Source organism: Papaver somniferum, chromosome 5 (genome assembly GCF_003573695.1).
Source record: "Papaver somniferum cultivar HN1 chromosome 5, ASM357369v1, whole genome shotgun sequence".
NCBI classification, from domain to species: domain Eukaryota; kingdom Viridiplantae; phylum Streptophyta; class Magnoliopsida; order Ranunculales; family Papaveraceae; genus Papaver; species Papaver somniferum.
Window position 1 is genome coordinate 157,894,019 of NC_039362.1, and position 144,179 is coordinate 158,038,197.

General features: G+C 37.9%; 5 protein-coding genes and 2 pseudogenes across 5 annotated transcripts; 1 reads left to right on the forward strand and 6 right to left on the reverse strand.

The window, feature by feature from the left end:
- Positions 1 to 24,981: 24,981 nt before the first annotated feature.
- LOC113283357 (cytochrome P450 CYP736A12-like) lies at positions 24,982 to 26,974 on the reverse strand. The gene is made up of 2 exons (XM_026532589.1): positions 25,741 to 26,974; positions 24,982 to 25,664 (listed from the first exon to the last, which is right to left on the reverse strand). Exons 1-2 carry the CDS (start codon positions 26,686 to 26,688, stop codon positions 25,050 to 25,052), a joined length of 1,563 nt encoding a protein of 520 aa, XP_026388374.1. The 5' UTR covers positions 26,689 to 26,974; the 3' UTR covers positions 24,982 to 25,049.
- Positions 26,975 to 43,505: 16,531 nt separating this feature from the next.
- Positions 43,506 to 45,298, reverse strand: LOC113279933 (cytochrome P450 CYP736A12-like). Its single transcript, XM_026528571.1, has 3 exons — positions 45,278 to 45,298; positions 44,278 to 44,901; positions 43,506 to 44,120 (listed from the first exon to the last, which is right to left on the reverse strand). The coding sequence occupies exons 1-3, from the start codon at positions 45,296 to 45,298 to the stop codon at positions 43,506 to 43,508; spliced, it is 1,260 nt and encodes a 419-aa protein (XP_026384356.1).
- A 691-nt stretch (positions 45,299 to 45,989) lies between these two features.
- Positions 45,990 to 52,025, reverse strand: LOC113279934 (annotated as a pseudogene).
- Positions 52,026 to 58,218: 6,193 nt separating this feature from the next.
- On the reverse strand, positions 58,219 to 60,099 carry LOC113278023 (annotated as a pseudogene).
- A 504-nt stretch (positions 60,100 to 60,603) lies between these two features.
- Positions 60,604 to 66,440, reverse strand: LOC113283358. The gene is made up of 3 exons (XM_026532590.1): positions 66,092 to 66,440; positions 65,792 to 66,002; positions 60,604 to 65,524 (listed from the first exon to the last, which is right to left on the reverse strand). Exons 1-3 carry the CDS (start codon positions 66,275 to 66,277, stop codon positions 60,771 to 60,773), a joined length of 5,151 nt encoding a protein of 1,716 aa, XP_026388375.1. The 5' UTR covers positions 66,278 to 66,440; the 3' UTR covers positions 60,604 to 60,770.
- A 21,315-nt stretch (positions 66,441 to 87,755) lies between these two features.
- Positions 87,756 to 93,905, forward strand: LOC113283359 (MACPF domain-containing protein At4g24290-like). Its single transcript, XM_026532591.1, has 7 exons — positions 87,756 to 88,618; positions 90,210 to 90,448; positions 91,095 to 91,293; positions 91,434 to 91,502; positions 91,610 to 91,796; positions 91,877 to 92,043; positions 92,840 to 93,905. The coding sequence occupies exons 1-7, from the start codon at positions 88,343 to 88,345 to the stop codon at positions 93,518 to 93,520; spliced, it is 1,818 nt and encodes a 605-aa protein (XP_026388376.1). The 5' UTR covers positions 87,756 to 88,342; the 3' UTR covers positions 93,521 to 93,905.
- A 247-nt stretch (positions 93,906 to 94,152) lies between these two features.
- Positions 94,153 to 95,640, reverse strand: LOC113283360. Its single transcript, XM_026532592.1, has 3 exons — positions 95,410 to 95,640; positions 94,575 to 95,204; positions 94,153 to 94,427 (listed from the first exon to the last, which is right to left on the reverse strand). Exons 2-3 carry the CDS (start codon positions 94,956 to 94,958, stop codon positions 94,281 to 94,283), a joined length of 531 nt encoding a protein of 176 aa, XP_026388377.1. The 5' UTR covers positions 94,959 to 95,204; positions 95,410 to 95,640; the 3' UTR covers positions 94,153 to 94,280.
- Positions 95,641 to 144,179: the final 48,539 nt, after the last annotated feature.

Sequence of the window (144,179 nt, forward strand, 5' to 3'; positions counted from 1 at the left end):
TAATTATATTTCGGAGGACAACATAATTTTGTGTGCCTCTAATTGAGTACTTCCATGCATATCTTAATCCCGACACTTCAAAAAGTTCATGCTACTCAGCTACGAGCGAACATTAATTTTCATGTCATGCCAACATTAAGAGTTCGGCTGGGGAAATGGCGTAAAATAAGTACTCGAAAGGTCGTGCATTAGTGAGTAATGCAGGCAGGAGATTAATAAAATTTACAGAATATTTGGTATTGCTGCTGCACGCACCATTCTGGGTAAATTTTATATATAAATATACTGAATTGCTCAATACATATGTAAGTAAAGAGGCCTGTGCACTCATTACTTTTAAATGGCTCAGTTTCTTTGCAGAATGACAACACATTAAATACAGGGTCTTACAATTTTAGCCCTGAACTAAAAACCACCATCAACATTAAGTCCCCTACTTAGTACGTAACAATGACATTATTGCGGGGTAAGCAATAGATGATAGACAAAGAATGCAATTGACAAGACCAAAGAGATGGAAATTACCTGGAGAAATCCAATGACCTTCGGGAATAGAACCGTGCGGATAATGGACCTCATACTAGCGTGTTGCTAGTTCGTCTGTACGGTGTTGGCTCAGCGGGCCTAGCATCTCATCTCCGTGCACGAAGCCAAGAAGGAATCCTTCCTTCAGTCGAACTCTAAAAACTCCGTGTGTGTAAAAGGGCGTCGATTCCTTTTTTTTTTCCATCTTTCGCTTGCTCCACTTTTGTGTTTTCGTTTTCAGCAGCGTGCGTCCCTTGGACGTTGTCATCATCACCGTGGGTTTCGACCACCGGCTTGAAGGTAAGTGCATCTTGTTTTCCGTTGCGAAGATTGACGCCTCCAACAACTTCGACTATCAACAACTTTATAGGTTCGACATTGGGTATTGTATTGGCAAGGGCGCGCCAATCGAGAGTTGACCAGCAGGCGAAACAACATCAACACGAGAAGGAGAGCATCTTTCAGGTATGTATTCCAACGTCTCTTCCCTTCATACGACATGTTGTTTGTTCTTGTGTGTTGGTACGAACCCTATCCATAGGTGTAGCTTCCATGAAATTGAAAACTTATCCCAATATAAATGATTCTTCTTTGTTGGCAGTATTGTAGTAGTATCAACAGCAGCGCCAATAACAAAGTGATCAACATCAATTAGGGTCACCAGCAGGATGAGCAAAAGAATTGAGGTAAGCGTTGCTTTATATTTTTTTCTTTGTTCGAGTGGTCGCAAGTCCCCGTGTTTATATCAATAAGGATGAGCAAAAGAATTTAGGTAAGCGTTGCTTTATATTTTTTTCTTTTTTCTTTCTTTATATCAATAAGGATGTAATGCCCCGTGGCTAATAATTTCCCGTGATTTTTTTTCGTTGGCATGTGAACTCCATGTTTCTTCATGTAAACCCGACTATTAGAGGCTGTATCGAATTTTGATAAGAAGTGGCATGCTTAGCTCTTCTCTTTTAAACTGTGAAGTAGTGATTCTTTTCTTGTCTCGTGCATTGTAGTTACTCAAGAGTGAATAATAACGCAAGAAATTCTTGTTTGGATAAGATGTCACCTGGAGATGTTTCTGATGCTAAGCCGGGAAGTACTAATGATTCCAAAGATATGCCGAAAACAGATGATGAATTCTTCATAAGGTCTTACACAACTAACAAGACCTACCCCAGCCATGTGATAACTCTCCTTACTGATTCAGAGAATGAAGAGGTTGTTCCATCAGTTTCCCATGATCGTGTGATAAGGTTCTGTCTCCAGAAGAACGAGTATCCAGCTTCTCCTATTGATTTTAAAATTTTCCATAATCCATTGCGCTCTTATAATGGGTGGATGAGATACATGTTCAGTAATGATCATGTCAGGGAAAATCTGACAGGGTGTTAGTCCTCAAGGGAGTTGGGGGAGTTGGGTGTAGTTGTGTTTTTTCCCGTTAGTCGTGAGGGAGTTCGAGGGAGTCTCTTAAAATCCCCGTTAGTCGTGGGAGAGTTTAGAAGAGTCTCCCAAACTCCCTATAAAACCTCGTTAGTCGTGGGGGGTTTGAAAGAAACTCTTAAACTCCCTGTTAGTGGTAAAAATTAGAATGATAGGGAGTTTGTTTTTTTGGGAAGTTCTAGGGAGTTTATAGTGTATTTTTGCCTCACTCCAAATCTCTCAAAAAAGTAGAGATTTTGGGAGAGTTTCTCAAACTCCCTACACTCAACACACCAAACTCTCTCAAACTCCCAATACTCTCTTACACTCCCTCAAAATCCCCAAGATTCAAAATACATTAAACTCCCTCCAACTCACTCGTGGACTAACCCCTGGTGAATAAAGCACAAATCACTGAAGCTGTCAAGGCATCTGCAACGCTCCATATTAGGAAAGATGTGCCATGGTTGATTACTTTTATTTCTCGATGGTGCATTTCTACTCATACGGCCATATATAGATGGGGTGAAATGACTATTACTTTGGAGAGTGTAGCTATTCTGCTGAATCTCCCAGTTGTAGGAAATCTTAACTTTAGCTTGTCCAATGAAGAAGAAGTAATGTACGCAACTATGGTTAAGAAGATAGAAGAATATAACCCGAAGAAAAATGATGAGAAATTCTTCTATACTTGGTGGGCATCTGAATGGTATCCCATGAAGCCGAAACGGGTCAGGTACTGAATGACATACTCAGTATTGCTGCATTTTTATCCTTGTGGATGTCTAGGGACATTTTTTACGATGGTTCTGGTACAAAGACAATAAGGCCAAAACTTGTTACTTTTGCAATAAGGATGGCGCAAGGTGTGGCGCTACCTATAGGTAGCTTGTTTCTTGGCTCCTTGTATTCCCATTTGGATTCTCCGGCAGCAGATATGTATACTTCCAATGGACACATAAAGATAGAATCACATATTCATATTGCATTTCTCAAGGCATATTTGTGGGAGCACTTTGAGGGTTATGCTCCTAATCCTTCGACTTCATTTTCTAACATATATGGAGGCGCCAGAATACTTCGTTGGTTGAAAAAGAACCCAAAACCCGGTCTAAGGCTCATTGATTTCTTCGACAACGTGCATGCAGTTAACTTTCGTCCTTGGGCACCGGTTCATGCATCTATAGCTCAGCCGAATACTTTTGCTTCTGTTTTGGGTACAACATTACACTCGGATAACGAAGATACAAGTGTTGGAGAAGCCATATTCCTGCGAAGCTGCACACCTGGATATGTTCCATCTTTCTTCATGTAATTTTTTACTGTTACTCCTTATAACATTGATAGATCCGCTCTTCAGATGGGTTTCGACCAGGGGATTCCATTTAGTCGTCCGTCAACACCCTCAGATGATATCTTGGAATCTATTTTGAATACGAGTTTTTATGTGACGAAGAAAAGTCTTCCATTCTTGCTCCGAGGAAGGAAACCAGTGGTGACTTCTAATTATAAAGAATTCTGGAAAAAAAAGCTTCTTGATCTTCATAAGTTTGTACAGGAAGTCGTGACTGTTCCACGCAGCAAGCCTACTTCTGAGATCTTGAAGAAACACAAGTTGTTGAAGCCACTTCATGCGAACAAGAGGAAATCTTCTGGATAAGGTAGAAACAATCCCCAGGAAAAGGAGCGGACGTCAAAAAGGCGTGAAGGTGGTATCCGAACAGTTTCAACATCCCGAGTGGTCTGCAACTCTTCGAATATGCAGGTATGTATGATTTTCCTTCTGACCTGGACGAATTATTTAAACATTTCGGATTATCCTCGTTGAACATATCTCTTTTAATTCAGGGTCTTAATGGCATGAATGCCTTTGCTAGACTTGCACGTAGCCAAAATATGGTACCTCTAGGGGGGAAATCCGATGATACCGAGTCTTTAGAGAGTGAAGACGAAGGAGAAGAAAGTTCAGGATCCAGTGGTAACGAGAAAAGCACTTCTAAGTATAATAGCGAATCTAGCTCTTCCGGTGATCTAACAGATTAGTCGGTGAGTCTCCCACACGTTTTCCTTCTTGAGGTATTTATTCTTTGATATGAAATAAATATTCAATTGGTGGTGTTACAGAAAGAAACTTCACCTGGAGATAACCCGAAGATGGAGATTAATCTTAATAAAGATGTGGATGCGCATTCCAATGTATAAACCATATCCGGGGATAACCCTGAGATGGAGATTAATCACAATCGTTTCCAAAGAATCTTCTGAAGTTGAAGGAGTGCTAGTCGTACATTCAGCTGCAAGTGCCATCTTCAACCCTCCATTTGTGGCTCCCTTTGCAGATCATGTGATGATTGGAGGTTTCAGCGTACCAGCTAAGTATGAGTTGTACACCCAAATATGGGAAAAGCATGGATACATCGCAACGACCAAGAAAATTAACAGTCGTTTTTCGTTGGTTAAACGCATGAAGGAAGCCCTATATCCAATCTATGATATGTGTAATGTGATTGGACACACCGTTTCTGAAGAAGTAGTCTCAAACTGGGCATACTATCGGGACATGTGCGTGAACTTTGAGTTTAACGCCTCCTGGTTCTGTGAAGGGTTTTCCAAAATCCGAAAGCTGCAAACTGAAGTGAACGAGGTTCCCTCCCTGGATCCCATTAATCAACATGAGGCAGAGATCGAGAAGTTATCTAAGGAATTAGAAGGCTACTCTCCAAAACATGAAGGACGCTTTCTCCAAGAAGAATGAGCTGTTGTTGGACGATTTCCCTTGAATGATTTTACTTTCTTCCGAACTTTCTCCTCTTAGTTTTTTTTTTGAAAGACATGAGACGCCTCTTTTATGGTTTGATTTTCTGGTTTTGATCTAGTGAATAATTGCTTTGTGAGGATTTTTGAATTGATTTATTTTTTGGAATGGTTTCGTAAGTGATTTTATGAAAGGAATGATACTTGGATCAACTAATAAGTTGGAATCCAAATTCTGAATGCAAATAGCGCAACCATTTTGGAGAAATTTAAAATATTGCATGAAGAAGGGAAATACTGAAGTGGTATGATATTTTAGAATAATTGAGTTGTTGGATTCTATTCTCAATATGGGACTAGCGTCTTTGTCAAGTCCCCAACAAATTTTAAAACAATTGGCTGTGTAAACGATTGTTTGATGGAACTTACTTGTTCACGAGGCCTCCCAACAAACAAAACTAGATTTTCCCGGATAATTTCTTCAAATCCAAACTCATTGTGTGACGCACCCTAGTAATGAGAATTTCCCAGCCGTTTTTTTAATTGTTCTTGCAACGTCTGGAATCAGATGGAGTCGTTATTCCTTCGATAAATGAGAAGCGCCTATCGTTGACGGCGATGATTGGGGCCGCGATAATATATTCATGTCGATCCATGGAAAAGTGGAGGATCTTCAGTTCCCAGGCGCAACTCTCCTGAATTAATCTTTTCTTGGACAATGCGCTTCAGAGCATTGCATTCACTGGTAGGATGATGGATGAACCTATGATGGTGGCAATATCTCGAATATAACATCTCTTGATCAGTTGGTGGATGCCATACGGGAGGCAACTGAACCACCCCGTCTTGTACCCAAACTTCCAATAACTCCAAAACTTTTCTTATAGGGAGCGGGATGCGTGGGTACTTCGAGTCTGGCTTCTCTCGTATTAGCGGCTGCCGTCGCGGAAACTCTTGTAGGCTTTGATTTCTTTGACACGAAGCTCATTTCGAGGGCAGAGTCGAGACTTGAGCGAGTGTTGACTCAGGCGCGGATTGTTTAGTTCGGAAATTTTGTTGAAATGCAACTTCTCTTGAAGGTCCTGCATCAATGACAGCAACGTGAAGTGGTTGGAATGAATACTGTTCATCGGCGCAGTTCTCGTCTTCATAGATGCCTTGGTAGATTTATCCTTCTTCAGGCGCTTCTCTTTTTAGTAAGGTTGGAGCGGTCGTGGCTGCGGACTGTTGGAGAACTCTCTGAACTTCTACGATGGTCTGGAGATGCATGTTTTCCAACAAATCTTCATAGGCCGGCTCCTTGCCTTTGTCTTTCACATTGTGACGCACCTGGCAGGTCTTTTCCCTTAGCCTTGTGGAACTGTATCAGCTCTTTGTCGTTGGATGGATTAAGTTGGTCATCTTCTTTCTGCTCTCGTATGATATGGCACGTGCTCTGTCGGCATCGTCTTTGGCGGAGGCACAAACTTCAGACAAAGATTCAACATTTTTTGTATCATCTCTGAAATTGGTGGCGTTCTCCGAGCGAATGTTTGCTGACTCTTGAAACAACCGGTTTGCCATACTCTTTAGGAGACAAAATGTCTCATTTTCCGTCTTGACGATATCAGCTTGATTTGCGACAACATCCTCTAACATTTTTGCCATACCTTCTATGGTTATTGGGTTCCGAGAATTTGTGACTTTGGAGGAGTTTGGATGACCGGGGTACATTATGAAATGGAAAGTTGGAATTGGTTATTGAAACGAATTTTTGTTGATGACGGAATTTAAACCTAAGATCCACCGTCTTGAATTCTGGAATGAAAATTGATTTTGCAACCGAGAGATTAATCTCCCACTGTGGTCGCCAGTTGCTTTGGGGTAAAACTGATTCTGCTGGAAATGGTAAATTTGGGTGTGCCTCCGAGAAACGAATCTAAACCCTAAACAAATGCACTTCACATGAGTACTTTAGATTCGAGAGATCAATCTGTACAACTCTGTCCTAAACCAAGAAATGGTCGTTCCAGTCTTGCTTCGGTCACCAAATGAAGGAGAAGGGTTGATCTTAGGGAGGGAAGAGAAGAAGATGTTAAGATCATTATGGTTAACTCTGAAGGTGTGGTTGTTTTATGACTTGTATCAGAATGTGGAACTTGCTTACATAATGTAAGTTATCAGTTCTTGGTGTTTTCTAGATACTTGTGTTAATGAAACGTTGTTGGTTGAAATAGGTTGAAAACCTATTTATATAATTCATAGTTGAACGTACCCTGATCTCATAGGAAATGGAAGTAGTTGAGTGATGGAGAAGTGGGGATCGTGTAAAAATGCTGAAAGCCACGTCTTACTAAGAGGGAAGACGGGTCGGTTTGCACCCACTACTTCTCTACTTCCACTAACTGTCCGCCTTTCCTGACAATTTCTTATAATGGGTATGTTGCACGCCACACGCTTTAAACCGCCAGACCAATACCCTGATGAACATCCCCCAGTTTGTGATATGTTTGATGTCTCGAGTATTTTTTTGGAAAATATGTAGTAAATTGCTGAGTGGGTCTTACTTTCAAGACCTAGCTATTTTTACCATTCACGCACAAGCTAGGCGTCGCGCGGTCATAAGTTACAAGTCAAGCCATGAGACTTTCCACAAGAAATAGCATGTAATGCTTTTAGGTCAAATAATTAAATTATTTGTGAAATCGATATTTATAAAACATAGTTTGTAAGCGATGCGTATAAATCATCGCTTTTAAGCAGCTCAAATAATCGATACTCATGAAGCATCGTTATATAAGGCTTGTTTAAATTAGTTGCGGAGCTTAATGTCTTAGAAGGAGCATGACTAACCATCTCCAGGAAACTTCCAGGAGCTATTCGTGCATGCCAAAGGTGAGATGGTCGGTCTTTATAGGAGAGTGATGGCTGGTAGCCATTTTGACATCCTATTGGTCGGCCCTAGTTGAATCTAGACCGGTTAAATTGGCTGGACAAATTGAGTGGATGAGATGATTTACGGCAGTTAATGGCTGCCGTTGAATCTATTAAAATTTCGTGTGACTAGCCACATTTGGGCAACCGTTTGGGAGCCGTGTAGGCAAGCCGTGGGTTGGCCGATCATTCCTTATGAAAGGGGATGCTTGGTGATCACGATGACATCTTATTGGTCGCCTAAAATTATATCTAGTCCGGTCGATTCGTCTAGCGAAGTTGGACGACCGAGATCATTTTGCTATAATAGTGTGATGCCGCTAGTTATAGTGGGGTTGTTAAGGCCGTGTGGCCAACCAATTTTGAGATAACGATTTGAGTGTTAGCTGCGGGCTAAGAGCATTTAGACCGGCCATGGCTGTATATGGGCCGCCGGCACATCCATACCTTGCCCCTTTATTAAGATTAAATCTAGGTCGGTCAATTCGGCTGGTAAAGTCAGACGGCCGAGATCGTTTTGCGACACTAATGCGCTTCCGCTAGTCGTAATGAGGTTATAATGTCGTGTGGCCAACCTGTTTTAAGCTAACAGTTCTATGTGTTAGCCGCGGGAAGGGAGTAATTCGATCGACCAGGGTTATAGTCGGGCCGCTGGTGATCATATCCGTACCTTGCCCATTGTTTGGAATTAAATCTAGACCGATCAATTCGGCCGGAGAAGTTGGACGACCACGATTGATTTAAGACTGACGTATGCGGTCTTAATTCCTTTAAACCCCTTTTTATCTGCGCGTCCAGCATAATTTTGGCTAGCGGTTAGGGTTGTTGCAGGTGTTCTATAAGAATTCTGATTGGTTGGAATTGTAGTGGGCCCGCTATTGAGTATCATGAAGCTTGTCTGGCCGTGCTGAGAGGATGCCATGCTCGTCGAATTGGATGGACAAAACATACGGTCGTGATTGTTTTGAGAGTGACATAGGCAGCCTATGTTCAATCCCTTAAGGAATTAGGCGTGCGTCCAGCCAATTTTCACTTTTAATAAAAAGTGTGTGCTGCGTATTTAAAGCGTTTTGGTTTGATGATGAGGAAGATGGGCCAGCAGGAAGTAATATGGGACGGGGCCGTCCGGCCACGGGCAGCGCCTGCTAGGGAAAACCGTCCGTCCAAGTGGCATGGTCGCGCCTCCTTTTGTTGTTTCTTTTATTTGTCGTAGTTTCTCTTTTACTTCTTGTTTTCTACTTTTGGTAAGATTTTGCTCCTACTTGTCCATGTCGGATCAATTTCTTAGATTTCCTAGGTTTGGTCTCGACCAATAGGATTCGAGATATTGCGCAGGCCGCAAAAAAGACCTAATTTTTTTAAATTAGTAAAATTAGGTTTAAAAAGATTGCATTTTGTGGGCTGGCACAAAATCAATCAATTTCTGGTGAATTTTGTGCGTTCATACAAACTCATTAATTACCTTTCATAGGATAACATAACTTTGCGTGCCTCTAATTGAGTACTTCCATGCATATCTTAATCCCGACACTTCAGGAAATTCATGCTAGTCAGCTGCGAGCGAACATTAATTGTCATGTCATGCCAATATTAAGAGTTCGGCTGAGGAACTGGCGTAGAATAAGTATTCGACAGGCCATGCATTAGTGAGTAATGCAGGCAGGAGATTAATAAGATTTACAGAATATTTGGTATTGCTGCTGCATGCACCATTCTGAATAAATTTTATATATAAATATACTGAATTGCTCAATACATACGTAAGTAAAGAGGCCTAGGCACTCATTACTTTTAAATGACTCTGTTTCTTTGTAGAATGACAACACATTAAACACAGGGTCTTACAATTTTAGCCCTGAACTAAAAACCACCATCAACACCAGCGTTTTTGGTTCACACGCCAGCGTATTTAGTTCAACCGCCCGATTTTCCATCAAGCGCATGTCTGTTCTACCGCCTCACTCAACAAACCAACAATTTTGTTAGTTTGCACATCCGTTTTTCATATTTGTTGATTCCCTAATGGGAGCAAAATGAACAAACTTCATGTTTGTTGAGTCCATAGGAACTGCTCTTAGAGGATGGATATGGAGACCAATAGTGTGAGTCTAAAGGCTAAGACGAGCATGTCCACTCATTTTTGGACTTAATTTATTTTTAATTATAAAGGCAATCTGCAAGCATGGAGGTGTAATATATCATCCCACGAATTATCCCGACAGAGAGAGTGGGGTGGGACCCATAATAAATCCACCTCATGCTAAACCATTGGGTTGGGAGGGATTCCACCCCACTTTCTCTGTCGGGATAACCAACGGAATGTGTAGCGATTCCAATAAAATATATCGTTCCAGCACCTTTATAGATTCGAATGGATATCTTAGTCCAGTCACTTGTCTCCCGATAGTAGCATTTCTTAATGATTTATATACCATCCCTTATTCCTTTAGAAATCCAAGAACCAAATTTAGTCCAGGTTGTGGAAGTATTAATGTCTCAATATAATAACTCATAAGGCATTAGGCTAATACTTCATTCTCCAAGCTAACGTAGATAATATGGATAAGTTAAATATTTCAAACCTCTTGTTATTCCATCTACCAAACTTCTTGGTATATAGTTGTGGTTCCATCTCTTCAAGAAAGCCCATTTGGAGTCCATATTTTTGTTCGTCCAAAATCTCATTTGGATTGAATCCATTTGATTTGTCAGTCTTTTCAGCATGAGAAAGACTGATATATGGTAGGAGGCCATTGAACATAGAACTGAATGCACTAGTATAGTTTTGCCTTCCTAATTGATATGTTTAGTTTTCCATATTCATAGCATGTCCTTAAACTTATCTAACAAAGGTTCAAAATCCTCATATTTGTTTCTTTGAAAGAACATAGGGACACCAAGATATTTATCTTGTAATCACATTTTCTTTATACCTAGAATATTAGAAATCTCAATTCGAATCCTATTTTTGGTTTTAAGACTAAATACAATACCACTTTTATCAAAGTTAATCGACTGATCTGATAGCCCGTTAAAATCCGATATAATATCATGTAAATTCTTAGATTTACCAGACCTGGCTTTTAGAAAAATCAAGCAGTCATCTGCGGAAAACATACGACCGACAGACGAACACTCCTTGGTAACCTTGATTCCATTGATCAGACCTCTACTTTCTGCAGCAAGCACATTTTTAAAGAAAAATTTCATATATATAATGAATAAGTAGGGAGATAAGGGATCTCCATGTTTGAGACCCCTTTCGGGAAGAAAACTCTCACTCTCACCCGGAGCACCATTCAATAAAATTGAAGTAGAAACATTCGTTATGCATTGTTCAATGATCGTACAAAAATCCTCATGGAAACCAAGTTTTCTAAGTGAATGCAAAATAAAATTTCATTCTACCTTGTCGAAATCTTTTGACATATCAAGTTTCACCGCCATAAGACCCTGCTTAGATTTAGTTTTTTCATAGTCGACTGTTTCATGCGCAATAACAATGTTATCGAATATTTATCTCCCCTGCAGAAAAACTACTTGAAATATGGAAATAATCCTATTAAGAATTGGTCTAAGCCTAGATGCAATTAGTACTGAAACAATTTTATGTGAAGTGTTACATAGACTAATTGGCCTAAATTCTAATACGTTTTTCGAGTAATTTACATTAAGAATCAGGGAGACGAAATTATAATTACATTATTTCAGCAGATGTTTCGAGTGAAAAAACGGTTACACGATACGAATAATGTTATCACCTACAGGATGAAATTAATTCAACTGGTAGGCATATCCATGTGGCATATTTGGAAATGCAGATTCACTCTTGTCTTTGAAGGCAAGGCGATGGAAGCTACAATTTTGTTGAATTAAATCAAGTTCATAGATAACTGGAGAGGTCCATCACTAGTGGAAGAAGCAATCCCCAAAGTGTTTAAAACATGGTGAACATGAATCAAATGTGGAGTAAACCAGAATCTTCTTTTGACAAAATCAATTTTGATGCTAGTTATCGTGAAATTAATAAAACTGGTGGAGTGGACTAATTATTCGTTCTTTTACAAGAATGTGCAAAGGGACAACATGTCTCTCGGTTGCAGTAGCGGATGAGGAGAAGGCAGAGGCGATGGGATCTCTAAATGCTATAATTTAGGCAAAGTAGTTGAGGATTACACATATGCACTTGGATGTAGGAATGTAGTGGGCACAATACAAGGAAAATATGAATTAGTTAGGTGGACAACAAATTCAATTATCCAATATTACATTACTCTTTTAGGAACCTTTGAACATTGGAAATGTACATTTGCTCCACGAGAAGCAAATAATGTTGCTCATCTTATGACTAAAGAAGCTTTCACTTCTGCCTCTACCTTTTATAGGTTTAATAATTTCCCTTTTTGGTTAAACTCCTCTACTGAGGAAGATAATATGTTTTAATTTGAACGCATTAATAAATATCCCTTCCTACTAAAAAAACACACGTTTATGATACAATATAATATGCAAAAATTCGAGCACAACACATCATGTAATCTGGCAAAACACGTTAGCTTAGTGTGTTTTCCAGACTAATAGCCACATCGACACAGCATAACACATGATTACAAAGAGGTGTAAAATATAATTAATGCTCCAGCATGTTTATGGCATAATATAACATGCAAAATTTCGAGCACAACACCTCGTGTGATCTGGCACAACACGTTAGCTTAGTGTGTTGTGTCAGACTAATAGCCACATTGACACAACATAAAACATGACACAAATAAGTACGTGACACAACACAACATGATCAAAAGCACAACACAACACTATAAAGTCAAAAACAGAACGCGCGTAAAGCACATTAAAGCACGACGCGCACATACATAGATATATACATTTAACGACTCATAATCAAAGATAATAACACCTTTTTTATGGTTAAGTCAAAAAAAATTATAATAAAATAGAAGAATAATTATATAAACTGCAACACAAAGACTACAAGAAAAGATGGTCACAACAACCCTATAAAACTTATAAACTACTTAAAATGATAATAAGACATTCTTGACCATTAGACAGACTGAATGAAATCAGGCCTACCAATAAATATATTAACAAAACCATAAGCTAACGAACACCCTCGTTTAGCCAGTGTATCCGCAGAAAAAATCACTTCTCTAGAGCATGCTCATAGATAATAATCATAGTTTGAAACAACTAAAATCCATTTCATAGATAATAGTCATAGTTTGAGACAACTAAAATCCATCTTTATCTAGCGCTCCAAGCAATATTTCCACTAGTGAAAGTTTGAACAACATAGAGTCTGAATGTGGAAGTTACCAACTACACCACAATCTTTTCGATATCAACTTATAAGTCCGAAACCTTGTGTGATTGTCTATGGACAAAGAAGTCGAGAAAATACAACAACAAGATAATCACTTGATAATAGTTATGGTACAAGACCGATTTAACTATATGATTAACAAGTGTCTGCTCAACATGCAAGAGTAATTTACTTTATTATAACTAAGCAATAATTATAATGAGGAAGTAAAGTAATGACATAGTAAGATTTTGTTAATGAGGAAACAACAAATGCAGAATATCCCCGGGACTTAGTCTAGTTTTGAATACTCTGAGAATTAAGTCGCTATACAAAGACACTACCAACTGTGTACGTATAATTGATCAGACAAAATAATCTACCCCTAGTTACCTAGTTTCCTTAGTATCCTTCCCCTTACAACCAATCTGGCCAATGCGCGTGAATCCTAAGATAAAGCCTACTATCTTAAGTTGTTTCAGCCTTTCTGAATCCTTTAAGCAGTCAACCCTTTTGATCGTCTTCCAAATAGTAAATGACTAATCTGTTTGGTAACCACTCTCATATCTCAGGAAATAAATCATAGATATGCATGTTGAGTATGCTAAAGGCTTTACTAGTTCAAAATTCAATTTAATTCTTTTATCGGGTTTAAATCTTCCAATATCCGGATTAAACAAGTTAACCAGATCGATTCAAATAGAAATAGTATATTTGGATACTGAAGAGTACCACCAAATGATAGATTGTCGATATAAATACGGCTAGCAATAAAAAGTCTATCAAAAGATAAACTAAATCTAGTCGGATCCCAACCGATCAAGTTTGTGAACGATGCAAATAGCGAAGATACAAAACTAATAAGAAAAATATTATTGTCGTCAATCTTCAAATGTCTTTAGTAAATGAACAATAAAAAGTTGATTCCTGACTTATGATCGATCATGCACATAATGGGGTCTGTTAATAACGGATGATCATAAGTCAACGTTAATCCCGTGATCTAGTTTGAGTGACCTTATGTTAGAAGAGAAGGCTCTCAAGAATAATCAAAGTAGGTGCAATCAAGAGTTAACAATCGTTAGTCAATAAAATTAATAATCAAAACTAAAATAATAATGCAATTCTAGTTTCCCACCAACGGTACTAGTAGATGCTATAAGTTTTACATACAATCCGTTTTCTATAATCTGAAATTTAAAAAGAAACATATCAGTTTTATGCCACCTTATTTGTGTGTCCTCAAGCACGTATTTTCCTGCATATATGTCAGGATCGTCCTTGGGTACAATACATTTTTCACCTCTACGTTAACCAACCTCCCAGATTCGTAGATGAGCTTCTTTATGATCGATACCGTTCGAACCAGTGGTATGAAGTTATTTTATTTATTTATTTGTATAAATGAAGTTATTATCGAATTGTACCTTGTTGGAATACTATTATGTGGACTATAACACACTAACAATCCTACCCACAAGCTGAGACGACGCGTCATGCTCAAGAACTAGCCTAGCTAAATAGTTGTTACACTGAATTGTATTTTAGATCAACACAAAATATGTTACCTAACCACTGTCATATCATTCTATCATAAGGACAATCACAAAAATATGTATGTAGCTATTTTGAAATTGCTTTTAACGCAACATAAATAATGACAAGAAACGATCACAATACCTGTATCTCGTATAATGTCGACAAGTTTTCATTGTTCCATATAACTAAAAACTTTCATGCCATCCATAGTCGTCTCAATGTGGATTTTACATCCCATAGGTTGCTGAAGTTAATATTTGCTGGCTATAAAGCTCGAAAAAACTCATAAGCCTCCTTTAGCGTAACGCAACCGTTACCGTTGTTGTCTCATATCAACAAGCCGGCATACCCCATCAATGATCTACATTCTGCTGAAAGTTATGTCTTATTGTTGCATCCATATCCAGATACTTTATATTTAATGTATGTTCAAGCAATTGATGATTTTACACCTACAAAACAAAGATCAAACACAAAATAAGGTGATCGCTGAGTCACGACAAAGTTGCTCTCTTTATGAGGTTCCATGGCTTTGCTTTGAGTTTTGTGCAAATAGTTCTTTCTTCGTCGCAAAGTCCCAGGATAAAACAACTGAGAAAAGCTCTCTTTCAATTTCTCACACACATATTGAGAGACTGAACACTTACACTCTTTCCAATCTTGCTTGTAACATAGTTTCTTGATTCAAAAAAAAAGTAGAAGAAAAACCTTTGTATTATGTTGGATCTCAAAACTGGTTTTTATAACCTAGCCATTGAAAAAATAAAATAATGAAAATATTTTTTTTTTAATTACCACAATAAAAATAGTAATATAATTATTCCAGCATTATGTTATTTAAAGGCTAATTTTTTTTTGAAAATTTATTTCAAAAACAACAAATTCAAGAGACCTCCCAAGACACTTAACCAATGGGAAAAGCTCTTAATGATTAATGTAAATGTACAAAAATATTCTTTTAATATTAAAATCACAACAATATTGTATATACAAAAATCACCCATGTGCATTTCATGTTTGATTATTCAAATATTATTCTGTCTTAATTATATTTTTGAAACTACGGTGTGTAAGAGCTTTTATGGAAATTTCATTACGGTAAGAACATAATATATATCCTCACAACTGGGGAAAATGATTCGTAACTAGGACTCATAGGGAACTAGCAAATAACTCCAGATAATATGTGATAAGACTTCAGATGTTGAAACTTGAAACACTTGAAACCTGTAAACTAACTATCGAACTTGCTAAGGCTTGTCGTCACAAGCTGATCTTCAAAGATAACATTACTACCTCAGTAATTTACCAAACATATTAATCAGTGGTTGATTTAAGCTTTATCTTTTAATAATGTATTTAAAACGGAGAGTGGATTCACTCACAATGTTATTCTCACATTATCTCACACTTTGGATTTCGTATTTTTGAACAAAACCTAAAAATAACGGATTAAAAGATAATATTTTGGGGATATGTTTCTATTACAAGATCTATATTCTTACAGAAAATGAGTGCATTCCGCAAAGCATAACAGCAGTGTCTACTATTTTCAAACTTATCCATTAAAATTATGGTTGGTATATAAGGAGAATTTGATATCTCAGAATGCATTTATTTTTGGTAAGTATATAAAGCTTTATAAGATGAACATATCCCAAAATATTAGTTTCAAATCCGCTATCGTTTAAGTTTTATTCAAATAAAAATGACGTCTATAGTGTGAGAGTAAAAGTGATTGGATCCGCCATTTTTAAAACAATGGTATAAAATAATTGCTACATAACCTCTTCAGAAAATCACTAGGACAAAGAAATTAAATTGTAACCCAGTCATAGATGTAATAAATTCATTTTACATAGCAAGATCGTTTGGTTCTGGTTGTTATTACGAACTTTCTTGGTCCTACATTCTTAGTTCAATACTAGACTTCTGGTGTTATGGAACCCAATAATTTACAAAAATAACCAAGTTTAAGAACATCTACAATGCAAGCGGTTAAGGTCATACTCGGTGGAAGTCTAATCAGCACCTTTTTTTTTGTTAGTCATTATTAAAATGGCAACAAAAAAGAAAAAGAAAAAAAGAGTGCCTGCAATTCATCTCTAATTCTCAAGGTCTTATGTGAAAGCACAGAGGATACAAAATACACCCATCTTTTTCGTTCGACAACCTATATATACAAAACTTAACACAATTGCAAGAAGACCAACTTAATGATCCTTGAAAATATCTATAAAGTTAATATCTCAACCTTCACTAAACTAGTATGTATATATTGACACAAGGTCCATGAACCTGATTGTTAAGCAGAGTACTTGGACGATCTCAAAAATCAATATCCAATATCAATCTAGTCGTATCCGAATAATTCAACCGGAATTCTGCCAAGTGATTAAACTTGTTATCTATCTTTCAAGATACGAATTCTACAAGAAACTAGTCTCGTAATCGATTACAATTAAGAGGACTTATCTACATAGATTGAATACGTACAAACCTGTGTAAATCCAATTATAAAGATAAACAATATAAAGCGGAAAAGGAAAAATACAAGACACTAGAAATTTTGTTAACGAGGAAACCACAATAACAACAAAACCCCGGGACCTTCTCCAGATTGAAAACCACACTGTATTAAGCCGCTACAGACACTATCTTACTATCAGACTTCAGACTGGAATGTAGTTGAGACCGAATCCACCCTCCAAGTGATTCAGTACATTCGCGCTCCTTACATCTCTTAAACCTCGCAAGGTTCTACGCACTTGATTCTCTTAAAAAACGTCCTTTATAGCCTAAGAGTTGCTTCAGCCGAAGTGAAAACTTTTGATACCAATCTTCCTCTAACAAAAAAGCCTATTTGATTTCCGTTTATATCAAATATTAAGGAGTGGAAATATGCTTGAAATAGCAAGCTAGCGAACCACACAAATCCGAAATTTACGACTCCCACAGAGCAGCCTAGATTTTTAACCACCTCTCTAGAACAATCGTCAAAGGATCAACTAAGATCAGTCTTTAGATATCTATCTTGAGGAATCACAAAGTTTGAGATGAAGAGAACTTTGTGACTACTATCTATCTTGCCTGAAAGAGATTATGAAAACCTCGATAGCAGAAAATCAAGATCAGGATTCATGAACTATCAAGGTAAAGATTCAAAGAGCGGGGGTACAAAAGTACACCACTAACTTTTTCTTAGGAAATCTGTACGGAAAAACTCAATACAATTCCGAGAGTTCAAATCAAACAAGGAATATAGTGTGCATATATATATATCTCATAAGGGAAAATTAGGCGCAAGCCCAAAAAAAAATATTCTCATTGTCAGGCCCACAATTAATTTTATATACCGTGTCACCCATAAATATCCGAAATTATTAAAAAATGTCTACATGACGGTTGATGCATCCGCATGACGGGTTATGCCTACTTTTTTCAGGGATAACTCGTTATGCATCCTAATTTTTCATGGGTATAATTGGCAACGTAATTTGGATATAACATATCTAAAAAACCGCGCCTTGGAATTTAACAAATTTTATATCGTTGGAAATCTTTTTAAGAGAGCTATACAACGAGTACAGACAACAATATCAAATTTTTGTTTTTCACGAAAAAATCGGAGGTGATCATCGTTTTAGGGTAAACTTTCGAAAATTGACTACATATTCATTATGCAGCCTCCAAAATAGATGCATAACACATTATGCAGACGCATAACGAATTATGCAACCATTTTCTCGATTTCATAACAAAGTTATGCATCTATAACGAGTTACGTAGCCATTGTTTTGGTTGATTTTAGTGCGTACATAAAAAATTGATGCATAATTGGTTATGCATCCATATTTAAGGATGCATATCAGGTTATGCATCCATTTTCACGATGCATAAAAGATTATGCAAAAATTTTCTCGATGCATAATGAATTATGTAGCCGTATTTTGGATGCATATCAGGTTATGCATCCATTTTGTTGACTGCATGATGCATTATGCATGAATTTTCAATTTCACAGAAAATAACAAAGATGTCAGATAATGTGTTATGCATCCATTTTTTCGACTGCATGGCATGTTATGCCCTCATAACATCATCATCTTCTTCTTTTTCGTTGTTCATCATCCCAGCTCAAATAAGCTTTATTATTATTCCCTGTATTTTCTAAATCTCAAATCAACTTTTCTTCATGTTCTACTTGATTGAAACAATTACAAACCCTATCTCCATCTCAGAACACATCTCAGATCCATCTTCTCAATCATAATACCTAATTAAAAAAAAACCCATTCATATATATTTCGGAAATCACAAATGACAAGATCTCGATTCATCTCATAACATCACCTCAAACCTCAACTTTCGATTTCATTCATCTATTGTTTCCAACCTTCATGTGATTATACTGTCTATAAATATTATTGATCGTAAGTCACAGTTGGGAGGAAGAAAAGAAAAATAATTGAAGAAGAAATTCCCGTGAAGAAGAAGAAGAAAAGATACAAAGAAACCAAATTTTATAAATTGTGGGTTTGGGAGAAATTTTCTCACGAAAATTGGGTGCGCGCGTGAACTTTTCTGCCCGTGGATTTCACGGTGTAGAAAATCTGTAGAATGGGTCTCCCTGTAGTTTTCACATCTCACAATTAGAACGTTTACATAACCAAGTCCGTGAATCTGATTACAAAGAGATTACTTGGACGGCACCGAAGTCCGACTTCCAAGAATTAATCAAGTCGTATGCAACAAAACAAGGTCGGATGTATTTCCTATGATTGACTAACACATAACCTGTGATATTTCAATTATACAGATAAAAAATATACGCATAAAAAGAAATAACACAGACACCAGAAGTTTTGTTAACGAGGAAACCGCAAATATAGAAAAATCCCGGGACCTAGTCCAGATTGAACACCAAACTGTATTAAGCCGCTATAGACACTAGCCTATTACCAATTAACTTCGGATTGGAATATTGAGCCTTAATCGAGTCTCCCAATGATTAAGGTACAGTCGTGCTCCTTACGCCTTTTGAATCTTAGCAGGACTCCGTGCAATTAATTCCCTTAGATGACATCACACCAACTAAGAGTTATTTCAACTCAATTGAAGACTTTAAACCAATATGCCTCCAACAGATTAAGCATATATGTTATTTCCTTTACGATCAAAAAGTTTGATCAAAGGTGATGGAAATCGATAACAATACACATAGTCTAGCTAACCTCAAATTTCGGACTTATGCAATTCAAAGTGCATCCTAGATTATTATTCACCTCACAAGTATATAACTTGTGGAATCAACAAAGTTTGAGACAGAGAGAACTTTGTTTATTTCTATCTATCTTGATCAAGTGAGCAGCTCAACAATCGATCAAGATCATGATACTCGAGTTATCAAGAAAAGATAACTGGACCTGGCTTCACGAATCCCTATGTAGTCTTTATAGTCGCTAAACCCTAAAAGGGTTAGGAAAATGAATCTAGTTACAACTAGGACACACCAAAAGTACTGTCGGAATTCAAAGATCCCAGTTGCTTGGAGTTCCCTTTTTATAGACATTCAAAGCATATGTTTGTTTAGGTTTAAGCTAATATAGATTTGGAACCAAGCAAACAGTATCCACCGTTAGATAAATCTTTGAATCCAATTAACATAAACAAGATATACACTCTGTTTAGGTGAAACCGTAACCGTACCGTGTATAAAGACTATGTTCAAGGTGGTTAGCCAAAACTAGCCGATTTGAAAATATTCATTTTCATAAACACTTAAAACCTTAACCTTGAGTCACAATCATGTGATCAAATAAGTCTAGTGTTTTTAGAGATTTGATCAAATTCTAATTATCTCGAAAAATAATTTTATCGCACTTGAAGATAATCGACATGGTTAGTAGATGCACAAAGTACAAACTATAGCCGTTCGTGAGTCAGGTCAGTCATAGTGTGTACCGGTTTGTAAACTATTAAGCCAAACCAAGTTCTGGAATCCACATAACTATTTAGGTATGCATACCGGTATGTGTACCTTAATACTATGACCGATTCCGGAGTCCACAATATTATTTTGGTATGCGTACCGGTATTGATACACAACCGAGTTCCCGAACACAGAAATTTTCTGGTACGTGTACCGGTATGGATACGAAACCGGTTTCATGACCAAAATTCATTTACGGTTGGCATACAGGTATACCTACCGATCCGGTTCACAAGTTGAAAAAATATTTTACAGGATGTGCTAAGGATATGCGTACCAAAAATATGCAAGTCGACATATAACTACTCCGCTAAGTGTACGAGTACATGTAATACGGGTTCAGAATTATAACAGTTTCCCAATTTGTAAGAATGATAACACTGTCTTGTATCCGAATCTATAGTAGTTCTATATTTTTCTCTAAATCGATTCGAAACATTCTCGAATAACATCAATGACATATGTCACTGTTCCAAGCTATTTTCGAAAGATAAAACTTGAATCATGATTTTGATTGCGAACGATAAATTTTCCTTAACTGAAATTCATCAAGTATGAACAAATGTTCATTAACCTTAGTCATTATATTTCGAGGACTAATTATCAAGATAAACTTGACTCGAAATTCTTGTGTATGCATGATAGTCTAATTAGTGACATGATAACGTCTCAATGATAGAAAAGTGAATATAACTTGAGAAATAGGTGGTTCAGTCTTCACTTTCCTTTGGTTGATAAAGTTATCCAAAAGTTTTGGTTGATCTTCGCCTTCAAATGGTAGAACGCAGTGATGACTGTCGTGATCCACTGTTTCTCAACTACATTTCTATCCTAGTCCGAGACTAAACTAATTGTAAAATAGAAATCAATATATAGTTTTGACAACTAAATTTGACACAACAAGCTTGAGATGGAAACACTTGTGAGTTCAACCGAGAAATGCTCTAACAAATATTGGCAAACATGGATTCAAGAATCCCCGAGCGAAGTCTTTTTAGTCGTAGACCTTAAAGGTCAATAGAGGCGACCATTGAATCGACTAGGACACAAAGTGTCAGGGCTTGATTTTCCCAATCGGCAGAGATACTCTATTTATAGTTTTCAAAGACCAGGGTTAGTTTAGAATTCAAGCTAAGATAACTTGAGAATCAAGAAAACAAAATAGGTCTTCAAACTGCAATAAAAGACTATACACATAGGTTCGGTTAGACCGAGTTCAGTAACCGTGTATAATGACTGTTCAGTTTGGCAAGTTAGCCAAAGAACTAAAAGCTACTTGATGTTTATTTAAACACCTAAGAAATTAATGAAGTCTTAGGAGTGTCTAAGAGAGTTATAGCAATGCTAAACATATTAAAATAATAAGTTCTTGAGCGTCTGCTAAACATTGTCAGGACAGTTGGTACAAACCGTAGGGCTTGTTCACAAATCAGGGTACAACGGTTCGTGAAGCGAGTTCGCCAATCCTTTTAGACTCCAAAACTCAGTTGACCACAGTTCGTGAACCGGGTTCGCCAACTGGAAGCCAATTAATAATTCAGTTCACCAAGATGCGCCAACCAGGTTCATGAACTGTTCCCAACTGAATTTATGGTTCACCAACCTTCATGTATTTCTAAATCTCAGATATATATGGTTTGCAAACGATGGTACAAAATAATCTCAGATAGTTTTTTGGGTTTATCTTTTACTAATGTATTTTAAACGATGTTACAAAATAATTGCTCCATAACCCTATCGTAGAAGCAATAGAGTCAATTGATGTAGCAAGACCTTTTTGTCTGACTGTTATTTCGAACTCTTTTGGTCTTAGATTCTAAGTTCAGTTCTAGACTTCTGGTGTTCTGGAACTCAATAATTTTACAAATACAAACAAGTCTAATGATAATATCCTATACATAAACACAATCAATTATTACATATTTATTATCGACTGTTAAGAAGATACTTTGGAATGACAAGTAGATGTTTGGCTCTTGGCATTACGATACCAAATGCTTCGTTTGTATCTAAATCATCAGGAGACGTATTATTTGGAAGCTCCCGATCGAAGCAACGAACCAATTGCGCCACAACTAATCGAACCACCAAGTAACCTAACGACAATCCAGGACAACCTCGACGACCTGACCCAAACGGAAGGAATTGGAAGTCACGTCTTCGGATATCTATATCCTTCCCCATGAACCTCTCTGGCATGAATTTTTCAGGATCAGTCCACGTTTGTGGGTCACGTCCAATTGCCCAACTGTTGATTATTACTCGAAACTTTTTGGGTATGAAAAATCCGTTAACTTGGCAATCTTCAATGGATTCATGAGGGAGTAGAAGTGGTTGTTGGAGAAAATGAGTTATTTAATAAATGATTTTTTGGTCTTGGTGTGGTTTGATCTCATGACCTAAGGGTCTAAGGATACTCACTCATTTTTGAGTGAATGAAATGGAACCTTTAGTCCCACATTGTGGAAAACTAAAGAGGTGCTCCACTATATTACCATGTTCTCATGGATATGTTGTAAAACAATGTGGGTGGAGCGGGTGAGTCGAAAAATACATGTTTCGACCCATGCCCATGCGCGTGTACCAAGCACCAAGTCCGTGTCTACTTGAAATTATTTTTTGCAAGTTTTTAACTTGATAAATAATTTATTAACAGTTTTATTTATGGAAAAATTCATTTTTTGTGTTTAATTGTTTTACAAGAAACAAAACTCGTTTTATAAGAAAAAACCTAAACCTAACTTGATTTGCAAGTTAATTTTCCTATAAATACAACTCGAAAATCTCTTTTCAAAACACACAAGCAGCGACCATCTCTAGGTTTTTTCTTCATCTTCTTTCTTTTATTTTCGTGCGGCGTTTTACTTCCATCCCCATTGCTGAGTTTAAGAGTGGGTAACTTGTATTGTGCTAATACAAGTTATATCGGGCAGTCTTATCCTGGACACATCTTCGCACGTTGGGGTTTAGCATTACTTTAGAGTATACCCGCGAACTAATGTGTTAAGGACAGCTTGTTGAACCTGTGATTCTGCCCTCATCAATTTGTTCGTGGTAGAGTTGTTTGATACGGTTCTTTATATTTATTGTTTGATACATCTGACGTTTCTTCTATTGTTGCAAGACTCCAACAGTGGTGCAACCGAATGAAGCCTGAAGGCCTCCTTGATTACCATATCTAGGTACTCAAGTTTTGGTATATCTGATTCTTCGATCAGACGGTCCAAACCGGCCTCTCTCTCTAACTCATCCTGGACTTTTCGCATTACTCTTGGATTCTTGATTAACTCTGTCAGGGTCCAATCAATTGCAGTAGCTGTAGTGTCCATTGATCCCATGATAAACAGTCACATGTCTAGTGTGTCGTATGCACGTGTGAAATAAAGTGTGGCTGTTCTTCACTCGTACGGACAACTATAAATATTGTCCATGTATTTCCTTTCTTCTATAGTGAGACTACATGTGATTTCTCTGAGAAACAAATGAATCTTTTCAGCACCATTAACACCATGTTATCATGGTATCAGAGAGGTTAGATTAGGATTTTTCATCATCCTTCTCTCTCTTTCGATCCTGTATATTCACAGTACTTGTCAAGTATCTGTTGCTGTCTTTGGTTCATCTTCATAGTTTGAAGATTTGATTCCTTCTCGTGGTTGTGACCAAACCTTTCATTTGAACTTGAGTCTCTTCATCAAAGGGATATAACTCTTTATGAAAGGATTTCTCCAGGAGTCACCTATGAATCTATATAAACCCCACACATTCTCCATTGCATGAAAGGAGTTTTAGAGTCAAAAAACTAGTACTAGAAAAAAATATAATTTGCATATTATTTTCAAGAGTTAAATAAGAGTTTGTGCTACATCTATTCGTGTTCGATGTTTGGTGATCCTCGATGTTGCGAAGAAAACCAAAGGTATTGTTGAATGCTGGAGACATATGCCATACACTGTAACAACATTATGTACAGGGCATTAAATGTCTTAAGTAAAGAGATTATTCCCCTAAATACATCCAAATAAGTTTGTTTAAGTTTTGTTTAGTTTGATCATCTCTTTCTATTTTTCTTCTTTTCTTCTTTTGGTTTTCGGTAACCAAGTGTATTACAAGGGACTATAATAAATAAGAAAACCGTTGTTACAAATAGTTGTAACGAATCGGTAGATATAACACACGAGTTGGATTATAGAGAAATCGGTAACAAATATATCTATCCAACAGAAACTTGGAATACTTGAAACGTGAAAACTTGCAAAGGCCTGCCGTCCCAACTTAATCCTCAAAGATAACATTTTCTTCTAAATAGTTTACCAAACATATTAATCAAGGGGTATATTTTTGGGTTTATCTTTTACAAACATATCTTAAACGATCGTAAAGAATAATTGCTCCATAACCCTGTCGTAGAAGCAATAAAGTCGATTAATGTAGCAAGACCTTTTTGTTCTGGCTGTTATTTCGAACTTTCTCGGTCTTAGATTCTAAGGTTAGTTCTAGCCTTCTGGTTTTTGGAAGTCAATAATTTTACAAAAACAAACAAGTCTAATGATGATATCCCACACATAAACACAATCAATTATTACATATTTATCAACTGTTAAGACGATACTTTGGAATGACAAGTAGATGTTTGGCTCTTGGCATTACGATACCAAATGCTTCGTTTGTATCTAAATCATCAGGCGACATATTATTTGGAAGCTCCCAATCGAAGCAATGAACCAATTGCGCCACAACCAATCGTACCACCAAGTAACCTAACGACAATCCAGGACAACCTCGACGACCTGACCCAAACGGGAGGAGTTGGAAATCACGTCCTCGGACATCTATATCCTTTCCCATGAACCTCTCTGGCATGAATTTTTCAGGATCAGTCCACGTTTGCGGGTCACGTCCAATTGCCCAACTGTTGATTATTACTCGAGACCTTTTGGGTATGAAGAAGCCGTTAACCTGGCAATCTTCAATGGATTCATGAGGCAGTAGAAGTGGTGCAACCGGATGAAGCCTAAAAGACTCCTTGATGACCATATCCAGGTACTCAAGTTTTGGTAGATCAGATTCTTCGACTAGACGGTGCAAACCGGCCTCTCTTGCTAACTCATCCTGGACTTTTTGCATCACTCTTGGATTCTTGATTAACTCTGTCAGGGTCCAATCAATTGCAGTAGCTGTAGTGTCCATTGATCCCAAGAGAATGTCCTGCATTATATAGTCAAAACATATTATTTCTCAATGCCACACTATTAGGAATTCAAGTAAAATAGGCCACACTTACCAAAGCGATGGCTTTGATATTGGATCGGCCGATTGGAAATTCGGTATCATTAGATGCCATACAATCCAACAAGACATCAGTGAAGTCCTTGAGATTATCCTTATCAAATACCTCTACATGTTCATCAATAATCTTATCAAGCATATCGTCATAAACTTTACTAACTGCCTTGGTTCGTTTCACTATACCTTGAAGATCAAATCGACCAAGAAAAGGAATATACTCAGCTAAATTTGGAGCCGCAGCAAGCCTCATTCCTTCTTGCACAACTTCATGAAACGACTTTTTGTCGTGGTCACTTTCCACACGCTTCTTTCCGAACACCATTAAAGACGACATATCTTTATTTAGAGCAAAAATCTTACTCGTAACATCTACTATTTCATGTAAATTTGCAGCATCTTTCAGTGATTTTATCAATAGCTCTATCTCCGAACATCTCATGGACCCGAAAGACTCAATTTTGTTATGGTTAAGCAGCTTTAGCGTGCTTAATTTACGAACGTTTCGCCAGTACGGACCATATTCAGTGAAAAAGCCTTTATTATCGTAACTTATATACTTGGCAGCTGCATTGAAAGGTCTAGTGGCGAAATTGAGATCGTGTGTTCTGAGAAAAAGTTCCGCAGCTTCAGCTGACGAGACTACAATAGTTGGGAGAAAACCAAGACGAAGACACATGATCGGACCATATTTGGTCGATAACCGATGGAGATCCCGATGAACGGCATCTCCCAACATAAAAAAGTTTCCTACAATCGGAAGGCCTTTTGGACCTGGAGGTAAAGGGTTCAATTTGTTTCTGGATTTAAATATGTAGGTACGAGTTACATAATAAGCTAGCAGGAGAAAGAAGAGAAGAGATGAAATCCACGTAACAGCTATGGAAGAAGACATTAAAGCACAGTTGAGTTTTGTGCAGAGAGAGGATTCCAGGTTATCATACATGCGGTAGTTTTATAATCCATACTAATAATTCATGGGTTGATGAGACTTTATTTTGTTTTCTTGTTGATAGTGATCCCGTAACCATACATACTGTGGAAGAGGATGACGATTGGTACGCATATAGGAAGTCTGCACATGGCATATTTTGTCGTGAGAGGCTCACCGTTCTTGAGTTTTAGCCAGAACTGTTCCAAACTTTGCTATATTTCTAGCTCAATAATTTCCTTTTGGAGAGATTGTGTTCACAGTACGCACCCATGGTTCAACTCAAAAGAAAACCAGATGGCTAACTGAGGTTTAACTTTTTTTTTTTTTTGTCAAAATTGAAACTTCATTTGGCTAATCATTAGTTAGGCAAGGGGGCACCGGCTCCTGGACGGCTCTGACAATTTCTTTCACATCTTTCACAAACAGTAATATCAATACACATTTTCTTGTTTTAGTGGAATCTTCTGCCGAATACAAATCAAGACTACAAAGTCTTGAATAACGGCAAAGAAAGTTGCACAACATAACCGTGATGTTATCTCTGGTAAAATCGATAGAATTACAGTCTTTTAATTTTGATTCTCCGATTAGCTTTTTCTTCTTCTCACTTCTTCACGTCACTGCTGCGTACATACATTGATGTTGCATTCTGCGGGAAAAACTGCATGTTTCTGGTACAATTTTAATCTTCCTCCCACTATTAAGTGATCTAATTCAAGTTTTTACGATTTTTAAGGCAAGCAAAAGAAAAAAGTATTTTTAAGCATTTTTTATAATTATACCATTATGCTTATGGATAATAACTAGTGAAATTTTGAAATGATTTACCTCTCAAACTACACCACAGATGTTCGCAAACTTCATACCATTGAAAAGCATTTTAAAACACCTACGTAATGAATACAAACATGCTTATCAAATTATGCACTTTTCTTATATTTCTTATAATCAATTAAAATGATAGTTTTAAAAAAATCTCCTTGTTTAGTGATATATGTCAATTATTGTTATGGGACAAAACCTAAAAATAAATAGATCATTTAATAATGGGACGGAGGGAGTACATGAACATAGATGATAAACTATAGGTCTGGCTAGGTCGTTCTCTTTACTATTCCTATGTAAAATCCAAATTTGCCGAAGGAGATTCGGTATGTTTTTCTTTTCGTGCTTATAATTTTAATTTGGCCAATTATTTGATAAGCAAGGCGGTACCGCAAACGGCCGGCCCTACCAGGCGATTTTTTCCCGAAAGAGTGTCAGTACACATCATGGGGTCGACGAGTATGGCCAATTTGTGACCGACCTCATTATCTTTTGACACATTTTTCTTATCCATTGATATCTTCTGCCAAATCAGTTTTTGGGCAAAAGATAAGTGCCACAAATATACAATCAAGTATATGATCTAGAAATTAGAAGAACACCCTCTCTCTTCTTGTACGACTCTTTCTCACTGTTTTTCAAGTGTCCATCTAATACCACCCTTTGGTGTGGAGTTTCTCAAAATAAGGAACTGAAAATTACTATCATTATCAGATTTATTACCGTTATTTTATCGTTATATCTCTGAAAACAAACCTGCTTGACCGGAATATGGTCGGAAACAACAAAAAAACTAAAAAGATCGATAGAAACCAAAACCTATTCTTGCTGGATGTTTAATCCCTAAGTCTCTTCCATCCAAGCAAATGTTCTACAAACTTTTCGACCTCTTTTAAGCCTCCATTATTAATTTCCTGCAACTCTTTGTTTCTCTATTTTTCTTTGCTCCTGAGAATTTTTTACACCTTATGAAACCAATAGACACCTAAACTCAAAGTTACCAAGATACTAGAAACAAAAGAATCTCAAAAGAAGACATAAAAGACTCGTAGAAGCTACAAGGAAGACTCAAACACTCCTCCCTGGAACCAAGACATTTTTTTTCCTTGTTCGGTAATTCTATGTTTATCGTTGCCCAGTAAGCCTCAGTTGTTTCTTTGTCTCAGCTGCTCCCTGACATCCGTCGTCTCCCTTTCTTGAAAAATCATAATGAGGTAATCAAAAGTTTTCTGAGTTTTGTGTTTGTCTTCGTTTGTCTGGAAGCTTTGTGAAAGTTTTATGCAAAAGAATTATTTCTTGTGTTATTTCTTCTATGAGTGTCGTTTCTTGATTCTTTTCTCGAGTGGTCATAATGAGTATCTTAAGTTGGAACTGCCATGGATTTGTAAAACTAGAGGAAATCCGTGAGCTTAAAGAGCTTGTGAAACTAAATCCCCGGATATCATCTTCATTTGTGAAACCATGTGTAAGAAAGAAGTTACTGGAAAAAAAAAATAGATCCTTGGGTTATCTAAATTCATGTATTTTACCTGCTATTGGTAACAAAGTTGGTATTGGTGTTGCTTGGAAAAATGGATTCAATTTAACCATCTTAAACTCAAGCCAGAGAGGCTTCAAATGTACCTCACAGTCTTTTAAAGCTAATACTAGCTGTAATCTTTATTTTATCTATGGCGAACTTAATCGAAATATAAGACCAGATAACTGGGCTCAGTTCACTAACGAGTTTCATGATACTTCTAATCCATGCATTCTAGTGGGTGATCTAAATTGTATCCTTCTCCCTGAAGACAAGTGTGGAGGAAGAACAGTTATTGATAATGATATAAAAGATCTCAAATTGTTAATGTATTCTTGGGATTTAAGAGAAATCCCCTTTTCTGGACCATATTATACCTGGACTAACAGTCAATCTGGTGATAATTTAATAATGGAAAGAATTATAGAGCAATTATTAATGATAAATGGGAAAATTGTTTACCTGATACCCATACCTTGCATCTGCCAAGAATATTCTCAGACCACTCCCCAATCCTCATATCTCTTAGAGCTGGGGCTGAAAGTCTCCAACGACCTTTCCATTTTATGTCCAACTGGTCTCAAGACAGTACCTGCAAATCTGTCATTGAGCAAGCTTGGGCAAGTTGTGTAAGGGGGTCAAAATCATATCAGCTCAAACAAAAACTAAATATAGCAAAAAAAGAAGCTCAAACTTTGGAGCAGAGTATCATTTGGAAATATAACATGCTCCATTAGAGATACAAAGGCAGCCATTCTGCAGGTTCAAGTCAACGATCCTGGCAATACTACAAAAGTTTCTAAATTAGAGATAAAATTACATATCTCTATTCTCTTGAGGAAATATTATGGAAAGATAAATCAAGAGAAATCTGGCTCAATGAGGGAGATAATAATAAACCTTATATTCATAAATTTATGATGTTTCGAAGAAAAAGAAACAATATAAACTGGATCAAATCATCTAATGGAAATTGGCTCACTACAAGGGATACTATTGGTAATGAGTTTATCTCATATTTCCAGGAGCTATATAAAACTTCTAATCCTGAAGAGCAGGATGAATTCATAGATTCCATGACTTCGAAAGTCACTAGTGAAGATAATGACTTCCTGTCGACCCCTATATCCGATGACGAGATTAAATCAGCTGCTTTTCAAATGGGAGCAAAGAAAACTCCTGGGCCAGATGGCTTTACAGGACATTTAGTGATTTTGATTTCTGTTGTTGCTATTAAAGGTGGGGAGATGCAAGGCTTCTCCTAACATAAAAAAAAGTAACATCTATGAACGGACCATATTTGGTCGATAACCGATGGAGATCCCGATGAACGACATCTCCCAATATAAAAAAGTTTCCTACAATCGGAAGGCCTTTTGGACCTGGAGGTAAAGGGTTCAATTTGTTTCTAGATTTAAATATGTAGGTACGAGTTACATAATAAGCTAGCAGGAGAAAGAAGAGAAGAAATGAAATCCACGTAACAGCTATGAAAGAAGACATTAAAGCATAGTTGAGTTTTGTGCAGAGAGAGGATTCCAGGTTATCTTACATGCGGTAGTAACGCTTGGTATGCATATAGGAAGTCTGCACATGGCATATTTTGTCGTGAGAGGCACCGTTCTTGAGTTCTAGCTAGAACTGTTCCATTTTTTGCTCTATTTTTATCTCAATTATTTCTTTTATTTCCTTCCGGAGAGATTGAGGTTTAACATCCTGGCTAAATTGGGGCTTATGCCATTTATTTGGGGCCTGCTACTAGATGACAAAAAAGGTCATTAGAAATGATTTTCATACCACCCCTTATCCAACAATTACCTAAATACCTTTTTTATCCTTGATTAATTAGTACTAATTAATCATATTAGGTGTTAATTATGTTTTAGATGTGAAATCAACTAATGTTAAAGAGTTCTTCAAAACATCAAACAATTTAAATTTTTTGATTTTTTTTTCGTAAACAGTACCCAGAATCGGTTTACGTTCATGCACTTGTAAACCGATTCTGGTATGGTGTTTTCAAAATTAACAGAGACTTCCATAATCGATTGACGTTGGCATATGTATAATCCGATTGTCAAAATCGGGGTTTTATGTGACATATATAAACCAATTTTTTGTCTTTCATAAGAATTTTTTTTCCTTCATTTCATTCTTGTAGGATGCATTTAGCACATGCATCAAGCATTTAAATCCCTAAGGAGAACCTAGTGGACGAGTTGTAGTCTCGTGAGGGTTTACATAGAGATCTACCCACAAAACCTACACAAAAACTTCTAAAACCATCAATCTTCGTCGGAGGAATCCGAGTCCGATTCACCCACCATCATCATCTCCGGGACATAGTCCGTAATTTTGGAAACCATGAAGTGATAGCTTGCATCGAATGCGAATGCTTTCCCCTTTTCCTCCAAATAGCGCGCTTTCACGACTTCATGCTACAAAAACACAACACAAACTTACTTAGTTAGTGGTGTTTCATTGGGAGATAAAACAACATGGATCACATAAAATAAACCACGAAAACACTTACAAATTTTTCAACAGGCAAGATAAAGTGGCTAGCGTTCAAAATCCGATGTTATATAGATAAATAAGCAAGTATCGCACTTTCGATGACTTGGTGCCTATCATGGAATTGTTGAACACTTCTTTCATTTGGATTCCCAAAATCTTTCCTATATTTGTTATGCACCTTTGTCCAAAAGGTTTCGGCATCTACCCTTACGGATGACTGACTTTTCATTTGAGTTTTCGCGTGCCATGCTTTGGTGATGCATAGATCTTAATTTGAATCAAATGATTCCATTGTTGTATGTAGAGGCATGAAATGAGTAGTTGTGGAGTATATGGAGTGAGAGGGAATATAATGAGTAATTTTGGGGAAAATGGGTGGGGTGGGGTGGGGGGGGGGGGGAGGTCCAAGGATGAGGTCTCTACATATAGAAAAAGTTCCTAACGACTTTTTTTTTTTTTTGAAAAAGTGAAATAATTTGGAATAATCGGTCTTCTCGAAGGTATGTAAAATCCGGATGTGTTTTTATGCCACAAGGAATCGGTCTTTCTTGTGACTAACATAAACCGATTAAAGACATGTAAAAAATTTGAATTTTCACCGACACTAATTGGTTTATATAAATGCATATGTGATCCGATTGTAGCTTGAAAAAGATACAGATAAAATAACATTTCTAAGGCATAAAGAATCAGATTATACTGACCCCACACATAAACTGATTTTCGGATGAACCCTCAACAATCGGATTATGTGAACATATCGAATAGACCGATTGTGGGCATGTGTTTTGGTAACAGAATTGTTGAGCATGCATAAACTTGTTTGATACACATAATTATAATTAAAAATTTAAGTGCATTAAGTTCAACACCATGATCATCCAAAATATAATCCTTAACCATCCCAAAAGAGTGTTAAAAACTTAAAACAACCACAACTCTTATAAACTTAAACTTTTAATATCTAAAACTTAAATAGAAGGAGCACCAGCATCAGCAACAGCAGCACCACCGGGAGCATTTGCAGGAGGATCACCACCACCACCATCAAGAGCAACAGCTTCTGCTTCAGCCATTTCTTCCCACATACCTTCCAAATATCCATGCCTATCCCTCTTAGATGAAATCATGTCTCTCCTTCTCCTAGTGAACCTCATGACCTCATAAAGCTCTTCCAGTGCAAGCTTTTCTATCAGTGAGAGGGCTTGTTCATGATGGTTCTTATGCCCAAAAGCAAACTTATAGAGGCTTCTTTCTGGCAATGGTTCTGGTGCTCTAAGAATATCCTCCAAGGTGAGCTCTCAAGTGTAAAACACTAGGTGTCCGAAGTCCATATCTACATTAGAAAAAAAAAACTAGTTAACAAGCGGTACATAATTAAACTTATGTAATCTGATTCTAACTACAAAAACATACAGGGATGTCAAACATTATTAATCGGTTTATGTGATACATATATAAAAACCGATTATGAAAAGGACTCTGAAGAGACAATTCCAAAATCGGTAAATTAACAAGCATATAAAACCCGATTGTAGAATCGCAGGGTTAAAAAAAAATTACTACCCAGAATCGGATTATATTCATGCACTTATAAACCGATCCTAGTGATGTATTTTCATATTTCGTTTCTAAACCTAGAATCGGTTGATGATAATCATCATATAAACCGATTACTCTGTGTGCTCTTCATGGCCGAAGAACAAAACCCAGAATCAGTTTATTCGATATGTCAACATAAACCGACTCTGGATGTAATCAGAGATCTTGGTTGGATCGAAGATAGTTGGAGAAGAGGATCAAAAAAAATTGATTAGGGTTTTGAGAATTTGGAAAGATTAGGATGAGAATAGAAAGTTTTTTAGGTTTAGGTTCTTTATGTTTTTGGATTTACTGAAAATGGAAGGATTAGTATTTATATGAGATTATTTTAGGAATTAATTTGGAGGTAAATTAGTATTTTTGAGAAGTTTTGTAGCCCATAGAAATTTGGTGGAGTGGGAAAGAAAATTTGATAGGCCCCAAATAAGTGGCATATGCCCCAACTTAGCTAGGTTTAACATGTATTTTTTTTTTTGTCGGAATAAAAAATGAAACTTCATTAGTTAGAGCAAGTCTTATGGTGGAAGAGTTCAATCTTCCATCTTCCACGCCACATCAGCATTTGGAACCGTGGATGGAAGCGCAAGTGTAGTGGTGGAACAACAAAGACACTAATCTTAATAGTGTTGAGCGCTAATCAGAATAGCGCCAAAAAAACGCTATTCAGAATAACAAGAAACGCTATTAATATTGGCGCTTTTTTTATCAACCATTAGATTTTGAATAACTCGTTTTAAATCTACGGATAAAAAAAACGTTAATCTGAATAGCGCTTTGTGCTATTCTGATTAGCATTGAGCGCTATTCGGATTAGCGTTTTTTGTCTTCTAGTGCGCTATTCTGAATAGTGTTTTACGCTAATCTGATTAGCACTACCATGAATTCCTGATAGACGCATTTTTGTGTCTATTTTGTTCTCAATGTTCTGTTTTGTTAGTGCTCGATTTTGTACTAATTTTGGTGTTTTTATGTGTTTGTAGGTATTTTTGGGACATAAACACTTTTGGAAAATTCGGCTCGAAAAGTTGGTTTAGGCACCCGGAGGACGCGTGTTATTCGGACTTTTAGTTCTGGATAAGGGGCACCATGCTAATCGCACTCCATCACTGGATAAGGGGCGACCCTCTTCTTCATTACAAATCTGAAAAATGGCGGGAAAGCTTTGCAGGCGACTGGAAAAATTAGGGTTGGCATTTTGGACCAGTTTTAAGGAGACTAAAGGGCTGAATTTGATGGGCTGGACTTGATAGAGCTAAACAGGGATTATGTGATCGATGGTTTTGATTAGAAGTGGTTAAATCATCGGAATGAAGAACATCAGAACAACACTGTTACGAGAGGAGATGTTCGCGGGATTTCATGGGATTTTCTCGGGCCGGCGTGTGTTTGAATCTTGCAAGTAATGGATTTTCAACTTGTTTGGAGGATGAAGGCGTGTGGAGATGATAAGAAAAGAATGTTTCCTTCGACAAACATGGAAGTTACATCATCGGATATTCTATTTTGTATTTGGAAGATATGCTTTGAATGGGAGAATATTTTGTCGGAGGATTTCATTCTTTAACAGAAGAGAGATAATTGACAAATCGTCGGACAAAAGATAAAACTTCCCGTAACTGGCAATGAAGAGTAAAGGTGATTAATGGCAGATTATTCTCGATATTTCTGTGAGTTATTACAGAGTTATTTCTTTCACTTGTTGGGTATAAAAAGGCATGTGGGATCATATAGAGGATATGGAGAGTTTGGGAGAGTTACAGAACATCACAGTGCCGAAAAATCGAGTTGTAGAGAACACCATCTCTACTGCTGCAGAACTGAAGAACACGAAGAATAGACTCACGAAGACAGTCGTTTATCAACAGTGATAACGACACAGAGGCGGGGGTCGTAGAAGCTGAACAGCGACAGTTGGCTTTTATCGTTTTATGTAACAGTGTTTTGCAACAATTAAAAACGTTGCAAACAACCGATTTTTAATAGTTTTTCTCCAATTCATCATTTGTAAACACTTTGAGCAATGAAATCAACTTTTGAGCGCGTTTCCACAATGATGAGCTAAACCCAATCCTTGGGACGACGGAGGATGCTATCTTTCCAATGAAAAAATGGTAATTCTTAATTATTTAATTTTTGCAATTTTTATTTATGATTATTTGCCTAGATTGAAAATAGATTTTATGGTTTTTGTTAAACAATTGTATTTTCTTTTGATGGAACATGCTTAGCCTAGGGTTTTGATGTCTCATGCTTTGGATTAACATTTGTTGTTTCTACAAATATACTTTTTCAATAGTTGAGAATCAATTTGAACGTGTGAAATTGCATGATTATAATTAGTATCACTTTGGAATTGGTAAATAGCGGAATCCTAGCCCCAGTCTCTCCATAATTTTCACAACATCTTTTTAATTTAGTTCGCTATTTTTATTTATTAAAAAATCTAAAAATCCGCTTTCACAAGTCTTGAACGAATCATATTACTACAACAACTTTGAAAATTCACATTCATTTTTGGCGCCACCGACGCGGACTTGTCTTTAGGCTAGAGTTTTTAGATTTTTTTTAGGTTTTTATTTTATTTGTTCTTCTTTACGTTTTTGGGTTTTTGTCTTTTTCTTACAGAATTCGGAATTTGGAGCGAAAGAAAATTTTGCCAAAGCTTTTGGTGAATACTTAAAGACTTCAAGTGAAAGGCAAAGCGAAAGGAGCGAAAGAAAAAGATTTTTTTTATAAAAAAAGAGAGACATTTTTATTTTTGTAGATTTTTATACTTTCTTTTTCTTTTTGCACTTTATATTTTTGGACTTTGGACTTTAAATTTTGGGACATTATTTTTTTTAAACCCTACGGAAGGGTAGTTTAAATATAAACTGTTTGTAGAGAAGGACGGTGATTACGATATCACCTCGGCCTCTCGGGTTCGTACATGACATAGGAGTCGTGGCCCGAGTCGACTACAAAGGTTCATCCCCCGTCTGGTACGGGAGGTAAGTTTGTCGAAACACTCGCGAATCCCCTGTCAGCGAGTTACCGTCTTCCTTCGTATGCATATATGTTGAGGACTTGAAAATGGCTGCTTTAGTTTCCTAGTAAAGGGAAAGGACTGGCCATACAAGATAAGGGTTCGGATTTCATCACCGTTCTCTTCTTGCCCGCCTTAGGAAAACGACACCAAACGCGAACCTAAGCCTAAAATTTTGACTAGACCGAGACCGATAGGGTAACGAGCTTAACAGGAAAGTCATTCGAAAAATATTGGTTACTCTTTTATGCATACTTCGAAGTTCTTGACGGTTTCTGTAAGTTGAATGCGTGACTGCGCTGCTTTGTAATACCGGTGAAGCCTTGGGTATCAAAGCTCCACCGAGCTTCCCTCGCCTCTATTCAACTTACTTTGACTCGGATTGATTCCAGAGGGGTTTGCTTAAATTGTAACGAATTCCCGTTCGAAGGATTAAAAGTTGGTCTAGAAACAATCTAAGTGGAGTCATCATGCTTTTTGTTTGCTAGAAATCAGTAGGTCTGTTGTGGTGGAGTCAGCCTTGTTTGTGTTTGCATAGAACAACCCTTCCGTTTTAGGACTTTTCTTTTTGATTTTGTTTTTCTAGTGTATGCCTGAAGTTTTTAAACGGGCTTGGAAAAGAAACACTCTAGGTTTTTTGATTAGTGAAAAACCTAGTAGTTCTTCTTGTGAAGACGGGGAGCTCGAAGACTCTTCTTTTGAGAGCCCCCTTTTTGGAAACTTCAGTTTTGAGAATCTGTCTCTTTGGGAGGAAAGTACCCTAGTACTCCTAGTCCTTTGGTAGTGCCAGAAATGGTAACTTTGAAAGCTTTGCTAAACCCAACTAGGACCTCTCGTCCGTCTTGTATCAAGTTAGCTGAAATCGAGGAAAATTATGAACTGAAACCTGGGACTTTACAGATGCTCCCAATATTTCTAGGGAAGGAGAATAAGAACCCCTATTTTCATGTTAGGGAATTTGAGGAAGTTTGTAGTACTCTGAGAATTAAAAACCTAAGTGATGATGTGTTGAAACTTAGGTTATTCCCCTTTTCCTTAAAAGATAAAGCCAAATCTTGGCTGTATAGTTTGGACTCTGAGTCAATTCAAACCTATGACCAACTTACTTCTGCCTTTATACATAAGTTTTTCCCAAGGCATAAAACATCGTCTATTAGGACACAAATATGTACTTTTTCCCAACAAGAGGGAGAATCTTTATATAGGTACTTAGAAAGGTTCAATGACTTGATATCTCAATGTCCTCATCATGGTTTGGAGAAGGTTAGGTTAATTCAGATCCTCTATGAGAGTTTAGATTATTCAACAACAACCATGGTTGAGTCCTTATGCACAGGTGGGTTTGAAAATAAAACTGTTGATGAAGCGATGACATTTTTGAATGAAATCGGCGATAAGACCCAACAATGGAAAAATAGTAGGGAACCCCAGAAAAAAATTCTTCTAAGTAGAGGAAATGTTAATAGGGTAGAAGGATCTTATGAGTCAGATTCCAAAATAGCAGCTATAGCCAAAAGGTTAGAAGCATTAGAATTAGGTCATTCTAGTGGTAGTAATGGAAGAAATGAGCCTTTTTGGGAAGGCCATGATGTTGAAGAGAAAGCAAATGCTCTTTATAACAACACTAGGTTTGATAACCAACATAAGTTTGACCCATATTTAGAAACCTATAACCCTGGCTGGAGAAACCATCCAAACCTTTCTTGGTCCAAGGGCCAGAATCAAGGTCAGTATAGTAATGCTCAGGTTCCCCCAGGTTTTGGCTATACTAAGAATCCTTCAGCTCCGGTACAGTTTCAGAACCCTTCGGATAAGAAGATTATGAGTTTAGAAGAGTCTCTTGCTTTGTTAACTCATAATAATGTGCAGTTTCAGCAATTTGTTGCTCAAGGTTTAGAAGAAAATAAGAGAATAGGTCAGGCTAACTCTCAGGCTATTTCCGAGTTGAAAACCCAGGTTAGTCAGATAAATGAGACATTGAGAGAAAAAGGAAAGTTTCCTAGTCAACCACAACCCAACCCTAGGGGAGTCCATCAAATATCTTTAGCTGGTGAGAAATCATCAAACCATGTGAACTCGATAACAACCCTTAGGAGTGGTAAAACGGTAGACAATAAAGTAGCCATGCCTAGTGGACATACTGTAGTTCCACCTTCTACTTCCCAAGAGGAGCCCGTAGACGAGGAAACTGAAACAGTCTCTAAGGATTCCAAAGAAATTCCACATTTGTTAGCCCCAACAAAGAAGAAGTCGACTTTCAATGAGATAATGGAAACATTTAAGCAGGTGAACATCAACATTCCGCTATTAGAAGCAATTAGGCAGATGCTTGCTTATGCCAAGTTCCTTAAAGATCTTTGTACACGAAAGTGTAAGCTTAATGTCCATAAGAAATCTTTTTTAGCTGGTCAGGTAAGTTCCATTCTTCTGAACCAAACACCCCCTAAGTATAAGGATCCTGGATGCCCCACCATATGTTGTGTGATTGGTAATCACATGGTCGATAAAGCTTTACTTGACTTAGGATCTAATGTTAACTTACTCCAGTATCATGTATACACCCAGCTAGGTCTTGGTAAGTTGAAACCGACTAAAATGACACTACAATTAGCTGATAGGTATGTCAAAGTCCCTCGTGGTATCATAGAGATTTTTCTAATTGAGGTTGATAAGTTTATTTATCTTGTGGATTTCGTTGTTCTAGACACCCAGCCTGTTCAGGACCCAAGTCGTCAAATCCCAGTGATTTTAGGTCGCCCATTTTAGCCACGTCTAACGTTGTCATCAACTCTAGGACTGAGATTATGAACATATCCTTCGGTAATATGACCACTGAACTAAATGTCTTTAATGTTACTAGAAAACCTTCTGAGAACGATGATTTAGAATAAGTGAATATGATTAGCACTTTAGTTCAGGATTTGGTTCAGGATAATTGGCTTGACACTTTACTGGTAGATTCTTTAGATGATTTTGAGGAAACCATTCTCTTATATCAGATATGTGATCAATCTTTAGAAGAATCTCTTGAGTATTTTAAAGATTCTATGGACCCAGAAATTCAAGCAATAGTTTTAGGTTTTTCTGAGAATAATGATGACCCTAAGTTTGGAGGTAGAGAACTAGAAGAATCTCTTGAGTATTTTAAGGACTCTGAAGATCCGGAAATTCAAGAAATAGTTAGAGGTTTGTCTGTGAACCCTAAGTTCGGGGGTAGTGATGGTTCTTGTGATTGTATTGTATCCCTAATTAGAGTCCCTAACTTGGGACTCAAGCCTTGTACATATGAGATATTACTTGAGTCTTTTCAGACTCCGTAACCCGATCCTCCTGATACTGTCCAGGAGGTAACCCAGGTATTAGAGACCCATTTTTCGGATGAATCTATTTATCGAGACACACATATGAAGTTCAATTACGCGCCGCAGATAAACCCAGTTGTCTTGACAGAAACCTTAGATGAGGACGTGCTCCTTCTTTTCATTTTTCTGAATCAGTGCAGTTGTCTCATACTGGTGTCAGCTCTATTTGGTCTTATGGACCCACAATTGTTTCGGCTATTGATATATGAATTTGGAAGGTGACAATCCTTTTTGAGGTATTTGATGTCTTGCTAAAGACTTTAAATTTAGCATTTCCTGGGAGGTACTCATGCTTACGGTAATATCCTTCCTTATTTCTTTTTCCATCCATCACGTGGTAACAATTTCTTATTGTTCATGCTTTTAATTTCATCTTTAGAACATTGAGTACAATGTTAGATTTAAGTTTGGAGGTGGGGAAGACACTTTTTGTTGGCTCTTATCTACAACAAATAAACTCCAGAGCCTAGAAATTTATGCTTGTTAAGGTTGGCACTAACCAATCTAAGTGGATGGGAACATCTTGGTTGTAGGAGTTGAGGAACCAATCTGTTTAGATGGAAACATCTAAGGAGTCTATTCATAAAAGCACAGAGCTCAGGTGTTAGAATTAAAAAAAAAACATGGTAGTTTCGCCATATCTCGTTGAATCCTAATCCTTCTGTTTTTATTTTTTAAGTGATTTGGTGGGGCACACCATTCAAGTTGTTACCTTTGCTAGGGTGGAATAGAGTGATTGAGATACCAACATAAAAAAAAGACCAGACCATTAGACCAACCAGAATAAATTAAATAAAGTCGACCACTGGTGCCCTTGTATATGCCAGTTGTGTTGACCTAGAGTTAGGTTTATCGACCACTGGTCCCCTTGTATATGCCAATTGTGTTGATATTAGTCAGACCGGTATGTCAGTCCATTAGGATAGGTTCACCTTGGCAGAGGCCTTCAGACAGATATGGGAAACACCATTCACTTTTAACCATCTATTTATCCATCTTCTTAATCTTTCCATGTGATTGGTTGACTCCGGTTATGATGTCTAGAAACTATCTGAGTAAAGCTTTGTCACTTATATATGAATTATAGTATGCTGAGTGCAAACTCGTTTACAGCAATTGGAAATTCGCATCAGGGTACTTCCTCCTATAGTAAATGTTTGTATGCTAACCAAGGAGATTCTTTAGTGCCTTCCAAGGTTCTGCGTAGATAGCTAGGTCTGGAGTAATGGTTTTGTGGGTACACCTCTGGTAAACCCTCAGGAGACAACACTCCGCCGCTAGGGCCACCTAGCGGTTTAACGGCTTGCTACACGTGCTAAGTGTAGTCATTTTTATTTTCTAGATTAATTTTGCTCGAGGACTAGCAAATAATAAGTTTGGGGATATTTGATAGACGAGTTTTTGTGTCTATTTTGTTCTCAATGTTCTGTTTTGTTATTGCTCGATTTTTTACTAATTTTGGTGTTTTTATGTGTTTGTAAGTAATTTTGGGAAATAAACATTTTTGGAAAATTCGGCTCGAAAAGTTGGTTTAGGCACCCGGAGGACGCGTGTTATTCGGACTTTTAGTTCTGGATAAGGGGCACCCAGCCGATAAGGGGCACCCCTGGGAGGCAATTGCTAATCGCACTCCATCACTGGATAAGGGGCGACCCTCTTCTTCATTTCAAATCTGAAAAATGGCGGGAAAGCGTTGCAGGCGACTGGCAAAATTAGGGTTGGCATTTTGGACCAGTTTTAAGGAGACTAAAGGGCTGAATTTGATGGGCTGGACTTGATAGAGCTAAACATGGATTATGTGATCGATGGTTTTGATTAGAAGTGGTTGAATCGTCGGAATGAAGAACATCAGAACAACACGGTTACGAGAGGAAATGTTCGCGGGATTTCATGGGATTTTCTCGGGTCGGCATGTGTTTGAATCTTGCAAGTAATGGATTTTCAACTTGTTTGGAGGATGCAGGCGTGTGTAGATGATAAGAAAAGAATGTTTCCTTCGACAAACAGGGAAGTTACAGCATCGGATATTCTATTTTGTATTTGGAATATATGCTTTGAATGGGAGAATATTTTGTCTGAGGATTTCATTCTTTAACAGAAGAGAAATAATTGACAAATCGTCGGACAAAAGAGAAAACTTCCCGTAACTGGCAATGAAGAGTAAAGGTGATTAATGGCAGATTATTCTCGATATTTCTGTGAGTTATTACAGAGTAATTTCTTTCACCTGTTGAGTATAAAAAGGCATGTGGGATCATATAGAGGATATGGAGAGTTTGGGAGAGTTACAGAGCATCACAGAGCCAAAAAATCGAGTTGCAGAGAACACCATTTCTGCTGCTGCAGAACTGAAGAACACGAAGAACAGACTCACGAAGACAGTCGTTTATCAACAGTGATAACGACACAGAGGCGGGGGTCGTAGAAGTTGAATAGCGACAGTTGGCTTTTATCGTTTTATGTAACAGTGTTTTGCAACAATTAAAAACGTTGCAAACAACCGATTTTTAATAGTTTTTCTCCAATTCATCATTTGTAAACACTTTGAGCAATGAAATCAACTTTTGAACGCGTTTCCACAATGATGAGCTAAACCCAATCCTTGGGGCGACGGAGGATGCTATCTTTCCAATGAAAAAGTGGTAATTCTTAATTATTTAATTTGTGCAATTTTTATTTATGATTATTTGCCTAGATCGAAAATAGATTTTATGGTTTTTGCTAAACAATTGTATTTTCTTTTGATGGAACATGCTTAGCCTAGGGTTTTGATGTCTCATGCTTTGGATTAACATTTGTTGTTTCTAAAAATCTACTTTTGCAACAGTTGAGAATCAATTTGAACGTGTGAAATTGCATGATTATAATTAGTATCACTTTGGAATTGGTAAATAGCGGAATCCTAGCCCTAGTCTCTCCATAATTTTCACAACATCTTTTTAATTTAGTTCGCTATTTTTATTTATTAAAAAATCTAAAAATCCGCTTTCACAAGTCTTGAACGAATCATATTACTACAACAACTTTGAAAATTCACATTAATTCCACGGACCCTTACACGAAACCATGGAACACTGCTTGGATTTTTCACGAAAAACACAAATTTGAAAGCCACTAGACTTGACATTCCATGATTTTTCCACCCTTAGAATAGGATGGATTCCACCATAAGACTTACTCTTAGGCAAGGGGACAACGGCTCCTGGACGGTTTTAACAATTTCTTTCATTACACATTTTCTTGTTTCAGTGGAATCTTCTGCCGAATACAAATCAAGACTCCAAAGTCATATATAACGGCAAAGAAAGTTGCACAACATGACCGTGATGTTATCTCTGGTAAAGATAAATCTACAGTCTTTTTATTTTCTATGTAAACTTCTTCTTGATTCTCCGATCAGCTTTTTCTTGTTCTGACTTCTTGATGTCACTATTTCGTGCATATATTGATGTTGCATTCTTCCGGTATATTTGTTTCTGCTACAATTTTAAGCTACGGAAAATTGGTTATTTATTTATTTCCTCCACTCTACATTTTATCTTTATTTATTTATTTTTTCCATTTTTGAGCGCTTGTAATTTTTAATTTAGCCAATCATTTGATAGGCAAGGCGGCACCGCAAACAGCCGGCCCTACCGGGCATTCTTTTCCCGAAATAGTATCAGTACTCATCATGGGGTCGACGAGTATGGCCAATTTGTGACCGACTTCACTATCTTTAGCCACACTTTTCCCTATTCAATTTTTGTAGAACGATATATCTTCTGCCAAATCAGCTTTTGGGCAAAAGATAAGGGCCACAAATATACAATTAAGTGTATAATCCAAGACTGAAGTCTCCAAAATTCTTACATGTACTAATGGCAGAGAAAGTTACGCAACATTAACCGACAGTGGTGATGTTTATCCCTTATGAAGCCTGCCTGACATTTTGGAATTACTAAATAGTAACCCATAGTATTGTTAAACGTGCCGCAATTTAATTGCGAAGACGATATTTTGGAATAGCAAGTAAATTTTTAGCTCTTGGCATTGAGAGACCAAACTCTTCTGTCATATCCAAATCATCAGGTAACATGCCATTTGGAAGTCCCCAATCAAAACAGTGAACCAGCTGAGCAACGATCAGACGAACCGCTAGGAGACCCAGTTGAATTCCGGGGCAACCTCGCCTACCTGAACCGAACGGGAGGAGTTGAAAATCTTGTCCTCGGAGGTCAATTCTGTTCTCAATAAATCTTTCTGGGATAAACTTATTAGGATCGGTCCATGAATTTGGATCACGTCCAATTGCCCAACTGTTTATTATTATCCGAGAAGTTTTTGGTATGAAGAAACCATTGACAATGGCGTCTTCCATTGCTTCATGGGGAACTAGTAGTGGTGCAACCGGATACAGTCTCATGCTTTCTTTGATAACCATATCTAAGTATTCCAGGTCTGGTAAATCCGATTCTTCGACAATTCGGTCTAAACCAACAACCCTCTGTAGCTCTTCTTGGACTTTCTTCATCTCCGATGGATTTTTCACTAACGCGGATATCGTCCACTCAACTGCCGTTGATGAAGTATCCATTGATCCAACCAGCATGTCCTGCAAATAATTTTAAGAACAATGTGGACCAAAAATGAAAAAAAAACACAACAACTGAGTTTGAAACTTGTTTACAATTAAATTCCACTAGAATTAAAATAGATGACTCGTACTTTTGAGAGACCAATAGGCGTGGTAATAATAACAAGTTACTTACAAGTATGATCGCTTTGATATTGGAACGATGGATAAAAAAGTCGGTGTCTTTTTCGTCCATAAAAGCCAACATAACATCGACGAAATCCTTTTTATTATCGTTATCGAACACTTTGACGTGTTCATCGATAATTTTCTCAAACAATTCATCAAAAACTTTACTAACCTCCTTCATCCGTTTCCCTAGCCCTTGAACATCAAGCAAACCAACGTAAGGAATATAGTCGGCGATATTAAAAATTGCCGCAAGTTTCATTCCCTCATGAACCACATCTTGGAATCCTTTATGATCATCACTACTTTTCATAGACTTGTTCCCAAATACCATTAAACACGACATATCAGTACTGAGAGACAAAACCTTATTACTAACATTTACTATTTCACGCGAAGTTGCGGCATGTTTGAGGGATGTGATAAACAGTCCTAACTCAGTACTTCTCATGGATCTAAAGGACTCCACTTTGTTGCTACTAAGTAGTTTTAAAGTACATAATTTTCGAATATTACGCCAATATGGACCGTATGTGGCAAAGGTTAAGCCTTTTTGGTCATATGAAATACTTTTGGCTGCTGAACTAAAGGGTCTACCAGCAAAACTAAGATCATGAGTTTTAAGGAAAAGCTCGGCAGTTTAAGACATGAATGATAACAGACGGTCAAAGTTTTAGAGAGCAGGAGAATGAGAACGATTTAGAGGTGCAAAAAACTAAGGCTGATGAGCCATTAAATACTGTACTGAGGTTTGGTATATAGAATGAGGGGAGCTAAATTGTGCTTTGTGTTAAGTGCAAGAATACACAAAATCAAGTGCATGCATGGTCCAAGATGGAAGACTCCAAATTCTTATTACTATAATGGTAGAATGGCAAAGAAAGTTACACAACACACACGGCAATGGTGATACTATCTGGAATTACTAAATACTGATCGATAATTTCAATGTCTAACTTGTTCTTGATTCTCCAATCGGCCTTCTCTTGTTTTTCTTAATCACTTACGTGCATATAATGACACTGCATTCTGCTGGTACATTTGTTTCTACTACAAATTTTTAGCGTGCATTTGATTCTGTTGCCCGTACATAAAGCGATCCAACTACCAAGTTTTCTACCATCCAAGTGTTAAGTGTTAACCGCAAGAGAAATTGGGTCAAATTTCCAAATATTTTTAAAACATGCTTCTAATGGACGAGTATAAATTAGTATGGGTGAAATGGACATCAAAAAAATAACAAAAATGAAACTGAATTCATCCTGACTTAAACTTAAAAAATAGCGAGGATGAAACTGGATGCATCCTGATGTAAACTAAAAATAAGAAAAAAATATTTGAAAATGGTAGAATGAAACTGTTTACTTCTGACCATTTTTATATTCTCGTCAATTTAAACATTATCAAATTTTACATGTCTTTTTCACCCAAAAATTATTAAATTGACCAATTTTATGTAACCGTAATGACATTTTGAAGAATGTCAAACTCACCTTTCTTATTTTGGTGTTTAATACTTGTTGATACAACAGTTGTGAATGGCTGTTTATTTTTATTATCTATTTATTTTGATCGGTAATTAAATAGTCGTGACTATTTTGAAGAAACTTGGCGACCGTAACTAACATGGATAACATGCACACTTACGGACCTATTTTGCACTCTTATTAACACCACACACTAAGCACCAACTAATACCGTGCACTGTTGTAACAAAATTTAATTGCCAAGACGATATCTTGGGATAGCAAGTAAATTTTTAGCTCTTGGCATTGTGACACCAAATTCTTCAGTCATATCCAAATCATCAGGCAGCATACCATTTGGAAGTTCCCAATCAAAACAATGAGCCAACTGAGCAACAATCAGTCGAACCGCTAAGAGACCCAACTGAATTCCAGGGCAACCTCGTCTGCCTGATCTGAGTGGGAGGAGTTGGAAATGTTGCCCTCGAAGATCAATCCTGTTCTCAACGAATCTTTCTGGGATAAATTTTTCAGCATCCGTCCATGAGTCTGGGTCACGACCAATTGCCCAACTATTTATTATTATTCGAGAAGCTTTGGGTATGAAGGAACCATTGACGATGGAGTCTTCCATTGCTTCGTGAGGAACTAGTAGTGGTGCAACTGGATAGAGTCTCATGCTTTCCTTAATAACCATATCCAAGTATTCCAAGTTTGGTAAGTCAGATTCATCCACAAGTCGGTCTAAACCGACGACTCTTTGTAACGGAGTTTCTTCGTCACCTTTGGATTCTTCAATAGTGCCGATATCATCCACTCAACCGTAGTTGATGAAGTACCCAATGAACCCACCAGCATGTCCTACAAATTATTTTACCAAAGATATGGATGAAAAGCATAAAATAATATGATCAAATTTTTGAGTTAAAATCTCGTCAGCTGTCCTACAAGTTATTTTACCAAAAATGCCGATGAAAAGCATAAAATAATATGATCGATTATTGAGTTCAAAACTCGTCCGCAACTACTGAACGATCAAAAATAAAATAAAATATATAACCCATATATGAGTAGGCCAAATTAGCATACTAGTAGAAAAAAAATTACTTACCAATACAATCGCTTTGATATTGGAACGATTAATAGAAAAATCGGCTTCTTTATCTTGCATAAAAGCCAACATAACATGGACAAAATCTTTCTGGTTATCCTTATCGAATACCTTGACATGTTGGTCGATAATCTTTTCCAACATTTCATCAAAAACCTTGCTAACTAATGGCAACTGCAAGATGAAACTTAGCTTATATAAAGACAACTCTCTTTATTGATGTTTAGAAAATATCTCAAAACTAAACACAAGCTCTAATCTTGGTCATATGATCAACCACAACTTTGGTGATCATATATATATAGAACTATGAATTCCTTTTCTTAGTCCTATTACCTTATTACATGTCTTTCCTTTTCTTAGAATTAGATGACTTCTAATTCCCTTAGGATTACATCAATTTCCTAATCTTGTCCTAACCAGCTTGTTAGTGACTTCTATGTTGAAGTTTAACCAACATTCTCCCCGTTAAGCCAACCTTACCCGTGACATATCTTGTACTCCAATCCGTTGTCTCATTTCTTCAAACTTGATCCGAGCTAATGCCTTTGTCAATATATCTGCTTTCTGCTCAGTTCCTGGTATGTGTTCAACGTTGATGATCTCCTTCTCGATACATTCTCGTATGAAATGATACCTTTTGTGAATGTGTTTCTCCCATGAAACACTGGATTTTTAGTGAGCGCAATTGCAAACTTATTATCAATCTTGATGAGAACTTTTTCAGGTTCTCTTCCTTTGATTTCACCCAACAGTTCTTGAAGCCATATTAGTTATTTAGCTGCTTCTGTTGCGGCCATAAACTCAGCTTCACAGGATGAGAGGGCTACAGTGTCTTGCTTCTGTGAACAACATGTAATAGGTGCTTCACCTAGATAAAATTTATGACTAGTTGTACCTTTTCCATCATCTTGGTCAATATTATGACTGCTGTCACTATACCCAACAATTCCTTTTGATCATCCTCGACCATACTTCAATCCACAGCTGATTGTTCCTCTTAGATATCTCAATATCTGCTTTATTAGATCACCATGAGACTTGCGTGGACTCTGCATATACCGGCTTGCTACTCCCACAGAGAAACCCAAGTCTGGTCTTGTGTGTAACAAGTATCTAAGGCATCCAACATTTCTTCTATAACTCGTTGGATCAATTTCAGCTTCTTCTTGTGCCTTTGAAACTTTAAGTCCAAACTCCATTGGTATCTTAGTTGGATTACAAGTTTCAAGTCCTGCTTCTTTCAGAATTCTCCTTGCATAAGCTTCTTGTTTAATCTGAATCCCATCTACTCCTTGATGGACTTCTATGCCAAGGTAATAAGTGAGTTTTCCGAGGTCTGACATCTCAAACTTTGATGACATTTCTCTCTTGAACTCATTGATCACCTTAAGGGAGTTGCCAGTCAAAAATAGATCATCTACATAGACTACAATCACAAGAAGCGTTCCCTTTTCTTCTCTTCTGTATACTGATGTTTCTTTAGAGCACTTAACAAATCTGATTTCTCTTAAGATTTGATCTAACTTTGTATTCCAGGCTCGAGGAGCTTGTCTTAGACCATATAGAGATTTTGATAACTTATAAACCTTATGCTCTTGTCATTTTACTTCAAAACCTTCTGGTTGTTCAACATACACATCTTCTCGCAATTCACCATGTAAGAATGTTGTCTTAACGTCTAAGTGGTGAATTTCCCATGAGTTTGATGCTGCTTCTTCTATTAAGAGACGAATTGTCTCTAGTCTAGCAACTGGTGCGAAAACTTCATCAAAGTCTATGCCTGATTCTTGAACGTATCCCTTAGCTACAAGTCTTTCTTTGTATTTATTGACAGTACCATCAGCATTCCGTTTTATTTTGAAAATCCACTTAAGACCAATCACTTTTACCCCACCTGGCTTATCAACTAGAAACCAAGTCTTGTTTCTGTTGATTGAAATAATTTCTTCCTTACATGCTTGTGTCCATTTAGACGAAATCTTTGCTTCCTTGAAGCTTCTTGGTTCGTCATCAACAGACAATAACATTATCTCACATTCTTCTGCAGCTTGAAGAATATAATCCTCAAGATACTGTGGCTTTTATATCTGTCTTGTTGATTATCGCAGTGGAATGGGTTGAGTTATTTCATCGATCTCTTCTTCTTCTTCTTCTTCTACTACTTCTTTGTTATTCTCAGTGTTTTCATTATTCTCTTCTTCTTCTTGATTAACATCATTGTTTCCATTGGTATTGATGATTATGTGTCCTTCGCCTTCATCAATTACTTGAACCCATCTCATGTGAAACATTCCTGGATCCCTACTTGGTCCATCATTAGTTTCTTTCCAGTTCCAGTTTGCTTTTTCATCGAATACCACATCTCGACTCACTATCACTCTTTTCGTTGTTGGATTGAATAATCTGTAAGCTTTGAATCTGTCAAATGCTTCACTCTTTTCTTTCATAAGAATAGACCACATATATCTTCAGAAGTCATCTATAATAACAAATATGTATTTGTTATTTGCAAGGGTTTGTGGTGTAATAGGACCACATAAATCAGCATGAAGAAGCTCTAAAGTCTTTGAGGCTCTGAATGTTGTTGCTTTTAGAAAACCTTGACGCGTTTGTTTCCCAACTAAACATGACTCACAGATCCTTGATTCATCGTTTATCTGTGGTATCCCTCGAACCATCTTGTTCTGAGACATTGCCTTTAAAGTTCTAAAGCTTATGTGTCCTAACCTTGCGTGCCACTTCCATGTCTGATCTTCCAGTCTCATATTCAGACATAATGGCCTTCCAATCATGAGACTTATCTTGTAGAGTCTATTCTGTGAGCGTGAGACTCTAACTAAAAGTCTTCCACTTGGGTCATGAACTGTTAGATAATCTTGTCGCATTCTAACATCACATCCAACTTCTGTAGCTTGTCCTAAAGTTAGAATGTTGCTTTGTAAGTCTGGGATGAAGTAGATGTTTGAGACAAGATTTTGTTCTCCGGTCTTGCTCTGAAATATAATTGATACTTTCCCTTCAATTTCTACAGAAGATCCATCCCCAAACTTCACTTGTCCTTTGATTTTCTCATTGAGTTCAGAAAAGTAGTGTCTCTTACCAGTCATGTGATTGCTGGATCCATTATATAAATACCAGATTCCTTCTTCTCCATCCTTTGATTCGTAGTTCTTTGGTATTAGTTTCCCTTCGTTTAAGAATACAACTTCGTGCATGAAAAGAGTTGTATCTTCTTCCCTTGTTTCATTCTTGTTTGCTTCTTCCATCTTTTGTATTCTTTCAGGGCATACAGAGGAGAAGTGTCCTGGTTTATCACATCTGTAACAAATAATGTTTGATCTATACTTCTTTTCTTTCCCTTGGTTTTGATCATTCTGACTTGTTGTTCTTTCTTGTGAGTTAAACCTTCCTCCCCATCCTCGGCCTCTGTTTACTCTACCACATCTTCCACGACCTCTTCCTCTTGTCGCAAAGTTTTGTTGGTAAGAGTTTGTGTACAAGAGTTTTCCTTGAGTTTCTCCACTGTTTTCTTCATCAAGGATTCTCTCTTCATATGCTTTCAATGTTCCAATTATATCTTCATAGCTAGTCTTCTTTAAATATAAGACTTGTTCGAGAGAATCTATGATATGAATATACTTGGATCTTGGTAGACTGTTGAGAAACTTCTTGACAAGCTTGTTCTCTTCAATAGTTTGTCCAAGTGATGCAGCTTTTGAGGCTATCTCTGATAGCTTTCCTGCAAAGCTATCAATAGTATCAGTGTCTTTCATCTTCACTCTTTCAAATTCAGACATTAAGGTTTGCAGATGGGCTTCTTTAACTCGATCAGCTCCGAGATTACGTGCCTTTATTGCATCCCAAATTTTCTTTGAAGTTTCCTGTTCACCAACTTGTAGAACAAGACATTCTGGTATTGCTTGAAAGAGTAATCCAATGGAAACATTGTTTTTGTCTGGGTCCAATGTACCAGGATCAATTGTTTCCCAAACTTTGTAGATTTTCATCAGTACCTTCATTCTCATGGCCCATACTGTGTAGTTTGTGGCTTTGAGTATTGGAACTTGTATTGATGGTGGCGTGAACTATTTTGCACCCACAATGGTGGTTTCGTTTTCCATGGCTCAGAAACACGCTCTGATACCAATTAATGGCAACTGTAAGATGAAACTTAGCTTATATAAAGACAACTCTCTTTATTGATGTTTAGAAAATCTCTCAAAACTAAACACAAGCTCTAATCTTGCTCATATGATCAATTACAACTTTGGTGATCATATATATATATAGAACTATGAATTCCTTTTCCTAGTCCTATTACCTTATTACATGTCTTTCCTTTTCTTAGAACTAGATGACTTCTAATTCCCTTAGGATTACATCAATTTCCTAATCTTGTCCTAACCAGCTTGTTAAGGACTTTTATGTTGAAGTTTAACCAACACTAACCGTCTTCATTTGTTTCTCTAGCCCTTGAACATCAAGCCAACCAACATAAGGAATATAGTCGGCAATATTAAAAAGTGCACTAAGTTTCAATCCTTCATGAACCACATCTTGAAATCCTTTGTGATCATGATCACTTTTCAGAGACTTGTTCCCAAATACCATTAAACACGACATATCAGTACTGAGAGATAAGACTATGTTACTAACATTTCCTATTTCGCTTGAAGTTGCCTCATGTTTGAGGGTTGTCACCAATAACCCTATTTCCGTACTTCTCATGGATCTAAATGACTCTAATTTTTTGCTACTAAGTAGTTTCAAAGTACATAATTTTCGAATATTACGCCAATATGGACCGCATGTGGCAGAGGATAAGTTTTTTCGGTCATATGAAATATATTTGGCTGCTGAACTAAAGGGTCTACAAGCGAAAGTAAGATCATGAGTTTTAAGGGAAAACTCGGCAATTTGAGGGGCAGAGACAACAATGGTTGAGACAAAACCTATACGCATGTAAAATATGGAACCGTATTGGGTTTATAGACGATGAAGATCTCGATAAGGGAAGCTACCTATCATGAGAAGGTTACCTAAAACTGGTAGGCCTTTTGGACCAGGAGGTAAGGGATTTAGTTTCTGCTTGGACTTGGATTTGTATGTGTGGATAATATAAGCTAGTATAATGAGAAGAGCTGATGAAATGCATGTAAAAAATATGGAAGACATAGCATTCAGGAAAAATATATGAGAGAGTAATAGGTAAACAAGAACAATTTAGAGGTGAAAAAACACTTATTAAATACTGGGTGGTTGGTATGCTACTACTAGAGGGGATCTCAAATGTGCTTAAATAGTTGGGATTGTTCACGTACGGCCGAATAGTAGTCATCAAGTCGACGATTAGGTAGGTTTCTTAACGATCAAACTTTAGTAAGCAAAGTTAAAATTAAGAAAAACGGCATTTCTTTAGTTCCAAAGAAAGAAATAGTGGAGGAAGTAAAAGATTTGAGGCCTATAAGTCTCATTGGAATTATCTACAAAGTTATTTCCAAAGTTCTAGCTGAGAGGCTGAAGCCACTTCTAGGGAGCATCATCTCCCCCAGCAAACTGCCTTTATAAAGGGAAGACAAATTTTGGACAGTATCTTGGTTGCAAATTAATGTCTCGACTCTAGACTAAAATCCAAACAACCAGGTATTATTTGTAAGATTGATCTATAGAAAGCCTTTGATAATGTCAAATGGTCTTTCATTGATGAAGTCCTCTTGGATATGTGGTTTGGTTTGAAGTGGAGAATGTGGATTAAAGGTTGCATCAGCAGAGTTCCATTTTCTGTTTTGGTCAATGGTTCTTCCTTTGGTAGATTCGAGAGCCAAAAAGGTATTAGACAAGGAGATCCCTTGTCCCCCTTCCTATTCCTTCTAGTATCCAAAGTCCTTACTCATATGTTTGCAAAAGCTACTCACCAAGGCTGGATCGGTGGTTTCCAGGTCAAGGAAAACGGTACAAATGTCAGTGACTTACAATTCGCTGACGACACCTTGGTCTTTCTTGATGCCGAGGTGGAAAAAATCAGGTACCTCAAGTACATTCTTCTTCGTTTTAATACTCCTTCTGGTTTGCGAACGAACTTTTCAAAAACTTGTCTTTTTGTTGTTGGTGAAGTCCAAAATATGTATGACCTTACAGAGGCAATAGGTTGCACTAGTGCCATTTTTCCTTCTTCTTACCTAGGTATTCCTCTAGGAGCCAAATCTAACTTTGTCTCTAAATGGGATAAAGTTATAGAAATTTGTAAAAATAGGTTACCTACTTGGAAGAGAGGTCTTCTCTCTAACGGAGGAAAACTTACACTTATCAAAAGTGTTTTAATGAGCCTTCCAGTTTATTTTTTCTCTTTATTTGTTGCCCCGGCTTCGGTGGTTCAAAAAATCGAGAGAACCATAAGAAATTTCTTGTGGGATGATGCTAATGGTGGGAAAAAACACAAGTGGGTTGGCTGGAAACGTGTTTGTAAATCAATGTCCCAAGGGTGATTAGGCATTAGAAATTTGAAGATTATGAATCGTGCTCTCCTAAAGAAATGGTGGTGGAGACTTGGAAAAAAGAAACACACTCTTTGGTCAAAAATCATCCACGGAAAATATGGTATCTCTCAATCTGTTTGGAGAACCAAAATCCCTAAATACCCCTATGGGGTTAGTGTTTGGCGTAATATACATTCTGTTGCTGATGAGTTTTTAAGTTTGTCCAAGTCAAGATTGGAAAAGGTGACTCTGTGCTCATTTGGGAAGATAAATGGTACGCTCAAGGCACTTTAGCCTCGATGTGTCCCAACCTTTTGAGAATCTATACGAGTAAAAATATGTTAATGATGCATGCTTATACGTTAGACGAAAATGAGGTTAACTGGGATCTTGGTATTTCTCACAGGCGTCTTTATGATGCCGAAATAACTGAGTTAACTACTATTTTACCTCTTCTGGATCTTGTGTCTTTAAACAGTGAGGCCGAAGATGTTTTAGTTTGGACTGGTGCAAAATCCGGTGATTTCTCCGTGAAATCTTCTTACGATTTTGCAAGTCTCAACTAGTAGAATTGGCAACGGTTTTCCCAAGCATAGGGTTTGTTCTAAAGCTTGGCCTCAAAAGCGCGCTTTCTTCCTTTGGCAAGCTGTCTTAGAAAGACTGCCTACTTTGGATAACCTTCAAAAGAGAGGTTTTGTTGTTGTAACCTCTAATGCTCTCTTATTGCTAACCTTTGTACTTTTTGCCAATGTTCTCCTAAGAGCTCTAACCACATTTTTCTTGAGTGTCCCTTTGCTCTTCAGTATGGGATTTCTTTCCATAGCACAGTCATGGAGTTGATATCCAACTGGAATTGTCGGGACCTCTCCATTAAAGGAAAAGAAATTTGGAAGTGATTGCCTACAAGCATTCTCTGGTCTATTTGGAACGAGCTCCATGCAAGGACTTTCACAGACAAATCAAAGGAAGTTGCCGATCTTATAACATCTGTTAAGCTTCAAACTTATTATTGGGCTTCTTCTGAACCTTGCTTCGTAGGTTTCCCTTCAGATGACTTAGTTGTAAATTGGAAAGAAAAATTTTTCCAACCTAGTGTTGTCGGGTGAGGGTGGTGTGATGTGAACCTTGTATTCTTGTTCGAGGTTCTGCGTTTTTTATCAGCTTGTTGTTGATGGTTGGGAGGTGTTTCCTACCTCCTTGTTGTTGTATTTTGTTTCTTTTTTTCTCTCTTTAATAAATTTTTTTTTTACCGAGCAAAAAAAAAAAAAAAACGCCGGGATGATTTTCACCAACTCATGTTTACCAAGTAAATTACTAAAAGATTTGATAGTATTCATCATTAGTGAATCAGTGTGCAGAATATTTTGACCCTCATTAGAGTTTTGTATGGTCAATACTACTTCATTTTGGACAAATGCGTATGGACTACAAGAAAAAAATACAGTATGATTATTCGTAGTTGCCGGCGCCAGCTTCCCTAAGAGCAAAGTATTAGTGAGACCGTGTTGTTTACCGTTGAAATAGTAATAATCCTCCTAATGTGCGTATATGGCAGCAAATCTCTTGGGTTAACGATCCTAAGAGGAGTGCTACACCTAGCGATATTGATATTTGCTCCCGCAAAAAATTACGAATGGATCATGGAAGCCCTCTCAACATTGGGATTGTCAACAAACGAAAATGGGTCTCATGTTATGTTAGTGGCAAGATTTTAGTCGGGAAAAATACTAGGTAAACTTGGCGAGATTGGGATTGGGGTATACTAAATTTAAAACCATCTAATATAGTGTGCTAAGGAGTGTCAAAAGATCAATTTGCACAGACTGTTAATACATGAATTACAGGGAAAAAAATCCGTCCCGACTAAAATCCATTAACTTCAAATTCATTCAAAACTCAAAGTTTATGTGATGCAACCAAAGAAGGAAAGAAAAAAAACCAAATTAAAACAAAAAATCAAACTGAATTTTGGTTCTACGGGTTTTGAGATTGGTTATGATTTTGTATCCAATCTCAAATTGAGTATGTATTAAAAGAGTTTCTACATTACATACTCGATTTGAGATTGGGTACAAAATCATACCCAATCTCAAATCCCGTATGATTCCACATTTCTATCATCAATCGGTAGGGTATTTTTTTGTCGACCTTGCCGACAGGTATTAGTCGGCAGGGTATTTTTTGTGGACCTTGCCGACTAGTATTAGTCGGTATCTTACTAGGTTGAATAGTGTGACGACTTTTCATCTCTGAAATTAGTATTTACAGGGTCGTCACGGTATTCATCCTTATACCTTGACGACTATAGTTTAGTCGGCAGGTTATGAAATTAATACCTTGCCTACTAATCATGCATTTGTAACACCTTTCTCTGTATGTCAAAAATCCTATAGTCGACAGAGTATTTTTTGTCGACCTTGCCGATTTTTCATATTGTCAGAATTGAAAGTGTTGATTCTTTATGTAATTTTGAGTATGAAATCACTCAGCAGCTTTGCAATCCCCTTTTTAATCCAACTAATTAACTAACTAAATTAATTAACCTAAACACATTAGTAGTGTTAATTAAGCAAGGGTAGATTAGGCATTTTGAAAAAATGGTTAAGGGGTGTTGTGTTTTACTTCATAATGACCCAAATTTTATCTTATTAGGTATACCTCAATTAATCGGGGTATATCCCAATTTGGCCAGGTGGGTAAACCTAACATTTTCCGACAATAAATTGAGAACGATGTAAGCGATTGATGTTCCAAATTAATAATGCTCTTTGGCATAGTATCACCAAGTTCAAATCAAGTTCAAGATAAAAATCAATAATTCTTTTCAGCCCACCCCAAATCCCACAGTCAATCCCACCAGTGACATGGCAGTGACTTTTCTTAATTTTTGCTTTCTCTTTCTTCTATGATGACGTGTTTAATTTTTTTTTCCATTTTTTTTATTTCAAGAATTTCCTCCTCCTCCTTCTCCGACCTTTTCCAAAATTTCCTTTTCCTCATCCTCCTGAGAGAGTAAGTGTTCACTGATATTATCCACGCTCGAAAGCATCTTCTGAAGCTCATTGTCTCATTCCAGAGAAGAAAGGTGCAATCTTTATCAGATTTCGGATTTATTTCTACGAATTCTTCAATTAATACGTTTTTTTTAAGCATAATTCAATTAATACTTGATATTACACTGTTTATAAAATTTGTATTCTAGGATGAAATACTAATATAAGCTTACATTGTGAATTAGGGATTCAAAATGTGTTGATTTTGGGTGTTTGGTTTATAATCAACAATTAATCCCAATGTAACTTAAATTTGTGAAATTAGGGTTTGAAACTGTAGGGATTTTAGGGAATTTCAAAGATTCGACTAAACTACTGATTCTCCCGGTTGCGGATTTCAGTAATTTTTCTTATTTTTCACTTAGATTCTGCTTGATTCTTAATTTTATTATTTCTCCGGTTGATTATCATACAATAAACTCTAGTACCAGGGACAAGTGAGTAGAATTTCAACTAGATTTAGCGAAACTCTATTTCTAAATGCATTGTTTTCTTGCTTGCAAACGAAGCAGTTATAAAGAATGTCGAGGACAAGCTGATATTGAATAAAGAAACAAGTGGATTCAGGTAAACTTATCGGTATGTTGGAACTTTTAGATTTTTAGATGATAAAAGAGTCATCTGCCTATACTTAGCAATTATGAATAATCTGACAGTTGAACTCACCATGAACCCCAATATCATATACTTAGCAGTTATTTTTGCTTCTTTCGAATGTAAAATGAATGAATGTAGAAAGAATTAATATTTGAATAAATTCTTTTGAATTGGATTGGATTGGATTGAATGAAAACAATTCCAGGGGATATGGTACTTGCAGGGTGAAATAAAAGGGGTGGGAATTAATTTTTACCAGGTCAATGAAGACTGACCTTCTTTTTTTTGTTATAAAAAAATTAGTAACAGCAAAAAAGTGTTACTAAATTTTTACCAGGGTAGTAGGAGTCGGTCAACGTTGACCTGGTCAAACTATTATAAACCCTAGTAAAAATTTAGTAACAACAAATTCCAGGTTACTAAAATTATACAAGAAAACTGAAGTCGGTCAACGTGGATTTAATCAATATATTTGTAACTCTAGTAAAAATCTAGAAACGGTCTGACCTTGGTTACGAATTGTCATTTTGTAACGGCCTTGTTTTGGTTACGAAAGCCGTTACAATCCCAGACTAGTAACGGCAACATGTTGTTTCGAAAATTTGTTACACCCCTTTTTATAACGGCTTATTTGTGTTCCCCATTTAGTGACTGAAATAAGAGGTTACTAAAAATATGGTGTAGTGAAATGCAACTGAAAGTTCACTCATTACTAAGTCAGTTGTCATACAAGAAGATCCTAGGGTGATTAAAGTTTATGTAGAAATATCATTTAGTCACTTTACTAATGATATTGGCACCGGAATGGTGTTTTTTTCTAAAGGCACCTATACAGCTGGAGTGATATATGCTAAAGCAGGAGAGTGCATGGCGATGCTGGAAGCTTTAAAATGGATCACAAATTTGAAGGTAGACGGCTTTCATCTAATAGCTGATGCAGAAGTAGTTAATTTAGTTGCCACTGACAACAGATGGGAAAATAATAAGATCATCGGTGAAATCAAAACTATTTTACGTTCTTTTAGTAACTGGAAAATTTATTTTGTTAGAAGGGATGCCAATCTCCTTACAGATGTCATTTCAATAAAAGTTAGGTCAGACAAACTATGGCTAGAGGAGTATTATGATTTCTCTTCTTGGATTGTAAGTTTAATGTCAAGGCACTCTGTGCCTGAACCTCATTAGAGATGAATAAAATATTCGTTTATCCAAAAGCGTGATGGCATTTTGAAGAATGTCAAACTCAGCTTCCTTATTTTGGTGCATTCAATCCTTATTGATACAGCAGTAATGAATGATTATTTATCAGAGAGATCAACTCATACTTCACAGCCAACAACAGTACAACATGTTACATGCACGCGTAAATATTAGGCTTACAGCCCATTAACGCCACAAACTAAGCATCAACCAACACCAAGCACTAATATGACCAATTTAATTGCGAAGACGATACCTTGGAATAGCAAGTAAATTCTTAGCTCTTGGCATTGTGAGGCCAAATTCTTCAGTCATATCTAGATCATCGGGGAAAATACCATTTGGAAGTTCCCAATCAAAACAATGAGCCAACTGAGCAACAATCAGTCGAACCGCTAAGAGACCCAACTGAATTCCAGGGCAACCTCGTCTGCCTGATCCGAGTGGGAGGAGTTGGAAATCTTGCCCTCGAAGATCAATCCTGTTCTCAACGAATCTTTCTGGGATAAATTTTTCAGCATCCGTCCATGAGTCTGGGTCACGACCAATTGCCCAACTATTTATTATTATTCGAGAAGTTTTGGGTATGAAGAAACCATTGACGATGGAGTCTTCCATTGCTTCGTGAGGAACTAGTAGTGGTGCAACTGGATAGAGTCTCATGCTTTCCTTAATAACCATATCCAAGTATTCCAAGTTTGGTAAGTCAGATTCATCCACAAGTCGGTCTAAACCGACGACTCTTTTTAACTCTTCTTGGAGTTTCTTCATCACCCTTGGATTCTTCAATAGTGCCGACATTGTCCACTCAACCGCAGTTGATGAAGTATCCATTGATCCTACCAGCATGTCCTACAAATTATTTTACCAAAGATGTATGATCAATATTTGAGTCCAAAACTTGTCAGCACTTACTGAACGATCAAAAAAAGATTATAACCCATACATGAGTAGGCCAATTGGCATAGCAGAAATAAAGTTACTTACCAGTACAATCGCTTTGATACTGGAACGATCAATAGAAAAATCGGCTTCTTTATCTTGCATAAAAGCCAACATAACATCGACAAAATCTTTCTGGTTATCCTTATCGAATACCTTGACGTGTTCGTCGATAATCTTTTCCAACATTTCATCAAAAACCTTACTAACCGCTTTCATTCGTTTCTCTAGCCCTTGAACATCAAGCCAACCAATATATAGTCGGCAATATTAAAAAGTGCACCAAGTTTCAATCCTTCATGAACCACATCTTGAAATCCTTTGTGATCCCGATCACTTTTCATAGACTTGTTCCCAAATACCATTAAAGAGAGATAAGACCCTGTTACTAACATTTACTATTTCACTTGAAGTTGCCTCATGTTTGAGGGATGTCACCAACAATCCTATTTCATTACTTCTCATGGATCTAAATGACTCAACTTTTTTGCTACTAAGTAGTTTCAAAGTACATAATTTTCGCATATTACCCCAATATGGACCGTATGTGGCAAACGTTAAGTTTTTTTGGTATGAAATATATTTAGCTGCTGAACTAAAGGGTCTACCAGCGAAAGTAAGATCATGAGTTTTAAGGAAAAGCTCGGCATTTTGAGGTGTAGAAACAACAATGGTTGGGATAAAACCTAGACGCATGTAAAATATGGGACCGTATTGGGTTGATAGACGATGAAGATCTCGGTGAGGGAATTCACCTATCATGAGAAGGTTACCTAAAATTGGTAGGCCTTTTGGACCAGGAGGTAAGGGATTCAGTTTGTGCTTGGATTTGGATTTGTATACATGGATGATATAGGCGAGTAAAAGGAGAACAGCTGATGAAATCCATGTAAAAGTCATTGAAGACATTGATAAATAGCAGAGAGGCAAAGTATATTAGAGAGTAAGAGGAGAAACAGAACAATTTCGAGGTGCAAAAAACTGAAGTCAGTTGGTTTATTAAATACTGCGTATGCTACTAGAGGGGAGCTAAAATGTGCTTAAATGGTTGGGACTTGGGGTTCACGTACGGTGGAATAATTAGTCACTTCAAACTTTCCAATGTATTATTATTACTAGTTACTAATTTCTACGATTAGGTAGGTTTCTTAACGATCAAACCTTAATAAGAAAAGTAAAATAAAAATTAAGAAAAACGTCATGGATGATGTTCATCAACTCATGTTTACCACGCAAAGTACTAAAGCCTTTGATAAGCATCACTAGTGAATCAGTGTGCATAATATTTTGACCCGTTCGTTAAAATTTTGTACGGTCATGAATTGTTTGATAGTTCATTTTGAACAATGCATATGGACCACTGTTTATCACCAAAAAGAAAGTATTAGTGAGACTGTGTTGTTTACTGTTGAAATAGTAATAATCCTCCTAAAGTGCGAAAATGGCAGCAAATCTCTTGGATAAACGATCCTAGTAGATAGTAAATCAAGAACAACGTAATCGGTTGATTTAAGCAAGTTCAAGATAAAAATTATTAAAGATAATGCAAATGCAAGCTACATAAACGGAACACAGTCTTAAGCAACTAAAAACATTAAATAGAGAACGCAAAGCCAAGTAAAAGGATAACTAGGATGACTGACTGAAGATAATTATTCTGGTGCAAATGCAGACTTCAGGAACTCTTCATCCTCGTAGCAAAGCTGCAAGTTTTTTCTCTTTAACAAGAAACTGATGGCTTCCTCTTCAAAATCTAATAGCCAACCCAACTTGATCAGTTCACATAAGCCAGAGATTTGATCTGCCTTCTCCCACATAAGTCCCTCGGCAATAACTTCAGAAAAGTAGGTCGCATATGCAATATTTTCCTTATGTCCAGCTGAAGATCTATCTATCTTTTGGGTAAAGAGCTTCATGTTCTCTCTCTCCCACCGAATCATTCGGCTGACATCGACCTTTAAGATGCTGCCGGTAGACAGTTTTAGGCTGTAAGTTGCTGTTATCGGTTCTTCAGTCTCAAAGACCATGAGATCAAGAAGATAAGTAACCATCTGGCGCCTCTTCTCAAAGTCAATTCCAAGAGCAGGATCTGCAAGAAAAGCAAGAATGATTCTAACAAGACCTTTCTTGATAAATGCACCTTTCGAAGTGATTTTCCTGAGCTCTGCAGTATCCAGGCATGAAGATCCTTCTTTGCTTACAGATTCGGAAATCGTCCGAGCACCAATGCTAGCGAATATTTCATTCAGTTTACTCTTAGTCACAGAAGGAAAACTTGGCTTAGGATACCAAACAAATAAAGGGTCAGGAGAAGCCTTCTCTAAACAATCCTGCAGTTGCAAATCATCTGGAATTAACACCGCATCTTTGTCCAATAAAAGAATTTCAGCTGAGTCTTTACTGCTCACTGGCAACTTCAACAGCTTCTCAGAAAGAAGCTTCTGTGTCTTCAAGTTCCAGTGCTTAGCTATATAAAGCCAAAAAGCCCGGCACTCCACAGGCGTTAACTTTTGCTTAGTACTTTCCCATTTTTTCCAAAGCTTGCAGTAATCATCAGCATTAGGATTCTGACGAACACCGAAATAAAGGCAGAAATAATTGAGCAAGTCCTTCTCATAGTGCTTCTCAAGAACATTCAACTGCAAGCCAAATAAGTTGTCCTTGTCATAAAGAACACATTCTTCTGGACCAACCCATCGTCCCATGTTGCTTCCATTTGGAATAAAGATCCGTACAGAATCTTCGTTCATAGGCTCTCTAGTAGCTCCTTTTTGCGGCGCCCAGTGAAAATGACACAAACATTTGTAGATCCGAGCAATGACGGTAAACTGAGAATGAGACTCTAAATGGTTGGCAACCAATGAACACCCATGCTGAACGTCTGTTGTGACCCCTATGGCCTCGAGCTCTTTAGAGTACGATGCAATTTTGAAACAATAAAACTCATCATCAATGAAAGGCCCATCCTCATGCTGCAACAATGATGTCCATTTAGAATCGAACAGCAAGCAACTTCCAGGATCTGTATAACCCATACTAGTCTTCAACCATCTTCTATTTACACGTTTAAGGAACTCTTTTGGTAAATCCTTGTTCTCCTTCAACAAAATCTTGATGCAAGTCAAAAGAGAAAAAACGCTCGGTGCAGCTATAACACTTGGATTAGAGGGAATATTGAGCCCAGCAACCACAAACTGCATCCCTGAACTGAATTCAGCAACCACTCCAATTGCCTTCAACTCCTCCCTGTATTCTAGAATCTCCCTGCCATAGCCTTTATCCCTGTCATCAATTAAAGGAAGTGAAACAATCGAAGAGAGAGTTTCCCAGTCTGAATTACACAATATAGAATGACTAGGGGATCTTCTGCCTAAACGAGTCTGCAACCATTTCTCTTCACGTAAGCACTTGTTGACTTCCATTGGTAAGGTTTTCTTAAGGTGCCTGTAACATGATAGAAAAGATAGAACATTCTCCTTGGTAATGGATGATGAAGATGCATGCTGCTTAAACTGACTAGCAAAAACTTTGGCTGCTTCATCAAAATCTACAACAACCCCAAGTCCTTTTAACTCGCCCTTATAAGAAACTATAGCAGGTCCGTAATGTTCTTCACTAATTGATGGAAACCCATGAAAAACCTTCAGAAGGCATCCCCATCCGGCATTGTAAAGAAAACATTCACTTGGAGATTTTAAAACACCAGTGTTTAACCATTTTCGATTTTTAAGCACGTTCACGAGTGTAGATGAGTTTGTATGGCGAACACATTCCAGTATCAAAAAGGTTGCTTCCACTGTAAGTGACGCAGGCATTCTGAAGAAGTCTGCGACAATCTTATAATTCTTCTGAAATCCAACCTTCACACCTAGCAACTCAAGCTCCGTCTTGAATCCAGAAATATCCTCCCCATAATAATCATTATCGATTAGAGGAAGATTACTTATTTGTGCAGCAACTTTCCATTCTGAATCAAATAAGATGGACTCAACTGGAGACAAGTCACCTTTCCGTGTCCTTAACCAGCTGCCATCTTTGATGCTCTTGATGAAGTCGTCAAGAGGTAAATACTTCTCTCTCAAAAGCCTTATGAATCTAAGTATCGAAAACACATTGGACTTTGTTAAATTGGAGTTAGCTGCAATAGACATGAGACGCTTACCCATAAATTTGCATGCTTCGCCAAACTCGAACATCACGCCAATAGATTTCAGCTCTTCCTTGTACTGATTGATTCTAATACCATAAAACTGCTGATCAACCAATGGAATATCAACCAGCTCTGACCCATTTTGCAGCAGGCTGTCCCCAGACGTAGCACCGGTAAGGAGGAAGGACTGAGATGGAGGTCTGTAGCTTGTTGAGCCGCCTAAACACGTCCTTAACCAACTTCCTTCTCTGATGCAGCTCAAAAAATTCCCTTCGACCAGATTTCTCCTATATCTGAGGTTTTGAATCCATTCTAATAGTAGAAAAGTGTTTTCTTTCGTCAAAGGAGAATAAGCAGCTGGAAAATGTTCATCGGGAGGACATATGTGGGGGATATCTGAAGCTCCAACATATTTTGTCAGAAATGCCATGAGTTGTTTCTCCTCTGTATGTGAACCAACAAAACGAGCAGGATGGGAGTATTCCTCGCTTAGTTCAACATAATCGCTTTGCCTCCACGGATTTGAACCGATCAATTTAACCCAGTTACTACCTCTGGCAGGAACTAGTACCCCATTTCTTTGTGTAGAAACACAACCATACTTATCAACCAATGGCATCATTTTGCATAATTTCTGAACTTCAGTTTCGGATAAATAGTTACGAGATAAAGATTGATATAAGAAATGAGCACAGTTGATGACATGATTTTTACCAGCGCTCTTCAAGGAATCAAAGAGAAGATCTGCATACTCAAAGATACTCAAACCGCTCAAACCAAAACTGAAAAGCCAATTCCTTACTGTCTCCCTCTTTGAAAATGACTGCAAAGCCTCTTGAGTAGATTCTGGCATAAAGTAACATTTTGGAGAACATCGGAATAGGTTGTTCCAGACAATAAGCCAAGAGGTATGACGAGATTCTTTTGACAGACAGAGTTTCCTACCCAGTGTTGTTGCTTCGGTTATGCTCCAGAACGTAACAAATTCATATTCACTAATGTATTTCAAAAGAGGTATGTTCTTCATGTTCGTATTAATAAAGAAGCCCCAATATTCTGACAGAAACGAAAGGATCTCTGTGTACAAATCATCTCGGACTCCGTTTACAAGATTAGAACTCAGAATGCATCTGGCATACCATTCACTATCCATTCCTTTCACTTCCAGAAACTCCAGTATGTCGTCATACTTCGACTTGTCAAATGCTGAACTGAGAGCTTTTTTTCCATGGGAAGACAAATTATGCAAGCTCACGCCCTGCTTCTGTGCCTTCATCAAGATGGTCCAAAATTCAGGTATAATCCTTCCAACTTCCCTAGGCTTGTAGAAAAACTTCTGTTCGGTGTTGGATTCCGAAGGAATAATATTCTCTTCCATCAGTTTCATTTTGATTGATTCCCTTAGAGTGTCTAACTTCGGGTACGAGGAAGGCTTGATAGGTATGAACTCAAACATACTTGAAAGAGTAGAAAGTGGAGCTGCTTCAGATGATTTGATGAGAGAAATGAAGGCGTTGGTAAAAGCTAAGGGCACACAATCAAGAATCCCTTGGTTCCATTTGTTGTCCAGTAAAATAGTTTCCCTGGAAGATGCTAAAACAAAATCAGCCTGGATGATGAAAGGAAAATTTGTGACCATCTCTGTAGGCAGAAATGCATAGATACCAGGAGAAGTCATTCCTCTATTCAGACGCTGCGAGTAAGGGAACGCCAGAGTAATAACCCATTCCTCAACCTCCGTTCTCCTTTCCACTTTGTTTTCCTGCTTAACGGGAAATCTTTGCCTCCACATATAATAACTACACTCTCCTTCAGTTGAAGTAGTGTTCTCCTCAGCTGAGAGATGAAGAGTGTAGGACTCAGCACCAACATTCTTCCTAGAAACGAATTCGGTCTCGCTTGAAATTGAGACTTCACATAGTGTATTGAGCTTGGGATCCTTGTTAGCTTCCCTAACTGAAAGCCTTTTGATTTTAGAAAGAAATAACAGCACTTCAGGATGTATGCTAGAGAGTTGTTGCTTCACTGGATGAACTTTATCCGGCTTTAAAGGTAAAATGATGGTTGTGGTGGGGAGAGACTTGGCAGACCCGTAAGTTTGCTGTATTTCAGCAACAGTAGGATGCTCCACCCACTGAGGCACTATGTACCCTACGTCGCAGTCTGGACATGGGTGTTCATTGAACATTATCTGGTATCCGTTACTGTAGATGTAAGGTTGCGCAGTGATCAGAAACACACTCTTAAAACCAATTCCTGCAAAAGAAACGTAGGTAAATTATGTTACAAATTAGAAAGAAATTGCAAATTACGGTGCATTTATCCATGAAAAGGTTATCGTGATTCAAGATTAGAGACCCAAACATATGTAAAAGGTTATTGTGGATGCCTCCCAGCTGATCATTTAATTTCAAATATATTTTGCGCATAACTATTATGATTTTCAATCTTGACATGAGAAGATGAAATTGATAATATAAGCTGACAATGCACCATTGAAACAATCCATAGAAAAAAAAATACCTTTCTCTCCGATGTAACCTCGCTGCCTATTGCCCTTCTTAGTAGAATTCCCCAAGCTACAGATAGAATTGATATTTTTTGAGGAAAACCCCTTTTCATTGTTGAAAATTAATAGAGTTGCAGGAGCACCAGTAGCTGTAATATCAGCAGTAGTCATCACAAATTCTAATGAAGGTTTAACTCCTTCCGGATACTCGTTATCTTCCGCATTCTGCAAAAATGCAAATTCAGAATCATTTGTAAAAACATCATATTCAAGGATTGAAAACTGAAAATGTTGACCTGAACTGAAAAAAGTACCTGAATGATCTCCATGAGGAAATGAACATCTTTAGCATAAAGTTCAGCAGAGAGATTCTTGACTGCTTGATGAAGATCTTCAGTTACCGAGCAAAGATCATCAGTTACCTGAATTGGTTCTTTAGCTCCAATCTTAAATTTCACTTTCCTTATCTTTTCTATGTGTTCCTTGGGTGTCATCGCCATTATTATCCTCCAAAATTTACTTGTACGTAAAACCACCAACTTAAACAAAGTGAAGCAGAACAAAACAAAGAGTTGGGAATGCTCAGAGAGAAAGATAAAAACTGTGGAAAACTTCGAGACGAAGGTAGATTTTGATGCTAAACAAATGGAATCCCTTCAGTTTATAATGCAGAAAAAGTGGAGGAAAATGCTTTTCGATTTTCTCAAACATTATTGTCCGGAAAAGTAAACTACTTTGGAGGTTAAAGTAAAAGAGAGGGAGAGCCAATGATATGACGGTTAAGATTCCTTTGATAAAACACAACCAGGTGCAATTTATTTATCCTACTCTTTAGTGATTTATAACCGTACACAACTATCTCTTTTTAATATCTAACTGTTGCCCGAAGACCTGCGCGAAGACTTGCAACCATGGGTCTATTATTCGACCTACTTTAGAGTGTTTGGAACTCTTTAGTGTATAGTGGAAATGAATCTTTGTACACTACCGTATAGTGCTTCCTGTGCACCAAAGTACTAAGCCTAATTGCGCGTTTGCAGAAGTCGAAGTCAGAAGCAGACTATAGATATACATTAATTTGGCTGTCAAATATCTACTATATAGTGTTCCCTGTACACCAAAGTATTTCTGATGTGCTATCCAAACAAGACTATAAATTGATAGATTCTTGATGTCTACGATTTAAACACTGCGTCTATGAACAATTAGCTCTTTTGAGGGTAAAACTTTGGTATACATATAAATCTTAGGGTGGAGGAATCATTTTGGATATAATCCAGTCCGGCCAAAGAGAAGATAGAGCACCACAAAATATCCGAGTTACTTGTTTTTTTTATTAATCACTACAAAATAAAAAAAAGAACCGAAAGAAGAGAGAACAGTAGTCTAAGACCCATGGGTGGATGAAAAGGTGATGGGGTGCCACCGTATGAAAGAGGATTTATCCTCAAAGTATTGTAACCAGAAAACTCGTTTGAGAAGGGGTTGTCCAATTTTTCATACCGGGCTTAAACCTAAGCTTTCAACCATTTTTTCAGGGACCATGGTTTTTTTGGGTGGGGGCATGGTCTTATTAGGCCAACCTCCCTATACTTATAAAGGGTGTCCTAAAGTTGGATAAATACACATTTACCCTTTACTTTAATTTAAATTAAAACTAACCTAATAACTATAGAAATCTAATCATATAAATCTAATCTAAATGAATCTATTAACCAAAATCAAAAACAAAAACATGGGGAATCGAAAAATTTTAGTTTTGAAAAAAAAAATTATTCTCTTCTTCTTCTCTCTTTCCTTGACGTTCCTGGTTCGATTGAAAAATGAGCATTAACCATCAAATGAGTTGAAAATGGAAGCTGCAGAGAGAAGTTCGGCTAGGAATTATGTGAAAAACTTTGTCGAACTAACCGAACCTAATGGAAATGATGAACATGAAGAACAGTTTGGCTATTTCGCAAATAAAAATTCCCAACCGAACCTTAGTTCGGTTAGTAGAAAAAAAACATTTCCCAACCGAACCCTAATAGTTCGGTTAGTAGCAAAAAACTTTCCCAACCGAACCTAATAGTTCGGTTAGTTGCTAAAAACATTTCCCAACGGAACCTAGTTGTTCAGTTATTTGCAAAAAACATTTCCCAACTGAACCTTAGTTCGGTTATTTCGCAAAATATTTCCCAATCAAACCTAACAGTTCGATTAGTTGCAAAAAACATTTCCCAACCGAACCTTGTAGTTCAGTTAGTTGTAAAAAACATTTCCCAACGGAACTGGTCAGTTCGGTTACGTCACAAAAAATGTTTCTTAACCGAACTTTAAGTTCGGTTTGATGGTAAAAAGTTTTAAATATTTTTGTAACCGAACTATTTAATGGTTACACCAAATATATAGTTCGATTTTATCGCAAGGAAAATTTTCAATTTTTTTGTAACCGAACTTCTTACTGGTAACTAATCATTACTAATCATACTAATCACTAATCATTAAGTTCGTTTTTGGTAGGGCTGAACATGGTTTCGGTTTTCCGCTGGAACCGGACCGAACCAGACCAATTAGGAAGAAACCAAACCGAACCATTTACTAATGGATTGGTTATGGTGTAGAAAGTGGAAAACCGATAGTGTTGGTTTTGGTTTGGTTTGACCTCTAAAACCGAACCAAAACCATTGGAAAACCGACTAATTTTTAAATTTAGTTTCTACCTTGATTAACAAGTATTAGATTCTACCCATTGATTTAGAGGATAAATAGAAACCCTAAATCTAATATTTCAGTATGATATTCTCCCTCTTTCTCTTTCTCCTTCTCTCAGTCTCCTCCCTTCTCCACCCCTAACTACAGCAGTCACTGCTGCTACTCGACTTTCTTCTTCCCTTCTTCATTCTTTTTTGTTTATCACTAATTAAATTAAGATATATTATATATCTTCTTTTGATCTCTAGATTTAGAGTAAGCTTTAACTATTCTTGATATTTTTTTTATTTATTTATTTTTGTCTGTAAATTTGTGTAAACCAATACTATCGGCAGCTACGATTTTTTTATCTGTAAATTTGTGTATCTTTTTTTTTGTTTGAGTCGTTTGACATAACTATTGGTTAACCAAAAACCACTGGGACAAACCGAAACCGGATGTAACCATTTAGAAACCGAACCAATGGTTAATGGATTGGTTTGGTTTAGATTTTTAGAAACCGATAATATTGGTTTCGGTTTTGGTTTGGCTAGAAACCGAACCAAAACCGACCATGAACAGCCCTAGTTTTTGGTCATAAATTTGGTAAACGGACTTAATCACAAAAAATTTAAAATTTCTCGCAAAGAAAAAATTTTCATTTTTTGTAATAGAACTTCTTAATGGTAACTAATCATTACTAATTATACTAATTAGTAATCATTAATTAATAACTAACTAATCATTAAACTAACACATTTAATTAAGGAGGGTAAGTTTGGTATTAAGAAAAACATTTAAATAAGGGGTGATTTAGGATTACTTATAATGTCTTGCCTAAAATAGAATCATGGTCCCTAGAAAAATGGTTCTAAATTTTAAGCATGTTTTTACTAGCCCAATTGAAAGTAAATAGTGGAAAAGAAGAGTTCTCAGGCTTTTGAACATGGCTTAAACCAGGAGAAGCCAGGCTGTAATTTCGCAACTCAACCGGGACCAAAGATAGCCAATGTCACATTAATACATACTGTATAGTGGTAAAGTTATTGGATGATGATATCATTGACCTGAATTCGCAACTCATCAACATCATATTCTTTATCGATTAAAAAATCTCCATATTGAGTGATTATGCAACTTAAAATGTTCCCACCAGATAACATCTGGTGGTATCATAGAATCGAGAATTTGTGTCATTTACGATGCAAGTCTTGATGTTCAATAGGCATATAAAAGCAACAATTGGCCCCTCCTTGTAGAAAATTACGATTCAATAATGATATGCATAACATTAACCACCACCTACCTAAGTACAGAGCCGTCTTATGGACTAGGCCGGCTAGGCTGTTGCCTAGGCCCTCAATTTGTTGAGTCCCAAAAATTTTAATTTTTTTTTTTAATTTTATCATGCAAGTAGTGTTGGGGCATAGTGTCTACCAGTATTCTTATTGATAGTCATACTTTCTAGATAGTTGTTATTGAAAGTCGTTTGTTTTGTAACTAGTGCATACTAGTTTCCAATTTCATTTAGTCGTTATTTTTATTTTTTTACGCTTTTATATAAAACCATTAGAACGTACTACATAGAATTCTCTTTAAAATAATTTAAGTATCTCCTTCGCGGTAAGTCCATTTAAAATATGAGAGACTCAAAATATGATGAGTACCATTGGCAGAACATCATGTTTCAACAACGTCTCACCATTTCTTAAAATATATTTTATTAATTTAAACTAAAAGGAGTACGTTATCTTCACACTCATGGAGTCATCAATTACATATTATCTTAAAAAAACGCGTATTTATATATATTTCCTAAAGGTGGTTTCAAGAATTCACGTTGGCTTCTGATGACTGCCCGATTTGCTAGTGCATCCGCATCCTAGTTGGTCTCTCTATAGCTGTAGTGCATTGTATGATGCTGAATGGATTGCAACATGTCTCATTTTGATCATATGCCATAAACACTATTGTGTCTTGATCTTTCTGGTGTTGAAATTCACTAGGTTATGTGAGTCAGATTTTTGTCTATTGTATGTTGTTATTCTAACCACCATAAGCATGCTCCATGTATCGCCACTAAAAAGTGGTTATTCTCAGAGGTTGTGACATTCTTACGATCGTGGTAGTTGAGCAGTTCCTATAGAAAATTCTCACAATTAGTTTGATGTTAAAACTAATAGAAAAAAGTATTAGTTTGATGTTAAAATTAATAGAAAAAAATATGTACAACAAAAGTTATCAAAATTAGAAAAGACCAGCACGTCTACTATCAATTATTTGAAATCAATATCGCTTTCTCGCAACTGAACAAAGATTACGGAACTTGGTCATACATTTAGATCAAAAGTACTTTGTGATGCGTATCAAAGAAATTAAGAGGAACTAGAAAAATGCAGTTTTTATATTATCTGATTTATTTTCATGGTTCAATCCATCAAGAATTGGAAGAATCGGTTATGTTAATTGAGATTGAAATTTAGGGCTTGTTTTTGATGAGGATACCATCGTAGGAAAAACTCGAGGGTTTCACCAAGAAAATGCATGTCCATTTGCCTTTGCAAGCATGCTTCGCAAGCATGTTACCTTAAGTGTATTTCCATACTTAACTTCTCATCATTCCAACTTATCATTGTTCTGCGAAAGGTGTAATGCCTTAAAGGGTGGTGTTGATGCATCTTGGTATGCATCATTGACTTCCGAGTACCGTCCAGGCATAATGTATGCCTTGGACTTGTGCATAGACCATTGCAAGCTTATTTCTGTATTCTTACTTCGCTTTGGCATTGAGCAGAAAGCATGCACTGGTCTTTCTCGAGCCAAGGGTGTATCAATCAGGCTCATGAGCATCCAAGGAATGTTACTACCCCCTCCAAGAATGGCAACAATCATCTATTGCATCGCTACACCGATCCAAACGATACGAGTTACCAAAATATCGCAACCATATCCCTAGTTAGATTATATGATCGACAAAATGCTGGACCACTAATGTTGTAACTAATTGCGGCTGCCAACATGCCGTACGAAGAAAGGATGAAGCACAAATTGTAACTCATAAGTATTCGGGACAAGCAACTAAAGCCAACTCGTATTGTAAGACCAAAGTCCAAGCATAACCTAATCCGCTTAGGCCAAATGGTCTTTTGCAAATGATAAGCAAGAATATGCATCATTGGTCGTTTCTTTGTTTTGCACCGTGGTGGTGCATCCTTAGTTTCTCAACACCGCAAGAATGATGTCGAAGCATCAAAAAGATCTCTCGAGTAAGTAAAGCGCCATAATAATGCTTTTGCATCGTATAGGATTTATCGTCTAAGCTTTGAATCTTACTAGTGCATTTATGCTATGTGCACCTTCAACCAACTACCCCTCCCTATATATGTCTTATTCACATTTTTACAACTAAAACCTGGGGACCAGTGGACATCCTTGCTTCACTATTCATGGTTGTTTTGCTAAGCATCCCGAGTAATGCGCTATGGTGGTGCAAAATCCAGTTTTGGCCCAACGACCAACTTGAATGATGCGCCATCACGGTGCAACATTGCTCTCGACCAGTCACCCACTTTAGTGATGTGCCATGATGGTACAAAATTTTCCTCGGGCAGCCACCACTAATGTGATGCACCATGATAATGCGATATTAGCTCTTGGCCAATGTAACCTACATAATGCATCATGATGAAGCGATATTGACCGTTGGCCAATATTCCTCTTAGCACGCAACATTACCTTGAGATAACGCTTCATCTCATTCGAATGACGCACCTTTGAGCATGCGCCATACTAATAGTGCGAGTTTTATAGAAACTACAACAATTGTCGAAACAAGTTTTTGGACATTTTGTACCTTTAGTCTTATGAACCTAAGATTTTAAAGTGTCAGGAGAATCTTTTCTAATCAAGATTCACAAACTCAAAAACTAGGTTTGCGAACTTAAGTAATTTTGGGTTCAGGAATCTTTCTCTCTTCACTAGGTTCGCAAATTCAAACCAAGCCGGGTGCGGGAAAATTTCTTTGTCTTCAAGTTTTGCGAACTTAAAACTAAGTTCGCAATCTAATATGTATAAATTTCAAATAAAATTGTGAACCTATACTTTCAAAATTCATGAGAGAATATTTACTTGAAGTTAGTTTCAAAAAAGTGACAAACATGAACTTGACATCAAAACTTCACCAAACTTTAGCCAAACATCTAATCTATGACAAGAACCATCTTTTTTCAATTCGATTATTTACTAAAGTCTTTGATTTTGCTATGATAGATAAATAGAAGGGAAAACAGTCTGAAAGAAAAATCAATCCTTTTTACTAACCTTTGATGAATTTCTTCATGTAATCTTCAATCTTTAATTTTCACGAGTAACTGGGATGAACCTAAGAGTTTACTACCTAATTTAATCCATACTGAAGCTAACTTAAGTAGGTGATACATCAAGAAATAGTTTTGGCGTCTAAATTTGACAACATATACTTTCCATATCAATGCGTGGAGGTTCAACTGATCATTCTCTCCAAAAATATCTCCCTTTTATCAATTTTAATGACAAAACTTTTGAAATACATATGGACTTTTACAAGTTTAACTTTCGATACAAACGCCATGATGCTTTCTTGAAAGTTCCATTTATTCTTCTACGGTTCTACATGTGTTCGTTGGGTACACGTAATTCAATATTGGGCAGTGATAGATAATAACTTTGATATTCCTACCCTTCAGAATTTTTACATGGATGACTTTCGTTTCGCGTATGGTTGTTATCCCAATGAGTAGTATCGTTTGTCATTTTTAAGCACAATATACTTTTTCAAACATATAGTGATACTACTTCTTATTTTGATATGTACTCCCTCTTAGCCTTTACATGTCAATTTTTGCTAGATGGGACGATGATCACACATATTAATTAAATCCCCCTTTAGATAATGTTTCGCAAAGCCATATGTCATTAATAGTAAACTATTATTGTTTCTCACCTCTTTGTCACAAAGGTGATGAGAATTGGGTTCCTCGTGAATTAAGTCATTAGGAGAACAATTGACACTAAGAATATCATGTCGTCAATGATGATTCCACTAAGTTTTCTTTCACCTTAAAGAGAACAAATGGACTTTTCTTTCCTAAATTCCACAAACACACTCCCCCCAAAAATATGATAATTAATCTCTGGTTCAATTAAGAACTCACCTCCATTTGATGTTTTTCTCAAAATAGAACAACAAAGGCGATGTTTTGACTATAAAAATGATTTTCTCGGATCTTAACAAATCTCACAAGAAGATATAAGACGAGGATCAATCGTCAAAAGTACCCATCTTTACTTATTCAAGCAAGAACATGAGATTGGAGAGTTATAAACATAACTTTTGAAGATTATCATGAGATTGGACACAATGAAAAAATGGTAGAATTAAATATCATGGAAAACAATACATAGAAGATCTATTCATGAAGATCAATTATTGCAATTATCTTCAATGATCAATTTAATTAAATAAATTTCATAGACCGTAATATAAAGAAGTAGTTAGCTATTGCTGAAAATTTATTATTATATAAATATTAATTACAAAAAAAATAGTTAAAAAAGAAAATAAGATAGTATTCGATAATGCCTTGCTTTTAATTATCTTCATTAATGTACTTACAGGAGTTTACTCAATAAATACTTTTTGTGATTTCCAGAGACTTTAATAGATTTCCAAAGTATTGTATTATACTGGTTGTATACTTTATAAAACTCCTTGTAAATATATGTTAATCTAAAATCTCGTTCAAAGTTTGTGTTACTTGTTATAAACAAGAAAATTTATAGACTTTGCATACTTATCAATTTTTAAGACTTTGAATGACATTTATGTGTATAATTTTCTTTGAGAAAGTCTTGCAAAATATGAAAGATTTTGGGAGACTTCTACAAAAATTTTAAACTTCATTTATTATCTTTTTTTTTTGATATTATTTTATTTTACTTCAAGTTGATGTAAGCGCTTGCACGTATACTTTAGATCCATTTCTCTCTTTCTCTCTCTTTTTTAATTATATCCTAAATGCACACACATATATATATATATGATACAATATCAAACTTTTTTTATTTTGTTATTTGTCGAAATAAAATTTTCCATTGATGGCTAAAGTGTTTCAAATTATGATTGTCGCTCACTATAATTTGCAATCAACGATTTTTCAAGAATTGTTTTTGAGAGGATAAATTTTATTCCAAAAGTGTTATGCCTATAAAAGGGGTTGGCTCTCCTCTTTTTTTTTTTTTTGAAAGGCAAATAAAGCGTCTGGTTTATGGTTTTATTTGAATTGATAGATAACTGTTATCTACGAGGATTTTGGATTATTCTTTTGGAATGAATTGTTTTAGAATAATGTTGTTTTGGTTATGACTGTAAGTAGCATAAGTACCCCGGGAAATCCATGGAATTGTGAATGCTGTGCGACAATAGAAAGCATGAAATGAAACATGGGAACAATATGGCTATCGGTTTTTATAATCTCTGTGAAGATTTGGAGTAGTAAACCATGCATTTTGTTTAGTCAATACTTACTCGGTTTTTTTCGGATCTCTTGACAAAAAATGAATCTTCGGGGTGTAAGTCCGAGGTTTTGTGAGAAGCGTCGCTGTGATCGTGGAAAGTCCCCAGTCATCCCTGAGTCGTCTGATAATCGAGTCGTGGATCCCTGGGCGGATCATTTGCTCCTACCATATTGGAAGTCCCCAATCACCTCTTGTCGTGTTATGACTGGTAACTGAGTCGTCGATCCCTGGGAGGATCGTTTTCTTCTACCATCTTGGAAGTCCCCAGTCACCTCTTGTCGTGTTATGACTGGTAACTGAGTCGCCTAGTAACTGGGTCGCCGATCCCTGAGCAAATCGTTTGCTTCTACCACCATGATGTCTGGGTTGAAGTGTGAGATTGGGAGTTGGAAATCTATATTGTAACCGAGAGATTAATCTCCCACTGTGGTCGCCAGTTGTTTGAGGGTGAAAAAAGTTTCTGCTGGTTTCGGTAATTTCGTGTGTTGTGGGTGAGAAACGAGTCTAAACCCTAAACAATGTACTGCAAGGGAGTATTTTAGATTCGAGAGATCAATCTGTACAAATCCGGCCTAAACCAAGAATGGTTGTTCCAGACTTGCTTCGGTCACAAAGTGAAGGAGTAGGGTTGGTTTTGGGGAGGGAAGCGAAGAGAGTGTTGAGACCAGAGTAGTTGTTTTGACTTGTATCTGAAAGTGTAAGCTAACAGATGGGAAAGCTAACAGGTGATTTCTGAGTGTTGTACGCTCCTGGCCAAAACTTGTCGTTCGGTGGTAATAGGTAAGACCTATTTATACAAGTCGAAGTGAAACGTACTCTGATCTCGTAAGAAATGGAAACGGGTGAGTAAATGGGAGGAGGTGGTAACCGGTAACGCCTGGAATTGATGTTCCATAATGAAGGAAAGCATTTCACCATTACTCCCGGTATTTACTAACCGCCTCATTCTTATGATACTATCTTGTAACGGGCGTAGTGTACGTCGCACGCTGTAAACCGCCAAACCAATACCCTAATGAGCATCCCCCAGTTTGTGACATGTGTTGATGTCTCGAGTGTTTTTGTGGAAAACATATAGAAGGTTGTTGTTGTTTGGCAAGTTGAGCTTGGGAGACTTTCCGGCTCGGTGGTGACTCTCCACGGTCGATATTTGAATCTTGAGATGAAGGTTAGCCGTTGATTATTGCAACCCTTCGTTTGGTAGTCAGCGGCATGAAAGCATGTACATCATGGCTTTGACATGGTTAGGCGTGGACAATCTTGGATTTTGGCATAGTTCAGGCGCGGCCAAGACATAAGGTTTTTGCATAGTTTGGGCGCGGCCAAAATTAGGGCTTGGCGTTGGGCCAAAAATTGCCACGCGTTATCTGGTGACCTTGGACGGATAAGATCTGCATCTTAAATGGAAGGGTGGCCGTTGATTGCCGCAACCCTTCATTTTGGCAGCCAATGACGTGGAGAAAACGCTGCCATGGTTTTGGCACAGCGGTGCGGCTGGCATGGTCGGCATGCCCTGACGCGGAGATGTGGCTGGAACGGCATGCCATTGGCACATGTGGAGCGTTGGCATGGTTGGTATGCTTTGGGCGCGGAGATGTGGCGCGACATGCCATTGGCACATGCGGCATGGTTGGCATGCCTTGGCGCAGAAAGGTTGCACGGCATGCCATTGGCACATATGGCACGGTTGGCGTGCCTTGGCGCGGAAAATTTGCACGGCATGCCATTGGCACATGTGGTGCGGATGGCATGGTTTAGGCGTGGACAAGCTAGGATTTTGGCATAGTTTAGGCGCGGCCAAAACTAAGGTTTTGGCATAGTTTGGGCGCGGACAAAATTTGGGCCAAAGGCTACCACGCGTTAGCTGGCAACCTTGGACGGCTAAGATTTGTATCTCAGATGGAAGGGCGGTCGCTGATTGTTGCAACCCTTCGTTTTGGCAGCCGTGAAGGAAAGGCCGGTATGGCATGATTTAGGCGTGGCCAAGCTAGGATTTTGGCATATTTTAGGCGCGGCCAAAAACTAGGGTTTTGGCATAGTTTGGGCGCGGCCAAAGGTTACCACGCGTTACCTGGCGACCTTGAACGTCTAAGATTTGCATCTCAGATGGAAGGGTGGCCGTTGATTGTTGCAACCCTTCGTTTTGGCAGCCGTGAAGGAACGGTCGGTATGGCATGGTTTAGGCGTGGCCAAGCTAGGATTTTGGCATAGTTTAGGCGCGACCAAAAACTAGGATTTTGGCATAGTTTGGGCGCGGCCAAAATTTGGTCCAAAGGCTACCACTCCTTACCTGGAGACCTTGGACGGCTAAGATTTGCATCTCAGATGGAAGGGTTGTCGTTGATTGTTGCAACCCTTCGTTTTGGCAGTCGTGAAGGAAAGAATGGTATGGTTTAGCACGCCTTGGCATGGAGACGTGGATGGCATGGTTTGTCATTGGCACGGTGGCGCGGCTGGCATAGTTGGCATGCCTTGGCACGGAGACGTGGCTGGAATGGTTTGCCATTGGAACGGTGGCGCGGCTGGCATGGTTGGCATGCTTTGGCACGGAGACGTGGCTGGCATGGTTTTCCATTGGCACGGTGGCGCGGCTGGCATGGTTGGCATGCCTTGGTGCGGAGACGTGGCTGGCATAGTTTGTCATTGGCACGGTGGTGCAGCTGGCATGGTTGGCATGCCTTGGCGCGGAGACGTGGCAGGCATGGTTTGCCATTGGCACGGTGGTGCGGCTGGCATGGTAGGCATGCCTTGGCGCGGAGACGTGGCTGGCATGGTTTGCCATTGGCACGGTGGTGCGTCTGGCATGGTCGGCATGCCTTGGCGCGGAGACGTGGCTGGCATGGTTTTCCATTGGCACGGTGGTGCGGCTGGCATGGTCGGCATGCCTTGGCGCGAAAATGTGGCTGGCATGGTTTGCCATTGGCACGGTGGTGCGGCTGGCATGGTTTGCCATTGGCACGGTGGTGCGGCTGGCATGGTCGGCATGCCTTGGCGCGGATACGTGGTTGGCATGGTTTTCCATTGGCACGTTGGTGCGGCTAGCATGCCTTGGCGCGGGGACGTGGCTGGCATGCCTTGGCGCGGGGACGTGGCTGGCATGCCTTGGCGCGGGGACGTGGATGGCATGGTTTTCCATTGGCACGGTGGTGCGGTTGGCATGGTTTGCATGCCTTGGCGCGGAGATGTGGCTGGCACGGCATGCCATTGGCACATGTAGTGTGGAAATTAGGGTTTGGCCTATCGAAACCCTAATTAGCATTAAAAAAAGGTACCCTGGTAATTTTCTCGCATACATATTAAAGGGTTCAATAAATGCGCTTGGTGGAGACATTATTACTCAAGTTCTGTGACGTCACTGTCTGACTAGAGTTTTACTATTTTAACCTTAAACTAAAAACCACCATCAACACCCATATATAAATGAAATCACAATTTATTTGTGTGTAACAATCTAAGTTCGATCTAACTGTTGAAAGATATTAGCTTGAATCTAATCAGGGTTTCATCTAACGGTGAATATTGAATGCTTTGTTACCAAGGTAACATTGATTGCAAACCCTGATTTGAAAACTATATAAGGGAGAACTCTAGCAACTGGGTAACCTAATCCCCACACCTCATGTGTGATACTAGATAGTTGCGACTAGAGTCGATTCTGCTTTAACCTAGGTTTTTCTAAAACCATTATAGGTTAACGAGTTAAAGACTACATTGGGATTCTGAAGCCAGACCCAACTACTTTCTCTGTAGTTGCGTGTTCTGGTTTTACTTTGTTCTATCGTATTGGGTACTATCTTCTCTAAGATTTGCTCGAGATTCAATCTCCGATAGGTAGGATAAATAGTTGTCACAAACATCTTCGTTTCATCGTTTGTGATTCCACAATATCTTGCTCCGCTTCCATATGGTTAAGATCATTGTGAGATGATTGATATTACTAGGATGTTCTTCGGGAATATAAGTCTGGTGTATCAATTGGTTCCTGTTCATCTAGATTTATCAAAAGATGGAACAAAAACTCGTAGGTATTTCTGTTAGAGACAAATTTATTTATTCAATAGACGTTTATGTGTGAGACAGATATTTTTATCAAGTCTTCGACTTTGGGTCGTAGCAACTCTTAGTTCTGGGTGAGATCAGCTAAGGGAATCAAATGCGTAGAGTCCTACTGGGACTCAGAGGCGTAAGGAACACAATTGTACCCTAATCCGTGTGAGATTGGTTAGGGATCAACTACATTCCAGTCCAAAGTTAACTTGTAGTAGGCTAGAGTCTGTAGCGGCTTAATATAGCGTGGTGTTCAAATTTGGACTAGGTCCCGGGGTTTTTCTGCATTTGCGGTTTCCTCGTTAACAAAATTTCTGGTGTCTGTGTTGTTTCTTTTCCGCATTATATTTTCTATATAATTGAAATATCACAGGTTGAGCGTAGTTCAATCAATTAGATTGTCCAACCTTTGGTTGTTGATATAAATTGATTGACACTTGAACATTGGTCTTTGGTACCCTTCAAGTTGTTTCTCATATTAATCAGGCTCGCGGATTTCTATCTGTTTGATTTGCTGATTACATTGAGAAACAAAGATATAACTCTTGGATGTATTTCCATTGATTGAGTCTGACTGTCTAGTTGATTCTCTTGTATTTATATTGGAGTTTGTCCATACATATTGCCGAAATGAAATATTTGGTGTGGTTATAAGACCCCCGTTTTTCACCAAGTGATGAAACATAGTACATGTCTTTCGCTATAAATAAGCTAAAGCCAAGCGATGAAACATAATATCTTTCTTTCACTATAAAAAAGCTATATCCAAGCGAAATAGGCTACCATAACGCTTGGCTTAATAGTGAAAGAAAGAAAGTAAGTCATTTAATTAGGTGATGTGGTGATACATGTCAGGACTCAGACACATATCATTATATGTCATCATTTTGCTGAAGTCATGGCATTTTCATTCAAAATGGGAAGGAGGTTTCATTTCATTCAAAATTGGAATGAGGTTTCAATGGGTTATTTTGTGTAGGGCGCGGACATGGTGGTCTTTATATATTGTGAGTTGTAAATGGGGTCAACCGAAAATGACTCAAAAATAAAACACGCGACCCGACTACGTTAGCCATATTCTGTTCAGTGGTGCTAGATACACCTAAAAAACGTTCCGAAAAAGCCACCGGGGATCCAATGGTCCTCAACATGCCCTTCTAGCATTTGGGTTTGTGCTGGACAGTGCACTTCCCTTAATGTCTTTCTACTGGTGGTTTTTGTGGGGTTTAGTTTCGATGGATAAATCATTGAGTATTATCAATTAGTCCCACGTCCTTATACCAGTTCATAAAACAATCACACTGTTACGAATTTCTTTCAAAATGATCACTAGACCGTTAACCAGGGAGCAATGTCACATGTCAGTGTTAAATCAGGCCATGGAAGTACCTAATTTCACCTCAACAAAGTGGTATAGATGGGGTTGGTGGTGGTGATGATGTTCCTGCTGATGATGATGTTTCCGCTGATGGTGGTGGTGCTGTTGATGCTGCTGATAAAATTGAACGCGTTCATGATCGTTATATGGAAGCAAAACTTCAGCCCGCATTCAGGATCATTACATCAAATTTCCTAGAAGGGTTCACCGCTTCCTCTTTTCCACCGCCACCACCACTTCATCACCATAACCTCAATAATGGGGGAGAGGTATTTAGGACCAAAACATGACTGTTTTTGTCAATACAATTAATTTGGATGGAAAAAGACTCTTTTGGAGGCACTAATTAAAAGTGTGATGATTTTGTGAAACCAATTAGGGACGGTGACCATTCCAAAAAAAACACCCTAAATCATTTCCCATTCTGTTTGGAAAAACCTGGCTAAATTGGGACTTATGCCACTTAATTGGGGCCTATGGATTTCCTCATCCACCCAATAGAGAATGATAATGGGTGTCTAAAGATTGTAAAAATACTAAATTAACCCTTAAAAAAACCTTAATTATTATAACAAAAATACAAATACTAAATTATAACTTAATTAACAAATCCTAATCGATCAAAACTCATTTTATTTATCAATTTCCATCAAAATTAAAACTAAATCCTAATCAATCACAAACAACAATTAAAATCTAATTTCCTTTTGTTAAATAAAAAGAAAACCCAAAAATAGACAATTTAAGTGATTGAGTTAAATCCCTTTAAACCATTCCATCTAAGAGACACTTTATAATGATTTACCTCTAAATCTTTAAAACTCACTCATCAAGTTTTCTGATAACCCGCCCAGAATCGGTTTATATGTTCACCATAGTAATCTGACTCTGTCGTTAATCGGTTTTTAATGTAAATCTTAACAACCCGATTTTGGGTTGATGTGATGAACATCAACTACAATCGGGTTACATTAGTATACACATTAACCGATTTTGGCTTTTTGGTTGGATCATTTAGGACCAGATGTACTCTGATTGTGTAGTTGAAAATCTCTGTATACCAACAATCGGACTACATTATCGTCAGTATAAACCGAATCTGAAAAAGCGGCAGCAAACTACCTCCAGAATCGGACTTTATAAACATTTTAGAAGTCCAATTCTGTTAAAAATTTCATGAGTCCAAGTTACCGAAAAAAGAAAATCACTTTCATTCATTAATCTTGGTTCAAGTTTGCAAAATATACAATATAAGAAAGCGAAAAAATATAAGCATTCGATAGATTAAGTTTTCAACATAAAGAAAATACTCATTCCAACAAATGCAGACCATCGAATTGATCCAGCTTGATCAATTCCTCTCATCGCTTCATGTTGGCATCGTATTCTTTTAGCCACTCCTTGGTGACCTCAGTGACCTTGTTAAACTTATTTACCGGTGGTAATGGACAATCATCACGTACTCTAAGACCGATATAATGTATGTTGTTATGGTTGAATAAAACAATTCTCCGATCCTTAAGCGATTCATCCCAAATGGTGTATTGTGGTGCGTATGTATAACATGATCCCTTGCCAAATAGATGAACAACGCAACTCCACGTTTCCGCCAAGAGATGACCACAAAGAGGCATCTGCATCCAATGCTCTCGGGTAATTAGTCCATTCCCCTTTGGCCCTTGTACTCTAGCAACCATTTTTTCAAAAATCACTTCTTTGTCTTGTCTTGTTTTTCCTTCCTTCATCATCGATATGTAAAAATCCTTGTCTTCTTGTACGCGCAAGGCCATCATCTTTCTAAAGTATTGACATTGGGTTAAGTTCTCATCGCCCGCCAAACTTATATGTCCTATTTGTTCCGACGCAAAGTAATAACTGTGATTCCCATCCGCATCCACGTCGTCGGTGGATAACACATATGGCCTAATGATTTCAGGAAGTTTAGAGTAATACTCCTCGAATATGGTGTAACACGTTCGATGGGGTCTACCTCATTCTTGTAATGCATGTGTTGGTAGGTGTAAGCATACACAAATTTTTCCTTGTACGGATCCAACAATTCCTTTAAGCAATAAACCACACATTTCTCGTAATCTTTCTTCCATAGCCCAATAAAACTCTCCAAGTGGCATTCGAACTCGGGCACGGACATTGAGTGTACCATTAAATCCCAATGATGTTGAAAATCCTTCCATAGTATCCCATTCGCTTCATACTCCAATTTCCTTTTCTTCTTGTCCTCCTATCTTTGTTCTGGAGTTAGTTTTTGAAGACGCTCATCTTCGGCCTTTTCACGAGCGGTACCTTTTTGTGGCTTTGGCTTTTGGATATGACCCCTACACTTACTTCTAATATTGCATTGTATGTTCCATGTGCAAAGAAAATGCTTAGCATCCGGAAAAACCACTCCAATGGCATTCATTAGTGTTTGGTCCTTATCAGTTACTATGATCCTCGGAGTTTGATCGCCAAGGTATATCTTATTAAAAGTCTATAACATCCAAGTAAAACTCACATCATTTTCCCGATCCATAAACCCCCATGCTACCGTGAAAGTTTGCTTGTCAGAAGTATGGAAAGCAATGTTTAACAACGGCATATTGTACTTGTTGGTATTGTATGTACAATCTATTAACAAAACTTGATAGAAGCATTGTGCCAACTTGATCATCTCCGGATGCGCCAAGAAAATACAAGTCACTTTGCCTTCCAATACTTGCTTCCTCATTGTGTATCCGTGTTGATCGGCTAACCATTGAGATTGTTCCATAACCGCTCTACCATCCCATGACCTCATCCTAAAAGTTGCTCTTGCCGTGTATATTTTCCTCAAAGTGGACAAGTTATCCTTATCATCCTCCTTAATCTTCCTAAGGATATCACTTGGTTTACACGCTTTCATCGACCTTACCGTTTCCCATTGATGTGGTTTCAACCCACAAACGGCCGCGTGTCCAACAAGAGATTCCGGATCATCATGATTATGACAACCATTCAACACTTTAGAGAGCTTGTATACCTTACTATCATCGGGTTTCTTGCGTGTATTAACTATAATCTTAAACGGGCAATCATACTTCTTTGATTTAGTAATGTATTCCCTTGTCGTCTTCTTCACGTATAGTCTGTCCTTTGCCCAATGACTTTCTTGCTTTCCACCTCTCTCACAAACAAATTCCAAACGATATTTACTTGAATGACGGCCTAAAACTAATGCGCATTTAATCTCTATTTCCTTGTTTATAAACCATTTCTTTGCAACGTCTCTATCTTCCCATTCCAAATCGGTGAAATAGTGGGCAGAGGTATCGGCACCCAGCAGAGATACGGCTTCGGGTTGATATTCTTCAAACGCCACAACAATCTACAACAAATATCAAAAAGTTGAGGATTAAAAATCGGTTTATAAGTTACAGTCGATTAAACCGATTATAAGTAATCGGTTTATATGTGAAACTATAAAGATCGATTAAATAATTGGTGGAAAATTTTCAGAGTCTACAATCGGTTCACGTTTGGTGTCATATAATGCGATTTTGGTGCACATTTCTCCTGGAACTCCAAAATCGGATTACATATTAAAAAAAATAAACCGATTGTGAACTTTGTGTATTCTACGAGATTATTCAAGGGAAGAAATCGTATTATGTACATCACCAACAAAAACCGATTCTCGTCACGTACCCATCGCGCCAAAAATTTACTACAATCGGTTTATTTGGTGATGAACAAAGACCGATTCTTGTACAATTTGGGTATTTTTCCCAGAATCGGTTTATAGCATGCTATCTAATAAACCGATTCTAGGTTAAAGTTTTGAAATTTTTTTCCTTATTCGGCAATTTAGACATGCAAATACATGTTTTTAGATCATTACAACTCATACCTGTTTATTAGAAGCATTATCATCTTCTTCCTCCCGACGAAATTGTTCTTGTGCTTGAATAATATCCTCAAGCATTCTTTGGTTGTCATGCTCTTCTTCATTCAACAAATTATCCAATTCGGTAGGATCGAAATCATGATAATCTGATGCACCCCCCTCTTCATCACTACCAGAGTCTTCATCATCAGTATATTCTTTCATTTTTGCTAAGAAAATCACAAATCATATGCTAGAGCATTGCTCGGTCGAACTCGCATGCGTTGTTATCTCAAGCATGTTTTTCAATATTAGTGATCAAAACTATAAGTCTTGATTTCTAGTCTACTATAGCTATGTCTCGTACTAGGATAGAAAGTGTAGTTGAGCTCAAGGACTTCATGGAGATTCATCATACAAGACGAAGAACTACTCAAGGAACCGGTGGAACTTCATCAACAAAAAGGTATGTGGAGACTTGAACTTATCTATCACTCAAAAGTCTATCTACTCTATCTCCTACTCTTTGAGACAAAAAGTCGTATGCTATATATAGACTTTGATTATACACATTTGGTATTTCGAGCCGAGTATACATCGCCTATCTATATCTCGAAATATGTGTTGGTAAGATTTTCGCTTCGATCAAGTTTATCTTTACCTAGTGACGAAAGTCATGATTTGTTTCAATCACTTTGAAAATTGCTTTGACGAGAAATGGTGTAACAACTATATAACGTCCTCTAAGAATGTTTCAATGATTGAAATGAGAGTTTAGATTACATAACCAATGGTGGACATAAGCATTGTTGTGGAAACATATTTATGTATAAGTCCTATTCCTTGAACCAAAGTTTGTGAACTTTGTTGATTAAGAGAACCGGAAGAATGGCGTGATCCAAGTCCGCGAACTCAGTCTGTAAACAGCCGAAGTTCTCAAACCCGAGAATTTCTGTTGGAGTTGACAAACTATTTGCGTGAAGCTAAGTCCGCGAACTCAGTCCGCGAACCCAGTCCGCGAACCGGCGAAGTTCTCATACCCGAGAATTTCTGCTGGAGTTTGTAAACTCTGCCCGGTAACTTATGCCCGCGAACCTAGTCTGCGAACTTGAGAAGGTTATATATCTAAAGATAATTTCTGAATTTAAACTTAAAAAGACTAGGTTATAAAAGTTCATGAGCCGATTCAAGTGAATCAAATCATCTTTGCTTCAATTGTGTCTTGTGTAGTACATGAGATTTCCTTGCAATTGAACAACTCTCTAACTAGTTCATCTTGAAGTCATTTGAACTAGTTATGGTGAAGAAGAACACGGTTGATATGAAATACTTATATGGCTAACCTTTTGGTTAACTATTGTTGAACCAAAAAGTGCATACGTTTGGGTACGGTTAACAAACCTAGAAACATGCATTTTCAAGTGTGTGTAACAAGCTAAGTTTTCGATCTAACGGTTGAGAAATATTAGCTTGAATCTAAATTAGGTTTTCATCTAACGGTGGATATTGATTGTTTTGTTACCAAGGTAACTTAATTGCAAACCCTGATTTGAAAAACTATATAAAGGAGACATCTAGTATTGTGCAAAACTAATCCCCACACCTCACGTGTGATAATAGTTTGCGTGCTAGAGTCGTTTCTCCTTTAACCTTTGGTTTTCTTCTTCTAAAACCAGGTTAACGACTTAAAGACTTCATTGGGATTGTGAAACCAGACCGATACTACTTTTATCGTAGTTGTGTGATCTGATCTTGCATATTCTATCGTACGAGTACAATCAGATTTATTGGCTTGAGATTGATATCTCCGATAGGCAAGATATAAAAAGTAATCACAAACATCTTCGTCTCATTGTTTGTGATTCCGTAACATCTTGTTTCGTTACTATACGATTAAGATTGTTGTGAGGTGATTGATAACTCTAGGCTGTTCTTCGGGAATATAAGACCATATTATCAATTGGTTCCTGTTCACCTTGATTATTATCAAAAGACGGAACAAAACCTTTAGGTTTTATCTGTGGGAGACAGATTTATCATTTGATAGACTTGTCTGTGTGAGACACATTTGTTTATTGTCAAAGCCTGCGATTTTGGGTCGTAGCAACTCTTAGTTGTGGGTGAGATCAGCTAAGGGAATCAAGTGCGCAGTATCCTGCTGGGATCAGAGGCGTAGGGAGTACAATTGTACCTTGGATCGGTGGGAGACTGATTGGGGTTCAACTAGAGTCGAGTCCGAAGTTAGATTGGAGTAGGCTAGTGTTTATAGCGGCTTAATACAGTGTGTGTTCAATCTGGACTAGGTCCCGGGGTTTTTCTGCATTTGCGGTTTCCTCGTTAACAATATTTCTGGTGTCTGTGTTATTTCAATTTCCGCATTATATTGTTTTATCTTTATAATTGAAATAATACAGGTTGTGCGTTTAGATCATCAATTAGAATAATCCAACATTTGGTTGTTGATTGTCATTGATTGATCCTTGGATACTGGTCTTTGGTACCATCCAAGTTATTCCTTGTGTTTGATTAAAGACTCGCTGATTTCTATTAGCTTGAGTAAATCAAAACAAGAGAGAGATATTAACTCCTTGAGATACTTTTACCTAGATTGAGTCTGACTGTCTAGTTGATTTTCTAAAAAGTATTTCGGAGTTAGTCCATACAGATTGCTAAGCGAAATATTGGGTGGTGTTGTTAGACCCCCGCTTTTTCACCCTAGTTTTTCCTTTTTTCCCTCTACTTCTTTCCCTCCAAACCTTTAAAAAGAAAAATGAATTTCTACTCTAATCCAAACATTATAATCCCACTCAAACACTTGTTTAATAAACATTAACTTAATTAATCATCACTAATTTAATAAGGGCGTATTAGGCATTAATATAAATACTGGGTAAGGGGCTTCTACAAATTACTTTCTAACGACCATATTTTGTCATATAGTTATAAGCCCCAATTAAGTAACATATGCCCCCAATTTAGGCCGGTTGGAAAAATCCTAATAAGTGCTTCAAGTACGTGTGGGACTTTTATGCAGAATATGTTCCAGGGAAAAATGTCCTCTGCTCCATTCATTTAAGCTCTGAATCTCTAGGAAAGCTCCAAGAATTTGCCACGGACAGACTGCAACCAAGTGTGCTGCCAACTCTCTCTATACAATGTGTTCACGCGTCAAACAGGCAAAGCCAGTACACCAGAAGCAGAGCAAATAGCAACAGTCCCTACCCGAGAACAGAAAGAGAGGTCATCACGTCTCCATCAGTCAACTGCCTCAAAGGTCAAAATCCGTGAACTTGTAAGAAGTTTCTCCTGTAGATTAGTTGGGCCGTCAGTAAGAAATGTGTCCATCATTAGTACCATTCCACTGTTCCAAATCAAACTCACCAAGGCGTCAATTATTTTCATTCCCAGACGCCATAAATAGATTAGTAGGTGGCTGGTGCAGAAGCAGCACAACCCACTAGGGATCAAAGGATGATTTTTGGCACGGTTTTTCTTCAACCATTATTGTATATTTTTTAATACAGAACATAGTTGGTGGCGCTGAGGAGGAAGGAAGAATTGTTTTGATTACATTGATTAAGACAAAAAGGTCTGACCACTTGACTTTTCTTCTCTGTATTACACTTACCACCACCACCATATATTAAATATAATACAATCCGAACACTAGACTTTTTCTTTTCTTTTTTCCTCTTTTCATTCCTCCTCCTCGTCCATACCATTTATCATCTTCTTCTCTTCTCCTTTCTAGGGTTTCATTTCTCTGTGTGTGTTAGATTTTTTCTTCCAGAGACCGAAAACAACCGTAAATCTAGGGTTTTCTTCTGTTTTCGAACAAGTAGTGGGAATAATTTTATTCGTCTAGATCTTATTATTTCTCGAAATCAAGGACTGGAAAAATTGGGGATTTGGTCAGTTTAGGTTATTGTGCATGATTTAACTTTGAATTCTGAGATTCTTTCTTTTACTATATTGGTATGAACTTATAAGGAGGAGGAGGAGGAGGAGATATCGATGCTGGTTTAGTTTAGGTGGGTAGCTAAGCTAGAAATGGCTTTGAAGGTATCACCATTAAAAGCAGCTGAAATAGCTATACAATCAATTGGATTAGGTTATGATATAGCTATAGATCTTAGACTTAAGTATTGTAAAAGAGATAGTAGTAGTAGTAATTCTGATGATTCCAGATTAATTGATATTGATGAAGATCAAGGTAGAGAGATTGTTCTTCCTGGTGGTATATCAATTCCAAGTGTTTCTAAGTCTATTAAGTGTGATAAAGGAGAAAGAATGCGATTTAGTTCTGATGTTCTCTCTTTTCAACAGGTTTGCTTTCTTTTCTTCTTTTCTTCTTTACCTACTCTTTACCCATTTTTGTTTAATTTTCTTGTGCATATAAATTTTGACGGATTAACTAGATGCCCGAAAGTGAAAGAAAATGATTTTCCCATTTTTAGACACTAAAAGTTGTGGGTGGAATTGCCGAGGCCTCCCTAATTAGTCATCAAGAAATTGACTTAGAACAGGAGTATCTTCTATATTACTCCAATTACAGCTGTTGTTTGAGGGTTATGCTTTACACACACCAACCTCTTAGTCCCCTTTGTTCTTTTTATAATTGTGTGCTGATAAGCTTAATTATAGAAGCATGTGAGCGGAATGCAGTTGTGATGTTTGGTCAAGTCGTAGTGTGATAATGCTCTTATGAATTATGTGTAAGGACAAGATGGCAGTCTTTGTTAGTGAAGGTCCTGATTTCATTATCATTAGTATGGGACAGAGAAGATAGGCAGTGTTCGTAGAGCAGATATGGTGCATTTGATAGATGGTGTATGCGAATTAGGCTACAGATTAATTAGTATGCTTTGTGAAGCTAAGTGATGTGAAGTGCAAGGAAAAAATAAATGTTAGCATGAGTTTAGTGGTGGTTATTGTGATGAAATGGATGTCTAAAAAGTGATTGGAAATACTGGATAATAGTTTGAGCTAAGCACACTTAACAAAGATCACTGTGCATGCAGCGTTGTAGGAGATGAAATAGGAAGGGAGATTGATTAAAGCCGTAAAGAAGATCAGCTTAGCATGATTTTTATTGTTCCTGTGCTCGTATTCTCGCACCATAAATAATAGGTCTGCATACAAGCGGGCATTCGCATGTTCCTTGCGCGTTCATGGAAGTTGTTCTAAAAATGCGAGTGGATGCCCAAAATTGTAGTCGACTGAGGGACTTAGGCATCTGCTTGTTTCAATAAAAGAGTCCCCGGAAAGAGTTGCACTGACAAAATAATTTTGCTAATTAAATGCGGTTTCTCTAATTAGTTGATGATCCATGAAAAGTTCCTTGGTATAACCGAAAAGCTGACTGAAAGATCGCTAAATCACATGATTTCCATCTTACATGCATATACTGTATACAATAACTTCAACAAGCCAGAATATTAATAAAGCCCAAACCATATACATGAAACTTAAAATTTTGAAGAAATTCTGGGAGCTGAAGTATATAATGTAACACACCGATCGCTATAATCACATGATTTCCGTCTTACATGCATATATTGTATAATTAATTAGCCCGAACACCACTTTCCTACTGAAAACTTAACTCATGGTAGCATTTCAGGGAACTCCACCTAATGTGTAATTATTTTTCTGTTTGGAGTACCGTTGAATATCTTTGACCTTCTAGAGCTTCAATAGATTAATGCCTGTGGGTGGCACAGGAAAGCGGTGGTCGGTGTGTGGTTAGATCCATTTTGAATGTGCTGTGGCTTAAGCAGCTTGTTCATTCTTTGCCTTAGTGTGTTAAGCGTCATTTCCTTCATGAAGCATAACTTGGAAACAACATTACTTCCTCACTATTGTTTTGTAATACAAAGTGTTGAGGTTGATTAATTAATTGTATTACATTTTTCAGATGTCTGAGCAGTTCAACCAGGAAATATTTCTATCTGGTAAAATCCCCTCAGGCATATTCAATTCGATGTTCGAGTATTCGGGTTGCTGGCAGAAAGACGCAGCCAATACAAAAACACTTGCCTTTGATGGTTGGTTCATTACATTGTATACGGTTGCACTTGCAAAATCCCAACCAGTACTGCGTGATCATGTCAGACAAGCCGTTCCATCATCGTGGGATCCTGCTGCATTGGCAAGGTAAGACTCTCAATTCAAGAAGGATATTTTGCATAGGGAAGAATGAGAAGCTGCATTCCTTCATATATATGTTTCTACCGTTTTAAAGATTGCATTCTGCTTCTTTTCCACGTGTAAGTATCAGTTACGCAACACAACTTTATTGGGAGAAATTACGCAATAGAGTAACTTTCCCGGAATTTGGAGGCATAAATTTATAATTTGGTCGGAAATGCTCCTTGATGTTTGTATTGCTGGTCAGTGTCGGATGCAACACAGCATATAAACTTTAGTTGTTAGTTGCAGAGTGTGCAGATATGTAGTTGGGATAATCACAAAGTCAATTTGTATTATTGACTAATTATTGCATAATGTCAGAGCAAATTGGTTACATTTGTCCGTCTTTTTTTATGATAAAACTAATTATTTTGGGCAGTTCTAAGCCAACTAGTGAACCACCTGGAAACAGCTAAAAATTATTTTGTCCTATTCTTGGTCCATTGTTTAGCTCAGAATGCAACACATCCTTTTTGCGATTTGTATGGTGTAGTGCATGTCTGTGCACCAAATTCTGATTGTAAACTGTTCTAGTTTGCAGTTCATCTAATCTGCTAAAAATGTTTTAGGATCCTAAAAAGTTTTTCTCTGAACTTTTGGTTAATTCTAGGTTCATCGAAAAGTTCGGCACCCATATTATTGTTGGTGTCAAAATGGGAGGGAAGGATGTGATATATTTAAAGCAGCAACATTCGTCAAATCTTCAACCTGCCGAGGTGCAGAAAAGGTTAAAGGAGATGGCTGACAAGAGATTTAGGGATACTAACGGGCAATTCGGGGATGCTGGAGAAGTTTATGACAAAGGCAAGGTGTGTGATGCCTTGTTATTGTGTATGATTTATGATTTTTTTGTGATAAGTTCTAAAAACCATGAGCTTCACAAGAGCATGATGCCGTTTACTGTACATTATTTTGTTACACTTACTGAGCGACTGCCATATTTTCTTAGTTTGGAATCAAGGAGCAACGGCTTAGGTTTGTTGATACCAGCCCATCAAGCTCTTACGCACACAAGGAGGTAATAGTCAGACTAAGCCCAGATCAAATCTCTTCTGCAGTCAGGTCTCATTCATATATTTTTGTCCTAAATCTTTATTTTATATACATTTTTTAATTTGATTTTAGGATATTGTAAATATTCCCAAGAGGAGGGGAGGAAGCGATAACAAGAATCTGACACACAGTGAGTGGATACACACCGTTCAAGTTGAGCCTGACGTGATCTCAATGTCTTTTGTTCCAATTACTTCTCTTCTGAATGGGATACCTGGGAGTGGATTCTTGAGCCATGCGATCAACCTTTATCTGCGATGTAAGAATATCAGTTTGTTATCTGGACATTTGTATTTACTTTGGCAAACATAGTGATGTGACTCCGAAGACTCGTTGCAGATAAACCGCCAATTGAAGAACTCCATCAGTTTTTGGAATTTCAACTGCCACGACAATGGGCACCAGTGTTCAGTGAGCTTCCTCTTGGGCCACAGCGGAAGCAACAAAGCACCTCATCTCTACAATTCAGCTTCATGGGTCCCAGGCTTTATGTTAACACTAGTCTGGTAAATTTGAATTTTCATCTTGGCATTTCAATTATCATTTTGGTTGCCTTAAGATATTCCATGTAGGCTTTGCATTCAGGCCCACACTCTGAATGGAGTTATGCCCTTGGTCTATGCTCAGTTGGTTGGGCACCTCATGGGTGGCTCTAGCTAAATAACAATTTAACTGATTTATGGTTCAATTTCCTATTCTGAGAATTTGGGATCGTAATGGCTAAGAAGTTCGATTTTACTCATCTCATTAATGTGAGACAAAAAGAGCTCCATTATGTAGTTCTTGTGGACAGTAGCAGTCAACCAACTTTACCGTTTACTGTAACACTCTTCCAATCACATTATGTGTCTTCTTGACTCAAACTAACACATGTTGGTTAGGAAACCCCAACTTGCTAAATGTACTGGCAGTGTTTATATAAAAAGAATGCTGCAAACTGACCTAGGAGTTTCTTAAAAAGATTTTGTGTTCATAAACCCCCTATCTTTTAGGCTGCATCTGTTAGACCCAAGTCACTTTGCCATTTTGGTTTGAATTCTCGTCGTGCCACATCCATAAAAACTGCAGGCAGCATCACATTTAACATCAGATATACCCATGCCCTAATGGTGTGATTTCATATCTGACGAATGCTGCTACATCTTGGGTATCGGGCCGAGTTTAACATCAAACATGAACTTTTGATTTGAATTTGAGCAAGTCTTTGAGATTGTTAACTGGATATATCTTACCCCTACATGTTGTAGTTGCTACTGGGAACTCACAATTTTTTTTATTCAATTTATTTAATTCCGTCGACAGGTTGATGTGGGTAAGAGGCCAGTTACTGGCCTTCGGCTTTATCTGGAAGGGAAAAGAAGTAATCGGTTAGCAATTCACATGCAGCATCTCTCTTCTCTGCCCAAAGTCTTTCAGTTACATGATGATCCTGATGAAAACTCCCAGCGTCAGGCATATGACCGCAAGTACTACGAGAAAGTCCAGTGGAAGAACTTCTCTCACGTTTGCACTGCTCCAGTTGAATCTGATGAGGACCTATCAATTGTCACAGGGGCCTACTTCCAAGTAGGTGACTATGGCCTGAAGAAAATTCTTTTTTTGCGTCTTCGCTTCGCCACAGTTTCTGGTGCCACTATAGTCAGGAAGCCCGAGTGGGATGGGTCCCCTGGTCTGGCCCAGAAATCTGGAATGATTTCCTCCCTGATCAGCTCTCACTTCACAACCGTGCAAAAAGCACCCCCACGTCCAGCTGATGTGAATATTAATTCAGCCATTTACCCTGGTGGTCCGCCAGTCCCTGTAACGGCTCCGAAGCTACTGAAGTTTGTGGACACAACAGAGATGACAAGAGGACCGCAGGACACACCTGGTTATTGGGTTGTTTCTGGAGCTAGACTTCTGGTGGAGAGAGGTAAAATCTCACTCCGTGTCAAGTATTCTCTGTTGACTGTGATGTTACCCGATGATGATTTGTCGGAGTAGAGCTTGAAACGGGGATGGAATAGAAAGAAGAAAGAAAGAAATGCAAATACAAAAATAGTAGAAAAACAAAATGGAAAGAAGAAAACCCTTGATAATGATCTCTGGTATGTGTTTTAGCAACAGAAAAAAGTGAACAGAAAAGAACCCTAGCTTGTAGCTATGTTGAATGAAACATTACAAAAAAAAGTGGATTAATGATGAAAGTCCTAATAGTGATGGATATACATACTGGCCAGATGGAGAAGGGATTGTTGTCATTGTTGAGATGATTTGTATGTATTATATGTTGGTTGGTCCTTATAATCTGTATTTCTCTTTGTAGATTATATAAATGTTACTGCCATTATAACATTTCTGCAGTTGAAAAGCAATTTCGAGTGCTTCATTTGCTTGTTTTTTTTTGGCTCTTATAAGGGGTTAGTTGTTGAGAAATTGAAGCTGGTGATGTTTGTTAAGGTATTCATGACGTATGTATATATCATTGATCTTACTGATACTAAGAATGTTTGTTCATTCACCAGAACAAATGTTGGTACAATTTATTTGTCCTGCCATTACTGTAAAAATCTGGGGGACCATCTGTGACTGCAGGAATGAATCTTTGACAGACAAAAACTACCAAGTAAAATGGATTTGTGAAACAAGAACTAGTGTATTACTCAAGTACTGAACTACATTCAATTTGTTGCTCTATTTCTCTTGGATAACTGATTCGTATTACAGTATATGCTGATGCTTAAAGTTAAGGCTATGGTGAAAACTAAGTTGCAAAACTGTGATCATACGAAGAAGACCAATGAATCCCTTCCCTTCTGCATGGTAGAGGAGCAGGTTGGGCAATAAAAGTTGCACAATTATTCCCTGGCATCAACACGGATACATCGGTGTTTGGGTACGAGTTCCACACCTGCCATGGATTGCAAAGTGTCAACTATTAGTTGAGTGAAATGTTAGAAATACTCTCCGACCATGCATTATAATTGGTAATCCATGTCCTAAAATTTACATTGCTGGATATTATTTCAAATCAAAATGAACTATGGGAATAACTTACATTTTGTGGACTTCTCATTTTCCCAAACATATGAATTCCATCCCGAGGTTGTTCTTGTCCCGATTCTAACGAGTGTGCAGCTTCTTCAGCTGAACCCTGAGGTGACGATGAAGAGAGAGATGGAATTCTTTGCCTCAGTAAGTGCTCAAAGAATGCCATTGCAAGAAACATCACTATTAATATTGCTGTTGCCACAAAACCAAAAGATATTGCATTTACTGGTGATGGTGGTGATGAGTTTATTCCTCCCCCTACAGTACTCTTTGGAAGTTGCCCCAAATCTGGATTTATTACTCCTGGTTGAGTTTGAGATAATGGATTTGATGGATCTCTAGTTGTGTACATATACCATGGATTAGGTCCTCCTGATGTATACTCATTCATGGTTTATACTTTGCTTAGTTTCGTTTCTAACTTTTAAGCTTTCAACATTGCGGTCATGAAATCAACTTTATATGCATTTTTATGATTCAACATGCACCTGTGATTTATTGTAGAATGCTTGGGTAAAGTAAGAACTTAGTAGAACCCTCAAAGAAGGATGCATGAGACCGGTTTCATCGTAATGGCTGGTTATATGTACATGTACCCCTATCCTCCTACTGATTACTCCATGATACCATGCTTTGCCTACAAGATACATATATCAAAACCAGTTATATTACCTGCACTGAAAGAATGTATACAAGAAGATCTATTCTTGTTTAAGATCACCAACATTGATCTCATTGAGGTTTCTTCCCAACTTACCGATAGTGAAAAAACTAAAGAAAGTTATCCAAAACAAGGAAGACTAACCATGAAATAAGAAGATGCATAGAGAAACTCTATATACCTGTAATGGGATGCGCACTAAACAGTACTCCAGGCGAGCAAGAGTGAATAATCCGAAATAGCTCTCTTACAATTTTGTCTGGCCTAGCTAGCTAGACATATGATGAAGTAAAAAAGGGTACTACTAAAACTGAAACGAGATCCAACAATCCAGCAGTGCAAGTACAATTTATATATGTTCATATATAAGTTAACTTAATATCTAACCTAAGTGTCTAACTAACACTCTCATGATGATCACTTGCTTAACCAATACAATGAATCGTGTAGCACTAAATTAGAATATGATTCCTTGACAAAGGGAAAAGAAAAAAGAGAAAGAAAAAAGAAAAAGAAGCACAAAGCTAAGGGAGATAGTATGTATAGTTCTTGTTGTTAGATTGCAATAATAATAAGGATAAGCAAAAGAGAGAACAGTGGCATGTTGGTGAATTCTTAGTAAATGAAGTAACCAAAAAGCAATATATAGCTGTAAAAAAAATTAAAGGAAGCCCACACTAAATGAAATGCAACATGAAAAAAGAAAAAGCAACGACAAGGAAGAATAATGTAATACTTCAATTGAACAAAAAAAGACTTGGCTAAGTAGTTCTATATATATATATAGAAATAAAACGTAGTGTTTTGCAGTCTGAATTTCTAAGCGGTCATTCAAGTTATGAATGTGCCGCGGTAAGGATATTGTGTCGGCATCATGTACAGCTCCTACAAGTACCCAACCACATCAAGAAAGTTAGGGAATGGAAAAATAGATTTGCAACGACCTTAAGAAAGATTTTCTTGTTTCCACAATGTCCTTTGATAGTGAGCACTTAAAATTGTCTTAACTCGTCGTTGATAGTTGCATACGGCACCATTAGAAATGCCTTCTTGAACCTTGCCTTTTTCCTGACCAGCAGACCAGCCTTTGAGATGTTGATCTCCTAGATCCATTCCCACAGCCCAGTTAGAGCCTAAAGAAGAACGAGATACCCACATATCTGCCAAGATAGCTCACAGTGCAAAAACAAGTGATCAACGTCAGCAAAATGTGAATCCTACGAATCAGTGGGTAATTTCCATTTTGATCATTAAAGCCGTATATAGAATTATCAAAAAGATCTAGAAATGTCCAGGGTGTCATTATTATATATTCCCTCTCAAATGAAATAGGCAAACATTAAAAGTGAAAATATCATTTTTCATGAAACAACAAAATAGAGAAAATGGGTCAAATGGACCAAGAATCAACAAACCTGGTTGTGGACTAGTAAAATGTTGAATTGGGTGAAATTGACAGAACTAATTAAATCTTGAACCGACTAAAATACCCGTTAAGCGTATTTTCTTTGCAACTGGTTTCTCTTACACTGTACCAAGAAGTCATCAATGTCTACTTATAGTGATGTCTTGGATTAGGATAGATTGTGTAGTTGAGCTTTAGACTTCACCTCTTTCATCAATTGAAGACGAAGAACTACTAAAGAGAGCTTGTGGAACTTCATCAACAAAAGGTATGTGGAGACTGTAACTCATCTATCACTCAGAAAGTTTATTTCTACTCTATCTCCTCTTTGAGACAAAATCGTATTACTACATAGTATTCGATTTATACACATTTGATATTTCGAGCTGAGTTTAACTCGCTTACATATTTCTCGAAATATGAGTTGGTAAGCTTTCAGTTTAACCAAGTTCATCTTATATTCTTGACGAAAGTCAATAGATGATCATGTGAAAATCGACTGGTAACATCTTACATGATTTGTGTGAGATAGTCATTTGATGTAGACTCGGAATGTTTCGTATTGATCATTCGATCACTTGAAAATTGCATTGAAGCTAATAGTTTGTGTGGACAGCTATTGTCGTCTTCTAAGAATGTTTCAATGATTGAAATAGAGTTTAGAACACTTAACCTTAATTGGATTATAAACATAGTATGCGTACTTGCATATATGTTGATCCAAGACCGGTGTAGTATGCATACCCGTATGCGTACTGGCAAGGTCATCAGGTGAAGTCCGGGAGCCCTGGTATGTGTACCCGTACGCGTACCGGCGAACTCAGTTGAATTCCGTGAACTTTGGTATGTGTACCCATACGCGTGCTGATTTCAACTGAAGTTTGGATGTGTGACAGTATGCGTACCCGTTTGCGTACTGTCGAACACAATCCAAGTCCGGCTACTTAGGTATGCGTACCCGTTTGCATACTAGAGTGAGTTATGTTCTAAAATCGGTTATGTCATGAACCAATACATTAATATAATAAGGAATGCAATCTTTTGCAAACCGTGGATATAATGTTCATGAATCGATTCGAGTGAATCAAACCGATTTTGTTTAATTGTGTCTTGTATACTTATATGACAATAAAAACAATTAAACAACTCTAGAACTAGTTTTATTTGAGTCATTTGAACTAGTTGTGGTTAAGATGGATAAGGTTGATATGAAAGTGTTCATATGGCTAACTTCGGTTAATTATTGTTGAGCCAACAAGGTGTACACGTTTAGGTACGGTTACTCATATCTAAATGAAGGTACATTTAATTTGTGTGTAACAAGCTAAGTTCGATCTAACGGTTGAAATATATTAGCTTGAGTCTAATCGGATTTTCATCTAACGGTGAATATTGAATGCTTTGTTACCAAGGAAACATTGATTGCAATCAATGATTTGAAAACTATATAAAGGAGAACTCTAGCAACTGGGAAACCTAATCCCCATACCTTTTGTGTGACAGTAGTTGCGACTATAGTCGATTCTCCTTTAACCTTAGATTTTTTCAAAAACCATGTAGGTTAACGACTTGAAGACTTCTTTGGGATTGTGAAGCCAGACCCAACTATTTTCCCTGTAGTTGCGTGTTTAGATATTGCAGGTTTCTATCGTGTTGAGTATTATCTTCTCTAAGATTTTCTTGAGATTTAATCTCCGATAGGCATGATAAAAAGTAACCACAAACATCTTCGTCACATCGTTTTTGATTCCACAATATCTTGTTTCGTTTCCATACGATTAAGATTATTATGAGGTGATTGATAATACTAGGTTGTTCTTCGGGAATATAAGTCTGGTTTACCAATTGGTTCCTGTGTACCTTGATTTATCATAAGACGGAACAAAACTCATAGGTATTTCTTTGGGACACAGATTTATCTATCTCAATAGACTTTTTTGTGTGAGACAGATTTTTTTATCAAGTCTTCGAATTTGGGTCGTAGCAACTCTTAGTTGTGGGTGAGATCAGCTAAGGGAATCAAGTGCATAGAATCCTGCTGGGGTTCAGAGACGTAAGGAGCGCAACCGTACCTTGATCAGTGTGATATTGATTAGGGATCAAATACATTCCAGTTCGAAGTTCATTGGTAGTAGGTCAGTGTCTGTAGCGGCTTTATAAAGTATGGTGTTCAAAGCTGGACTAGGTCCCGGGGTTTTTATGCATTTGTGGTTTCCTCGTTAAAAAAAATTATTGTGTCTGTGTTATTTCTTTTCCGCATTATATTTGTTTATACAATTGAAATATCATAGGTTGTGCGTTTATGTTCAATCAGTTCCTGAATCCGGCCTTTGGGTTGTTGATTGAATTGATTGACACTTGGATATTGGTTTGTGATACTGTCCAAGTTATTCCTCTTATTCAATCGGGCTCGCAAATCCCTAGTTGTTTGATTGCAGATTGAGTTGAGAAGTTGAGATATAAACTCTTTGATATACTTTTCTAAAGATTGAGTCTGACTGTCTAGTTGATTCTCTTGAATGTATATTGGAGTTTGTCCATACATATTGTTAACCGACATATTTGTGTGGTTGTTGGACCCCCACTTTTTCAAATGTTATCAGAGTAGGAAAACACGTTTAAGACCTTATAAGTTTGTGTTTGTGGCGATCTGACTCTATGGACAAAAGTTCTATCTCTATAAACGTACCGCCGGTCTTTGATGGCTCAAATTACTTATGGTGGGAAATTTCAATGTGTGCCTTTCTTCAAGCGCGTGATTTTCAGTCATGGGTTTATGTAGTTAATGGATATGATCCTCTGGAAGTTACAGAAGGCGATGTAACTGCTCCAAAGGATATTGGTAAATATGATGATGCCGAGATTCTTGCTGCAAAGCAAAATTCTGACGGATCAAATTCCATCATCCATCCCATTACCCAGATCTTCAACACCAAAGATACGTGGAATATCTTAGAAACCGTATTTGAAGGGGATACCTGTGAAAAAGAAGCTAGGCTTCAAAACCTAAATTTTGAATGAGAAAACCTTCGTATGGTAAATGAAGATTCATTTGATGAGTTTAATCACAAAGTGTCTGAAATTATTAATGCATCTTTTGCATTGGGTAAGACTATTCCTGAAAAGGACATTGTGATGAAAATTCTCAGTTCATTGCCATCTAGATATGATTCTAAGAAACATGCCATCGTTGAAGGAAATAACCTTGATACGTTTTCCAGAAATTCTCTTGTTGGAAAGCTAAAAATACTTGATCTTGATCAGGACACAGTCAGAACATCTGCGTTCAATGTTGTGACCAACCCAAGCGAATCTTCCAACTTGTCTTGGGATGATGAATGCTGTTCCAATCATGTTGATTTTGATAAATCACTGATTACACAAAAGATCAAGGATATTGTAAAAAGAATCAAAAGATGTGAGAAAGGTCTCTCTCTGGTTAATGCTCCAGATGATTCAATGCAAGAAAAATCATCCCAGGTTGTCAATACCTTGCATACTTCTGTTGTGTGCAATGAATTTTCATCTCTCGCAGCAGAAACTTCTTCCTACTCAAATTCCGATTCTGAGTTTGAGTCTGACACTGAGATTTTTGATTTCTTGGATAAGTGTGAAGAAATTCATCAAGAAAATCTCCAACTAAAGGCTTCGTTGGAGAAACTTGAATCATCACTTCAACTGATAAATCTTGAGATAGATCGTCTTAATGATGAATTCACCAGGACTATGTGTAGAGAAATACAAGGTTTCCTAGTTTAGGTTGATTTTCTTATTTAGATAGGTTACCTAAATAACATTAGGTTTCTTAGTTGGTTACGGTTTCCTTTTCCAAAGAGACTAATAGTTGGGAACCATGTTACTCCTATATAAGGAGGTCTAGACTATGTGTTTAGACACGGAATTCTCAATGGAAAATCAGTAGAGAATACACAATGTAGTTATCTAAGGTTTCTAGGGATTCCATCCCACCTCTTGGGGTGGAGTTTTAGGGAAAGAGAGGGACCATTCTCGGGTGTTGTAAGATACACCGTTGGTGTTGAAAGAGTACATCGTTATGGTTTTGGGGAGATGTTGAAGACATCGTTTAGTGAAGAGAAGATCGCCTTGTTCGTTGATGGTGGAAGATCATTGTTGGTGTTGGAAGATACATCGTTTAGAAGGAGATCATCTCAGTTATATGAGATAAGTATTATCTTGTTTGGTTAGACACTATTCGGTAATGTTGGAGCGTTTTGTTCAAGAGAGTTATTGCTTCTAATATGTGTTTGCATCGTTTATCTTTCATTCTATGTCGATCCAAAGATTTAGTGTCTTGTGGGTTAATTCTATTTGGATTTCCCTAACAAGTGGTGCGGTTAGTTTGGATATCTCCCGCAACAAAAGTGCGGTGATCATGGAGAGGATCGAAGTTAGAAGTGGAGATGTCGGTTTTCTGCGGGTAACAGAATTTGTGGTTTAGAAGGAATTGATGTTTTCAAGTATTCAAGTACGCAGGATTTGAAGTTTTCAAATATTTGAAGATGCATATGTTGATGTCATCAAGCATTCGGATTTGAAGGATTTGATGTTATCAATTTTGGGTATGAAGCAAGTTAAAGTGTTTCGGAGGAATGGGATACTTTGATATTCCACATTCGTTTTTTGGTGGTGCTCTACATTTGAAGAATTTGATATTATACTTCTTGAAGCGTATGACCTTATGCATTCCGCGTAGCTCCAAGTAAGTATTTGTGTACCATATTTTGGTTAGTTGATTGTGTTTTTTTACTTCGTTTAGTATGAGGCTCTTGTGGACTATTTGGAAGACCAAGTTGTTTTCGTTTGGGAGTGTTTGCTTCGCAAATCACGTTTTGAGAAAGCAAGAGCGTTGTGGTTGAGATACAAGTTTTGGTTTGTATGTTGGTTGAACTAAAGGAGACAATTTTTAGTGTGTCAATTTCTTATCATTATTTCGGTACGGAGGGTGCAAGTTTGATATCGGTTTTCATCAGGTTGATTATGTTACTAATTTTTTGACCTAAGAAGTCGAAAGATGTTAAGAGGAAGTTACACTCGAAGATGTTACGGATTAAATTGCACAAGGCAATGAAGATTTGGTGAGATCTTTCTGAAGATTTCTTTTTGGGAATTGATGACCATTATCAAGGATCAATATGTTTCAGTTTCAAAGAGTTTAATTTCGTTTGGAGTACTTGTTGCGCGTTGGTTACAAGTAAGTTGAAGTGTGATGATCGTTTGATGAGACGTGGTTCATGTAGTTTTAAAGTGTGGTAAGAAAGGATTCGTTGCTCGGACTCTTTTGAAGATTTGGTTTAAGATTAACTAAAAAAAAACTAATTAAATTGATTTTTGTCACCAAGGAGAGATGATTCTAGGGTTTTGGATTCCACTACTTCCAATATTGTAAACTCAATAACAATTTCTTTGACAAATACTCCTACTTTACTCAAAACAGTTTCGAACCCAATCTCATGCTTTGGAAAATAAAACGTTACAAGCTCTTCTTTTTTATGACTCTTGTCACTATACTAAGGCTTAATTCTCCCTCGCTTGTAAAATATCGGTAGAAACTACCCAAATTATTATGAAGCATATAAAGAAGAGAGAATTTTTAATAAATTAAAAGCACAAAAATAGAGTATTTATTGTCAAAGAAAATAATTAATAAAATTCACTCATCAAAAATAGTTTCCTCCAAAACCCTAGAAAAGAAATTTAGCTACTCATATATCGAGAAGGAGAAAATTTCATTAATCATTGTATTCAAAAAGATATAAATAAGCTTACAATGATTCTGCAGTCGCTAAAGGTGTTTAGATACTGAATTGAGAAGCTTAGCTATTACATGTTAGTGGATGGAAGTCTTTTGCTACCAAAAAGAATACGATATATATCTTCTGATGTTGATTAACGATATCTTTCTGCGACTGTTTCGGACAGGCTACGTTCTTCGTGTTCTTGGTTTGCAGAAGCAGCAAGAACTTTTTATGTTTTCTTATTTCTGAATTCTAGCTAAATATTCTTCTAAGGCTCTCCGTATATCCCTTTTTGAACTCGAACCACCCTATTTATACACAACAGGATCGAGAAATCCCTAGAAATTCTCTACTTTTCCTCCACCGCAAGCTACGGCTTTTTCTTCCTTCTTTTCCTTTGGTCTTCTATTTATTTCCAAACTTTCACCAGTTGTTTCCAAACTCTCTTCATTACTGATAGAAGCAAATCCTAGGAGAATATATTCTCCCATATCACACGTACCTTCCAAATATCCAAATACCGGACTTTCTTCACCTCCCTGTTTCATGGAAACATTCCAATTATACCGAGATTTGCTCCTTCTTTTAGCTCCAATACACGTCATTATCCCTTGTTGATTTGACAACAATGTAACCAGGCAGTAAAACCCTTGAAATCTCCACGTAACTTCCCGGAATAGCACAAAACCCGTGAAACTCTGAATCATCGCCGGGGATTATCCATCCCAAAATAGCCGAATCAAAACAGTTCACCAAGCATGTCTAACCAAAACAGGCCGATTGCAACCAACCATAGAGATTAAGTTGCATAAAATCCTTTCCAGAATCCAGACAGAACTTTCCGAGAATAACACCACGTAGATACTTGCCATGATGTTTTGTTCAAATCCACGTTGTAGCCAAATCCAATCAATTCCAACACACATACCATTCATGTTAAGATGTAACAGGCCCAGCCCAAGTCATAATATCGATTGAATCTGCTTCTAACTTGCTGAAAAGTCGAATCCTAATTCGGGTTTATGAAGAACAGTTTTCCCGCCAAAATACATGAGAGCTGATTCATCTTTTGCCGATGATCTAGCCAATTCTGGTCAAAACAAAGACCATTACCAGCCGTGTTTAGTCCTTAGGAACAAACCCAATTAATTTCAGAGCTTTAGTCTCATTAAAACTTGTCCAAATCACGAACCCTAATATGATGCCATTGAAAAACCAGTTTTCCTGCCAGAATTTGAAATTCAAATGGAGAAGATGACCTCCCCCTTATCCAACAACGGTGTCCCTTTAGCAATTTGGGTTACGTTTAGCAATTCGTGGGGTACAAAGATGACTTTTGGGATGTAAATAGTGAAAACTCCTGGGATGCCTTTATCAACTCCTCCGGACCACTTCTGGGGGTGCCTTAACACTTTTCTGGGTGCTTTTAGTAGTTTCTCGAGTCGTCATCTCTTACCTCTCATATTCACTTCTTTTCTTCAATTTTTATACATCACTAAGGTTGCCATGCTTTTCAGACATAACTCGCATCACTAAAGCCGACATGCCTTTCAGATAGAGAAGAAGTAAAAAATGAGAAATAAGTCGCCGCCAACAGTAGTTGCACATGAAATGACACTTTAGCCCCTTTTAAGCGACGTTTCTTCTCTTTTGTTCCAAAGTACCTAAAACTCAAAATTAAACATAAAATACATAATTTACAAGAAAACTTAGCCAAGAAAGCATAAACAATGGATAAATATCAAGGTGTTTTAGACACCTATCAGTGGTATGTTTTGGACTTCGTACACGGGGATTTCAGTTGTGGTGGAGCTATGGTTTCTTATTATTTAATGAGAAATTTTTTTGTTAGCACAAGTTATGGAATATGCATCTTAAGCATATGATTGAAGAAAGAGTTATTTAGTTGTGTTTCTGTGAACGTTTTAGCTTCGAAGGGAGTGTACCTTTGAAGAGTGACGTGGCTACAGGTTTGGGTATCATTATGTTTCGTATACATGATACGTGTAGTGACATCCATTTTGGTGTTTAGGGAATCTTTCTTACTGTTTCTGAGAGAGATGCTAAGTAGATTGTGACCTTTGTTTCGATGATGTTTTGGCGAGGGATTTTGGTAGTGTATCAGGGATCATCGAAGTGGTTTGAAGTGCAAGACCGTTTTGAAAAACAGGTTGGTCTTTTAGTGTTGATACGTTCCAATTTGGAGGTGAAGACCCGTTTGAGAGGAATAAGGTATCGTTTGGGAACTTTATAAGTTTAGGTATTCTATTGTTTGGTGTAGAAAGCGATTTTATCGCATACTAGCTGGATAAAGAACAATGCATGTTGTTCAAGTTTCTTGGACAAGTTTGGGGCTAATTTTTCGGTGTGCTATCTCGTGAACCTTTTATCATCAACTGTTATTTGGTTAAGTACTTCTGGATAGTGATCAAGTTTTTGTTGCCAAGTTTATTTCTCGCAAGAGAAAATAGTTTTGGTGTTAGTGTTGAAGAAGGTGTTCTTTCTTTAGTATTCCAAAATTTTTGTTTGTAATTCTTGATCAATTTGGAATTCTCGGTAAAGAGAGTTATGTTATAGCAGTGATGGTATTTTAAGAGGTTTTGGTTTGGGTGAAGCAGTGTGTTCCTTTGCTCATCTTCTACAAATATTGAGATTGCGGTTTCAGTAATTACATAGGAAGTAGAAGATAGGATCAAAGATTTCTTTCAAGAAATTTATTCAGCAACAATTTAGTTTTATCATCCTTTGCTTCTCAGTTTAGCGCAAGAAGTTAACACTATTGTCGTACTTAAGAACTTATTACGATTGCTTAAGAGTAAGAAGACAATAGGTGAGCACAACAAAGTTTTGGATAGTTGCTTGGGAGCTGGTGGAGTTTCCTAAGGTTAAGAAGACGTCTGGGTGTGTTTGGGTCTTTTTGTTTTTTAAAGATGATTGCCAGATCTTGTTTGGAATAGTTACGTACTGGTACACATTTTTGGGGTAAGTTTGACTAAAGGATATGCACAAGACAGAACGTGATTGTTATGAAGTTTTTCCTCCGTGATTAATCACATTTCTATATATCCGAGTCCTGTTAGTTTTTAGTGTGGTGGTTTGACTTAGTCGACGAAGTCCAAACTGCATTTTTGCCTGGAGATTTGGTGGAGGACATTAATTTGTCACAGCCCATTTGGTATGTCAGCTTTTGGAGCCTCTATTTTGTTTGTTCACTAATGTAGTGATTTTGTGAAGCTTGACATGTTTGGTAACTTATTGTATCGCTACTCTTTAGGGGATATGCTCATGGAAAAGAGCAATTCAGTGTTTGATTGTTTGAAGAAGCAATACGGTTTGGAGTTTTGAGATGAAGGAGTTACGTTCCGCTAAGAAGACGCTTGTGCAGAAGTTTGGGGGTTGAGTTGATACTTGATCCAGTTTGCTCGTCGTTGAGGTGCTGAGACGATTGTCGTGGTTTGAAAATTGTCTCAGATTAGTGAAATCTTTACCGATGTGGAGATTTATTGAAACATCGACAAAGTGGAGATTGTTAGATAATTGTCGGTGTTTTGGAAGGTTTCAGAAAGTTCTGGAACATATTAGAAATCCTTTGTGTAGAGAAACACAAGGTTTCCTAGTTTAGGTTGATTTCTTCATTTAGATAGGTTATCTAAATAACATTAGGTTTCCTAGTTGGTTACAGTTTCCTTTTCCAAGGAGACTAATAGTTGGGAATCAAGTTTGTGACTCCTATATAAGGAGGTATAGACTATGTGTTTAGACATGGATTTCTCAATGGAAAATCAGTAGAGAATTAGATAATACACAATGTAGTTCTCTAAGGTTTCTAAGGATTCCATCCCACCTCTTGGGGTGGAGTTTTAGGGAAAGAGAGGGACCATTCTCGGGTGTTGTAAGATACACCGTTGGTGTTGAAAGAGTACATCTTTATGGTTTTAGGGAGATGTGGAAGACATCGTTTAGCGAAGAGAAGATCACCTTGTTCGTTGATGGTGGAAGATCATCGTTGGTGTTGGAAGAGACATCGTTTAGAATGAGATCATCTCGGTTATATGAGATAAGTATTATCTTGTTTAGTTAGACATTATTCTGTAATATTGGAGCGTTTTGTTCAAGAGAGTTATTTTAGGGTTTATGATCAACACGATGTTGAATCGTAGTTTTTTGATTGATTCATCAATTGTTAAGTATGTAATTCTCTATTTAGTGGTTCCATAATAATGAAGAAGTCGTAACCGATTTGGTGGATGTAGGCATATTGCCGAACCACGTTAAGTCTTGTGTCCTTTACTTATTGCTTCTAATATGTGTTTACATCGTTTATCTTTCATTCTACGTCGATCCAAAGATTTAGTGGCTAATTCTATTTGGATTTACCTAACAAGTGGTGCGGTTAGTTTGGCTATCTCCCACAACAAGGATAACTCACTATGAACGTATGTTATCTCTAACAAAGAACACCTTGTGTGAACTAAAAAGAGAACTTAGTGAGTTAACTGATATTTCTGAAGATTTGGAGGAATTGAACGATCACATAATCAATGGTTTTTTCAATAATAAGAAGGAATTCTCAGTAGATGCTATGAGAAAGCTCTACGATGTCTAGGAAACTTCTTATGAGAATTTATTCTTGTGTTTTAAGAAGGATAGCTAGGGTTTGGAATAACAAATATTGTGAGTACACATAGCTATTGCCAACGAATTTCATCTTGCAATGTTTTTAGATTTATTTATTTTATTCTAAGTTATTTGGAAGATGATTTTGCAGTATTAATCTTTATTTGTTTTACATATTGCAAATTGTTATGGGATATTTGTGTTTACATCCGTGAACTATGATTGTCGCATACTGCTCAAAAGTTAAGTCTATCATATGTCTTTATGCAAATATTGATGAAAGATTGAATGAAATTTTGACACCAAAGATTAAGTCTAGTATATGTCATTGTGCAAATAGTGATGAAAAATAGAATGAATCTTTGATTATTCCGCAGTATTGGTCTTTTTCTTGATCCACGTCTTTGTGAATGTACTGTGTTGCTCCGTAAGTTTTCTTATGTTGAGCATGGCCAATTGTATTAATCATTTTCTTTATGGTTAATTTAATTGAGATTTTTGGATACAAATTCATGTTTCATGTGATTTGATTATGTCCAAAGAAATCCTTCTTTTCTTGCAAAAGTAAGATCACTCTTGTTGTTCTTTCGGGAATGATATTTTATGGGGGAGAGTTCTTATTCAAACTTGTGCTTAACTGCCATATCTTTGTGGGAAGTGTGGTTGTGGAATATTGTAGGACTTTTCTTGTATCTTTATAAACTCCTTGATAAATGCATTTAGTTTCTACTATATGATTGCATCTAAAAAAAGTTGATATGTTCTCTTTTGGTCATGAAGTATCTCGATAAAAATTTCATTAGGATCCCACTAGTTTTCGTACCTTGGCCAATTTATATTGACAAAAAGGGAGAGAATTAATGTGTAGTTTACACTAGAAATACATATGGTTTAAACGGATCATTATGTAAGGGGGAGTGGTTTTCATTATGAGATGAATTATTGACTAAGGGGGAGTGATACATATCACCATAGTATTGTTGTCAAAGTTGTGATACAATTAAACTTTGATGTTGTGTAATAATACTATGACACTGTATAACAATGATTCAGAGCAACTGTTTTCTGATTGTTAAGGCCACGTATCTTCAACAACTATGATGCTGAGTTGAACACGTTCAAAATCACTAGAGTACTTGGAAGTGACGAAGATTTCGAGTAATGTTGAAGAACCAAGGAGATCAAGCATTTAGATGAGAAGCTACAAATTTTTATTTAATTTGTAATCCATATATATTGATAGTCTTGTCACTAAAATTCAAAAAGAGGGAGATTGTTAGAGCACTGCTCGGTCGAAATCGCAAGCATTTCTATCTCAAGCTTGTTTTTTAAGTTTTGTGATTAAAACTATAAGTCTTGATTTCTAGTCTACTTATAGTGATGTCTCGGACTATGATAGATTGTGGAGTTGAGCTTTAGACTTCACGGCGTTCATCAGTTGAAGACGAAGAACTACTAAGGAAAGCTTGTGGAACTTCATCAACAAAAGGTACGTGGAGACTAAAACTCATCCATCACTCAGAAAGTCTACTCTATCTCCTCTTTGAGACAAAAGTCGTATTACTATATAGTATTCGATTTATACACATTTGATATTTCGAGCTGAGTTTAACTCGCTTACATATTTCTCGAAATATGAGTTGGTAAGATTTCGCTTTAACCAAGTTCATCTTATATTCTTGAAGAAAGTCAAAATATGATCATGTGAAAATCTCCTGGTAACATCTTACATGATTTGTGTGAGACAGTCATTTGATGTAGACTCAGAATGTTTCGTATTGATTATTCGATCACTTGAAAATTGCTTTGAAGCTAATAGTTTATGTGAGACATCTATTGCCATCTTCGAAGAATGTTTCAATGATTGAAATAGAGTTTAGAAAACTTAAACTTAATTGAATTATAGACATAGTATGCGTACTTGCATATATGTTGATCTAAGACCGGTGTAGTATGCATACCCACATGCGTACTGGCAAGGTCAGGTGAAGTCCGGGATCCTTGGTATGCGTACGCGTACTGGTGAACTCAGTTGAAGTCCGGGAACTTTTGTATGCGTACCCGTACACATACTTGTTTTGGGGTAAAAACTGATTCTACTGTTTTTGGTAATTTGGGGTGTGTTGATGAGAAACGAGTTCAAACCCTAAACAAATGCACTGCACGGGAATGATTTTATATTCGAGAGATCAATCTGTAAGACTCTGGCCTAAACCAAGAAATGGTCGTTCCAGATTCAGTTCGGTCACAAAGTGAAGGAGAAGGGTTGATCTTATAGATGGAAGCGAACAAGGTGTTGAGATTGTGAAGGTGTTGGTTGTTTATGACTTGTATCAGAATGTTGAACTGGCTTGCACAATGTAAGATATTAGTTCTGGGTGTTCTCTGGATACTGTGACAACACTTGGTTTCTCTGTGTTATGTTAGAATAGGTTGAAGAACCTATTGATACAAGTCATTTGAGCGCAACCCTCATATCGTAGGAGGTTGAGTGATGGAGTAGTGAGGTCGTGTAGGTGATTGTCACACAATCACGCCTTTACCCACTTCCCTCATCATCGTTAACCGTCCATACCTCCTGACACATTTTATTAATAGGCGCGTTGCACGACGCACGCTGTAAACCGCTAGACCAATACCCCAGCAAGTATCCCCAAGTTTGTGGAATGTTTGATATCTCGAATGAGTGGGTCGAGTCGTGGGACCCGCCGCAAGAAATAGCATACGGTGCTATCAGGTTAAATAACTAAGTTATTTATGGAATTGATATTCATGAATATCGTGTATGCTCGATGCATGTAATGCATCGTTTTCAAGTAAGCACCTCAAAACAATCGATATGCATGAAGCATCGTTGTTTTAAGGCTTGATTGAATAAGTCGCGTATTAAGCGTCTTAAAACGGAAGTATGTCCAGTTGTCTTCGAGTGATCGTTTGGAGGCCGCATGGGCGGGCCACCATCTGGTTGATCACTCCCTGTGGCAGAGTGGCGGACGGTAATCATTGAGACGCTTCATTGATCGCCTAACTTTTAATCCAAGCCGTCTGACCAAGCTGGAAAAGTTGGACGGACAAGATGATTTACTGCACATATTTGCTGTCATTGATGGATTTTAGGGTTTTTTAGAAGTGCGCAACATCCCTCTTTGGCTTGGTCGAATCCAAGTAGGGGCGCCATTTATGAATGAGCCGATCAGGTGCGCGTGAAGATGGCTCACTGACGTGCATGCCTGCCCCTCTCAGTCCCACAAATATTCGATCTTGGCCATTCAATTTGACCAGTAAAGATGAGTGGTCGTGATTGATTTTCGATAGAAACATATTGCCTCAAAGAGGTTTAAAGTTCGTATGGCATGCCACCTTTGGGGAGAGTGTTTCGAGGCGTCGGGCCCTCGTCTGCATAGGCCAGCCGGTCACACGCAAAGGTGGACCCACGGTGAACACATTGACATCATTGGGACCTCTTGAGTCTATATCTACACCGTCCGTTTAGGCTGGTGAAGATGGATGGTCACGATCGATTGACAACAGATGTGCATTGCCGCAAACCCTAATTATGGTTTTGAAACAGTCACGCCCTCACGATTTCGGCCAAGCGGTTTGGCACGTTGTGGCCCTCCTTTGGGGAGATCGATCATGTGGGGATAATGTTGGACCGGTGCTGAACACATGTGTACCTTCATGGTAGTCCCAAATGCGATCTAAGCCATCCAAATATGATGGCTAAGTTGGATGGTCGCGATCGATTTAAGACGCCAGTGGACTTCCACGACCCTTGAAAGCATCATGATCGCCATGTTTTGAGCAAACGTTCATTGCTCCATGACCATGCCGTAAGCAAATCGATCGGGTAAGGGTATGGTGGTCCCGCCAACGTGTGAGTTAGCGCTTCCCCAATCATTCATGGGATGATCTAATCCGTCCAACCAGGCTTGCGAAGTTGGACGGTCGTGATCGTTTTAAGACTTCCCTGAACAACTTATGTTCGATCGAATCTCTACAAAGCATCACGGCCACCTAACTTAGGGTTGGCGTTTGACGGTGCTAGGAGATGTTCGTGAGATGTCCGACTGGCTAGGGCAGAAGTGGGCCCGCTGGTGATCATCACGACAATCTCCTATTCTTGACAGGGTTTGGCTAGGCTTGTTAAATTGTGCGGCCAACTTGTGTGGCCCCGATCGTTTCTGAGACTGATATGGACAGTCTAGATTTCCCTTAAGAAAATTAAACATGCTCGATCGGGCTAACCAAAGCGCGTCGATGCGAGACTCTCTCTGTCAGAGAGTGATGTAGCATGTGCGGTGCACATCTCTATATTGGCACTTCGGGAGATTCATGCCACTCTGCTGAGAGTGAGCACTCAATCGTCATGTCATGTCAATAATGAGAGTTCGGCTGAGAACATAGCACGTAAAATACTAGGCAAATAATGTATTAATTAATAATGTTAATGAAATTCACAGAATATTTGGGATTGCTGTTGCACGCACCATTCTGAGTGAATTTCATAAATACTGAGTTGTTCAATACATGTGTAAATAAAGAGGTTTGAGCACTGATCACTTTCAAATGGACTTTATTCCTTTGCAGGATCACGACGCTAAATACAGGGTTTTATAATTTTGACCCTGAACTAAAACCAGCATCAACATTAAGTCTCATGCTTGGCACGTAATGGTGACACTGTTGCGAGGTAAGCAATAGATGGTGACATACAGGATATGATGAAGACAAAAGAGAGGCGGCTTACCGGTGGAAGTCGAGCATCAGCGAGCGTGCATGGCGGCGTCGGTGCGGCCATTGGGCGTCGGCTTGGTGGGCCCAACTTCCTTGCTTCGTGTTCTAATCGAAATAGGAAACCTTATCCTATTAGAACTCCGCCAGAAGATCTCGTATATAAAGGGAATCGACCCTCTCTTCTTTTCTCTTTTTCTTTTTATTTTCGTTTGCTCCAACTTCCTGCCATCCTTGCCACTGCCATCAGCCATCTCTGCCGTCGAGCGCCCTTCAGCAGCGAGGTGAGTGCTCCACCTCTTCTTCATTTTCATTTTTTTTTTGCGGATGTAAACCCTAGTTTTAGGTGTAACTTCCTTGAACTTGAGAAAACTATCTCGTTACGAACGAAACTTCTTTGTTAGCCATATTGTAACGAACTCCACATGTAGAATCAATATCAAAGTATTTAATGTTGCTAGAGTCATTAGTAAAGCGAGCAAAGAATCCCATGTAGATGTGATGTTTGCTCCATACGGTATTTGCATGCAAAACCTAGCTTTAGGTTGCGATTGCGAATGCAATGTCCGCGGCGAGAATTTTGTGAACGAAAACCCTATTAGGCACGACTGTGTGTGTTCGGTCCATAGGAAACACGATAGAGCAGTCCAAGAGAGTGATCGAGCATGCCACGGTCAATAATAGAATAGGAGAAGAGGCTAGGGGGTGATCGAACTTTCGGAGGTCTGTTGTGGACATTCATCCCGCGATAATATTCTTTTTTATTGCGCTTCATTGTAGTTATTTGAAAGTGAACAAATAAGCTCCCGTTAAGATGTCACCTGAGGATAATATTGCTTCCAAATCGGGAGGTGTTAACAACTCCAAAGACATGGCAAACATGGTTATGAGTTGTTTACCATGCCTTTTCCAAACGTTAGAACTCATCCTGGCCATAAGTGGGTCCTGCTCACAGGCTCAGAAAATGAAAAGACTTCTCCATCCGCTCCCCCAACATATGTGATGAGGTTCTGTCTTCGGAAAAATGAGTATCCGGCTTCTCATATTGATTTCAATGTTTTCCACACCCCACTGAACTCTTATGAAGGATGGATGAGGCATATGTTGAGTAATGAGCGCATTAGAGATAATTTGGCCAAGGCGCAAATTGTTGAAGCTATCATGGCGTCTGCAACACTTCACATCAAGAAATACGTTGCAGGTTTGATTACTTTCATTTCTAGATGGCGTCCTTCCACACACACGGGTATATGTAGATGGGGAGAAATGACTATTACTCTGGAAAGCGTAGCCGTGTTGCTGAATCTCTCCATTGTGGGAAGTTTCCACTATAAACTATTGGTGTGACAGGCAAAGAAGCACAGAAGCTTGCAAGTATACAAGGCCAAGTTATGATATAGAAGGTAAGCAGGGGGTCATTCCGCAGGGAGTGGGAGCAAACTAGAGAGTTTCCTAAGCTAGCAATGGAGACAGAGCACAAGACACTAAGGCGGAAAGCAAGGAACCAAGGCTGAGAGCCAAGGGCAGGGGGATTTTGTGCACTATTTTCAGTGCACAGCAACTTCAAAAAGCAAGAAAAACAGACAAGTAAAACAGCAAGGGAAGTAAACTGAAATTATAAGTGATTGCAAAGGATTTGTGGCTAAGCCAAAGCTTAGAATCCACCTTGTGTCCTAATCAAATAACATGTTTCTAGGTTGAGTTGAGTCCAATGCATACAACAGAAAAGAAAGAAAAACAGCTTGCTAACAGAAATACCCCTAGTATTGACTGTCTTTTGACAGCACAATCAATCACAAGCAATCATAGCACTGCTTTCTTCCCAATGCACAAGAAAAACAAGCATATGGCATCCTATCCTAGCATTTTATCATTTGACAGTGCACCAAGGCTTCATCACATCCTTAGCCTGATGCTGTTTAGCTCATGCTAAACATGGTATAGCAACATACATTCATTAAGAAAGATGATTCATACACATTTAACATTCAAGATAATTTAACACACTTGCAATTCAACTGTTAACTGATAGTGGAGCTGGAATTAAATTTTCATCAACATAAAATTCTAAAAACAAACATTCAAGATGCACAGTGTCAAGATATAATCATAAACATTCAAGATAAAATTCTAAAAACAACATGCAAAATTAACTGTCAACTGTGATGCAAAAATCAGAAATTGGGATTGCAAAATTAAAATTGTTTTAATTCTCTCCTGGCTAGTCCAGAGAGATCAGAGTGTCCTTCACACACACCACATAATACCAATTTATACCCCCCAATTATCAGTTTAGGGTTCACAACCCCTTTTCCCCAAAAACAGAAAATTAGGTAAATTTGGTTTACCTAATTTTGATGAGATACTCACTCCATCTCGTCGACCCACTCTCCAATTACTTCTTCTCGTTCATCTCCTGCTCCAATTGCTGCTCTAACATCAACTTATATCTTCAATTTCTCACCTAGGGTTTCAGTGATGAGAGATGAGAAATTGAGGAGATTAGTTGATGAAAAAGAGGTAAAACGTGATAGTGATGATGGGTTTTTGGTTATAGGTAGAGTAGAGTGATTTGGTGGCGTAGATGGTGGAGTGATTTGGGGAGAAGATGGTGGTGATGGAGACGGACATGGTGGTACTGTTGCAGAGAGGGGGGGGGGGGGGGAAAGATGGTGTCGATGGGGTTTGAGGAAGGGTGTGTTTGGCAATGGGTATAGGTATTAGGTACTAGGGTGTTGAGCAAGTGTAGAGGATTTTGATGTTTCGCGAAGCTGGACCGATGGATGGGAAGATGGTAGGTGGATCTGACGGCGATGCGGAGGCAGGCGATGAGCGACCGTCGGATGAAGAGATACAGCGAAACGAACGGTACTTGATGGAGTTAGGTACTGTAGTGTAAGGCGGAGATATCGAGGTTTGATGCGCAGGCAAAGAAGCAACCGTAGGATGCAGATGCGATCCAATCTGACGGTCGGGAATGGAGGCGGGTATGGATATAGAAAATGGGTTTGGGTAAGGGTTTTGGGCCTTGGGTATGCCAAGCCCATATCTTCTTCAAGAACAATTCTTCCTTCTTGAGCCCATTCCTAGCTTTTTGGACGTGCGCTCCATTCTTTGCGGCTTCCTTGCGTAATTCTTCCCGGCTTTTCACTACTTTTCTGCTCTTTTCGCTCCGCGACTCATCCGAACTTCGTTTATTACCTAAAAATGCAAAATTAAGTAAGAAAAATATTTATTCTTGAAAACAATGAAAATACAGAATATGGGATAAAATGTAGAATTAATGCACAAAAGATGAGTTAAAATGCCAACAAAAAGGGATAATATATACATTATTTGGCACTCATCAAATACCCCAAACCTGAATTTTACTTGTCCTCAAGTAAAACAAAACTAAGGAAATCCTAACTATACCACTGTCGCTGGTCTCTCGAATGCATTTAGCGTATGCACTAAGCCTTTTAAACCACTAAGTGTCCCTAGTGGACGAGTTGAAGTCTCGTGAAGGTTTGCTTAGAACGTACCTACAAAGTTCTAGGTCAAAATATAAGCTCAGATTCCATCAAATGTGACATGTGCAAAACAGTTTAAGCTCACAGCAAAATGGAGATGTCAATCTAGCTATCAAAGGCACAATCCTAGCACTGATAACAAATAAAGACATGTGATAAGAGTGTAAAGTGTATCTACACATGTGTAAAGAAAGATCTGAAGTTATGACTACTAATCACCAAGAGATAGTTTCTCAGGCAAGAACTGAGGTCGAAATCTAGCTAGCTGTCCGGACTTTACGAGAATTGTGAATGAGTTGGAGGTATTTCACAATTACTCGCGTTGTACATCAATGGCATACACCCTCCTTGCTTATTACAATGAAACAACAAAATGACTATTTACATGACTCTTATTTACATTTACTATTCTCTTTTTATTTTTGGAACAAGAGATGATGAAATTGATAAATACTTGATTTTTTTGTATTTTTCTGATTTTTCTGATTTTTTTTTTTTTTTTTTTTTTGCAAGGAAACACTTTGATACATATACAAAAGGAAACAAAAATTACATGACACTTTGCAAGAGGTAGCCCTTTTTGATGCACCCAGTTAAATTCGATGGTGTCTTTCTTAATGTAACCTCCACCTTCTATCCCAACCAACCAAAGAACAAGCTAGTCAAGTTTCGTTCAGTATTCTAAAGTGATTGGCAATCGTAACTTCCTATCAAACACCTTGAAGATCGAGGCCATACATGTATTGGTAGATCGTGCGCGTGCAAATTTCTTATCACTATGTGAATTGTGCTAGAATCAGGGTGCCTAAATATCTAGACTAAGACTCCTAATAATTACATATTTGCACAAGAGTCAACATTTCAAGGTAAATGAGCTCCATTTTTATGATTTTTCATTTTTTAATTTTTTTTGAATTTTGATTTTTCAATTTTTTTGGAATTTTTCAATTTTTTCAAAAGAAGAAGGAGTTCGTTTTCAATTATAGCAAATTATCATGGTATCTACTCTATACCCCCAAACCTAAACTAAACATTGTCCTCAATGTTTCAAAATATGGAAAGAATTATAAAACAATATATGAAGAGGAACATGCTGAGTAGAGTAAAAGGAGAGAGAATACCCGATTGTACGGCGAAGCTCGATTAAAACTCCGTTATTCAAGGCAAAAATCCATCATATTAGGAGTCACAATGGATGAGCAAAATATATACAAAAGGAAATTTAACTAACACATTATCTACAAGAAAATTTGGTTTTTAATGGGATTGGACTTTTTGGAAAAAATTTGGTTTTGTTGGGAAGACATTTGGTTTTGATGGGAAAACGAAAATTTTGGTTTTTAGGGAAAGATTTGGAAAACTTTTTGGTTATTTAGGGAAAGAGTGGACCAGTTTAGTCCACATAGACTGGGTCCTCCAGGTTGGTTGTTTCAATGTCGGGTGGAAATGGCTCAAGGAATGGCTTTAATCTCTGCCCGTTGACTTTGAAAACGTTCTTGTTGGAGACATCCTCCAGCTCTACAGCTCCATGAGGAAAAACTGTGCGTACTAGGTACGGACCCTTCCATCTGGAACGCAGTTTTCCTGGAAAAAGATGTAATCGGGAGTCATACAGCAAGACTTTCTGACCAGGAGTGAAGGATTTGCGCAGAATACGCTTATCATGAAACATCTTCATCTTCTGCTTATATAACTTGGCACTATCATAAGCCTCATTTCTCAATTCTTCCAACTCGTTGAGTTGAAGTTTCCGTTGAATTCCAGCTTCGTCCAGAGAAGTTCAGCTCTTTGATTGCCCAGTAGGCACGATGTTCTAATTCCACAGGTAGATGGCACGGCTTTCCATACACTAGACGATAGGGGGACATGCCAATTGGTGTCTTATAAGCTGTTCTATAGGCCCACAAAGCATCATTCAATCTCAATGACCAATCTTTCCTGGACGGGTTGACCGTCTTCTCCAGAATGTGCTTAATTTCCCTATTAGAAACTTCCACTTGTCCACTAGTCTGAGGGTGGTACGGAGTAGCAACCTTGTGAGTTATGCCATACTTGCGTACTAAAGACTCAAAGTACTTGTTACGAAAATGTGAACCGCCGTCACTGATGATAGCTCTAGGGGTACCAAAACGTGAAAATATGTTCCTTTAGAAATGAAAGTACCACCTTGTGGTCATTTGTTCTGGTTGCTATGGCTTCTACCCACTTAGAAACGTAATCAACTGCGACTAGGATGTACAACTTGCTGTCAGACATGGGAAATGGACCCATGAAGTCTATCCCCCAAACATCAAAAATCTCCACAATCAAAATGGGGTTCAATGGCATCATGTTTCTCCTCGAAATGCTTCCTAGCTTTTGACAGCGTTCACAAGCAACACAATAATCATGGCAATCCTTGAACAATGATGGCCAATAGAATCCACACTGCAAGATCTTTGCAGCGGTTTTCTTGGCACTGAAATGGCCTCCACATGCTTGGTCATGACAGAAAGATATCACATCTTTCTGTTCAGTGTTGGGGACACATCTCCTAATGATTTGGTCTGGGCAGTACTTAAACAAATATGGGTCATCCCAAAGGAAATGTTTGACTTCAGCCAGGAATTTAGAGCGGTCTTGTCTCGACCAACGTGAGGGCATCCTACCTGTAGCGAGGTAGTTAACAATATCAGCAAACCAAGGAAGGTCTGAGATAGACATCAGCTGTTCATCTGGGAATGATTCTCTAATCAGCTCACATTCATCAATAGACTCTAAAGTTAATCTAGACAAATGATCAGCAACCACATTCTCACAACCTTTCTTATCACGGATTTCGAGATCGAATTCCTGTAATAAGAGTATCCATCGAATAAGGCGAGCTTTAGCATCCTTCTTGGAAAGAAGATACTTCAAAGCCGCATGGTCTGTGTATATGATGATCTTAGACCCTATCAGATAAGATCTAAACTTGTCTAATGCGAAAACGACGGCAAGCAATTCCTTCTCGGTAGTTGAATAATTGAGTTGGGCATCATTAAGGGTTTTGCTAGCATAGTATATCACATATGGTAGTCTATCAACTCGCTGTCCTAAAACAGCACCAACAGCATAATCAGAGGCATCACACATAAGTTCGAACGGAAGCTTCCAATCGGGTGGTCGGACTATAGGAGCGGTGGTGAGAAGGGTTTTTAATTCCTCCCATGCCTTCACACAAGCAGCATCGAAATTGAAGGCAACATCTTTGGAGAGAAGACTGCACAGAGGTCTGGAGATTTTGCTGAAATCTTTGATGAATCGCCGGTAAAAACCAGCATGACCTAGAAATGATCTGATCTCCTTCACAGAGCAAGGTTGTGGTAGATGTTGAATGAGGTCAACTTTAGCTTTATCCACTTCAATTCCTTTTTCTGAGATGATGTGTCCTAGAACTATTCCTGAATTCACCATAAAATGGCATTTTTCCCAATTTAGAACAAGGTTCTTTTCTTTACATCTGGATATCACGAGGGCAAGATGCTTCAAACATTCGTCAAACGAGGAACCAAAAACAGAGAAATCATCCATAAAGATCTCGAGAAAACTATCTATCATGTCAGAAAAAATGCTCATCATGCAACGCTGAAAAGTAGCAGGTGCATTACACAACCCGAAGGGCATACGTCTATAAGCAAACGTCCCAAATGGACACGTGAATGTAGTTTTTTCCTGATCTTCGGAGCAATGTGAATTTGGTTATAACCGGAAAAGCCATCTAGAAAACAGTAGTGACTGTGTCCAGACACACGTTCTAGCATTTGGTCAATGAAAGGGAGCGGGAAGTGATCCTTCCTTGTTACTGTGTTCAACTTCCTGTAGTCGATGCATACTCGCCATCCTGTGGTTGTACGAGTAGGGACTAATTCATTCTTGTCGTTCTGAACTACAGTAATGCCTGACTTCTTAGGCACAACTTGAATGGGACTAACCCATTTGCTATCGGGAATTGGGTATATGATACCCGCATCAAGTAGTTTCAGGATCTCTCCTTTGACTACATCTCTCATGTTAGGATTAAGTCTCCTTTGCATTTCCCTCGATGGTTTGGCATTCTCTTCAAGGTTAATGTGGTGCATGCAAATGGTGGGACTAATTCCTTTGAGATCTGAGATGGTCCATCCTAAGGCCTCTTTGTGTTCCTTAAGTACTTCTAAAAGCTTACTTTCCTGTTCCGTGTCTAAACATGATGAAATAATGACGGGTAAAGTATCAGAAGAACCTAGGAATGCGTACTTCAACGTACTAGGCAATGTTTTCAATTCAAGCTTGGGTGGCTCAACAATGGATGGAATAAGCTTGGAATCAGAGAGTAGGGTGGTTCCACTTCATATTTCCTTTCAGTGACGTCCATTTGAGGTACAGATTCGAGCAGAGATAGGACGTCACTACAGTATGCATCATCATAGGAATCTGGGTTAAAGTTCTCCATACATGCTTGAAAGGGGTCGACGGATAGAATGTTAGTCAACGAATCTTGCATTAATCCTTCAATCATATTAACTTCATGCACATCATCATCATCAAGATTCACAGGTTGTTGACTAATATCGAACACATTCAATTCTACCGTCATGTTACCAAAAGACAGTTTCAACACTCCATTCGACAATTAATGATCGCGTTGGACGTAGCCAAGAAAGGACGTCCTAAGATGACAGGAATGTGACAGTCTGGGTTTTGTACAGGTTGAGTGTCTAAGACAATGAAGTCTACGGGAAAATAGAATTTGTCAACCTTGATCAAAACGTCTTCGACCACTCCACGAGGAATCTTGACAGATCGGTCTGCCAGTTGTAGAGTGATAGATGTTGGTTTCAACTCCCCAAGACCTAACTGCTCATAAACAGAATATGGCAGTAGGTTAACACTTGCACCTAGGTCTAATAACGCTTTATTGACCGTGTGTTCTCCTATAGTGCAAGAAATTGTTGGACATCCTGGATCCCTAAACTTGGGTGGAGTTTTGTTCAGAATGATGGAACTCACCTGCTCAGCTAAGAAAGCACGTTTTTGCACATTGAGCTTGCGCTTTTGAGTACACAAGTCTTTGAGGAATTTGGCATAAGCAGGGATTTGCTTGATTGCTTCAAGAAAAGGAATGTTGATGTTGACTCTCTTGAACAGATCTAACATCTCATTGTAATGGGTACTTTTCTGTTGATAGATCAATCTTTGAGGAAATGGGGCAACAGGAGAATGAGTTGGCAAAGGGACATTCACAGCAGTAGAATTGTCAGATTTTCCAACTTGCTCAGATTCTTTGGTTTTCTGGGGTTGTGGAGACAGCGTGGAATTTGTATCAGATTCATTAGGTTCGCCCACGTTGTTCTCGATGACTTTACCACTTCGGAGGGTGGTAATGGCATGGATTTGATCGGTGAGGTTTCAGTGCAGGATGTTGTGCCTGTTTGAAATATCCTCTTTGGATTTTGTTGGGGTTGGCTCGGAAGTTTACCCTTTTCTCTCTCACACATTTGATCCATCTTTTGATCTAGATTTTTCTGACTTTGCATCAAACTCTGGAACATTTCCTCTAGGGTGGATAATCTCTTGTCGGTATTGTGTTGAGGATATGATTGTTGTTGAGAGTTTGATTGTTGTTGAGGGTTTCTCGGGTGTTGATAACCTTGATTGTTCTGATATCCCTGATTGTTTTGATAGCTCTGATTGGGTTGAGATGGTCCTCCTTGAGTGGGTCCTTTTGACCATGAAAAGTTAGGGTGGTTTCTCCATCCTGGATTGTAGGTCTGTGAATAAGGGTTATGCTCTGGTTTTTGAAACATGGCATGTGCCTGTTCAAGCCTAGATCCTGGACTGCAAGCAAATCGGGACAATTTTGGAATTGATGGTTGGGGTCGTTACAAGCAGCACAAACAGACGAAGCGACATGTTCTCGGAGAGTAGTGGTGGAAGGTTTTGAATTTTTATGTAGTTCTAACTCTTCTAATCTCCTAACTATTGATGCCATGTTTGCTCTTCCCTCAAAATCCGCTTCAATCCTAAAAGCCTTTGCTTCGGATGTAGTCTTTCTGGTTTCACGGATGGATTCCCACTGTTGCGTCTTTTCAGCTACTTCAATCAAGAAGTCCCAAGACGCGTCAGCAGTTTTATCTACGAATAGACCATTACACATCGACTCAACCGTTGTTCGGGTGGACACATCTAGACCTTCATACAAAATTTGCACAAGTCTCCATTTTTCAAAACCATGATGGGGACATTGGAGCAATAATTCATTGAATCTCTCCAGGTATCTAGCTAAGGTCTCACCTTCTAATTGCACAAAGCTATTCAGACTTTGACGAATTGTCGCAGTCTTGTGGTTCGGGAAAAACTTTTTGAAAAACTCCTTTATGAGGTCATCCCATGTCATGATGGATTGAGGCTGTAAAGCATAGAGCCAGGCCTTTGCCTTATCTTTCAGGGAGAAAGGAAAAAGCCTTAACTTCAGGGTTTCGTCGGTCATTTGAGTGAAACGCAGAGTTCCACAAATTTCCTCGAATTCTCTCACGTGGTGGTACGGGTTTTCATTCTCAACACCTCTAAAAATAGGAAGCATCTGTATTGTGCTTGATTTCAGCTCATAATGGCCATTAGCCTCGGGCAGCAAAAAAGAAGGTTGACTGGCTCTAGTTGGGTACATATAATCCTTGAGGGTACGGGGTTCTCCCATTGTTTCTGGTTGATCTGGACTGTCTCCCTCAGAACTTAGAATTTCGATAGGTTCGTCTGGGTTAATTCTAACAAGTCTGTTTGTCTGGTCTCTGTAGGTCACAATCATGTCCTAGTAGGTACCTTAACTAACATGTTGGTCAGACAGAGCAATCGGAAACAATTTGGCCCACAAGGGTTATGAAGATTTGGTTTTGAATGGGTGTTGAAAAGGGATTTTGTTTTTGGTTTAAAATTGGGCTTTGGAAAATTTTGAACTAAACCTAGCATAAATTAGCACAACTCATAAAAGAAAATAAAAACAATAATAATAATTAAGACAAGCCCATAAAAGAAAAAAAAAAAGAAAAAAAAAAAAAAAAAAAAAAAAAAAAAAAAAAAAAAAAAAAAATAATTACAGTCCCAAATATAAAAAAAAGAAAAAGAAAATAAATAAAAATTATTACAATCCCAAATAAATAATTAAATTAATTATTACAAGCCCGAATTTGAATTTAAATGAGGCCCAAGTGGGTTAACTCATGGGTTAGGCTTACTTGGTTTTTGGAGGGAAGCCCAAAAATAGGCTTTTAGTCCCCTTTTAGTTGCACAGCCCAGTTGGGCTTTAGGATCGTCCTAAGCAGCGCACGCTCAAGCCCAGCAGCAGAAGTTGCAAGCCCAGCGAGATTGAGGTTACTAAGCCCAGCTCAGTTGGTTCAAGCCCAGCAGCAAAGGTTGCACAAGCCCGGCAGCAACAGAAATAGGCGAGCCCAGTTGGCTTGGCAGCAGCAGCAGCAACAGCAGCAGCAGGCTTTGGCTTAGCAGCAGCAGCAGCAACAGCAACAGCAGCTCAGGTAACAGCAGATGGCAGCACCACTCCCCGGCAGCGGCGCCAAAAACTTGGTGTGACAGGCAAAGAAGCACAGAAGCTTGCAAGTATACAAGGCCAAGTTATGATATAGAAGGTAAGCAGGGGGTCATTCCGCAGGGAGTGGGAGCAAACTAGAGAGTTTCCTAAGCTAGCAATGGAGACAGAGCACAAGACACTAAGGCGGAAAGCAAGGAACCAAGGCTGAGAGCCAAGGGCAGGGGGATTTTGTGCACTATTTTCAGTGCACATCAACTTCAAAAAGCAAGAAAAACAGACAAGTAAAACAGCAAGGGAAGTAAACTGAAATTATAAGTGATTGCAAAGGATTTGTGGCTAAGCCAAAGCTTAGAATCCACCTTGTGTCCTAATCAAATAACATGTTTCTAGGTTGAGTTGATTCCAATGCATACAATAGAAAAGAAAGAAAAACAGCTTGCTAACAGAAATACCCCTAGTATTGACTGTCTTTTGACAGCACAATCAATCACAAGCAATCATAGCACTGCTTTCTTCCCAATGCACAAGAAAAACAAGCATATGGCATCCTATCCTAGCATTTTATCATTTGACAGTGCACCAAGGCTTCATCACAGCCTTAGCCTGATGCTGTTTAGCTCATGCTAAACATGGTATAGCAACATACATTCATTAAGAAAGATGATTCATACACATTTAACATTCAAGATAATTTAACACACTTGCAATTCAACTGTTAACTGATAGTGGAGCTGGAATTAAATTTTCATCAACATAAAATTCTAAAAACAAACATTCAAGATGCACAGTGTCAAGATATAATCATAAACATTCAAGATAAAATTCTAAAAACAACATGCAAAATTAACTGTCAACTGTGATGCAAAAATCAGAAATTGGGATTGCAAAATTAAAATTGTTTTAATTCTCTCCTGGCTAGTCCAGAGAGATCAGAGTGTCCTTCACACACACCACATAATACCAATTTATACCCCCCCCAATTATCAGTTTAGGGTTCACAGCCCCTTTTCCCCAAAAACAGAAAATTAGGTAAATTTGGTTTACCTAATTTTGATGAGATACTCACTCCATCTCGTCGACCCACTCTCCAATTACTTCTTCTCGTTCATCTCCTGCTCCAATTGCTGCTCTAACATCAACTTATATCTTCAATTTCTCACCTAGGGTTTCAGTGATGAGAGATGAGAAATTGAGGAGATTAGTTGATGAAAAAGAGGTAAAACGTGATAGTGATGATGGGTTTTTGGTTATAGGTAGAGTAGAGTGATTTGGTGGCGTAGATGGTGGAGTGATTTGGGGAGAAGATGGTGGTGATGGAGACGGACATGGTGGTACTGTTGCAGAGAGGGGGGGGGGGAAAGATGGTGTCGATGGGGTTTGAGGAAGGGTGTGTTTGGCAATGGGTATAGGTATTAGGTACTAGGGTGTTGAGCAAGTGTAGAGGATTTTGATGTTTCGCGAAGCTGGACCGATGGATGGGAAGATGGTAGGTGGATCTGACGGCGATGCGGAGGCAGGCGATGAGCGACCGTCGGATGAAGAGATACAACGAAACGAACGGTACTTGATGGAGTTAGGTACTGTAGTGTAAGGCGGAGATATCGAGGTTTGATGCGCAGGCAAAGAAGCAACCGTAGGATGCAGATGCGATCCAATCTGACGGTCGGGAATGGAGGCGGGTATGGATATAGAAAATGGGTTTGGGTAAGGGTTTTGGGCCTTGGGTATGCCAAGCCCATATCTTCTTCAAGAACAATTCTTCCTTCTTGAGCCCATTCCTAGCTTTTTGGACGTGCGCTCCATTCTTTGCGGCTTCCTTGCGTAATTCTTCCCGGCTTTTCACTACTTTTCTGCTCTTTTCGCTCCGCGACTCATCCGAACTTCGTTTATTACCTAAAAATGCAAAATTAAGTAAGAAAAATATTTATTCTTGAAAACAATGAAAATACAGAATATGGGATAAAATGTAGAATTAATGCACAAAAGATGAGTTAAAATGCCAACAAAAAGGGATAAATATATACATTATTTGGCACTCATCAACTATCCACCGAAGAAAATTCCACCCTCGATGCTATAGTTCAGAAGGAAGAAGAGTATAATAAACATAAAAAGGACGAGGAATGCTTTTACACTTGGTGGGTGTCTCAATGGTTTCCTACAAAACCAAGGTCGGGTCAGGCACTGGATGATGAACTCAGCGTGGTCGCATTTCTGTCTTTGTGGCTGTCCAGGGAAATCTTCGATGACGGCTCTCGGAAGAAGACTATAATACACGACATTGTCATGTTTTCCATAAAGTTAGCGAAAGGCATGGTTCTCCCCTTAGGTAGTTTATTCCTTGGATCGTTGTACTCTCATCTGGATGCTTTGGCAGCAGACATGCATGCCTCCAACGGGTACAAGAAAGTTGAGTCGCATATTCATATAGCTTTCCTCCAAGCATGATTATGGGAACATTTCAAGGATTATGCTCTCGTCCCTGAAACTTCGTTTTCTAGCTTGTATGGTAGCTCGAGAATACTATGTTGGAAAAACAACGACAAAAACCAGGGGTGGGGCTTGTCGATTTTCTCGATAACGTGTACGCCATAGATTTCCGTCCATGGGGACCGGTTCATTCTTATGTGGTTCAACCAAAGACCTTCACCACTGCTTCCGGCACTGTGTTGCACACCGATGGAAAGGATATGAGCTCTGGAGAGATTATATTTCTGCGAAGCTGTATCCGGGATATGTTTCATCTTATTTTGATGAATTCCTCACTGCGGTTCCTTATAATATTGACAGAGCCGCCCGTCATATGAGACTTGATCAAGGCATCCCGTTTGATCGCCCACCAATGCCTTCAAAGGAGCTCGTGTCGTTTGTTCTTGATGTTAGCCTATTTGCAGCGAAGCAGAGCCTTCCATTCCTGCCCCTCGGAAGAAAACCAGCCCCGACTGGTAGGTATAGAAGTTTTTGGCGAGAAGAGCTTCTAGCTTTTTAAAGATTCTCGGAAGAGATTGTGACAGTTCCTCGTGATGAGCCCACCCTTGCAATTTTGGAAAAGCATAAACGATTGAAGCCACTTCCGGGCAAGAGAACCATGGCTAGATCTTCTGGTGATTTCAGTCCCCAGAATGAAGGAGCAAGATCTAAGAGGCATGCAAATGGACCGGTGGTTTTCAATTCTTCCTATATGCAGGTACTTTAAACTTTTATTTTGATCCGCCGACTTTATGCTCCATTTCTACTAAACGTGATCTTTATTCAAAATCAGGGCACCATGAAGGAAAATGCTTTGACGAGGCTGGCACGTAGTCGTAATGCGGCTTTAGAGAAATCCGGTGAAACTGAATCTCTCGAAGGCGATGATGATAAGGATGATGCAAACTCGGTCAGTGACGAAGGAAGCGTCTTCCAGAGTGTCAAGGAGTCTGATCGTTTTAGTGAGCTTGTGGATGTCGTGGCAGAAATCAACCTTCGGGGTGAAGCGAACGACGCGGGGGATGCTGGAGAGGCTACATCTATGACTGTAGTGGCGCTTCCCTTTAAGGAGCCCCATGTGGCCAATAAAACATTGGTTGTGCACTCCGTTGTTGTTCACTCTGCTGCTGGGGTCACTTTTAACGAGGTCCCTTTTGACGATCACGTGCTGGTTGGAGGGTTCAGTATTCCAGCTAAGTATGAAGAGTTATACACCAAGATATGGAAGAATTACGGCCATATAGCTACTTCCAAGAAGCTTAAAAGTAGCTTTGCATTAGTCAGTCGTGTCCAAGAAGCTTTATCGTCCCTTTATGGTATGAGCATCATGACTGGACGCACCGTTTCCGAGGAAGTAATTGAAAGCTGGAAGTTTCATCGAGACGTGTTCGTGTAGTATGAGTTTAACGCCTCCTGGTTCTGCAAAGGACTTTCTGAAATCGAGAAGCTGCAACGCGAAATAAACGAAGTTCCTTCCATGGATTGCATTGCTCGTCAGGAGGAAGAGATCGAGAAGTTGTATAAGGAGTTGCATCTGAAGCAGGCCTCCCTTCAAAACGCGAAAGCTGCTCTTTCTAAGAAGAGTGAGTTGTTGCTGAAAGACTTCCTTTGATACTTTGCGTCTTCATTTCTTATACTTCTCTTTTAGACATTTTGAGTGATGTGAGGAATTCCTTTCATGGTTTGATTTGATTTTTTTTTTTGAATCAGCAAGTGATTGCTTTTATGAAGATATTTGAATTTGATTTTGGGATAATTTATGAGTAGTTTTCTCTAAGAGGAATTATGAGCGGGTCAATAGAAATTCTCATTTTTGAACGCAGGTAATGTGCCTTAGAAAATTGTGCATGTTGCATGAAAATTGTAAACATCACATGAAAGGAAAGCATGTAAAGCAAAACATAAAATGGAGATTGGGAACGATAATGACTTCATTCTCAAAAAATGGGATGTGTGTGAGTCCCCAGCAAATTTCCAAAAGATTTCTCGTACAAATAATTGTTCTAATGAGACTTACTTGTTGACGAAGTTCCGACGAAATTGGGCTTCCCCAGATGATTACTTAAAATCCAAGTTGTGTCTTGAGTTGTTGTAACACGCCTCTGCTAACGACCTCTGCTAATGAAAAGTCCTCAGTTGATTCGATCTCTCCTTTGAAACTGTGCATGTCGGCTTGTGGAGAGAGGAAATATTACCAGTTCATAGGCACAGTTCCCTTGAATTAATTTTTTCCCAGACAATGCATTTCAGCCCGTTGTATTCACTCATGGGGTGGTGGATGAATCTTTGGTAATTGCAATATTGCGGATCAATCATCTCTTGATCAGTTGGTGAACGCCATACAAGAGGTAGTTGAATTACTCCATCTTGCACCCCAAGCCTCCAACAACTCCAGAACCTTTCTTATTGAAAACGGGAAATGCGGGTACTCTGAGTCCGACTTTTCTTGGGTTTGTAGTTGTTGTCGTGAGAATTCTTGCGGATTTTGATACGAGGCTCGTTTCGAGAGTGGGGATGAGTTGTGCATTGACATAGACGCAGACCGTTTAATTTGGTGGCTTTGCCGAAGTGTAACTCCTTCTGAGGGTCCCGCATCAATGGCATTACGATGCGGTTGAGCCGAGTACCGTTCGTTAGTGAAGTTTTCATCTTCATGGTGGACTTGGTAAATTTCTTCTTCTTCAAGTGCCTCTCTGTTTGGTAAAGTCGTTGTGGTTGGGGGCGTGGACTGTTGAACAGCTCTCTGAACTTCTGCAAGGGTCTTGAGATATATACTCTCTAACAGATTTTCATAAGCTGGGCCTCGATTATTATTTTGCAGGTGTTGTGACACTCCTGGCGATCCATGTTACCTGCGAAATGTCTTTGGCCCTTCGTTGCTGGGTGGATTTTGATAGTTTCCTTTCGGCTCATATCTACGGCTACGTATCCTCTCTGCATCACCGCTGGTAGAAGTGTGGACTTCAGATAAAGGTCAAATATCATCTTTATCGTTAATGGTATTAGTCGATTCTTTCCACAATCGGTTTACCATACTTCGTAAAATACGAAGCATCTCGTTTTTCCGTTTGGAGATATCGGCCTGACTTGCGAGAATATATCTTAATACCTTAGCTATGTCTTCCGTGTTTCCATCATTCATGACTTTCGGAGGGCTTGGCAGATGAGGATGCATCACAGAATGGAAGTTTTGAGATTTGTGATTGAAACGAAATTGAGTTAAAGAATGTGTTTAGATCCTAAAGCCACCTTCCCGAATTCGAGAAAATTGAAAATTGAAATTGATCTTGCAACCGAGAAATTAATCTCCCACTGTGGTCGCTAGTTGTTTTGGAGTAAAAACTGATTCTACTGTTTTTGGTAATTTGGGGTGTGTTGATGAGAAACGAGTTCAAACCCTAAACAAATGCACTGCACGGGAATGCTTTTAGGTTCGAGAGATCAATCTGTAAGACTCTGACCTAAACCAAGAAATGGTCGTTCCAGATTCAATTCGGTCACAAAGTGAAGGAGAAGAGTTGATCTTAGGGAGGGAAGCGAAGAAGGTGTTGAGATTGTGAAGGTGTTGACTGTTTATGACTTGTATCAGAATGTTGAACTGGCTTGCACAATGTAAGCTATCAGTTCTGGGTGTTCTCTGGATACTGTGACAACACTTGGTTTCTCTGTGTTGTGTTAAAATAATTTGAAGAACCTATTTATACAAGTCATTTGAGCGCAACCCTCATCTCGTAGGAAGTGGAGGAAGTTGAGTGATGGAGTAGTGGGGTCGTGTAGGTGATTGTCACACAATCATGCCTTTACCCACTTCCCTCATCATCGTTAACCGTACATGCCTCTTGACACGTTCTCGTAATGGGCGCATTGCACGCCGCACGTTGTAAACCGCCAGACCAATACCCCAGTAAGCATCCCCCAGTTTATGACATGTTTGATGTCTCGAATGAGTGGGTCGAGTCGTGGGACCCGCCGCAAGAAATAGCGTACGACGCTATTAGGTTATATAACTAAGTTATTTATGGAATTGATATTCATGAAATATCGTGCGTGCTCGATGCATGTAAGGCATCATTTTCAAGTAAGCAGCTAAAAACAATCGACATGCATGAAGCATCGCTGTTTTAAGGATCGATTGAATAAGTCGCGGATTAAGTGTCTTAAAATGGAAGCATGTCCAGTTGTCTTCTAGTGATTTTTTAGAGGCCGCATGGGCGGTCCACCATATGGTCGATCACTCCATGTGGCAAAGTGGCGGGAGGTAATCATTGAGACGTTTCATTGATCACCTAACTTTTAATCCAAGCCGTCCGACCAAGCTGGCAAAGTTGGACGGACGAGATGATTTACGACACATATTTGCTGTCATTGATGCATTTTAGGGTTTTTAGAGGTACGCAACATCCCTGTTTGGCTTGGTCGAATCCAAGCAGGGGCGCTATTTATGAGTGAGTCGATCGGGTGTGCGTGAAGATGGCTCACTGACGTGCATGCCTGCCCTTCTCAGTCCAACAAATATTCGATCTTGGCCACTCAATTTGACCAGTAAAGATGAGTGGTCGTGATCGATTTGCGACAAAATCATATTTCCGCAAAGAGGTTTAAAGACCGTGTGGCATGCCACCTTTGGGGCGCGCGATTCGAGGCGTCGGGCCCTCGTCTGCATAGGACATCCAGTCACACGCAAAGGTGGGCCCACGGTGAACACATTGACATCCTTGGGACCTCTTGAGTCTATATCTACACCGTCCGTTTAGGCTAGGAAGATGGATGGTCACGATCGATTTACGACAGATGTGCATTGCCGCAAACCCTAATTAGGGTTTTGAAACAGTCACGCCCTCACGATTTCGGCCAAGCGTTGTGGGCCTCCTTTGTGGAGATCGATCATGTTGGGCCAACATTGGGCCGGTGGTGAACACATGTGTACCTTCCTGGTGGTCCCAAATGCGATCTAAGCCATCCAAATAGACGGCATGGTTTGGCACGTTGTGGGCCTCCTTTGGGGAGATCGATCATGTGGGGCCAACATTGGGCCGGTGGTGAACACATGTGTACCTTCCTTGTGGTCCCAAATACGATATAAGCCATCCAAATAGGCTGGCTAAGTTGGATGGTCGCGATCGATTTAAGATGCCAGTGGAATTCCGCGACCCTTGAAAGCATCACGCTCGCCATTTTTTGAGAAAACGTTCATTGCTCCATGACCATGCCGTGAGCAAATCGATCGGGTAAGGGTAGGGTGGGTCCGCCAACGTGTGCGTTAGCGCTTCCCCAATCATTCATGGGATGACCGTCCAAACAGGCTGGCGAAGTTTGACTGTTGTGATCGTTTTAAGACTGCCCTGAATAGCTTATGTTCGATCGAATCTCTACAAAGCAACACGGCCACCTAACTTAGGGTTGGATTTTGACGGTTCTAGGAGATGTTCGTGTGATGTCCGACTGGCTAGGGCATAAGTGGGACCGCCGGTGATCATCACGACAATCGCCTATTCTTGACAGGGTTTGGCTAGGCTTGTTAAATTGGTCGCGATCGTTTCTGAGACTGATATGGACAGTCTAGATTTCCCTGAAGGAAATTAAGCATACTAGATCGGGATAACCATAGCGCGTCGATGCGAGACTCTCTCTGTCAGAGAGTGATGTAGCATGTGTGGGTATTTCATGCACATCTCTATATTGGCACTTCGGGAGATTCATGCTACTCTGCTGAGACTCAATCGTCATGTCATGTCAATAATGAGAGTTAGGCTGAGAACATAGCACGGAAAATACTAGGCAAATAATGTATTAATTAATAATGTTAATAAAATTCACAGAATATTTGGGATTGCTGTTGCACGCACCATTCTGGGTGAATTTCATATATATACTGAGTTGTTCAATACATGTGTAAATAAAGAGGTTTGAGCACTCATCACTTTCAAATGACCTTTATTCCTTTGCAGGATCACGACGCTAAATACAGGGTTTTAAAATTTTGACCCTGAACTAAAAACCACCATCAACAATACTGATTTCAGCGGAAGTTTGGATGTGTGACAGTATGCATTCCCGTTTGCGTACTGTCGAACACAGTCCAAGTCCGGCTACTTAGGTATGCGTACCCATTTGCATACTTGAGTGAGTTATGCTCTAAAATAGGTTATGTCATGAACCAAAATATTAATATAATAAGTAATGCAATCTTTTGCAAATCGTGGCTATAATGTTCATGAATCGATTCGAGTGAATCAAACTAAGGGTGCACAGGAACCGAGCCGGATCGTCGGACCGTCCCAGAACCGGTGGAACCGTACCTGTTTTTGTACTGAACCGAGGAAGAGGGTACAGGTACCAATCCAAAAAATAGGAACCGAGGCTAGGGAGGTACATGTACACGGTCCTATCCCAGTCCCGTACCGTCCCGGACCGAATGTACCGGTTAGTAATACCCGTTAGATTTAGAGATTAATCTGAGTATCTGATGGTGTCGGTATATATAGAAAAATTACTAGGGTTTCTTATTTTCTTTTCTTTTTTTTCATCTTCTTTGCAGCTCCTCCTCCTCCCTCTCTGAGCGAACACCACACCAGATGGGGTTATTCTCGGACTAAATCCATCTTCTGATTCTTCTTTGTTTCGATCATTTCTCTAGAGTCTAGATCCATCTCTTAATTTCTTACTCTCAGAAACCAGGTTCGTCATTTTTTTTTGTTTAATTTGCTTTTAAGTTTTTTATGCCTGTGATTGACGGATTTACATTATGTGCAGAGTTCTGCTGTATCAAGACTTCAACTCCACGAACTTCATTACACCACTTCTCGATTTGGACTGCTGGGTTCATTGAATCTTTTAATTTAAGCTTGATTTGGTAAGATGCAATCTAGATCTGTTGGAAAATGAATGAAAATTCTTACTTTTTTCAATTGAATTTGTTCTGCCTCTAATTGATTTTGAGAATATTGAAATTGATTTGCTCTGCCTCTAATTGATTTGTAACTTTTATGACTGATTTCAGTAATCTTATTGATTTTTTTTTGTTTTTTTCCATCATGATTCATGAAGGCTTTTAATCAGTTCAATTCTGCTTAGTTTTGTGTAAGTTTGTAGCTTTTGTGAATTGTGAATTGCATTAGGAGTTGAATAGTCAATTAAACTGATTTGGTTTGTAATTATAAATGAGCGTTGAATAGTCAATTAAGTTGAAATCTTGGATGGATTTACAACTGAATTAGGAGTAGTGGAGAGTTGATTTGATCTTATGCATTTGATTAGTGCATTAGTCAAGTGATTTTATTTGCAGTTGAGGTGTTTGTGTTAATGTACATATAATAACTGAAATCTCTAACAATCTATTTGGGGTGTCCATATGTAGCAGAAATGTAATTAACTGAGACTTGTCTTTGTTTTCTCATCATTTTTGCTTTATAAAGTCTTAGATATATATCTATCAACATATAAGGTTGATTTGATAGAGTGCAACTAATCTTTGTCTTTTTTTCTCATCATTCACTTCGGTTGTTGTTGCAGGTAATCTTGATTTATGCTTGTTTTATGTTGCTGAACTGCAGGTAATCTTTGTCTTTTTGATTGTATACATATTACATTATTACTTGTTTTTGGCAGTAGTAGACATAGATAGATTTTGTAGCGATACTTGGTCCTATCAACAATAATCCGCCACCAGTGCTGCTGCCATGGAATATTTTCAAGACTTTGTTTTTGCCTTCTGCCACCAGTGTAGTATGCTAGTACTACTTGTTAGATTAGTTGTTACTTTGCTACTTGTTACATACTGCCAGTCTTTGACTCTTTTCTACTTGTTACTTTTTCAGTTTTCAAACTTGGTATTTGAGACTTTTCTTTGCTAGTATTAATATTATTGCTACTTTTGTTATGTATTGTTCTTTAAGGTATTTCTTAATATTGTTTCTCAGTAAAACAGGTTTTTAACAGGAAATTTTCTCAGTAAAACAGGTTTTTAACAGAATTTTTTTGTCTGGAACCGAGACTAATACCGGAACCGTACCTGGTACCCACGTATACTGAATGGTACCGGAACCGAGGTACAGGGTACAGGTACGGTCCAAAATTTTGGAACCGAGGTTAGGGAGGTACAGGTACTCCGCCTCGGCAAGAACCGAGCCGAACCGTACCGTGTGCACCCTTAAATCAAACTGATTTTGTTTCAATTGTGTCTTGTATACTTCTATGAGAATATAAAAAATTGAACAACTATGGAACTAGTTGCATTTGAGTCATTTGAACTAGTTGTGGTTAAGATGAATAAGGTTGATATGAAAGTGTTCATATGGCTAACTTCAGTTAACTATTGTTGAGCCAACAAGGTGTACACGTTTAGGTACGTTTACTCATATCTAAATGAAGGTACATTTCATTTGTATGTAACAAGCTAAGTTCGATCTAACGATTGAAAGATATTATCTTGAGTCTAATTAGGTTTTCATCTAACGGTGAAATGCTTTGTTACCAAGGTAACATTGATTGCAAACCTTGATTTGAAAACTATATAAGGGAGAACTCGAGCAACTGGGAAACCTAATCCCCGCACCTCCTCTGTGATACTAGTTGCGTCTAGATTCGATTCTCCTTTAACCTTAGGTTTTTTCCAAAACCCTGTAGGTTAACGAATTGAAGACTTCATTGGGATTGTGAAGTCAGGCCCAACTATTTTCTCTGTAGTTGTGTGTTATGATCTTGCAGGTTTCTATCGTATTGAGTACTATCTTCTCTAAGATTTGCTCGAGATTTAATCTTCGATAGGCAAGATAAAAAGTAATCACAATCATCTTCATCTCGTCGTTTTTAATTCCACGATATCTTGTTTCGTTTCCATACGATTAAGATTATTGTGAGGTGATTGATTATACTGGGCAGTTCTTATGGAATATAAGTCTGGTTTATCAATTGGTTCTTGTGCACCTTGATTTATCATAAGATGGAACAAAACTCATAGGTATTTCTGTGGGACACAGATTTATCTATCTCAATAGACTTTTCTGTGTGAGAAAGATTTGTTTATCAAGTCTTCGACTTTGGGTCGTAGCAACTCTTAGTTGTGGGTGAGATCAACTAAGGGAATCAAGTGCGTAGAATCCTACTTGGGTTAAGAGACGTAAGGAGCGCAATTGTACCTTGATCAGTGTGAGATTGATTAGGTCTCAACTACATTCTAGTCTGAAGTTAATTGGTAGCAGTCTAATATCTAAAGCGGCTTAATACAGTGTGGTGTTCAAAGCTTGACTAGGTATCAGAGTTTTTCTGCATCTGCGGTTTTCTCGTTAACAAAATTTATGGTTCTGTGTTATTTCTTTTCCGCATTATATTTGTTTATATAATTGAAATATCACAGGTTGTATGTTAAGTTCAATCAGTTCTTGAATCCGGCCTTTGAGTTGTTGATTGAATTGATTGACACTTGGATATTGGTTTGTGATACCGTCCAAGTTATTTCTCTTATTCAACCGGGTTCGCAAATTCATATTTGTTTGATTGCGGATTGAATTGAGAAATTGAGATATAAACTCTTCGATATACGTTTCTAAAGATTGAGTCTGAATATCTAGTTGATTCTCTTGAATGTATATTGGAGTTTGTCCATACAGATTGCTAACAGAAATATTGGGTGTGGTTGTTAGACCTCCGCTTTTTCATGTACCATTCGCATCAACCCGATGAGCAAAATGGTCTTGAAAAAAAGTAACAAACAAAGGAAGACGAAAACTACTGTCAGAGAAATATGTTAACAAAAACTTTTTATTCCAAGCTTACTAACCTTGTTCCTATTAATGTGATTGGGAAGACTACCATTCATCTTCCCCATCATAGCTACCCCAACCCTCCTCTTCATAATCACAACAGCAGACCTATAATCACAATCATCTCTAGAATCACTACTTCCCTCATCAGAATCACTTTCCTCCTCTTCCGTATCTTCTTCACTTATTGGTACTCCATTAGCATCAATGCCTTCTATTATATTTTCATAAGAATCTATTTTTATCCTCTATTGAATGGGCCTGGAGAAATACCTTATGTAATGAGCATCGTCAATCCTTAATTCCTCTTTCTTCTTGTCGTTCTATACAGCATAATCAGTCTCAGATGACTCAATCTCCTCAACATGATATTCATAAATACCATCTAATTGCTCAGAGTCACTCTTGGTTTCACTGTGCATCTTTCTTCAGATGTAATCATCACCATATTCTCTCTCCCTTTTTTCCCTTTCAATTATTGTATACCTTTTCTCCTTCCATAGTACAAATTCCTGAGCATTTCCTATCTTTTCCTCTCATAATCAGTTAAGAGATCGTGCCTTTTCATCACCCCTTAAAGAAAATCCTTCAAACTCTGCAATTCTCTGGTATCAAGATCCTTAATGCATTTCTTTTCACAAACTCAAGAGTTCTTCCCTATTATGAAGCACGGATACTTCAAAATTGGTGACACATATGTATCGGCGTCGTATTAGTATCAGATTACCTTGGGATACGTATCAGATACTCCATTTAAAGTATCACCTTTTTTAATTACGAAAAAGGAAAAAAAATACTCTAGGAAACCTCTCAGATACTCTAATAGAGGGTACTTCTTATAGTTTTAACATATATTTTTATATGCAAAATCAACATATTTACAATTTTATACCTAAAATTTATATATTATATATCTATATTCATCGAATAATCATATAATTATCATAACCCAATAACTCATTGACGCTTCAGCTTCAGTGTTACAAAAATTTAGCTTTAAGGCTTCCTACGCGGCCATATTCCTCATATTGTTCAGAGAGAAGACGAAACACATATAATTTTATCCATTCAGTTAAGAGAAATAAGATTAAACCCCAAAATGCTAAGAATTTAATGTTTGCTCATAGTAATCTTTTACAAAAGGATCGGAGAAAGTAGAATGTGAGTGTTTGTACCGTCAATAAATAGACGAAAAGTCTTTAATCATGCCTGCCTAGCCCGTTAAAGAAGATTCCAGATGTTGTCACATGTCTTGTTTCCCAAGTTACTTGCACATGAAGTTTATATCAAAATTAGGGTATACATAAACTATATAAATACATGTATCTTATACCCTAAGGAGATATGGAATTCTAGGTTAGATAACCATACAAGATTATTATAATCCCCATATCAATACAATATCTCTCCCTATGGGATTCCTCCATGGAATGTAGGCACAACTTTCCGAACCACGTTAAACTCTCTGTATATTTTTTTTATCTTCAGTTCATTTTGTAACCCTAGTTTCGCATTATCATCACTGATCAATCGTGTTTAATTCCTAAAAGTAATTTTGGGTACAAATATTGAGATAGTAGTAAAGAAGAATTTGATACACCGGACGATGTGTAAGAACTTGAAATAGGAAATATTTCACCTGACGAGCTAGAACTAGAAATGGTTAATGAAGACAATTTTGATGGGTGATGGGTGGGCGAGATGTCACATAGTTTTTATCTATCTTTTTTTAATATTCCAAATAGTATTTACGAGATTTTTTATATCATATATATGTGATATTTTTACTAGAATATGTAAAATATTTTTAATAAGTACACGTATCTTTTATCCTTATTTTTCGAAAATTGATGAATCCCCGTATCAGTATTAGTGCTTCATAGTTTTTTGATGGTTGATCATCATCAGGAGCATTATTTCCTAAATTTCCATTAGTTATCTCTCAATATTCTCACTTTTTCTAATTCTTTTTCCTCTTTTAGTCTTTTTTCTTCGAATTAAAGATTATCTCTCTGATTTATGCTTATAAACCCTCAAATGATGCCATTACTAGACCTTTAAGGAGTTGGGTGAAATGTCTCATCTCTTGCTTATTCACGCTCATTCAAAGCCATGTGCACCATGTGTACCTTCTCCAGAACCATCATTACTCCTCGAATTTACCCATTCAAAGTCTATTCATCTAGTTAGCCAAACCCTTTGCAGAGGCACCATTTAGAGAATTATTGATAGACACGTTTTTGTGTCTAAATTGTCCCCAATGTCTGTATTGTTAGTGCTTAAATTTCGTATTAATTATGGTGTTTTTATGTTTTTTTTAGGTTTTTTTGAAGAAATACACTTGTGTGGAAAAAGTTGCTCGAAAAGTGCTTTTTGGACCCCGAAGGACATTTGCTAAACGGACCCCCAATTCGGATAAGGGGCACCTCAGTTAGGCACCTGCTATTCGCACCCCCAGTTTGGTTAGGATACACCCTTCTTCAACGTGGTTTTGGCGGGAAAGTGCAGGTTTGAATATTGTTCACCTGCGGAGTTTGATGTTTTCAATTTGGAGGAGCTGTGGCGAGATTCAATGACTCGAATCGACTCATTCTAGCCTGTTACACTCACACAGGACTGGTAAGTCCTTCAGATTTGAAAAACGTGGAATGAATACGTGGATTTTCTACACAACATGGAGTACGTGTGCGGATGAGATAATTACGGGATTACAGCGTGATTTTACATGTGCTTCTCGTGTTTGGATAGAGCTTGGCCGCTGCAGAAGCGTGTGCGAGTTAAATAAGGAAGATTCAGCACTCGTTGACAGCATGAGAAGAGAAGAATGGGAAGAAAATGTTCCCGAGAAGATATTCATTACTGTCGATTGATGGGAGAATTATTGGAAGTTATTACGTGAGATTTCGATGTTGTTGGGTGATAAATAGATGTTGGGATAGCAGTGAGAGACTACGGAGAGTTTGGGAGAGTTTAGAACACCACAGTGCAAAGAAAAATCGAGTTGCAGAGCTACCATTTCTGCTGATGCATAGCTGAAGAACACGAAGAACATACCAACCAAGACAGTCGTTTATCAACAGTGTTAACGACACAGAGGCGTGGGTCTTAGAAGCTACAGTAACAGTTTCCTTTATCGTTCACTGTAACAGTGTTTTGCAACAATTAAAAACGTTGCAAACACCCAATTTTCATCATTTTCTCTCCATTTCATCTTTGTAAACAATTTTTGAAGCAATGAACAAATATTTTGAGCGTGTTTACACAATGATGAGCTAAACCCATCCTCTGGGGAGAAGGAGGTAGTTATTTCACCAATGAAAAGTGGTAATCTCTAATTTATGCAATTATTATATGATTATTTTCCTTGATAAATAAATTGATAAAATGGTTTTTGTTAAAAAATTGTCATTTCAATTGATGGAGCATGCTAGCCTAGGGTTTTGATGTCCCATACTTTCGATCTACAATTGTTATTTCTAAAAAATCAACTATTGCAATATTAAGAATCAATTTGAATGCATGATTTGCATGATTATAATTAGAAAATACAAATCACTTTGATATTGGTAAATAGTGGATTCCATAGCCCCAGTCTTCTCCATATTTTTCATATCACTTTTATTTAAGTTTGCTATATTTTTAGTCTTAAAATTAAATCTAGAATCTTTTGCTTTCACAAGTCTCAACGAACCTATTTACTAAAACTCAATTGAAAATCACACCAATTATATGCAGGTCACCTAATTCTAATAAGCACTTATGGGAACTAATTAAAATCTTTGATTTTTTGCAGGTCTGGATCAGGCAATTGTTGTTGGGAGGCATCATTATTAGTCGGGGTATGCTGGCTAGGTTGCATTTATTCCACTTATCCTATATACCCAGATTCATAAAACCTAACACCCCAACAATTTATACAATGTCAAGTCCAAACATTTTACCTATGCTACTAAATTTACCTCAAAACCCAATTACCTTAAGTGTTCTTTCCCCAAAATAAATATATGTTGTCTTAATTTTACCATTATGAACCCAATGGTTTAATGGATTCAGAGGTTTCTTTGTAATTCCATTTAGGATAGACTACAAGTTTTTTTTTGCTCAACAACTATCTTCTTTTGTCCAAAGAAGTACTTGATCTATGTCATGCGGACTAATGAAATATCAACATCATCCAATATTTCTGGCACTATTTACTCACTGAGATCTTTCGATACCACCACATTGTATTTTTGAGATACTCTCCCAAACCTCAATACCACGTTATATCTAAACATACAAAGAATCTTGGTCCACATCTACTTCCATGAGACTTGGAAATATTTCACCAAACTATCTTCTCAACTTGTCTAGAAAAATATTCATCCTTCTCATACTTCCCACTTTAAGGATATTTTCTCTAAACCTATGTCTTTGGCTCCATGTTGTACCAAAGTGCATTTTCTCTTTTATAACACATGCCTCACTATGAATTGGTAATGTCCCATCGAGATATATGTTCTCCATCTTACACCAACCATACAATTCAAAAATTCGACTCCCTCTTTCCAAATATCTCAGCTATATCAACATATTAATCTTCATCACTTTGCATATGGAATAACAAAAAACTCAGACACTATTGTTTCTTCTGAGAAGGATATTCAAGGCCTCTCATCCCAAATGGTTGATAAACTTGTCTTATCAACAAATTTACCTTCAACTCTCACTGATCCAGTCTTTATTGATAAAATGATGGTTCTATCTGAGAATGATAACAATTGGAACGGTGCATGGTAGGTATATCTACAGTGAAACCCTGGTTCCAACTGCTTCAATCAGAGGGTACATCTGCTCTCAATGGCCTTTGGTTCAAAAAAAATACATCTACTACTTTTAGTTTGAAGAACAAAGTATTTATAAGATTTATTACGGAGATTGATTTCAATAGAATTGATTCATAACGTCCGTGGTTTTCTTTTTGGATTTCTTATTTTTTTACGTGTTTTTCCTCCAACTAGCTGGTCGGTTAACTGCCAAACTACATACTCTGAAAAATTAATTTATCTCATTCTTTGTACATATTTTGAAGATCTAAAAAGGCTGACTTTCAAGTTAGGAGATCTTATTGAAGATCAGGATCTATATGGTAACCATCCTCTCAAGAAGAATATCAATATATATGTTTGTATTTCTCTTCATAAACCATACCATTAGGGACTACACTTGTTACAACAGGAAGAATACAACCTTTTATTGAGTGCAGATACTTCATGTTTCCAAGGTTCTTTCTACCTCATGTGGTATTATTGATCATAAGGATGCTAAATGCCCTAAATTGCAAGTTAAATTAACGAAAATCCATCCAAGATGCTGCGATTCTTTCATCAAGCTCCAAATATGTTCTTCTAAAAGTGCCCAGGTTGATGCCTCCACTACCTCATATTGTCTCTGCTGAATCTTCCTCGGATATTGTTATTGATAATCTCGTTGTTGCTCGTGATGGTATTGTTACGGATACTCAAGAAAAGAGTGTCAACATTGCGAATAATGGTAAAGGAAAAGAAATTATCATAGAGAAAAGTTCCTCTGAAGAAGAAAAAAAAACTGATAAGAAAGAGTAACATGGGTCCCTTTGTTAACAAATCAAAATCCCTAAAGATTTATGATGTGGGTGCGGTTAAAGCTCATCCTCCTACAATTGTAGCAAATGGTTTGTCGTTATCTTCAAGCAGCTTCCAAACCAGGATAATTTTGTTCTTGATTTTATCTCCACCGCGATGGATGTTTTCTAATCGTTATCAAATGGGATGATTCGTTTTTTGAACTTAACCGGGCTTTTAAAAGTTATGTCGTTTCAACTCAGACATTTATCATCCCTAGAGAAGAAGTGGTATCTCTGGCTGCTGAACATGATGCCCTTATCAATCTGAAAAGAAAGATTAATCCTAAAGATAAGCTGAAAAAATAGAAGTAAAACTACTAAACCAACTCTTGTAAGCATCGTCGTCAACCTTCTAGAATTATTATACCCAAATGAACCAGATTATAACTCCCTTTTTCCTCTTATCACTAATGTGGGATTGTCCCCCCTGTCAACTAGCTAAATCAATTGTGCCTTCAATATCCGTAACCTGGTTAACCATTATGGGCATTACAGTGAACCTACTGGCAATTCCTCGACTACTAGTGATGCCCGAAATAATTCCTCTCATGGGGCTGCTGGTCTGGACCTGAATAGTGCTCAAGGTTCTCAATTGGGTGGGGACAATGAAAATTCTCATCTTAATGGTGCTCCTACTTCTACCAATCAGGTAAACCAATCCTTTCAATATCCCTCTATTGAGACTGATTCTTTATTTTTGACTCTCAATTTATTTACCATGTTAACAATGTTAATATGTTGTGCTGGAATGTGCGTAGTTTAAGAAAAAAATCTGCTAATAAAGAATTGTGCCCTCATATTTAAAAACATCAACCCTGATATTATTTCCTATCTGAGACTAAAATGAAGAAGGATATGCTGCTAGGAAGCAAAGAAACATGGGTTTCTCTAATACCTGTAATGTTCCCTGCCTTGGTAGAACTAGAGGGCTGGTTTTGTCCTGGAAAAATGAATTGATTTGAACATTTTATCATTTAGTCTTAGAGGCATCTATGTAACAATTATGATATTATATGTTAGAGCACTAATTGGTCGAACTCGCAAGCATTGCTATCTCAATCTTGTTGTCAAGTTTAGTTGCCAAAACTATAAGTCTTGATTTCTAGTCTACTTATAGCTATGTCTTGGATTAGGATAGAATATTTTGTTGAGCATTAAACTTCACTGCGTTCATCGATTGAAGACGAAGAACTACTAAGCGGATCTTGTGGAACTTCATCAACAAAAGGTATGTGGAGACTTGAACTCATATATCACTCAGAAGTCTATTTATATTCTATCTCCTGTTGAGACAAAAGTCGTATAGATATATAGACTTTAAATTTATACACATTTGATATTTCGAGCTGAGTTTAAATCGCTTACATATTTCTCGAAATATGTGTTGGTAAGCTTTCGCTTTAACCAAGTTCATCTTTATTCTAGACGAAGTCAAAAGATGATCATGTGAAAATCGTCTGGTAACATCTTACATGATTTGCGTGAGACAATCATTTGATGTGGACTCGGAATGTTTCATATTGATCTATTGATCACTTGAAAATTGATTTGAAGCTAATAGTTTGTATGAGACAGTTATTCTCGTCTTCCAAGAATGTTTCAATGATTAAGATGGATTTTAGAACGATTAACCATTGATTGAATATAACACAGTATGCGTACGTGTATGTTAACTGTTGCAAGTTATTCAAAGTCCGGGAACCTTAGTATGCATACCCATATGCGTACTGGTTTGGAAGTTGAAGTCCGTGAACTTAGTGTGCATACTCGTATGCATACCGTATGAGAAGTTCAAGTCCGGGAATTCAACATAGTTTGGTCCTGTAGACAGTATGCGTAACCATTCGTATACTGGCGAACCCATACCAAGTACGAAACTCTAAGTATGTGTACCCGTTTGCATACTTGAGTGGGTTAAGTTCTAAAATCGGTTTGTTCATGAACTAATACATTTATATATTAAGGGATGCAATCTTTTCTTCAAACCGTGGCTATAATGTTTATCAATTGATTCAAGTGAATCAAAATCTATTTTTCTCCATTTGTGTCTTGTATACTTCTATGAGAATATAAACAATTGAACAACTCCATAACTAGTTTCATTTGAACTAGTTGTGATTAAGATGAACAAGGTTGATATGAAAGTGTTCATATGGCTAACTTCGGTTAACTATTGTTGAGCTAACTATGTGCATATGTTTGGGTACGATTACTCATACCTAAATGAAGTCGCATTTCATTTGTGTATAAAAAGCTAAGTTCGATCTAACGGTTGAAAAATATTAGCTTGACTCTAATCAGGTTTTCATGTAACGGTGAATATTGAATGCTTTGTTACCAAGGTAACATTGATTACAAACCCTGATTTGAAGACTATATAAGGGAGAACTCTAGCAACTGGGAAACCTAATCCCCACACCTCCTGTGTGATACTAGTTGCGACTAGAGTCGATTCTCCTTTAACCTAGGGTTTTCCTAAAACCATTATAGGTTAACGACTTGATGACTTCATTGTCCAGACCCAACTATTTTCTCTATAGTTGTGTGTTCTAATCTTACTTTTTTGTATCGTGTTTGAGTACTATCTTCTCTAAGATTTGCTCGATATTTAATCTCCGATAGGTAAGATAAAAAGTAGTCACAAACATCTTCGTATCATCGTTTGTGATTCCACTATATCTTGTTTCGCTTCCATATGATTAAGATTGTTGTGAGGTGATTGATATTACTAGGTTGTTCTTTGGGAATATAAGTCTGGTATATCAATTGATTCATGTTCACCTTGATTTATCAAAAGACGGAATAAAACTCATAGGTATTTCTGTGGGAGACAGATTTATCTATTCAATTGACTTTTTTAAGTGAGACAGATTTGTTTATCAAGTCTTCGACTTTGGTTCGTAGAAACTCTTAGTTATGGGTAAGATCATCTAAGGAAATCAAGTGCGCAGAATTCGACGTAGTTCAAGAGGCGTAAGGAACACGACTGTACCTTAATCAGTGTGAGATTGGTTAGGGCTCAACTACATTCCAGTCCGAAGTTAACTTGTAATAGGCTAGAGTCTATAGCGTCTTAATACAGTGTAGTGTTCAAATCTGGACGAGGTCCGGGGGGTTTTCTACATTTGCAGTTTCCTCGTTAACAAAATTTCTGGTGTCTGTGTTATTTATTTTCCGCATTATATTTTTATATAATTGAGATATCACAGGTTGTGCGTAGTTCAATCATTTAAATAATCCAACCTTTGGTTGTTGATATAAATTGATAGACACTTGGATATTGGTCTTTGGTACCATCCAAGTTATTTCTCATATTAATCCGGCTCATAGATTTCTATATGTTCGATTGCAAATTGATTTGAGAAATTGAGATATAACTCTTGGATGTATTTTCCTTGATTGAGTCTGACTGTCTAGTTGATTCTCTTGGAAATATATTGGAGTTTGTACTTACAGATTTCCTAAACAAAATATTGAGTGTGGTTGTTTGACCCCCGGGTTTTCAATTGG

What these genes read in the sequence shown, in the direction of transcription:
- LOC113283360 (XM_026532592.1), bottom strand. Translation starts at nt 94,958, where the DNA reads ATGAATGAGTATACATCAGGAGGACCTAATCCATGGTATATGTACACA. An exon ending in AAATGAGAAGTCCACAAAAT is followed by an intron (nt 94,428 to 94,574) that starts GTAAGTTATTCC and finishes AATCCATGGCAG; the next exon opens with GTGTGGAACTCGTACCCAAA.
- LOC113283357 (XM_026532589.1), bottom strand. Translation starts at nt 26,688, where the DNA reads ATGTATGATAACCTGGAATCCTCTCTCTGCACAAAACTCAACTGTGCT. An exon ending in ATATCAAAGCCATCGCTTTG is followed by an intron (nt 25,665 to 25,740) that starts GTAAGTGTGGCC and finishes TATATAATGCAG; the next exon opens with GACATTCTCTTGGGATCAAT.
- LOC113283358 (XM_026532590.1), bottom strand. Translation starts at nt 66,277, where the DNA reads ATGGCGATGACACCCAAGGAACACATAGAAAAGATAAGGAAAGTGAAA. An exon ending in TCCTCATGGAGATCATTCAG is followed by an intron (nt 66,003 to 66,091) that starts GTACTTTTTTCA and finishes GCATTTTTGCAG; the next exon opens with AATGCGGAAGATAACGAGTA. An exon ending in AGGTTACATCGGAGAGAAAG is followed by an intron (nt 65,525 to 65,791) that starts GTATTTTTTTTT and finishes TTTCTTTTGCAG; the next exon opens with GAATTGGTTTTAAGAGTGTG.
- LOC113283359 (XM_026532591.1), top strand. Translation starts at nt 88,343, where the DNA reads ATGGCTTTGAAGGTATCACCATTAAAAGCAGCTGAAATAGCTATACAA. An exon ending in GATCCTGCTGCATTGGCAAG is followed by an intron (nt 90,449 to 91,094) that starts GTAAGACTCTCA and finishes GGTTAATTCTAG; the next exon opens with GTTCATCGAAAAGTTCGGCA. An exon ending in GCTCTTACGCACACAAGGAG is followed by an intron (nt 91,503 to 91,609) that starts GTAATAGTCAGA and finishes ATTTGATTTTAG; the next exon opens with GATATTGTAAATATTCCCAA.
- LOC113279933 (XM_026528571.1), bottom strand. Translation starts at nt 45,298, where the DNA reads ATGCAGTGTCATTATATGCAC. An exon ending in TGCAGTGTCATTATATGCAC is followed by an intron (nt 44,902 to 45,277) that starts GTAAGTGATTAA and finishes TAAACTGCCGAG; the next exon opens with CTTTTCCTTAAAACTCATGA. An exon ending in ATATCAAAGCGATCATACTT is followed by an intron (nt 44,121 to 44,277) that starts GTAAGTAACTTG and finishes AATTATTTGCAG; the next exon opens with GACATGCTGGTTGGATCAAT.